Source organism: Vitis vinifera, chromosome 8 (genome assembly GCF_030704535.1).
Source record: "Vitis vinifera cultivar Pinot Noir 40024 chromosome 8, ASM3070453v1".
Taxonomy (NCBI): domain Eukaryota; kingdom Viridiplantae; phylum Streptophyta; class Magnoliopsida; order Vitales; family Vitaceae; genus Vitis; species Vitis vinifera.
This window is the reverse complement of record NC_081812.1, coordinates 22,693,318-22,808,436: the sequence shown is the minus strand read 5'-3', so window position 1 is coordinate 22,808,436 and position 115,119 is coordinate 22,693,318. Positions and strand designations below refer to the sequence as shown.

Here is a 115,119-nt window from a genome sequence, read left to right as displayed (position 1 = left end):
GTTTGGGCTCAATTTATTGAATTGTGCTTTTGTTTGGGATATACTTTTTTCCTTTTGGGCTGGGCCTGTGATGCCCGTACATGGAGAGACACTCAATTTCATAGCAAACAACCACAATCACGTTGATATTATACGTCAGTAAATTAAGAAAAATAAATATATGGTATTTAGGTTGTATATACAACATAGACTGTTAAATGACCCAAAAAAAATACATAGAATTAATAATATACTTCTAAATTTAACTCATAGGCCCCAACACACTAGAAGAAATTATTTTGAATTAATACATAAATAAATATATGGTTGCAACTTTAATGAATTGAACAGGTTGGAAAGTTAACTTAAAAGATGTTTGATAAAACTTAATACTTATTACAGGATGACTTAAATTGACTTTAAGTTAAATTATACTCAAATTATTAACTTAAAACTTGTTAATTATTAAGATTACTTGATAAAATTAATTTAAAATTTATTATAAATAATCAAATTTACATATTTATCTTTATAAATTATAATTATAGGGCAAAAGATGTTAAATAACAATGAAAATCATGGAGTAGTAAAGGAAGTTGTAGAAATAATTAGGATAAACAAAAATAAAAAGATAAAATGAAAATGTGAATTTATTATTTAAAATTGTTTTTAACTTTAAATCATATTATTAAATTATTTTTATCAAATATAATTTATTTATTTAATAACTTAAATTAAATAATTAAGTCACTTAAGTTACTAAGGTTATTTGTTTTTTTAGTATTTTATTTCTATTAAATATTAAAAAATAAAAATAAATAAAAATAAAAAAACCAATATGTTATTTTTTTTATTTAAAAAAAGTTACATATTTTGGTTTTTTCTATTTAGTAAAAAGTTTATAATAAGTCATACAAAAGTAAAAAAAAAATAAATTACTTTCAACAAAAAATAAAAATAAAAACACCACCTAAGTTGGTTTACTAAACATCCCCTTATGCTATACGAGTTTATTAATATATTTAACCCACGTCAAACCAATCTCGAATTGGCTTGGAAATGTTTAACGTAAGCTAAGGATGCAGACAACTTCAACACCAAGTTGGATTCGGGTTGGGTGGATTACACAAACCCAAGTTGGAGCCCTATATAAATAGTATAAAGGTAGTAGAACCCAACCCTATTCAGATAGTCTCAAGGCCCAAGAGCTCGGTTGTAACTTGTAAGCAGGCCTAAACCAATGTAGATCAACCGTAGCCCAAAACAGCAGGCCCATGCCAGACAAGGCCCACAGACTCAGCGGCGGACCACATCATGAAAACCGAATAATAATTAATATTTCTTGGAATAATAATAATAAAAAAGAGGAAAAATAGAAGGAGATTCCCTGCAGTACATGATCACACACAACCCGCACGAGCTCCTACATTGGATTCTTTTTCACAGATTTGTTTCTTTGTCTGACACACAGTAGAAACTCTCACTTGACACCATGATCTTATCCACAAACATTATAACTTGAAAGCATTACTTGCTTTAATTATTATTTTCCGTACCTTCTAATTATCATAACAAAACCCTCTTCCGCTCTTCCTAATTGTGCATTATATTCTTCCATCCGGTAGCATATGGGGTAGGTCTCTTGTTCATGTTCAACAATCAAACAAAAAGACAAATAGAGAATTTTTATTTTTTTTTCAAAAGTGATACAAATATTGAGCTATTTTTCTAAATTGGTATAATAGTGAAAATTTAAGCCAAAGTTAAGGGTGATTTTAGTCGAAGTATTTTTGGGGGTTTTGTAAGGGCAAATCGATGTTTATATATAAATTATAAAATATTTTATTATGATTTTTAGAAACATTTTAAATAGCAAAAAATATAATAATTATTGAAAAAAACACATAAGATAAGTGTTTATTAATGAATTACTTTAAATGATTCTTTAAATTCAGAAACTTCCTCGATCATATAGATGAAAACCCGTTTTTCAAATTATTTTTATAGTTGTATCACTAAAATATTTTGATATTATTTTCGATAACTTGTTACGTAATTAATCCACTCCAAACTATCATAAATCATTTCAAGTAATTCTTAATTTCCAAAATTGAACAAACGTCTCATTTCTAAAACTATTTTTCTACCATCTCAAAATTACTGTCAAACATGTCTACGTGGGGTTTTTGTCAAAACATGCTCTAGGGTTATTGTTTTAATTTTCAGGGCATGTAATGTAAGGAAGAAGGTGTGCATGGTGGAATGGAAATGAAGACCGATGGGGAAAGTGAATTGAGATGATCCCATGAAGAATAAATCTACATAACATGTCAATATCAAAATGGCAAAAAGTGAGGGGAAAGTGCAAAACAATTATGCATCTCACCTTCAAAAAAGCACCTTTTATATCTTCCTCTTTCTGAGGTTGACCCATAAAGACTGATTCAAACGATGAACAACCCATTTGCCAAAAAAGGAACTCATCAAGAAGGAAAAAAAGGAAACAAAAGAAGCACTCAAAAGAAAAAGCTGAGAATTGCATTCACACAACTACTCTTCCACATTAAGATCTATATCAATCAGAAGTGAGAAAATTAAGCACACAAAACTAAGCCCTAGCAAACCTCAAGAAATTAAGTTTACAGCATACACCAAGCCCAAGTGGAATAAGCATTCTAATCAAGATTCAGCATTCAAAACCTACCCACACTCTACTTACACTGGATCTCATCATGGTTTATAACTTATAACTTATAATAAGGTTTGTAAATGGAGTCATACCCCCCTGTAAATTCAAGCTGAGATGTTTCTGAAGGCGAAGAAGAAGAAGAGCTCTATATCCGGAGGAGCAAAATAGGCTATAGGAGATCGCTTTGTTAGGCAGTTTGGGGTTACCCTTCTCTTCTTTGGAGCTGGTGGACATGTCAAGATCTCTGGTATTCTGAACCTCTTTCCCTTTGGCGTACAACACCCATTTCTACTACTAGCCTCCTCCTCCTCTTCTTCTTCTTCTTCTTCTCCTTCGATCTTATTTGAAGTTGGCGATCTTTCTTGGGCTTCTGCTTCCCCATGCTGCCTCTCGTATAACCTTTTTCTCGTAGCATGAGAAGCCATTGAAGCTGAAGTTGAACCTTCTGCTAAATTTAAACTAAAGAAGTGGTTGAAAAGCAGAATAAAAAAGTGCTTATATATGGAAAGTCAGAGATATCGGCAAACAGATATATTACAAGGAGCCCATTTATTTGCGAGATTGAATTGTCTATTTTGTGGGATTAGACTATAGAGGAAGTAAAATCCAAAACCCCATGACAGTAACAACAACTGCTACCACTAAAAGATAGATCTTTATTCAAAAACCCTACCAAATCCTGATGAGAGCAAACCCCTTTTTGGACTGAGAAAATATATCTGAGAGACCCCCACAATGAAAATTCAAAAACCCTAAAGTTGGAATAAGATCAACATATCAACTTCCCATCTGTCTTTTTCTTTGGAATCAGTGGGTAGATCAAGAGCTAGCTCACTTGAATATGTATGAAGATTGATACACCTGAACAAAACTTGAAGAGAGAAGAAGAAGAGAAGAAAGAGAAGAAGAAGCCATTTAATTAGAATACAAATCATGAAACACCTGGACTGAAGCCGCGGAGAGAGAAGAGATATTCTCCAGGACTTCCATATATTTTTATATTTGGCGGTGGAGGTGGACCTCATCTCCATCTGCACGTGCTTTCCACGTGCCTTGCAGCTCCATGATTTCCTCTCCTTTTTACTGTTACCATTCCAATCTTGCTCTCCGGTGTTTGTTAAAACCCAACATAAAAAAATCCGCTTAAATATTAAGAAATTTTAATATTTTATTTATTTATTTATTGTTAAATACCATTTAGCATTTATCAAACTGGCTATGCATGAGTTGTGACTATACAAATGAAATCTTTGAACTTGTCTGACCGTAAAAACAGTTTCTTTACTGCTTTTAAAAATATTTTAAATATTTTAAACTATTTTTTTCTCTTAATTTGTTATAAATATTTTCGAGTACCAAGTTTTAATAAATTTTGTTATGTTTCGCTTGAAATGTCAAGGTCAAGTTTTTACGGCAAAAGTTAAGAAAAAATTTTATATGATAAATGACAAGTTTGTTTTTATTATATGCTTAAATTTTTTATGTTTTATGGTTTTGTTTTTAAAAAGTGTAACGTAACTAATAGGTTGGTTTTCAAAAGCTTTACCGTTATAACCCTTTTGATTTGTAGATTTTGAGTGTTGGTATACTTTATAGATATAAAAATTACATTGATCGTTAAGGTATGTCAAAAATCTTATTTTTTTTTTTATTTTTTGGCTCTCTATGTGCATAATTTTATTAACGTGGTCTCATATACAATGTTATTGTTATTATAATATCACTTTTGATATGCTCAAAATTCTATTTGTATTTTTTTTTGAAAAATTATAAAAGAATTTAAAAAACTCAAAAAAGAATTCTATATATTTTTTACTAATTTTTATAAAATAACTTATAATTAAAAAAATATTAATATTAAAATTTTAAAAAAAAAATTATTGCCTATTTTACATCAAAGTTTTATAATGCTTATAGAAAAGTTAAGAGTTTAACTTGGCTTCTGGCTAAAGCTATCCCAAACAGCCTCTTACCGTTCCATCCTCGTGATTGAGAAGGGGAGACAGGCTGACAGCCCTTGCAGATTATTCTCTAATGGGCAGACAGCAGTGACATAGAATTAGCCCAAATTGGGTGAAGTCCGGCCCATTGACTCCTAAGAGGCCCACAGCTTGGTAGATTAGCCCGCCCATGTGGCGGCCCTCCAGACAGCGGAACTGACAGGCCAGTCTGGTTGGAGACACTTTACATTCTCCATCAATCATACAGTATTTAAGGATTTGTCGGCCCAATTAATGACTAATAATAATGGAGATTAGTTATTGCCTAACCATATATTTTCTACATTTTCATGGAAATATTTGGTGAGGCATTACTCCCTCTCTCTTCCTCCACAATTATAATTTCAAATTTCAAAAACAGTAAAAGGAAAGAAAAAATCTCATTTTCAACGTATATTCTTTTATTATTAATTTGTTTTTCAGAACATTTCATACAGCCGCCGATAATTTGTCTACGTCACCACAGTATCGAGTCCAGAGGCATTGAGGGTCATGCTCGAGCATGAACATGGACCACAAAATGAAATCAAAGTTCAGAAACCGCGTAAATTGAACATATGAACCCAAACCGCACTTGAAATTCTGGGTCAATTTCTACCAGCTGTCTATCGATTTTGCCCCGCTGATTGACAAGCATAAATCCAAGCCTTGTCGTGGAAAAATTACCGGTCAACTGCTCCCACCTGCGGCTGAAATCTCCTTCACATTTCTCTGCTTTCGCTTTCATGGTGTTCTTCGTAGAAATCGGTCCCGCATTCATAAGATCTATGCTTTCAGTTTTTCTATTAGAATCATTCATTTTAAGCTGTAGAACAACTAAGGAAGAGCGTATGGTGAATGATAACGGACAAAGGAAGAAGAATTAGATAACAAATAGAGCTCATAGTACTAGAGCGATGGCATACTGCATTTGATTTCAAACCTCAACGGTTAGTGCTACTATACAAGGAGGAACAATTGAATTAAATGAATTAATCTCTACATTCACTTGGGTTCTATTATGGACTATGGTCCTGGGTCTGAGTCCGGTTAGTTGTCTTTTTCTTCGTCGTAGTCTTCTTCTTCTTCCAGTGGCATCCGGCAAAGGAAAGGAGGTGGAGGGCGGTCCACAGTCAAGGTGCCCTCAAACACCTTCACCACCTCGCCCATTGAAGGTCTGAGGCGTTTGTCGACTTGCAGGCACCAAAATGCAAGTCTCAGCAGGCGCTCCACCTCTTCTGAATCCACCCCACCTTCTATTCTTTCATCCACAATCCCTTCTGCATGCCCAGAGATCCATTCCTTATAAGCCCACTCGCAAACATCGTCGGCTTCTGTTTGACCGGTTACTAATATTACCATCATCTTCCCAAAACCTTCCACATCATTCTCTGCAGATTCATCTAAGGTATCGCTGTGAAGCCTCCCTAGTCCAAATTCGGTCACCTTGGCATCAAGGTTTTCATCTAAAAGCACGTTTTCACATTTCAAATTCCCATGGCTTACAAACTCCCTACACTCAGCGTGCAGATAGGAAATGGCTCTGGCCACACTCAAGCATATGTTGATTCTCTTCCTCCAAGTTAGCCTTCTGCTCAGCTTAGGATCTTGTATGCAGTGATCTACAGAACCGTTTTCAACGAATTCGTAGACTAAAAATCTGTGGTCTGATTCACAACAGTAGCCCTCTAGCTTTGCTAGGTTTTTCTGATGAATGCCTCCAATCCTTGAAACTGAAGCTCGGAACTTCCTTTCTTCTATGGAAGTTTTCAGGCCTTTGACTGCAACTGGCTGATCGTTTGGAAGCATGCCTTTAAACACCATTGGCCCGAGGTGGTACCCAAAATTCCCAGTCAGATCCATGATTTCATTGTAGGATAACATGAGCAAGACTTGTGAGTTAGGGTCCCTTAAGGCTAAAGCAGCTTGCTTCCTGTAAAAGTTTCTTCTCTTGTAGAAGCAGAAGCCAATTCCCAACTGAATTGTAACGAATGTTACAAGTGTACCTGAAAGCGCCCCGATTAGACACTGACCGCTAAAAGCATACGATCTTTTGAGCCGAGATTGAGGTGGGGAGGATATTGAGAGATTAGGAAAAGCAGCAACTGGGTCCAAACACATCTTAACAAAAGATATTGAACCCACAGCGGGGTCTGAATATCCGGTGATAAATCTGGTTTTCCTCGTGTGGCATTGTGCAATTCCATCATTTGTAAAGGATACTGCTGTGCAAGATGGATCGTTTAGGCACAAGGTTTTGCACTGCTCCAAACTAATTGTCGAAACTGAATCATTTGGTGGGTAAATCCCATACAGAAAGGTATGATCATAGGTAACCAGGGTGGAACCAGAATCACACCCCAGTTGGCTAGGAACCAAACATTCAGAGCTAGACTCAGCTGTAGACGTAAATGGGCATTTGCAAACATGGGAGCCTGATGCATTGAAAAGACAGACACCAGAGAGGTAGCACGTTGCAAAAACGTTGCATTGGTTCTCAACAGCTTGCCATACTGATTTCCATGACCTCAAAGCTTTTGCCCACGAATATAATCGGAGATTGCCATCAGCATCTAGCCTAAGAAACCTGAATTTCACAAGGGGGTCATCATGATCTTCTCCAAACACAGACCAAACAGACTTTGATCTTCGATCAAGAAGTTGCAGTGCTCCATCAGATGTGAGGACAGCACTAAGATTCGAACCAGACTGGCCTCCAACTGTCCAATAAGAGATATTGGTTTCCCACCTAAGTTGCAACCGACCCTGAACATTCAATTGAAGATCATAGTAACTTGAAACAGAACTCTTGCTCAAGGGCCGAAGTGTTTGAGAAGCAGATAAGATCTGGCCAGGGAGCAGCGTGTCGGCAGGAGTATCAAAACTTTGCCAGACCACATCTTTGCTACTGTTCATCAGCACCAAATTGCCATTGTCACCGAGAGCAGCTGAAGCAACAGATAGATGGCTTGTTTTGCTGGTCCATACAGTGACTCCCTGCAAGGAATCAAACAGAACCAGTTCTCCACCATGAGTAAACTCAAAATATGACTTATTACTGACCCTGACATTGGCCCCCGCAACCCAGACTACAGTCTGTTCCCCATCCGGAATAGACTTTGAATTGAACCGAATCCCGATTTGATACTGGTTAGGCTGATTCAAATTGTTGAAGAACCCACAAGCAAAATCCCCATTGGAGGAGACCCAGAAGTCGTTTTCCACTACAGAGAGCTTAGAACCCAATGAAATTTGTGAAACAGCAACCCCAAAAAGCAAGAACCCAATAGAAAAGCAGACTAGTGAAGGTGAATTACAGAGAAACATGGTTTGTTCAGCTGTATGAATGTTCTTAGAGAGGCCAACAACAAGAACCAACAAAGAAAAACACCCAACTTCTGGACATCATATGTGGATATGGAACCCATTGAATCCCATTTTGGTAATTGTGATGAACAATCAGGAGAAAAAGTTGCAGAAGTCTAGGTTTTGAAAAGCAAGGATTACGACAGATAATAAGAAATCAACGGTACCGACCACTCCCAAACCTCACAAAATCTCAACGAATACCAACATTATAAAGCCTAATGTCAATATATTAGGCGAAATCAGGTGAATAATAACAAGTGGCAACATATATTCAAGTTGAACCACATACTATTCAACAATGAAATGAGTATGAGTATTCAGAATTGGGTACCTGGAAAAAAGACAGTCAAAACCCTAGAAATTCAAGAAGCCGACATTGAATGTCGCCTGCGGCTACGTTAGAAATATCCATTTTTCACCTTTTACAACCAGAAATCAACGAACTCTTGATGAATCATGGAAAAAGCACCTTAAAATATTGAGAATTTGTCTACCATGAGTTCAATTCAAAGCATTAAGAGAAGTTTTTCTTTTTTTCTTTTTTTCCCTCCTCTTTCTCACGTTTCAGGAGGATAAGAGATTGGGTGTTGAATTGAAACTTAGGCGCACATGGGTCCCAATTTAGGCCAATTATGGCGCTGCAAATCACTTTCAGATGAGACCCCTGGAAATAATACCACCCATCAACCCAATCTCAATATTAAATTCAACCCCCAAAAAATAAAAATAAATCACCACCGTTTATCATCAAACGTCAGCTCTTTTTTTCCAGTCTTCCGAATGGAATGACATAAACAGTAGTTTCAAATTAGTACAAAAAAGGGCTGCCGAGAAAGTGAGAGAAAATGAAAGAGAAAATAGATAGGTCGCACTGTTAGGTTCACTTCTTAAATGGGAAGACTTGAATGTGGATGAATAAAAGAAATTGATGTGTGAAAAGACAAGTGGTTGAGAGAATGCGTCTTCGGGTAAACTGGAGACTCGACCCACCGGCAATTTCGTCGGCGAAGCGGACAGACGGCCGCCGGAAAAATCAAGAGAGCGTTCAGAGAGTGTGAACGGAGATTTTTTTTCTGGCTCTTTTGTCTTTTTAATCGTTACTTTTTGCTTTCTCTGCTGTTTGCCAAATATATAGTTTTTCATAAAAAGAAATTATAATTTAATATAAATATGTGCCTAATTACTAAAATTTTTAAATATTTTTAAATAATTAATTATTTAAATCTTCTTCTCAAGAATAGTGAGATTGATATTTTCATTATTATTTTATTTTTTACGATTATTAAAAAAAAAATAATAATAATAAAGGAAAATGAAAACCCAATTAAATGTGTGGACTGGACCGTATCTAAGAGAAGTATATTTCTTTGACTTTTGGATGTACCACGGGCTGGACAACTTGGAATGTCGGACAGCCCTCCGTAAAGTTCGAACTTTTTTATTTACCAACTATTTAAAAAATAAATTTATATAAAACAACTTCTAGTTGTTATTATTATTATTTTTATTATAATATATTTTTATTAAATTAATTATTTAAAATCAATTTTTTAAACATATTAATTACTTAAAACAGGAAAGTCATGACTTGTTTAATAACTATTTTTTAGTCCAAAACAACAAAAAAATAGAAAAAATATTTTTGATAATAAAAAACTATTTTATGTTTTCTGTTTATAAAAATAAAAAATATGGTATTTTCAAAAAAAAAAATTTTAAATTATTTTCTAAAGATTTAAAAAAAAAAATAATTATATAAATGTGTAAAATATTAAAAATAAAACACTAGACAAAAAAAAATTAAAACATACTTAAAAAATATTAAGAACAAATAAAAAACATTTTTTATTTCAAAACATAATTTTATTTTACAAAACATCATAAAACTATTTTTAAAATTAATTATCAAACAAATCCTTAAATATTTATTTAAAAGAGTTTATTTTTTAAAAGAGATGTATTTAATTATAAATATAAATTTTATTTGACAATCTAAAATACTTTTAAGTTTTAATTGTTTCTATGTTTTTAAAAATAATATTTTATTTTTAATTTTTTTTATATTTATATAATTATTTTTTTAAATAATTCATTAAAACAATTATAAAATATTCTTCAAAAACATTATAGCTATATTTGGTTCTCATAAAATATGAGAAAAAAATACAAGGGAAATAAAATAGAAAAGAATAACGGAAAAAAATTAAAGAAGCTAAAAAAAACAACTTAAAATCAATAAATTATTTTATATGATATTTCAAATTCATTTCACTTATTTTAAAATTAAATAATTTAAAAATATATAAATTTCTAACTAATTTTAATTATATATATATATATATATATATATATATATATATATATATCATATTAAAATCAAACACGAAAAAGTCATTTTTTTGGCATTTTTTTTCTTTCTTTTGTATTTTGTGATAACCAAATATACCCAATAATTTATATTTTTATGAATAAAAAATTATTATTATTATTATTATTATTATGAAAAACAAAAAATTCTTTAAAAAATAATCATCAAAGACGCCTCATTTATTCATTCTACTCCCAATAAGTTATATTCAAACCATTGATAAAGTGAATTTTTTATTTTTTGTGTCATGTAAATAAGGATTTTATTTATTCTAATTTTCTATTTTTCACTGTGGTTTTGTCCACCAACAACCAAAAGAACTTTATATTGAAAAACCATTATCAGAGGATAATAATGCCAAAGGTGCCAACTTAGAAAAGCATTCACGTCTCTAAGTTCGTAATGACTCACAGAAAGAGTTGAAACAGCATCAAGTACCAACGTACCATAGACAGTCCCAGGCCCCCATTAAAATGAAAGCCTAGCAAAATGTTACTAGTTTGGTAGAAACCATGCTGAAAAAGCGCCCACCATTAAGAAAATGCCACGTGTGTTGAGTGTTGTTATTTTGTACTTAATCTTATTATTTTATACCTTGATTTCATATACTTTCATATTTACTCGACGGTCCAAATTTTATCAAATGCATGAAGAGTTCATATCGTAAGTTTGGTATGATGGACTTCTCGTAGAATCTCAAAGAGTGATCTTCCTAAAGGTACTTCTAAATCGTGATAATATATAAGTCAAGTATTTTACTTAAATTGACAAGTCATTGGATGCTTAAGAGCTTTGTCAATATCGGTACATGAAAAGTTGACATCAAGATGCATGTAATTATGAAGAGAAGAGCTTTTAAAAATATCAAGTAAAAATCAATTCACACGAGACTTTTAGATCACTCGAATCATGACTTTTATCTCTATTCAATCAATTGTTGTTAAGCTTATCTAATTCTGTTAACGGACGAAATCTTAGCTCAATTGTAGCGTCATCATATAACACCTTTAATATAAATATTTTTACAAATAATTTGTTAATATGAGGATATAATAAAAAGTAATTTTTGAAAAAGATCGCATACTAAATACTAGTCTAAACAATTTTGTAAGTTTTGAAAAGTGGATTTTAAAACATTACCAAAACTCAATTTGTTAGCCTAATGGTTCTCATAATCATGTTTTGATGATAACAAAGATGGTCAAGTTACTAATTGGTTTAAATTACAAATAATTTAAGGTGTTAATTTGAAAATTCATCGGATGACTTAATGGATGCAAGATCAAGACCTTTAATAATAGAAAACATATGTAAGATAAATGCATGAGTGCACTTAGGATTTACATATCATTTCATGTATATTTGAAAAACTCGATTTATGCTTTAAAGTTACATTTCTATCAAAATCTGATATCTATCAAATGAACCTTAAGCAAAACGTTTCAAAATTAGCATATAATTTTATCTAAAGACATTGTCTAAGTGCTAGAAGTAAAAATACCAGAAAAATACAAGTTTTTAGAGCAAAAATAGTGAACTGGTCGAGACACTGGCCAAATCGGCTCAACCGACTAAGATACCAATCGACCGATTACCCATTCCCGATTGAGGTCCGATTGAGGGTAACAGTCACCTGCCAAGCATTAAATGCTCAAACGGCTAGCGAACCGGTCAACCCCCAACTCAACCAGTCGAGGTTGTTTTTTGGTTTCCGATGTTAGAAACTTATAAATAGAGAGTTTCACTACATTTATGAGTAAGAAAACATATGAATTTATTTGTTTACCTATTTGTTCTTAACTTAAAAACTCTCGTTCTTTTATTGGTGTATTAAATCTCTATTTGCATATTATTTGGTGCACTTTTATGATTCATCCTAATCTTGAGTTGTATTTGAGCCATTTTTGAATTAGGTTGAGATACTTAAACTTGTTATCTAAGTGATAAAGTCTTTAAATGAGTTGATACTTGAAAATATTGTGTAAGAGTCCATTGGAGTCAGAATCTAAGTGTAAAGGTGATTAGAAGCTTGGTTGAAGTTTCAAGTTAATGAAATTCTCACTCGATTAGGAGCTTGAAGAGAGTGAACATAGGTAAGGAAGTGTAAAACCACTATAAAATTTGAGTTTGATTTATCTAACTTTATCTATTTTTATTTGTTTATTTTGTACTTAAATTTGTTGTGTTTTAAAAAAAATGAATCTCAATTCACCCCATTTTTTAATGTTTTCTTTTAAGATTAACCTTTATTTTCTCACATTTATGTAAGAGTTTCAAAATATTAAAATTTTCGTTTAACTATTCTAAAATCATTTTCTAATATGGTATTTAAATATATATATACCGAGCAGAGTTCTATGGTCTTGGTTATGGTCTTGGTCATGTTATATGAAGACTAAAAAGTGGGCACATTTCAACTAACAAATTAAGATGATTTATTTGTAGTCAACAGGTGGAATTCTTTCATTTTTATTAATAATTAATCTCTTTTCAATTTTTAACCATTAAAGTCTACAATGGGATTGTGTCATACACACATAATTATAATGTTTTTAAAGTCAAAGTCCTCACATAATCTTGCCATGTATGAATCGGGTATTACTTTTGTCACGCGTATTTTTATTTATTTACATTATTATATTATAATTTTATTTATTTTTATTGTGATATCTCATATTAAAAAAGAGAGAAAATTATAAATAAATAAAAATATATATATATATATATATATATATATAGACTTATCTTAATCTTGTAAACGAGTTTTAAAAACGTAAAAATCATTTACATCTAAAGTAGACAACATCTGTATGATTGAATACAAATATTATAAATGGTATCATAATTGATCCTCAACCCCGATATGTGGGAACATTATGTTAGTATAAGAGATTATTTGATACGATATTAAATCAGTGTCGTAAACTTTTTATAAAGTCAAATATATGAAAATAATTTTTTTTAAAAAGTTAAGAATTAGCCTTGATTCATGAACAAAAAACATGATTTGACTTTTTAATTTTTTTTATTAAAAAAGAAAAAGAAAAAGAAACGCATGTGATGAAAAGAAGTGGGTACTTATTTTTTAATAGGCTTATACCTAACCTCATTATTAAAAGTAACTCAAACAACCTGTAAAGTGTGATTATATTTATTCTATTGTGGATAGGATCGAGAGATTTCGATCTTAGGATGAGGCTAGGCCTCCTAAGAGAATTATGTTAATAAATAAAACCTAAAATTATTTTAGGAATCAACATGTTGGGCTACGAGGTTAAAATGGGCCGAAGTTTGGATTTGTTCGGGCTCATATTATTGGCTCGACCCAAGATGGCTCAAAATGGGCCGAATTCCACATTCATGGGAGCCCAAATTGGCTTATATAGAGCCGAGTCCAAGCCATCGCCGGGAATCAGACAAGCATAGCTCGACATATAGAAATCTCTAATATTTTGTCATGATATGTTGATATGGGTTCGAAATGTAATTTATCTACTTGTAGTAGGTTTCATTGTGTAAATTATTGATTTTTTTTTTCGCTATCAAAATTAATGAAAGATACAAAATAAACCTTGAGTCAATAAAATGTTCATTTAGAGCGTAAAGAAAAATAAGACTTAAAGTGTATTTGATAGTGATTTTAGGGAGTGTTTTTAGTCTTTTTAATACTCTTAAAAAATTTTATTTTTTAAATATTATAAATATTAAAAATACTTATTAAAATTACTATCAAACACACTCTAAGAGTATGTTTTGTAGTGATTTTAAAAAGTGTTTCTAAATTTTTTAACATTTGAAATTTTTTATCTTTTAAGTATTAGAAATGTTAAAAATACTTTATAAAATTATTATCGAATGCACTTTTAAAACATGTTTGACAATAATTTTAGGAAATGCTTCCAATATTTTTAACACTTAAAAATTTTTATTGTTCAAAATGTTAAAAAGATTAAAAACGTTTTTTAAAATAATTGTGAAACACATCTTAACCATTTGCAAAATGAGATTCTTGAGTTAGGGCAAGGACCTCACTAGGCCCAATGACTTGGTCTGGATTTGGGCCTACTGCCAATAATTTGGGCCACATTAGACGTTAAAAGAATGAAGCCATCTCAATTGCATGGCCCATGTTGTGGGCCCAAACTCGGTCTGGGAAGTATGAGTTGTGGACAGAAGCGGTGGACCTAACATTCACATTGGTATTCACTTGGGTGATGGAGATTGGAGACGACCCTCCACCTTTAATTTTAATATCTGGATTTTGACACCTTCCATTTTTATGAATTTGGCCATATTTTCGTGGAAGATTCAAAACCGGATGACTCATCATTTTACGAGTTCAAAGAATCATAGCGAAAACCTACGGGGTTCAAAGAATCATAACGAAAACTTATGGGTTCAAAGAATCATAGCGAAAATAAGATAAAGTCAACAATTGTGATGTCTCTTAAAATATAGAGTTTCTAATGTTATATATGTATCAATACTTTTTAACTTTATAAACATGTTTTAAAATCATAAAAGTTCATTAGTCCTAAAGTTGACAAAAATGATTAGAAATTAATCGTTATAAATAATATTAAAATCAATTTTCGACTTCGATATGGAGGTTTGTTTGGCTTCATACAGGGTATTCGTTTGTTTGACTCTATGAGGGATATCAATCTATTTGATTTTATAATTTTATAAGATATGATGAGGATTTTGTATTTCAATGGGAAGTGATTGTAAAATGTTATATCAACGAATAATAAAGTTTTTTATATTATATAAATATGAACTCATCTTAATTATGTAAATGTGTTTTAAAGTTATGATATTCTTTTTAGGCTCAGAGTAACTAATATCTACACACTTAGATGTGTGTCGTTATAAATTGTATTAAAATCGATTATTGACCTCAATGTTGGTGTTTATTATCCCGTTTTACATAACGAGGATATTGTATTATGTATGAAGAAGTGATTGTAATATTTCACATTAAATAGAGAATAAAGTTTTTGAGTTCCTTTTTACTTTTGCAAATGCGTTTTAAAGGCACGACGTTCTTTTGAATTCAAAACAAATAATATTTACACAGTTGAGAGAACGGATCATAAGGTGTTCCGTGTTTTTTAATTTTTTATTTTATCTTAATTAGATTTTTCTTTTAAAATTTGATGTTTAATTGATTTATACTTTATATTTGATCTCATTGTTTTGAATCTTTGAGTTATATATTCATTAGCATTCATCATATATTTTAGTGATTCAAATTCAAAGTTTGATGTGATATCGAATGGGTTGCTATAAATTTGTCTCCAATAAATGAACTTCCACATTTCTTTATATCATTCATGCAATGTTATAAAAATAAAATAAAAATTTATTGGCCATTTTGAATTTATTGTTGAATATATATATTAAATATAACACATTTATTCTATTATAAGTATGTTTGACAATCTTTTTTACTAAAACCATGTTTTTTTTTTTGGAAAAAAAATAATTTGAAGAATGTGTTGTCCTTTTATAATAAATTTGAAGGGGTTTTAATTTTTATTTTTTTAGTAAAATGTGTTCAAAATCAAGTATAAATATGGAGAATAGTTTGATTTTTTTAATTATAATCCAAATGCATAATATATTCACAAAAAATAAATTTTAAAAATATTTTTTATTTAAGTTTCCAAACAAAATTTTACTTTTAAAAATTAATTAATAATTCCTTTTAAAAGTCTTCTCAATAACTATTTTTGGAAAATTTGAACAAAAATAATAAGAGAAAAACACAAAGAGAAAAAAGTGAATGAAATAAAAGTAAATAAATTTGAGGTTAATAAATTATTTTTATATGTCTTTTTATAATAAACAAAACATAAGAAAATAACGACCTAGATTTAAGGTTTAACTTTCAAGTATGATACTAACAAAAAATCATCTCAAATCAATAAAAATAAATAATAATAATAATAATAATAATAATAATAACCTATACAACTCATGTCTAGCTAAAAAGGAGAGGACTCTTCTCAAAATAATACGTGGGTTCTCTTAGGAAGCTCTACCATGGTGCTAAATAATAAGAATAAATACCTTTTAACATAAAACCTTTTTAAATAAAAAAATAATGAACTCTTTAAAAGGTTTTTTTTCTTTCAAAATAACTCATTTATGCATATTTTATTATTTCAATGAAAATTAAAATTGATTATTTTAATGATAAAAACTTGTATTTGATGTGTTTTTTAGCATTAAACAATTTTATTTTTTTTTAATTTGAATTAATTTGGCCATTAAATGTTATCTATATAATAATTATCTATGTTTTTTGTATAATTGACTTGAGCATTTGACTAAATAAGGGTAAACTCGTGCATTTTTTACGTGGTGCCTAATAGTTGAAGTATGATTGAGGTCAAACTGTACTTGATCGATGTTTTGACGTCAAACAATCATTGAAAAGTGTTCATTAACTATTTGTTCCATAATGAACTAGTAAATAAGTTGAATTACGACTTTATCTAATAATTAGATTCGATCTGAATCATTTACATGAGACTCTCATGATTCATTTATGAAGGAAGCAACTATTGAAATATCATTCTCGTGATTTTAAAAAAATAATTCACTATTGAGTGTATTTACTCCAAAAATTGTCAAATCATCTTAATGCATTGACTTTAATTGTCATTTGTTCTTGTATATTATTAAGCTAGTGAAAAGTAGTCGGTAAAGTCTCGGGAGAGCACTTTGAATATGGTAAGGATCTATTGAAACCTAATGAACCAAAGTGTAAAGAAAGATAGCAAAACTGTTAGTTGAGAAAAATATTAAAATAGTGGAATACTTCACACTTGTGGAGTAAGGAGGCGGACATTATAAAATTTTATTTTTGATTAAAATTTATTTTTACAAAAATTATCGCATATCAATGTTTGAAATATATGTAAGAGCATCATTATATTTTATGGAATAGAGAAAAAAAGAAAAGTGTGGAATAATGGATGGCTGAGATTGACCCATTTGGTGGATTTTGACCTAGGAGTACTCCAGTGGGCCCTTTTAATCCAAAACACCCTGATACGGTGGGCATTCGTTAAATCACACCCAGCTTTCTCATGGTCCGTGGACCACCAAATCTCTTCTTGGATTTTCCCTAAAATTGATCTCCTGATCTTAGCCACCCACGCAATCAACTCCCGCCAGGTGTACGGTCCAAATCGATTGGGTCCACTCTGATACCCGAAAAGGAAACCATTAAATCCAGGCCAAATTTACCCGTCACATCGGCCCAAGAATGAGGTGTTGGATAAGAGTCCATCCCAGATCCTGGCCCACCACTACTTGTCCCAAAATCACCGTCCATTGGGCCGATCCAAAAGGCATCCAAAGGGCCCACATCCTTATCTTGATTTGTATAATGCATCCTGGTGAATGTATTTATCAAATAGAACTTGGTTCCCCTTTGATGTCCACATCTCACAACTTTGAAAACGAGGCCTATATTAACAAAATAAATAAATAAATAATTATTTTATTTAAAAATAATATTATTTTTGCTGGGTGGTTATTTTAGGTAGTTATTTACTGTTGTAGTGGTTATACAAATTTTGAATTTATTTATTTTTGTTATATTCTTATATCATTATGTTATTTTCATCTCAAAAATAATAATTTGACAAGTAAACAATTAAAAAAATAAATAAGATAGCTACATGTCATGGACTTAATCTTTTTCTACACTTTGCGGCACCCATACGGAGGAGGAGGAGGGTCATTTCGAGCTCTTACAGTTTTAAAAAAACGAGTTAAAAAATATTTTGATTTTATTTTTCAAATTTGAAATAAAATTTAAAATTAATTCGACGTGATTCTATTTTTATATTAAAAATTATAATTACAAATTACAAGGTTAAGCTCATTTTTATGACTTGCTTGTACTATGAATATAACAGGTGAGGGCTCCAAAACTTTAATCAGAGCGGACATGGGCCCACAGGATAGATCGAACGGCCCAGAAGCAAGCCATGTCCAAATCACTCCTTATCAACGGTACCATGAAAACTGAGGCGCCTACACTTTCCACGTCATCAAAAAGTACAGCTCACACCCATTCTTCAGATACGAGCTAACACACGCAAGTCTCTCTCAAATTTTAAAATTGATTTATTCTCCTTCGCTTTTCCTTCGTAGTCAACTGAGGCGGCTGCCAAGGTTGTTGTTTTTTCAAATTTATTTATTTAATATATAAAATATAAAAATTAATTTTTATCCATTTTTAATTTTATCCTCTTTTTATTTTTTTCTTTATTTTTATTCTTTTCTGGTTTTTTTTTGGGTGATTTGCCGGGACTTGACCCCACATTTAATCAGAATTGACTAGTGCCTGAAGTCCGTTCGCACACTAAGAAAACTGAGGTCCGAGAATCTGATTGGTGGACTCCAGTCCTCTTCTCAATCCAGTTGAATCTACCTCAAGCACGCGCGAGGTTACCGCTTCCACCGGTTACCTTAATCCCTTTAACTCACCTAACCGGTCACCTCCACCGCCTTTTCACTTGCCAACCGGTTTCCCATAGTCTACATGGCTTCTATGGTCCGCTTTGAAGGACCACCTGCTCCCTCAGCCGTGTCGAGACATTACTAGAAGCTCACTTAGGGGTAAATTCGTCTTTTGATACAAAAGAGCCAGGACCGACTTATCTCCAAATGAATCATTGACACGTCATCCGGGTGTAGGACATCGCTGGAAAGCTGGATTTACTGAAATACCACCTGGTAAAATTCAACCCTCTTGCGGAGTGAATTTGGGTGAATTTCAAGAAGTTTTGTATACCCTGACTTATATTACCCAGATATGCCAGCTAATCACATCATACCACATCAGGGTAGAAATTATCTGAAATGTCGAATATAACCTCTTATGATGACGCGGCATGATTTGGTTGGACTCAGAAGATAAATTATAAAGAGCACAACCGGATGAGATTGTGCCATGCACCTTTTTCCATTGCAGTGTATTTCACCTTTTTCTTTTTGTTTTTAAAATTGTCATCCTCCTATTCTCTTATTGGATCGGCGATTTTTTCAACTAAAAAAAAAAGTTAGTAATAATAATAATAAATATATATTTTTTCTTCACTTGTCGAACATAGGAAACGGCGATGGAAGAAGAAGAAGAGAAGAAGCACTTCTCTTATGTTTGTGCTCACAACTTTCTCGTTCTGATAATTTTCTCATAGTTTTCCTTCACTTTCTCGGCTTCCAAACACTACTTTGAAGCTGGTTTCCGCAGTCTCGCTTTAGATCCACATGGTGGATTTACTCTTCACTTTCTTAGCTGCGAAAATTGGTAAGATTGTCCTGTCTCCGACCGATATCCCAAACTTTCTTTGATGAATCTCGCTTTCTATCTCTATTCCTCCTTTCTGTTCGTGTTTTGATCTCTTCGAACATTTTTTAATGATTTTTTGTACTCCGATCTTCTTGGATCCTTGCTTCTTCCCTTTGTAGCTCAAAATAGGTAAGGTTTTCTTCGGATCATAGTTACTGCATGCTTGGTGGATGTTCATTTGTTCTTGGTCTCCTGTTCTCATTATTTTGCTTGTATTTGATGTTTGCGTTTTCTTTTGTTTTGGTTTTGTTGGGGAATTGGTTCTTTTTCATTGTCCTTCTTTTTCTTTTTCTTTTTCTTTTTTCCTTTTTGTTTTTAATTGCATTTTTTTGCTTCCTGCTCCAGCTTGATTTTAGTCTAAACTGTGTGTTTTGTTGTTGAGAAAATCAAAGGCAAGGAGAAAAATGAAATATATATATTTGGATAAATAACAAAAATAGAAAAACTACGATTGAAATTTGTAGTTTCTTTTCCTCTCCCATCTAGGGAACCAAAGGGAGCGTTACTGATTTTTTTTCTCCCTTCTCCAATATTCTGTTCTCCAAACTCTAAACACCTCTGAAAAAGCCTAATCTTGGATAATCTTTCTACTGTTGGATAAAAATGGAGATAAGTTTCAGGGAAAAAAGTTGTTTTAAAGAATTTTCCTTGTTCTTTCCGCTAGCCATAACATGGGAAATATATTGTCTTGTTTTGAATTTATGCCCTTTGATACCTCCAACCATGATTTGTTTCTAAGACAGTTAATTTGATTATCCAAAATTAACATGTTTATGTCTTTGTCTAAATTACTACATATTTCTTTCTGAAATTGAGTTTTCCTTTGATATTTATGTTGAAATCCCCAGACTTTGTGATACGTATGGTTCTAGTATCATTTTTATCATTTTCTTATAATTCTGGTGGCTGTTCTAGGAATTGAACGATTCCTCCTGCTCTTTTCTTTTTTTAATGTTCTTAGATCTTTGGATGTCATATATTGGGAATTTCATGTATGAAGATGCATATTATCTTTAGTGCTGTGAAGTAGTTAATTTCATTTGTCATGTTTGATTAATGTTTATCTGGAATTATATTCTAAGGATGAGGTTTTAATTTTCAGCTATATTACAGAGAATGAAAGCATGTGCTGTGTATCATCAGACTGGTTAAACGACAGATCGGTCCAGACATATTTTCCTTTTCTTTTGACGAAAGCAGATCAACAAACATAGACATGAATCACTTAACTGTTGTGACTGAGGATGCTTTTGCCAGTTTGCTTGAACTTGCTGCAAACAATGACTTTGGGCGCTTTAAACAATCAATTGAGCGCGAGCCTTCTGGTGTTGATGAAATTGGACAATGGTATGGCCGTCAGAAGGGCTCAAAACAGATGGTCCTTGAGTATAGAACTCCCTTAATGGTAGCTGCTACATATGGTAGTATTGATGTAATGAAGCTTATTCTTTCTCTATCAGACTCTGACGTGAATCGATTCTGTGGTCTTGATAAAAGTACTGCACTTCATTGTGCTGCATCTGGTGGATCTGTCAATGCTGTTGATGTGGTGAAACTGCTTTTACTAGTGGGTGCTGATCCTAATTCACTTGATGCCAATGGTCATCGGCCTGTTGATGTACTTGTTGTTCCTCCAAAGCTTCAGGATGTCAAGGCTACCCTTGAAGAACTCCTTGCAACCAATGGTTCTTCTGTTGAGCGGAACCTGAGCATTTCAACCGTAACCTCAAATTCAAATTCATCACCGCTTTCATCTTCTCCAGAGAATGGATCTTCGTCTTCTGATTCAGATTCACCTCCTTCTCCGATGAATGTGAAGTTAAATGACCTCCCTATTTCTTGTGCATCAGAGAAGAAAGAATATCCTGTTGACCCATCTCTCCCTGATATCAAGAATAGCATCTATGCAACAGATGAATTTCGAATGTTCTCATTCAAGGTTCGACCTTGTTCTCGTGCCTACTCCCATGATTGGACCGAGTGCCCTTTTGTTCATCCAGGTGAAAATGCTCGAAGAAGGGACCCAAGAAAATTCCACTACAGCTGTGTCCCTTGTCCTGATTTCCGAAAGGGAGCTTGCAGGCGTGGTGATATGTGTGAGTATGCTCATGGAGTTTTTGAGTGCTGGCTCCATCCAGCTCAGTATAGGACAAGGCTCTGCAAGGATGGTACAAATTGCAATCGAAGAGTCTGCTTCTTTGCTCATACAACTGAAGAACTCCGGCCATTGTATATGTCAACTGGTTCTGCTGTTCCTTCTCCTCGCCCAAGTTCTTCCACGGCCACTGCTATGGATTTTGCAACAGCCATGAACCTCATACCTGGCTCTCCTTCATCTGTCTCTGTCATGTCTCCTTCGCCGTTCACCCCCCCATTGTCTCCATCGGCCAATGGTGTTTCACACTCTTCCATGGGTTGGGCCCAACCAAATGTTCCAACCTTGCATCTCCCTGGTAGCAATCTTCAGTCCAGCCGCTTGAGATCATCCCTTAATGCAAGGGACATCCCAGCTGAAGACATCAATTTGATGCTGGATTTTGATATACAGCAACATCAACTGCTAAATGAACTGTCTTGCCTCTCTCAACCATGTGTTAACTCTAATTCTTTGAACCGTTCTGGACGGTCAAAAACCCTAACCCCCTCAAACCTTGATGAGCTCTTTTCAGCTGAGAGCTCATCTCCTCGGTACTCTGATCAAGCATTGGCATCTGCTGTTTACTCCCCAACGCATAAATCAGCGGTTCTAAATCAATTTCAGCAGCAGCAGAGCATGTTATCGCCAATCAACACAAATTTTTCCCCAAAAAATGTTGACCATCCTTTGTTGCAGGCCTCCTTTGCTTCCTCGGGGAGGATGTCCCCGCGAAGTATGGAACCTATCTCGCCAATGAGCTCTCGGGCCTCTATGTTTGCTCAACGTGAGAAGCAGCAACAACAACAGTTTCGTAGCCTGAGCTCTCGGGACCTTGGCTCTAACTCCTCTGCCATTGTTGGTTCACCCATAAATTCCTGGTCAAAATGGGGATCCTCCAACGTTAAGCCCGACTGGGCAATGAATGCAAATGAGTTGGGTGGGCACAGAAGATCAAATTCATTTGAGCTTGGGAACAATGGAGAAGAGCCTGATCTATCATGGGTTCAATCACTCGTCAAAGAATCTCCTACGGAGACCAAAGAGAAGGCGGCAACACCTGCCTTGGACACTGCTGAGGCTTCATCATCCAGTGATGGTTCCAATTTGAATTCTCAAATTGAATCAATCGACCATGCTGTTCTTGGGGCATGGCTTGAGCAGATGCAGCTCGATCAGCTCGTGGCTCAGTAAACTAAAATGCATGTTTACTGAGTCCCTCAGCCAGTGAACTATATAAAGGTTTCGGTACATAACTTGTTCTTTTTTGGGTTTTATTGGTGGTGGATGGAGCAGAAGGTACCAGAAACGAAAGAGGAAGGCAGAGGGGGGAAAGAAAGGAAGTTAAAAAATTCAGAAAGGAAATTCATTTTCACCATTTATTGTTACTACAGAAGTCAGAAAGGGTGAGAAAAAACCTCTGGGTATATTCAAAAAATGGAGCCCAATTAAGGTGTTTCTCCCACAATATTTAAACATTTAGGTCTCTCTTATCAACAATTTTTTTGCTTCTATGTTGATCAGCTACATGTTTCATTGGAATGAAACCGTAGACTTGTGTCTATTGGGTTGATTTCCTTGAATTCATTATTATCTTTGGGAAAAATGGAGTAGGGTGATGGAGTTCCTCTTGAAGAGTCTGTAATGGTGTGGTCCGTTCCAATTTTTTGAAGAAAAGGGAAAGGAAGATACATTTGAGACGAGTACTATTGATGATATTGTAATTTTGAGTCAATAATTTTGGGTGCCATAAACTGTGGAAGGAGGAAGGATAGGAAGTGGGAGATACAATGTTCCCCCAATGATGTACCATTTTATTAAAGTTCACTGCTGTGATCATCCAATTACCCTTGGCTCTAATGGTATTGTTTATAATGAAAGGCATCTTTTTATGCGTCCCCCTTTGATATATTATGTAGCTTCTTCTTTCCTCATACTCCTTATGCTGTATTTATGTGTAAATATAAGGAATTGAATTCACTTCATGCTAATGAATGAAGTGGGTACTTTATATTTGCTTCTGATGTGCTTTTTAGATGCTCTCTATTCCCATTTTGTTCTGATTTGTGGGTTATTACTTATTATTATCAAGGCATGGGAACATGTGCTGTGGTGTGGATTCCAAATCTCACTAGTGGGATTTGGGATTGTGTGGAATATGGGATATGGTCATGTGGGGAAAAAAAAAGGTTATTTTGCTTAGATTCTTTTTCACTCTTTTTTAGAGAAGATCATATGCTTGGTACAATTTTTATTGCCTTGAATTTATGAAATCTTACTTTTTAAGATGATGAGATGAAAGCTTTAGAGTAATGATATTCCTCATCTGATGCTGCCATATTTATAACACATGTAGATAAGTTATTCTTTTCAAACACCCAAGAAAAGTGACTTTAGAAAAAAAAAAATCTTTGGTAATTTAGAAAAAGGTAATATCATTTACTTTAAATGCCTTTATGCCCCAAACATCCTCTCATTGATCTGCCATCTATTTCTTACTGATCTGAGCATTGGAGCTTTGTGGGTTGCATTGAATCTGATGGATCCTGTCTATTTCATCCTCCATTTGGTTGTTTCTTTTTTTAACTTTCTTCTTGGTGGTAGTGGGGTGTGGTGGAGAGTGGTGCTTTTATATTGTTCACTGTTCAGGTCTGTATTAATACACATGTAAAAAAGGTTTAAAGGGGGGAAAAAGGAATTCAAGTTCTTTTTGCTATTTTTGCTTTTTCCTTTAATAGGAAAATGGGGTGGTGGTGGACTTGATACCACCTCAACCCTCACCTTTCGGTGGCTATGTTGATGGTGATTTTTCTCTCTCTATTATTTTTTTTTTCTTGACCTTTTTGTCTTTTCAAAATTTCACTGACCAAAACGGGAAAACTACTTGCACAAGAGGGGAAGGAGAGAAAAAGGAAGGAAAGAAAACACCATGGCGTTGGACAATTGTTTCTTTCCTAAGTAGCTTTTTTATTCCCGCATTATTTTATACTCACTAGTTTAGGTATTGAAGATTGATTCTTATGGTGTCGTTATATGCTTTGTTTGGTTGTGTAAGAACATGTGGTATTTGATTGGGACATCAAATGAGCAAAAAAACAATAATGAAAGAGAGTTTGCAAAATTTTTCTTTTGATATTTCCTCTTTTCCTTGTTTGCCTCTTTCAATTTTTAACAAAAAGAAAAAGAAAAAGAGAGACCAATTATACATAAGAAAATAAGTTTTTTTCCATCTTTCTTTTCTCACACATTTCCTGTTTTTGATCAAATTGGGAAAAAGAAAAAGGTGGGTAATGGGTATTACCATCTTCCTCTTTACAACCTGGCTACCTCAACAAAATTGGCTCAATCTTCATAGTGAAATGGTGGTGTTGAGGACAATGTGTTTGTATTATTATAGATTGTAAGGGGAGGGGGGGAATGGGAGATGTTAGTTGTTGAGATTGATAAGCATAGTGGGGAGGAGTTGATGGATTGAGAATGGGTAATGTGGGTGAGATTTGCCCAATTGGGTATATGTTTAAATGTCCATGAAAACACCACCCTCATGTCTTGTCTAAGGCAAATGGTGTATGGTGGATGAATAATATCCTTCAAATTAAGTTTTAAAAAAATCTAGTGGCAGATGATGGTCTTGATTGCCATTTGAGGCTTAATTGTTCAAATTGAATTCTCCTCTAATGGTAGGATTGAATTTTGGAGCCCTAACTACTTGATTTAGAAAAATGTTGTTTACAGCTTTGAGGGATCTTCTTGCCCATTATTGAAGTTCAGATTAAGGGTACCAACTAGCTTATTACATCTTTTCCAAAGATTTGATATCAAAATTGGATTCTATCAGGAGTCTATGAGTAGGAAAATGCTAAAATAGCTCAAAGTAATCATATCCAAACTCCCATGTGAATCATTGATGTATGTAATTAGTATAAAGAAATGAGATTTAGATACAAATAAATGACTTTCACGAATATTCCACAAAGATTAAAGAAAGGAAAAAATCGTCATCATAAATGTTATTGCTGAAACTACTTAAATTAGATGAAATTGTTTGGTGATGAGAGGTGGGGTAGGAGGTAGGCATGGTGGTTTGCCATGACCCAAACAATAATCACCAGGGCAGGAGCATTAAATTTTTTTAAGACTTCAGGTGTGTCTAAGGATTTGGTGGCCTAAACCCCACTTAAAAAAAGCCTTCATATTCATTTCAAACTACATGGGGTGAACTGAAAGATATCATATTCAAATGCTACACTTTCTCCAACTCCCTCAGTAGCTAAGTTTTTAAAGAGAATTCCAAGTTGAGAAACCCCACTTCTGATCAACCCCATCTCAAAAGAAAAAGGTAAAAAAAAAGCAAGAAGGGATCAAATTTTTTACTCCTTCAAAGTGACCCTGAGTGTGTTTGGTGGTTTATTCACTAATAGAAACAGAGGATGTCCAAATCAGAGGCCTTCCTAGAGTATGATATTAGTTGTAAAGAAAAAGCCAAAGGGCATGGGAAATGAGTCACCAGTCATGAAATGTTGGTATTTAGCCATCATCACCCACATATCATTCTATATATATCTTTTTTTCTTTTCCTTTCTTGTTCTTGCTTCTAGCATTTAAATTGTGTGCAAATATAGTAATGGGGTTTGCAGCCAACCTTTAATGGGGTTGCAGCTTTGTGTGCATCAACCAAACAAAGTTTGTTGTTGATAGGAATGTGAACCATCATCCCCACCAAACAACCAAACTTTACCCTACAAGGGCTGTATCTAAAATAATGCCTGCTAGATGCACATTCATACTATCTTCAAATGTTTAGACTTTGGTTATCTCAATGGCAAGTGACAACAATGGCATTGTAGTGAATGAGATGTTGTAGAGCCATGTTCCCTTTGAACCGTTAAAATGAAATGAACATCTAAAAAGACTAGGAATATCAACGGTGTAGGGTTTTTCAAATACCCGCCTTGTTTATGATAAGAGGAGTAGTGAATCAATGATGAAGTTTGAAAATTTTATTAGGGGATGAAGTAGAAAAATTATGGATTATAATAAATATATATATAAATTTTCATATTTCATAATAAAATAAATAATTATAGATGTCAATCACAAACAAAAAAAAATTGCAGTACATCAAATTAAACATAAAAAATAGGGAAAAAAAAATTGACTATAAAACTTTTAATGATTTTGCAGAATTTTTTCTATAAAAATTTAGAAAAATTATTGAATTTTACTAATATATTTGTAGACTTTTTTGAAATAATTAAATACAAAATCAATTAAGAGTGATATCTAATAAAAATCACAAAAAAATATTTTATTAGAATTTATTTTGTAATGTATATTAGGATTCAAATAAAATTAATATTATGAATATTAATAAAAAATTTTAAAAAATAAACATTTTATAAAATCTATTTAGTATCCATATTCACCTAATTTTTTTATTCTATATAATTCTTTTTTCTTATATAAAATTATTTTCTTAGGGGTGCAAACTTATATTTTTTATTTTATTTTTTAAATTCTTAAATAAATAAAAGGATACTATTGTTGTAAAATTTTGAGGAAGGAGGTGTGCCCCAAGCCCACAATGACTCCACCATCAAAGACGAGTTCAAAATAAGGACAAACAAGTTAACTACAGGTTCGAAAATTTAAGACCCGTTCAGATATTATCTTGTTATGTCAAGCCCTACCCTAATTATATATGTAATTAAATAATTTTTTTCTTCTTCTTTTTACAAATAAAAAAAAAATCTAATTCTCAGAAAAATAAATTACACATTTAAAACATTTTTTTTTTAAAAAGGACGAGACTAGAGACAGGTACGAGAAATTTTGAAGAGCAACTTTTTCTAGAGTTATGGTATTTTCTACTTCTTTTCCATGAATATTGCACCAATTTGAAGCCTTGTTTGTGGGAGCTTGTCAAATGCTAGAGACATTGTTTGACAATTCACATAATTTAAATAGTAATTCCTTCTACTTCTATTTTTCCGACGAGTAAAATGCAGAAGTCAAACGCTATAACAAACAGGCCCTTAATAAGTTGTGTGTATTATTACAAAAGCAAATCAGCGATGAGAAGTCTGTTTTAGCTCATTACATCATCATCAAACGAAAAGAATGGTAAAATATGAAGTGTGACATGGTTAAATAAAGCGTCAAGAAAATAGAGAAATCTGTAATCAAGCTCTCAGGCCCTGAGGAAGCTCCAAGGTCCGGAGCCAGTCCATATCCTGCAAAGATTGGTGTATAAATGTAAATGAAACACAGCAGTTTGAGAGGAAAAAATGAACTCTACTTTCATACTTGAACATGATATGGAAATTAGCTCCAACAGACCAATGGACATGAGATATTACCTCCAAAAGCCGGACATTGTGCGCAAACTCATGTAGATGGATAGAGCAATCCAAATACCGATGAAACCGAGACTTGAGGATAGAATAAACAAGCACAGGATGCTCACTATTGCTACCAAAACCTGGTGGAAAACAACGGGAAAAAAATGAACAAAAGGGAGACAGTTCACTATGGTGATCTTGCATGAGTAGTGTTTGGTTGATGGGAAAACCAAGTGGAATATAGTACTAATATCAATTTTGACAGAAGAATAAGAGCAATCACACATTCGTATACCAGCTCTAAATTTGAATTTTTTATATAAGATGAAACACGAGGTTATGGATTGGAAATCTGCTGATGTTACTTGATATTTGGCAAGCATGACAAGTATGGGGACGAAGCGGGTTTCATGACCTTTGGACCTCATGAAAAAGTTAAATAGGGGTTTAAGAATAACATTAAATGTAATTTGATATGGACTCTCCCTTTGATGTCTATGAGCTATGCTTATATATATATATATATATATATATGCATGTGATCCAGGGAGCAGCCAAGGGCTTATAAACTTGCCATAGAACAGGCAGAATATGCAAAATCGGAAGCTCCAAAGTTGACTCCATCAAATACAAAAGCTAAAGCATTGATGGGTTGAGTCACTGCAACAAACTAATGAGAAAAAAATAAAACAAATTAGTCTCATAGATGATCCAAAATCCAGTAAACAGAAAGGAACGATGATATTTTATTTTTGGAGAGGGAGGGAGATACCGGAATGCCTAGATTCATTAGCTGCAAAACATTGACGTCTTTGGTAAATACTCTTGATGCATACTGTAACACAACTAGAAGGAAGACAGAAAGCACCAAGCCCAAAACCAAACCCAACTGCAGAAGAAAACGGAATACAATTTAGAACATGAAAAGAGAAAAATGAAAAATACTCTTGTTAAAAAAAATTGGTGCACCTGCAGTACACGAGAAGCAGTAGCAGTTGCCTTGTCATAATCCTTTTTGGCAAATGCACTTGCAAGGATTGCCTAGAAAATGAAAGCCCACTAATCCGTTAAACAAGAAGTTGAGAATTAAAACATGCTTAAGAAACAGATGCTGAGCAAATTTAATCAAGGACATTCCAAAATACGCTCAAAGAGCAAAGGCCATTTCCTTTATTAGCTCTTAACACTGGCTTCTCGATAAAGGTCAGGAGTTGGTCTAGGTTAGTTTTAAAATTGTATATCCGGGTTACTACATTCGAGTAGAAGATCCATTTCTTACTTGTCCAGCGACAGCCAACCCATCAGCAAGCAAAGAGGTTGCCAGCCAGATCTGCAAACAAACCTGGAATGCAGCCATGGAGGTTGATCCCAGCCTGGCAGCCAAAGATGCGGCCAGTGTCACACAGAATGTCACAGCTATTACCCTCACTAATAGCAGGGATCCTGAGTGGAAGAACACAAAGCAGAGTAACACAATAGGTTAATGTGAACCCATATACTAAACAATTCTGTACTGTAACTAAAACAAAGCTATACAATGTGTGCCAGGGATCAGAGCTACATTTCATCAATGATTTTCAGTTTGCATAATAATCAATTCTATGTCCTCTGCCCTAATCAGATATCATCCAAATTTCTACATTTTTAGACGACCCAAAATACTGAGGTTTTAAAGATTGAAGCAGTGTTACATATGGCTGCATCAAATAAAAAAATTTATGGCATCAAATTGCTATAGGTTATATTGATTTGTGATAACTGACATACAAATATATATAACTAGAATTCAGTAAGTGTTGCTGAAGCATTGCCTTAACTGTTGGAATAGTCAATATATGATAGGCATACATCATTGTAAAAGGTAATAAATACCAGCAGGGTACTTACTGATGAGGAGCTAGAACCCTCACCATTTCTAAGAAAGCGACCAAGTTGTAGATCTTTGATGCTTGGAGGTAGGAGATCAACTTTTCTCATCAATCGCCACAAGAGTATCACTGAGATTAGGTACCTATAATGACCATTCACCAAGTGAGGAACAGAAGCAAAGACATCCAGAATCTTCAGGGATCAAAAGGATGTTGAAGAGAAGTAAATCAGAAACCAGGGCAATTAATTGAAGACGAATTTTGGACATCAGAAAGACACAACTTACTGAGAAATTACATGGGCAATGGCTGCACCACTAACACCTAAGCGAAATACAAACATCAAGATCGGATCTAAAATGATGTTCGCCACATCTCCCAGTACTGCATTAGATAAAGTAAACAACTGAATGAAATGTTGATGCCATCAATGTAAATGCAAACAAAGACGAATGGTTCATTTTCTTCATATAGAAAACAAGAAATGCGCAGGCATTGTTTCTCCCTGCTTAAAATTCAGGCAGTCCCTTGAGTAGTTGAATACATAAAGTACGAGTATACACATGCATGCCCCTATGCAAGTACTTGCCTGTGAGTGCATGTGCATAAGCAGAGTGAGCAGTCCATTTATCACTACACTTATAGGTTAAAGCATATAAGTCCAATTTGCCAGCTTGTCTAGAATATTTCTTCAACCGACAAGCAACCTGCTCAGGTGATTCTCTCAGCCACCTTGATGATTTACCCTTGCAGATGTTCAAGGGTAGCATTCTTCAGAGTGAGACTCATTCAACAATTAAACTCGTCTAGTTGAGTTCCTTTTTTTTAAGAGACTCCATTTGAAGTCCACATATATATGCAAAAATTACTTGCCTTTTGTTTCACAAAGTGAGGTACTGCCATACTTAAAAGTAGAGTGGGAAAACGGAATGTTAAGATTTAAGACCCCTTATCCCCCACCAAAAAAGCACACAAACACACACAAATGACTTAAAAATTATGTACATGACTAGTTTATCTTTTAACATGTTAGAAAAGGGTAGCAATACAAAAAGGAACAAACGAATTATGGATGGTGAAGTTACTGTTGCTTCCCTAGCACCCTAGCAAAATGTCTTTTAAGTAATTAGGGAGTGTTTGGACAGGAAAAGAAGATTTATATGTCACAATCATCCCGAGGGAAATGCAAGTGTAGCAGAAATGCAACTGATAAAATACTTTGGGACAAGAAAGCTCCACTGACTGGTAGCATATAGAGGAGTTTTTGTATCTTTAAATCCTCGAAACACCCCTTGCATGGCCAAAGAGAGAAGAACAGCAGGAGCTCCAAGTGACCTCAATGTCAAGTACTGCATTGCTGGTGCTAGCATTGGAGAACCCTATTTGGAGAAGATACCTATCGTTATTGTTCGGTAGACAAGAAATTAGAGATTACAAATGAATGCCCGGTAGGAAACTTTGAATTTGAATCAACATTCAGGGATTGGGATTAATTTGTTGAAGTTTTAAATATTTGAAACCTTAAGATTCCATTAACCAAAATGCTATTGCAGGCCAATCAAATACATATATCTCTACACCAATTCAATATAAGGAATTGGAATCTATCCCACTCCAAACTCAAATTATTGTAATAAAAAAACCTGGTTGATAATTAAGAAAATAGGCAGGAGTTTAAACAATTTTCAAGTTTCTGCAAAATTTATCATAAGAAAAACCAAGGATCCACAAACCTAAAGCTTTAGGGATCCTTTTTCTCTAGTCCTTCAAATTCAAGGTGAAGCTGATAATTCGCATCTATAAACGTTAAATCAAATTTATATGAACTCACAGTCAGATACAATGCCCAAAAGAATTTATGAAGAAACCTTAGTAAATTGATGACAAACTCATTAAGGGTCGTGATGAACAGTCACTGATTTTTATTATAATTAGATCTGCTAACTCCTGTTTTACTGGGATTAGTTAATAATATGCCGTTTCCACTTAGGTGGGATTCGTTTTTTCCCTTGAGAAATGAACTTCATTTAAACAAGTAAAGCATTAAGCTATTATTACAAGGAAACTTACAGAATTTACACCCATGAAGTTGAGAATCGATTTTGCACTAAAAATAAGGAACAGAGCTTGGATGAGGCCAAGCACACCACCAATCACTAATGCTGATGAAGCTGATGGGATATGCCTTCTCTCATGCTCAAATTCCATATTTTTTGTATTATTTACAGTTCTGGACGGTGAATTGTGCATAGAATCTGTCAAAAATCATCAGGAATCAAAAACATGTTTCAAATACTGGGAGTATTCAAGAAGCCGTGGAAAAAAAACATAATGAAGTCCCTACAAAAATGCAGTTATAATGAAGTCCCTACAACAACGAAAAGGGAATGCTTACCAATATGCGGTATCAACTCTTCCATTTCATTGTCTATAGCTAAACCCTTTTCCAAATTTTCATTTGTCCGTCTTCCAACGGTATCTTCCTCCGCAACAAAAGAAGTTGTAATACTGACAAGGGGGAAAATGGCAATTCTCGATACTTGATTAAACACAGCAATGGAGACTCCTACAGCAGCCAGCTCCACAGCACCTGTAAGGATTATACACAGAAATCATATATTGAAGGGGCAAGTAGTAATAAAATTTTAGTAACAGGCTTGAAAACTCATAAAAATCGGGGCATTCTGAATTTTTAAATTTAGGCAAAATAGAGCATTCAATTCCATTGGAATGAAGATGGCAAATACAAACCTATATGACCGATGAATGCTGTGTCAATTAGAGAAGCAATAGGGTCTGCTGTTAAAGCCAATGCTGCCGGGAATGCAATCTGTGCTATCTCAAGACCGAGCTCATCCTTCTTAAAAACATTCCTAGCCATTTCATTGTGGAGTTATAAATTAGATCACATATCAATTATTCATATTTTCCTCTTTACAATAACCTAGGGCAGCATCATGAGAAACATTTTGAACCAATATAAGGAGACAGAATTCACATCAAATTGAAACCAAACCAATGCCAATTTTCAAAGTAATTGATTCTCATTTTGAGAAAAAAGAGAAGGAAACCCACCAGCAGCAGTAAGCCAAAAACCCTAAAAATCTTGAAAGATCAAAGAATTCACATTATATCAAACTGAATACCTTGTGTCCCTGAAGATCACAGAGAGAGGCACCTTGCCCATATTCTTCCACAGATGGAAAACAGCATTCCACATGAAACAGAGTAAAATTTCAAATATTCACAAACCATATTCCACCGCTTGCATCATCAGAAACTTGGTAACAAAATGCTACAAAGAGAAGTGTTCAGGCCACCAGAGAAAATCCCTATCAAGAAAGTGGTTTAATTCAGAACTTCCCAGAAAAAATAAAAGGAAACTAGAAAGAAACCCAGGAGAATAAAGAAAGAGGATTGCCCAGAAAGAAAAAGTACCAAAAAATAAATGGGAAGCCAATAAACCATTGATGCTTAACAAGGAAGTGGTGGTTGTTTTATTGTTCGTTTAAAAAAGAAAACAATGGTGAAGTGTAGAACCTATCTGTTGACCAAAACCCTGCATAAACCTCCCTCAGTTGTGTATAACCCAGAACCCATAGGCAACAAAAACTATAAAAAAAAACTCATGCAATTGAGGCAAATTCATGGTACATTATCTTCTCAGAAGTCCCCACACCCAAAAAAAAACCAAAAAACAAAACAAAAGAAAGAAAACTTTTTCCATACATAGTACTGATGTGATGGAATGATTATTCTCACGAATGGATCAAAATAAAAGGTCAAATCCTAGTATTAATAGGATTCAGCGTATTATATATATGTATACAAAGGTTATGGGATTTGTAATTATTACATAACTCTACCCTAAAGTAATGAAAATTTTTTAAAATTAAAATTATTACATGATTTTAAATAGATAAAAGATTAATAATGTTTTCTTTCCTAAAAATACTATGTGCTTTTCTTACATTTGATTTGAAATTAACTAAAAATTCAAAGGGTCAGAGTTATTTGCTCATGTCCAATTAAAATTATCAATTTTTTTTTTCTTCTCACTTTTGTTTCCTATTTTTTTCCTTTTATTGTACTTTCATCGATTTTCTCTCAAATTTTCCAAAATTGAAGTAGAACGTAAAAGAAAAATATATTTTGACACAGGTGGATACATGCTACAAAGTGGAAGATAAGAAGAAGAAAGGGTTAGATTTCGAAAACTATTACTAACTTTATATTTTTCATGTGATATCCTATATCGGATGAGAGAGAAAGTTTATAGTGTTATATAAATATAAATTTTTTTTTAATATTATAGACACGTTTTAAAACCATGATGACTCATTTAGGTTTAGAACATACAATATTTATACGGTTTGATGCGGGTTATTACAAATAATATCATAACCAATCTTAACCCCGATGTGAAGGTTTGTTTGGTCCTATAATCATGTGGGATAGAATGAGGATATTATATCTGCATGAAATGTATTTATGATATCTCACATAAGATGAAACCCCCTTTAGGTACAATATATACATAGTTGGGTGTGAGTGGTTACATCTCATTCACTTTATTATTTATCTATTTTTATTATTATTATTTTGTGATGGAAGGTTGGAGCTTGCACTGAACTTTAAACATATAGCTTTTGGTTTTGCTTTTAGCTAAAAGTTGGAAACTAAAATCATAAAGATAAAAGACAGTATTAATACTTTAAAAGTTTTATTAAATATAAAATAATTTTCAATATAAATCAAAATAAAATGTTTATTTAACATTTTTCTTACTTGTGTACTAATCTACTTTCAAAGTTATAAGTTATTTTAATATATAGAGATCGATCAAACACTGCAGAAGCACAAATTAAGATTGAAAAATAAGAAAAAAAGCTTATCAAAAGTCAATCCAAACAAGGCCTTAGACTGCTCACTCTTGTAGAGGCTGAAGAACATCGTGACTGCTGGAACTGAAAAACATATCAAGAGAGAAAACTAATGCTTCTGATTCTAAGGAAGACAAAAAAATCTTGATCCACAGAAACCCCTTTTTTTTTTTTCCTGGGATTGTTTCATTAGGTAAATGAATGTTTTTATAATTCAATCGACACAAGTCCCTACACTCGCATTTTCCCTCTTCCTTTCCACTACCCAAATGGATCAAAATTGGCCTAAGGGATACAGATGCTTACAATTCAATTACCAGTAATCACGGCATGAGCAGTTTCCATCCTCAAATCGATGGAACCGGTTATTATCCCTAACAATGATAGTTCTTCCACAGCACTTGGACATAAACTTGATGGCAGTGTGGCAATCACCACAAACTCGCAAATTTTTCATGACCCGGATTGGCCTCTCAGGTGGGAAGCTGATGAGCCCAAATGCAATCGCTAGTCTCTCGCTATGGTACCTGATTGTCTGGTTCTTCTCTTCACCATCCACTTCTTGCAGCACAAAGCTGGTGTCTGCTATATAACCTGCTCGTTCCATTTCTTCACCTAATTCTTCCAACTTTTTGTAAATGTCTTTGGTGTAAGGGTGAGACCTGTCACCAGCAGCAAATGTGTGGATTCTGTTTCCTTCCTCAACCCAACTCAACCCTGTTTCCTTCTTCACGCCTTGGTCCCTCAGCATCTTCCTGGCTCTGGCTGCCTCCTCGTACCTTCCAGCAGCTGCATAGGCATTCGATACTAGCACATGTATGCCTGAGCTCACAGGGCCCAATTCAAAGACTCTGTCAGCTACAAAAGAAGCTAACTCTGTATCTCCATGGATTCGACATCCTGTCAGTAGAGCTCCCCAGACAGACTCTGTTGGCTCCATGGGCATTTTCTTGATAATAGAAACTGCGTCCTTCAATTTTCCAGCGCGGCCAAGTAGGTCCACCATGGAAGCATAGTGCTGAGCTCCAGGCTCGATCCCATACTCCTTCATTAGCTCAAAGTAGAATTGCCCTTTCTCAACTAGCCCCGCATGGCTACAAGCATAAAGCACACACAAAAAGGTTATGAAATTCGGTTTCATCCCAACACCTTCCATCTGTTTAAACAGATCAAAGGCTTTCTCTGTGTGGGCATGCTGAGCACAAGCAATCAACATTGCATTCCACATGCCAAGATTCCTGATTGGTATTTCATGGAAAACCAGATACGCATCTTCAATCACTCCACATTTTGAATACAGGGATATCAGAGAGCTGCCCACAAAGCTTGATGAATCATAGCTCGTTTTCAAGCACAACCCATGTATCTGCTTCCCCAACTCGAGAAGCGTTGAATTGCCACAAACCCGAACAACACTGGAAAAAGTAAAATCATTAACATCTAAGTCCTCTATCAAAGCTTGCTTAAACAGCCTCAAAGCCTCCTCATCTTCACCCATCTGGGAATACCCATATATCATTCCACTCCAAGAAACCACATTTCTGTCCGGCATTTCATCAAACATTTTCCTAGCATCTCCAATTTCCCCGCACTTTGCATACATATCAACCATAGAACTTCCCACGAACACGTCGCAATCATACCCAGTTTTCACAGCAAACGAATGTACCGATTGCCCAATATCACACCGCGAAAGAATCCCACACGCCTTGGTCGCGCTCGGGAATATATGGTCATCGGGTCGAACCCCATTATCCAGCATCCGACGAAAAAAGTCGATAGCCAGCGAAGGAAGCTCATTTTGGGCAAATGCGGAGATCACAGAGCTCCAAGTGGTGGAAGATTTTACTGGGGTTTCTTCAAAAACTTGGCGGGAGTAGTGTGGCAGTTGGGATTTCGAGTAGAAGTTGATGAGGTGGTGGCAAACGAGATGAATGGTTAAGAACCCTGATTTGACGATGTGACCATGGAGCTGTAAGCCCTTGAATAGAGACCTTGAGTGGGTTATGGAGAGGAGAAGGTTGCAGATATTTCTGTAGTTGTGTTCAACGCTTGATTGGTTTAATGGATTTTGTGGGGTTATTGGGAGAGGTTTTGACGGAGGGGTATGGGTTTGAGGCTGAAATGGACTTCTAGGAATCTGATGAAGCATCAGAGCTCCGGCTTTTTGGTTTGAAGGTAGAATTGCCGGGGCGATGATTTGGCTCGGTGGAGAAACCTCGACGTATGCAGAGTCAAAACGACAGCGCTTTGGTAAACGGAGAAACATAAATTTAATAAAATAGGGATGTTATAAGGAAAAATAAATAAATAAATAGATAAAAAATAGATTAAGAGCCGATAAATTATTATTATTTATTTTAAATTTATTTTATTTATTTTAACTCATCAATATAGATATTAAATAATTCAAAAATATATAAGTTTTTAATTAATTTTAATTTTATTTGATTTTCTTTTATGTTTTTTATAATACAATTAAATATGAAAATATAATTTTATTTTACATTTTTTTTATTTCCTTAATATTTTTCAGAACCAAACATATATTTAGTTAAAAAGATAATTGAAAATCTAAATTAAAAAATCTAAACCTTCTTTTTTTTGGTTTCTTTCTAATAAAAATGTCATTTAAAAAAAAATATAATAATATTTTCTCTTAAAACTTACTATAAATAGTCTAAAGGGGAAAGGAATTTATATAAAAATAAATAAATATCATTATTTGAATAAACGTTACAAATTTATTTTGAGTTATTTGATTAAAAGGGTCTCTCAAAACTCAATTTTTGAAATTTAATCTTCTACTATTTTTTTGTATCATTTTGATAAAAGGGATAATTATCTTTTAGGGGTAGATGGACCCCCAAATTAACAAAAGGTCCATATAACTCTTCAAATTGAGTTGAAGGATGTGAAATAGTAACAGACAAATAAACCCTTTAAGAACACATATAAAATATTTTATAAAATTAAGTTAAATAATTTTTTTTCAATAATTTTTTTTTCAAAAATACTAAATTAAATAAAAGAAGTTTTCAAAAATATTAAATTAAATTTTTTTTTTCAAAAATATTAAATTAAATTAAAGTATTTAAAAAATATTAAATTAATTTTTTTTTAAATATTAAATTAAATAAATTTATTTTAAAAAAATATTAAATTAAATAAATTTATTTTTAAAATATATTAAATTAAATAAATTTATTTTTAAAATATATTAAATTAAATAAAAGTATTTTAAAAAATATTAAATTACATAAAAGTATTTTTTTTAAATATTAAATTAAATAAAAAAAATATTAAATTAAATAAAAGTATTTTTCAAAAATATTAATTTTTTTTCTCAAAATCAACAAAGTACATTTTTTGAAATACTGAAAGATGATATCTTTCAACTCAATTTCCATACTTTCATTGGGTCTTGAGCTCAATTTGAAGAGTTACATGGACCTTTTGTTAATTTGGGGCCCCATCTACCCCCAAAACATAATTCTCCCTTGATAAAAATGCTCCCATTATTTTATTTTAAAAATAACAATTTATTTTAAAATTTACATGTAAATACTTAAAATATAAAATGAGAAAATAACATTTATGTCAAAAATTAATTATTTAAAAAAAAACTTGAAAAATAGTTAGAATAATGATTTTTAAAAAAGTTTATAGTATTTTTAATACTTGAATGATAAAATTTTTTAAGTATTATAAATATTAAAAACGTTTTTTTATAATAATTACCCAACAGACTTTTAGATTATTGATTTGTGAATTATTTCATTAATTTTAACTAAACATTTCATTTATTTTTTCCATCACTCACTGCATTGCCTCTCAACTGGCCAAAGGTCATGTGATCTATTGAGGTTGAACAAGGTTTATAAACCTTTTTTTGTCTACTTTAATTTATTTTTTTTATGTAGGATGGGTAGTAGCTTATTTAAATAGGATTCAAAACGTGTAAGAAAAAAGGCTTTAAACATGTTAAAATTTGTGAAATCAAAGAATAAAATAGGTATATCATTTTAGAAATTCAATATAAGTAAAATCATCTAATATATTTTTAAACTTGTAATATATATAATACAAATTATCTTCAATTCTCAATATACATTTTTATATTTAAATGTTATACATGTTTTATTTAATAAAATTTAAATTTTAATAAAATATAAATGGTATATTTATGATGTCATTGATTCGATCATAGACCATCGATCTAACTAAGAAACCATGAATCAATAATTTTTCAAGTTCAATGATGAGTAAGATTTTTAAAGTATTGCAAAATATATATAAATTATTTGTAAAACATATTTAAGGTGATGAGTTTTTTTTTTTAAGTGTCAATAGTAAATAATTGAAAGATGAAAAACATTATTAAAAATTTGCACATTAAATCCTTCTAAAAAATAAACCAAAAAAATATGAGAGATGTTTTATAATGATTGCTTTTAAAAATATTGCTGGATAATCATTATAAGGCTATTTGATAATTGTTTTTGAAAAACCAATTATTTATTATTATTTTTAAATAAATTTAGGCTTCTAAATTTTATTTTATAATTTGTCTAATAAATTTGAAATATTTAACTTTTAAAATCTTATTTTTCATATGTTTGATAAATTTGAAATATTTAACATTTAAAAATTTATTTGATAATTTTTTTTATTAATAAGTTTAAACTTAATAACTCATGAAAAAACCCATATATATGTATAAACACCCCAGTTGCCCTAATTTGTGTGAGTTGCTCTTGATTTAGAATTCATGTTTGGTTTTAAAAATTATTGAATATTATTTTTGTCTTGATTTACTAGAAAAATACTAGAAAATAATTAAATTAATTAAAATATTATATTTTAAAAATATTTAATATTTATATTAAAATTTTAACAAAATTTAAATATAAAAATATTTTTAAAATTTTGAGTATTTATTTATTTATTTATTTTAATTTTTAAATTTTGTCTTTTATTTTCCATCACTTGAAGCGGTGGATTTAAAAGAGCAGAAGTACCAGCTGCATCTGAGGGCACCGCTGGAAGGCGGTGGATTTGAAAGAAGCATTTTCGGAGAAGTGCTTGCAAGAACTGGCTTGAAAAGAGGAAACAAACCTAAAAGGCTAAAACCATATACTCCAACCTTGTTGTTTTCGTCCGTTAGTGTGGATTAGGGCTTCTATTTTCAATGGAAGAAGAAGCTGTAATATGGAAATCCGACACAGATTCAATGGCTTCAGTACTCATAGGCAGAGCAATGAGCACTCTACTCACTTGTCGTCCCAGAAAGCTCGACGAAGCCATTTCTCGCCTCGATTCCCCCTCAAAGAGAGGTTCGATCGGTGAGTTGTAGACAGAAATGGAAAGGGTTATAGAGCTAGAGAGGGAAGAGGAATATAGAAAGAGGAGGGCTGATTGTTATGATTTCATTGCTCGTGTATGAATTTTTAAGGGAATTGTTATTTTCAATGCGTGTTGTGCAGTTTCTTTGGAAGATTCGCTTTGGTTCCTCCATAGGTATATCAAAGAAGCTGCCGATAAAGAGGAGCGACTGGATGAAATTCTTGTTCCCATGATCGAGCATGTATGAAAATTCAATTCCCCCATTCTTTTTTATTACACTTACTGGAATTGTGGTGATCTATGATTTTTATCATAGTTCTTGGATTTTGAAGACTGGTTTGGATCTTGAAAAGTTTGAGAGAAAGTACAACGCAAAGAAAGAACATAGCGGGAAAGGAAAATAAAAATAGATTTAGATATACTTTATCCCCCTAATTTTCAAATTTATTTTTTCTTTTACTTTAATCTGGTTATTGGAAAATTTGAAGAAAAATGTGAGGTGAAAAAAAAAAAAAAGGAAGAACGAAAAAAATCGAAAAGGGTAAAAAATTGATTTAAAATTAATAAATTATTTTTATATCCTTATTAAGATTAAATGCATAAGCTTTTAATTGATTCCAATTGTATTTGATCTTCTTTTCATATTTTTTTATGTCAAACAAAAAATGAGAAAATCATTCTTTCTAACATTTTTCCCTTTCTTAGTACCTTCCTAGAACCAAGCATAGCTTTTGTGATTCAAATAGAGCAGAAGATTGACAGGAAAGTGAAGATTAAATATAATGAAAATTATTTGAATATTTGTAAATCATCTAAAATTTTATTCTTTATTCTGAAAAGGTACAAATTGGGGGATGGGATGAAGTTTTTTCAAATTCATTATTCTTTCCCTGACCCTTTCTGAAATGTAGTGAAAAAACCTATTTATTTTCAAATTCTTCCTATCAATTTAAGAGAATATGGTATTGGAGAAGGACAAATCTGAAATATAATGAAAAACCTATTTATTTTCAAATTCGTCCTTCCAATGTAAGAGAATATCATATTGGAAAAGAATGAATTTCTTTCCTTTTAAGTCTTGTTGGGTTAAAATTATGAAAAAGAACCAAATGCATTTTAAAAACATCAATCCGTAAACTAGACTGTGTTGACACCCACACTAGATATTTTTTCTGGTGTTGCATTGGCCATTGAGTTGGTCTAAGAATGACAGTCCTAAAAACTTGGGACCAGCTTTGCTTGACAGTTGTTAGTTAATATTTGTCCTTTATCTGGCAGGAAAACAGTGCTATTAAACAATGTCTTAGCAGTGGGAAAATTTTATTCGTTAGAAATGAGATTGATTTATAGTTCCACAGAAATTTAGGACATGGGAGTTTGTTTTGCCAAGCTGTGGTTTCTCTGATTTTTCTAGGGTTCTATTTCTCTCTTCCATCTACTTATCTGTGCATATATAAATAATATGTGGAAGTATCATTAAGGAGTGGAACTTGCCCATATCCTTGCCTTCTGTTCTTGCCTAGTTGCACATTTGATACTAGATATTTATTATGTTAGTTCATATCATGTGTGCACATATATATTATTTTCCAGTCATTGAAGTGCAAGGAGTCAAAGCATGGAAATCAAGCAATGGTACTTCTTAACTGGCTCTTTCAAGATGAACTTCTTTTCCAAGCTCTTGCAAGGGGTCTTGCTGACATTATATTGAGAAAAGAGGATCGATATATTGCTCTTGGATGGTGTACCCTTGTACGTGGCCTTGTAGAGTATGAGATTAGTATGGATCAATTTTCAAATAATGGTAATGTGGCATTATCATTATCCTTTTCTATCGAAATATCTCTCACTGGATGTTGATTACAATCTTGCATAATTGGATCCCTTCTTGTGGGACATGTCATGCATTGAATGTTTCCAATTTTTGGTTGGAGCCATTTATGGCCAAGTTCTCTCAATTGAAAGATAGGAGAAACAAACGAAGTTCTTTCTCTTTTAGTACTGCAGCTTTGGTTCCTAAAAAATAATCACAAGTTCTCTTCTATTATTAGCATTGATTTTTTTTGGAAGCTGATTCACAATTACTCCTTAGGACTGTAGATTTACTGAAATATGGATTTCTTTCTTATTGCAGGAATAAGGAAGATTTATAATGCCATGTTGAAGATTCTTTGTTCATGTATTTCACGTCTTACATTTATTGTGTGCAATGGAAGGTGGGTGTCTTTGACATTGCATTACTAATATATAACTCCACTTCCACCAAGTAATTAATTACAAATTGAAAGAACAGTTACTTAAGTGTCTGCTTTAGGGTTTATATATTGTTTTAGTTCATTCATCATATTAATTTTTTTTGGATTGGAGTCCATATCATTATTGAACAAATCATGTCTTGTGGTAACTTTCTGAGTTAGCAATCTTAAATCTCGTGCTAGCATGATAGTTTCCTTTCAGGGTTCCCTATTGTTTTTAAGCATAAAAGATTGTGTCTTAATAAATTCATCCTGTTTGCTTTTCTCATGTTCAAGCATTTGTATCTGTAGCACTGTGCAGGATGGATTTCAGTTGCCAACTCGTCTTTCAGTGGCTGCTGCTGATTGCATTTTAGATCTCACGAAAGCATTAACAATAAAAACATCAATCACTGATGTCTCAAGTAGAAGATCAAAATCATCTAATTCAGATGTGTCAAATCTGCCAACGACCTTGGTACCTGCTGCTGTTGGTGAGAAGAAAGTGAAACCAACAAGTAAATCTGCTGAATTCTCCAATAAATTGGAAATGGAATTGTTGCTTTGGGATCATATAGACAAGCTCATTATTCTTGTGCAGAGACTCCTTGCTGTATGTTCTAAACTAATCTTTGTTCCATCCATTTGTTACCCTGTCTTGAATTCTGGTGTTATAATGTCCTGTATTTACCTTGGAATTTGAGGGGCTCAATTTAGAGTTCACGTTCATTTATTATATGATTTTGCATTTTTTTTGTAAGTGTATTCTTTTTTATTCAATTGTAATATGCAAATTGAGAAAGGAAACAGAAATGCAACTTCTGAGATTGCTCGCTGTCAGCATGGTTCTAGATTTAGTAGTCATAGCTCTCTCTGAATAGGATTTGAACGTTTTATTGATGTCTGAAATTTTGATTGAGCAGAAAATGTTATCCAACTGATATGCTATCCTAACCCCATTCCCTGCTACCTTTTCCTTCCCCCTCCCCTCCTCTTTTTTTTCTATCCTTTTTCTTCTTTATATCAAATAAGAAACCATCTTTTTGATTCCTTCATGTCAAAGGGATTTTTCAGCCTCTATTCTTTTGTTTTACCTATACCATGGGGCTTGCTGATTTAGTTTTTCATCTGCAGCTATTGGAACACTTATGAAAATAATTACTATTTCCATTTTTTGTTTTTGTTCTACTTTGTCCTAGACTTTTCTGCATGCTATGTTTTATCTTTGCTAAATTTCTTATAGCCATTATTGAATAGTCGATTGGGTATGACGGAGAGTACATAACTTCCCTAGAAATACTTCAAATCTATCACCTCAAAATAGAGTTGATTCGGAGAGTAAACTTAGTTTTTAGTGAATAAGAACAAGAAGAACTCAGAGGAGGACAAGACCTATGAAAGAAAAACAATATGAATGAGACAAGGAGTCTTCCAAAAGGGAGCAACGTATTCGTAAACTTAGTTTTTAGTGAATAAGAACAAGAAGAACTCAGAGGAGGACAAGACCTATGAAAGGAAAACAATATGAATAAGACAAGGAGTCTTCCAGAAGGAAGCAATGTATTTCAAGATGGAAAAAAGTAGAAGAAGAAACATACCCCTCAATCCAAGGAAAATCTATCTATATATATATATATTTAATAAAAAATGAGAGATGTATTAATTATGAATAAAGAGTTAATGAGAAGGATGAAGAAAATCCGTTGGTAATGTATTTCAAGATAGAAAAAAATAGAAGAAGAAACATACCCCTCAATCCAAGGAAAATCCATAGGCTTTTTTTTTTTTTTTAAATAAAAAATGAGAGATGTATTAATTATGAATAAAGAGTTCATGAGAAGGATGAAGAAAATCTGTTGGTTCAAGGACGTAAATACACTTGCTAAACTTGTCAAGCATCAAGGCTCTGCTTTTAAGTAAAAGAAATCAGCCTCTAAGTTGGGAAATTTCATACCAGCAAACCTTTACCTTTAATTTCAAAAGAGTATTCATTTGATGAAATATTAAATCAGGGTATTCTTTTATTAATTAAGATTCATCTACCATGAATCCATCATGCCATGCTGAAAGAAGCTCTTAAACTCCAATGAAATGGTTGTTTCCAATTAGAGAAAAGGAACAAAAAAAAAAAAAAAAAGAAAAAAAAAAAAAGAAGGGAAGCTCTCTGACTGAACTTGGAAACAGTTACCAAATCTTAAAGAGACTTAGTTTATGGTGATTGCACTTGTTCTAAATTTTGGTTAACTTGTTTCCACAGTGATTTGCTTCACTTAGTGATCTACTTGAATTTCTGAAATAGATTAATTTTCCAATGCATTCATGTTTTTACCTTCCTGTTCAGTGGAGCAGAAAAAGTCGGCCTTTACATGCAAAAGGATTGGAGCAAGTGCTTAAGTGGTTGCAAGAGATAAAAGAGCATTATGGCTGCTCTCAAGATGAGGCAGGTCCTATAGCTAATTCATGCTTTAAGAATAGCCTATTTTATTATGTCCAATTTTCAAAGATAGTGATTTCTTTGTCTGCAATGTGGAAGATAGGCTCAAAAGTTCCCAAAGCTGGAGTATTGCTACTTTCCTCTTGTTGGAAGCATTATGCCATGCTGCTGCACTTGGAGGATAAAAAATTTTCTCAGCAATACAAAGACTTATTGGACCAGTACTTATCTGCAATTCAGGTTAGTACCCAAAGAATATCAGTTTTGTTTATGCTTTTACTGCTTTAGAGTCTTAGAATTGAGAAAATCAAGATGAAGCAGTTTGATGTTTATTGCAGAAAATGTTCTCTTGAGTTTGTCTGGTCTTGTTTGGGAAATAAGAACGTATGAACAAATTTAATTTTGAGGTTTTGACAATATGATTTAAGGATAGTGCAAGTAAATCTCTGTGTACAAATAGATAGATTTTTTGGATAGCAATGATATTTGCAGGCTAGCTTGGCTAGTTGAGACTATGCTCTTATAACAAGGTAAGAGATATTTGATCAAGCAATCTCATGTGCATTTTAGTATTTATTCGGTTCCGATTATATTGCACTGCTTTCAATCAAGGTTTTGAGGTTGAAACTCAGACTAGATATTGAGAAAATCTTTATAAATAATGATTCATGAGTTAGAATAGTGTTTTTTTATTGCATATATACCTTCTGTTATAGGAGTTGATTGCTAATTCACAGTATTTGCAGTTTTATACAGATAGTGACAGCAAGCAGCATACTAAGAATACAGACACTGGTATAGCAACCAGAAAGTTTTTCTTGAATTGCCTATCACTTCTGTTGGGGCGGTTAGATGGGAAGCAAATTGAAAGAACTGTGACAGAATATGGAATGAAGATATCGTGTGCTCTTATACCACAGGTAGGTATATTTGACTTTTTGCAATTATTTCCTACCTGAGAACAGTATATAATGTGCACTGGAATTCCTTAAGTTTCAGAACTTCTACACAAAACAACTTCTTATCTATGCTTTGAGTTTTTATCTTGTTGACAGCAGGAGTGGCCTGTTTTCTGGGTTTTATTTTACTGGTATTAGCATCTGAATCATGGTAGTTATGGATGAATTCCCTGTGAATCTTGCAGGCATATTTTATACTTATCACATGCTAGTTGTTATAGAGTTGTAGTTGTTGTGTGTCTTTTTTATTTTTTGGCATTTCCATAGATCTTTTCATATTTTCCCTTGGGCTTGAACTAAGAAGATAAACAACTGATAAACTTACATGGAAGGTAAACCTCTAGATTTAATGTTTCTATCCTGGCATAAGAAATTATATTGGTTTACTTAAGGCTGAAGTATTTGTCTTATGTAAGTAGGAATTTCTTAACATTATAGCCTTAGTTTATGCTCCTCGGGTGCAATTGGAAGAAAGCATTAAATGTCAATTTCTGGGGCACATGGACAGACTACTTCAAATAGGCTTCTATGGAGGGGGGAATAAAATGGTATTTTATGATGAAACTTAGGTAGCCATGAAATCAGTATGACACATAATGCGATGAGCTACAGAATCTTGACATGTTATTGACACATCAATGCTTCAAATTCTTAGAATTGGAGAGTAGTATTCATGCTATAGATTTACAAAGCTCCTGTTCCAGAAGCATCCATATCATGTTGGTTCAAACTAATTGTTGGTGCATTTGGTGCTCACTGTATAGTACCTGTACTTGGATGTGCTCCCTTTTTGTTAGGTGGTTCTAATTTCATATTCATTCTTTCTCTTTGCCATAAATAAAAGAGAGAGAGAGAGAGAGAGAAACAAATAGCTGCTGGACCCTTAGAAACACATTGCATGTCCACATGTCCAACTCCGTGAAATGGCTAGCTTTGCTAGACCTTACAATTCAGGAGCACCTTAGGCTTAGACGGTATCTACCTCCTTACTTGTGAACAGTTCAATTAATTTTTTTCCATCTCAGCCCTGGTTGCTGCTACCTGAAACTTTTATTCTTCATTATTTATATCTAACCACAAGACAGAAACAACTTCTTTAGAAGTGTTCTTGCTACTTGGGTTAATAATTTCATTTTTTCTTTTATTATGCAAGTAGTAGAATACATTAAAATGTGCAAGTGGGGGCACAACCCATGTACACAGTAGGCATATGGAGAGCACTACAAGAGGACAAGCAAAGGAAAAGAAGACTTAAAAACCACAATCCTTGCCTATCCTATCCTAAACCATCAATGAAGGCTAACATGGAACAACCCTCTTAAGTCCAACCCTAATGGGTCTCTGGACTGCTCCATAAGAGATTTAGATTCTCTTTCTTTGAATTTCTAATCAAAATGTTCCTTTTCATTAAAAACTCTTTCTGATCTCTTCATAGGCACTGGAGCAAGCATCTAGGAGCCAACCTCCAAACCTTTCTCTGCTTCTTCTTGAAACCTTTTACGTGGTAACTTAATAGAAGATTCCAGACTGACCTGAAAGAATTCACTGAATCCTAAAAATAGTAAATAAGAAATCCCATATCTTACACAAACTACATCTGTTTGCCAAATGCAATCCTCATCTCATTAATTGGTCAGTGACACATCTCCTAACTAACCTATCTGTCTGTTCTTCTTGATGATTCACAGAAGTAATATGCTTCGTAAATCAACCTATCACATATAATTCCCAGTCCTAAAAAAACCTTCAAAATCTAGGATTCCAATGTGCTATTGGAGTCTTGGCCCTTCTCTATCCCCCCCCATATATCCACCCCACTTGCATTTTGGCAAAAGTGAAACAGTAGATACCATGTCTAACTTCTCACTAGTGCATTGTAAATATTCTTCAACCTGGCAAGACCAGGCTAATTAATTTTATTTTCTTGCATCTTGAGCCTAATTAGTGCCACCTGCTATTTATTGTAGATGTATTCATTTGTTGTTCTAGCCAATCTTGTCTTGCTAAGTTGCTATTCATCTATTTCAGCATCCCATATGTTAGTTAATCTCATTTTATTTGCATATCATTTTACTTAGGAGCCTATATTTTTTTCTGAGGGACCCCCCAACATTCTGCACTGCAAAGCATGGATGGTCCTTTAGCTGTTCTGTAAAACTTTTTCCTTCCATTTGATATGTATACACTTATGACACAACACACTTGAGGGATGGTTCCACTTCATCTATCTTGATCTATTTCAATGGGTAACATCTACCAAAAGAAGTGCACATCCTATATGTAAAACACTAAGGTTTTAATGTAAAATTACAGACACCATAGTTATTGAAGCTAGATGGTAATAAAAGTACATAGATGACATTAGGGGACCAGTACTCCCTCAAATCTGTATAATTTGATCCATTGAATTAGGCCTAAATTTTATCCAATTGGGTTGCCTATGATGGTTTTAGGCTATGTGGTCCTACAGAAATAGAAGGAGCTATCAAGTTCATTTTCTACACCTGATGGGCGACCTATGCCAAAACTATCCGTTTTATATACATTTTGGTTTTATACAAAATTGTAGACATCTTATGTATTAAATTTATGTGTTAGCAAAGGCAAATCAAAACATTTGGGTCCACTTACTCAAAGTCTGGTTATGATGGTACTATCATCTATCTTATTTTAGGCCCAACATGATCTGAAGAGTCTTGTGAAGTTTTCCTAGAACTAGTTCTGGGCCACTGTGGCATGCAGGTCTGCTCAGCTGAAAGCCTTGATGCCTATTTTCACCAATCATAGAGCTTCCCTGGCACGATTTGCATGTGACCAACTTTAATGATATTCAGCTGTTATATTTGAAGTGTTCATATTATATATATATATATATATATATTTTTTTTTTAATATTTGTGTTTAGAATAGTTATGTATAGTTTGAACTAATTGTGCAATTTGTATTTTCATTCCTTTCTTGGATCTATTGAAGCTTTGCTGCACTGATGAAGATGTAATAGATGGGGTTGTTTGCATTTTTAAGACAGTCATCTTTAAGATGAACTATTCTTCATCCAGAAGCAGTCTTTCTGACACTAGACAGATGGATTCAGTGCTACCATTGCTGCTACCCCTTCTGGATGAGCGGGATGGAACAGCCAAAGCTGTTGTTATGCTTGTTGCAGAATACTGCTCTATGTATTGTTATACTCTTATTACTTATTAGTAGTTGTAAGTTGAAGAGTGAATTTATATTTCATGGTATATGTTATGTGTCAAACCTGATCCATGTACCTGGTTCACCAGAAACCCTAATGGTCAGTGCCTTGATGAAGTTCTTGAGCGCCTTGCATCTGGAAATGCTTCGCAGAGAAGGAATGCTGTGGATGTTATCTCAGAACTCATCCACATATCATCAAATTCAGTAACTGCACTTTCTCATTCAATGTGGTATGGAACTTCTTTTGACAGATGATTTTTTGTAACTCGATTTTCACTTTTGCCTTTTTGTACCTTTTATTGATATCATGTTCCTAAGTTTGTTTCAGGCAAGATATATCAAAACACTTGCTAGAGTGCCTTGGAGATGAAGAAGAGATAATAAATGTACAGGCCTCCAATTTGCTTCCCAAGATTGGTTAGTGAAAATTATGTTGCTAACTTTTAGCTAAAATGCTTGCGATATTTGTCTTATAGGATAGGTTTTTTCCATTTGTTTGCATGTTTACAGTAATGGACATACTTCTTTTACTATACTTCTTTTTTGAAGCCAAATTGTTATTGCTTGAAATGTACACATGAATTTGATATTGCCTAAGATCAGGCTGTGCAGCTGGGGCAGTAGTATAAACTTTTGGGTCAGGCCACCAATGAATTCTTCTGATGTGAACTTTGAGTATTTTAAGAAAGATAGAAATAAGAGATGAAGTTCACATGCAATTTCATCACCAAATGTAATTACCTTTCTCATGGCATTTGGTCCATATTTTAGAGCAGATTTGTGGTGTTGCACTTTTTTCCTAACTTGTTTTTGTTGAATGATTAGCTCTGTAGAGTTCATGCTGAATTTATCACTTTGCTGTTTTTTCATCCTTTTGTTAGAAAAAGGAAAGGGTATTTTGTTAAAGGGATTGATGCAGGATGTTATTAATGAATGTAAGGTTTGAATGGTCTCTTTTGTCACTCTTGTATAAGTATCTTTTAACAGGTTAAATATCCCTTCTCTAGAGGGTGGATACTTGTTCTTTGTATGCAGGCCTTTCACCTCATCCTATTTATTTTAATCTTTCTGTTCTTATATGCCTGCTGTAGATTTTGTGTATCTAGATCAATATTATCTCTAAAAAGAATATATGTTTTTAATTTTTTTTGATAGCTGTGTATAGGATGTTGCATCATATGTGGTCTGAAACCGTTGATCTGACTCAATATTCATGTTCCTATTATTTTTATTTTTATTTGTTTTATATCTGAAAAATATTCTCATTCAATAAGCATACTTTCACATCAATTGAGTAGTAATTCAGATCAATAGATTGGTTGGGCTGTAAGTGAAGTGAGGGTGTTGTTTTTTGTCAGTCCCTCCTTTTTTTTGGCCTTGTATGCATCGTGCATACTTTAGGTGCTTTTTTGGCGCTTTTAATACAATTGCTTTACTTATCAAAAATAAAATAAAAAATTCACCCCTAGTTCCATTTTCTATTGGGAATTCTCTCTGTTAATAACCTAGGTAGTCATCAGGTGGTGTGGACAAACCTTTTTTAAGCTGTTCTTGATTCTGTTGGTATTTTGGTCTAGGACGTCTTTTTCCTTTTTAATCGGAGGTCATAGTGCTTGCATAAGCGGGCTCTTTCCTTATGCTTGCAGATCCTTTATTAGTTTTGCCTGCACTGGTTCGTCTTGTTTACTCATCAAATGAAAGGGTGCAATCATCTGCTAGTGATGCAATGACAGCACTGCTCAAGAATCATAACCAGAATTATGAGGTTCTCAGTATGCTGCTTGACAGTCTCAGGTATTTTGCTATTTCTATTTTCTGTTTCTCCCAAGTATGAAGAATATAAAAAGGGAAATTCTTGTTTCTGAAAACTCTTCTTGAAAATTCCATCTGTTTATTCCAAATTTGTTATACTAGATGTCAATTTTGCATGTTTACTCTTTATTGCTGCAGCAACCTCAGCCAAAGCCTAGGTCTTCCAAAAACTTCGGGAGATATTGAGGAAGGTGTGTCTCTCAGTGTTTCTGCTACCTAATCTTTGATTGGGCTCAGCTTTATGTCTAAATTTCTTCCATTTGATTGAATGACCAACCATTCTCATTTCTAGAGTTGGTGTTTTTCACTATTGTAACAGTGTGGTCCAGAAAATTCCACCTTTGTACTGATACAAGAAAAAAAAAAAAAAAAGAGTTATGATACCCAATTGATCTATTTATTTGAAAATTGTTTTTACTGTTGAATCTTTCCTCTTTTTAGAGGTTCTCCTGTGCATGTTTTTCATGTTTTTCATGTTTTTCTTCATTTGTGCCTGACATTATATTGAAGAGAGAGGAAATAAAAGAAAATTATAACAAAGATGCACTTTAGGCCTGGCTCAAGTGGCAAGGATTGGGCTGGGATCTGGGAGGTTCCAGGTTTGAAGCCCAGCAGGGACCAAAAAAATGGTTACTTATCAAAAGAAAAGAAAAAACAACCGTTTTTATCCCCAATGATTGTAAGGTCCTGCAATTTCTTCTTTTTCCTCTCTTTCCTGTAACCAAACTGATAATTAATATTTATGTTGTTTCTCTAAGTTCAAGCTCCGAATGTGTTTGCTCCTAATTGTTTTAATTGTTATTATCTATTAGTATTTTTCTACTTGTTATGTGTTTGATTATTTTCCTGTGCAAGTGCACGACTTTATCCAATTCATGCTCACAGCTATGTAACACTATAGCAGGATCGAAACTGGACACCGAAAAAGTGCTTGGACTGATACCAGAGTGGTCTGAAAGTGTAAGATTTGATAATTCTACTCTTTATTAATGTATTCTGGATTATTACTCATTTGATGTTGCTCATAGACCACCTAAAAAGGAATATTTATTATCTTATCCACATCCTGAAATAAGAAGTCCAATGGGAGCAATTCTTGGAATGACAATCCATAAAAAACACCGAGATTGAGATTGGATAGAACAAGGTTAGAGCCAAAAGGAATTATTAAATAACTTGGTAGAATTGATATGACTGCTATGGATGGTCTGATACTGAATAAACGAGTACCTCCTCTTGATGGAAGAAGATTCTCTTTGAAAAGTCTCTGCACAGTACTGCCAAGAAGAGTTCATGTCATTTTTGTGTGTTTCTTAGATTCTTCTATCATTTCATAATTTGGCCTTCCAGCATAACTATAAAATACTTGTTTGATCTTATTATTATTTGCTTGTATATGGAATGTAAAACCTGGTCAGCAGATTCTTCAGTGCAGTACAAATCTGTTGCTCTCATGACCCCTTAGTTACAACATCTATAGCGGTTACCAATATTGTGCTTATTGCCAAATTCTTCATTTGGGAAAAGGAGAAACATAAATGCAGGAGGATGGGAGAGTAAATTAGAATTCATAGATCGACATATCCATTTTGTGCATGTTAAGACATGAATTTTGATCTTCCAAATTGTTAGATTATTTTTTTTGAATAAGTGATATTGCTTTTGCTGGTTGAGTTGAAGACAACTGGCAGATACAAATATATCAGCTCCTTCTGGCCATTACAATATCTAGCTGTTTCATTCTTCATTCATATGTGTATGTGTGGTGTGTGCGTGTACATATGCATATGGATAAAATTCAATTCATTAAAACTCGAATTCTGAGGTGACTGTATAGTTAATTCCAGAAAAACTATTGAGCTTTTCTGATAGACCTTTAAAATGATGCTGTTTCTTGAACTGACAGTTATTGATGAGATTGAACTTCTATAGTTGGCCCATTTTTTTATTAAGTGGTGTTTATTCTGAAACATTATAGGTTCAAGACTGGAATTTGTTGATTGGACCATTGATTGACAAGATGTTTGCAGAGCCATCAAATGCCACTCTTGTCAGGTTTTTAAGTTATATAAGTGAGCATTTGGCAGAAGCTGCAGACATAGTCTTCCACCGTATCTTGTTGCACATGAAAGGGCAGAAAGAGTGAGTCCATTTTACCATTTGATATGCTGTTCAAATTTGTTTTTACATGTATGCTCTGTATCACTATGAGAAAATCACCAGATGTGCTTTTATTTGTTTCAATTTACTATTATGGTCAGCTAAATTCTGTTCAGAAAAGATTGGCTATAGTAACAATGATATATTTTCATGTTTAGCCTTATAACATTGGACTTGATTGTTAGTGTTACTGCTGTGAACCATTCAGCTCTTTTTCTTAAGCAGACTTGACGAAAGCTTCTTCACAAAATGGGAGAGTAAAACCTATGCGGCTGATGATTCCATGAAACTGCAGCATTCTCTGTTTGATCGCCTTTGCCCATTACTTGTTATCAGGCTACTTCCGATGAGAGTTTTTAATGACCTCAATTCTTCTGTTATATATGGCCAACTACCCGATCAAGTTGTTGTACATGGTATGTTTTGTTGCTTCTATGGGCTCTTTCTTTCCTTTCAATTCAATGTCACATCCAGGTGATTGCATAGTTGATTATAGTTGTGAAGCTCATTTATTTTTTGGGAAAATTTTTACCACCAGGTCTGCTTTAACAAAAGAATTTGTAGATTTGATGCCTATGTGTTTGTGCATGTCCACCAATCATTACACTTCAACAAATATTTCATTTGTGTGATCCTTCTCTTAACACTTTATTTTTTATCTAGCTGTTAGATGCTGAGGTTATCACAATTGGTTCATTGCTTTAATTTTATTTCTTTGTGTACATGTGTGGGAAACTTGTTCATCTTCCGTCTTGGCTATGCTTGCTTCTCTTCATGGTTTGAAATATGCAATTAATTGAATTTGATCCTGTGCCAAATACCTTTCAAGGATTTTTAAGGTTTTCAGGTAGGTGAAATTTTAAGATTTCCATTCACTGTAACTGAGGTTTGTCATTCCTTATGAAATTTCTAATTTTCTGTTTGATAATTAAAATACTCGTTCTTATACAATTTTTATATCTTATTTCTTTAGTAAATTAATTAGAAATATGTATTAATAGGCAACTAAAAAAAGAGGGAGGAATCTTAGTACATAGGAACTATATGAAATGTGCCAAAAGGTACAAGCTAACAAAGCAAAGAGGAGAAATCCCTATGGCTGCCTAACCCTTTACCAAACTATCAATGGGTCTAAAAGGGAAAAGTTGGCCATCCCAAATGATGACTAGATGACTTCAGCCAAGATTTGAAGGACTCTTTTATACATAATAAGGATGTATCAAGTCTTAAAAAATCTACTATCCAGTGCCTTAAGTTCTGAAAGATAAAAAGAGTCATCCTCCACATCTTAAACTTGCATGTAGGCAGGCATTAGAAGACTCATCTTTTGTGCCTTGCCTCCCAAGCAAAGAAACCAATCTTCAAAAGAGCCATCTAACTTGACACCTCCTTTGCATGAAGGGGAGCAGAAGAGACGAGGACTTATAGAAGGATTTAATTGAGAAGACCTTGTTCTTAGCAATCCTTTCGTACTAACCAATCCTTGCATGCTCTCCAAATTACCATTGTTTGAATGCGCTGAGGAAACAATTCCACCAACTCTAAATTCCAGTCATGGATACATAAAAAGAATAATTGTTGTTGTGACTTCACTCAGCATTTCAACAAGTTAGCGACCTAAGAATTGTTATGAGTTGCATTCAAGAGAAAGATAGGGAAACCTTTTAATGGTAATTCTCCACATTGAGCATCTTGCCAAAATTTACACTTGAGACCATCTGCTGCTGAAACATCCATTCTTTAAAAAAAGGGTGAATCCTTACATACTGTAATAGCTTTTCAGGGACCCATTAAATGTGCCTCCTTGGATCACAGTCCCTCTTCAACCTTCCCTAACTTGCCATGAATGGCTCACCTACGCTAACAATCATGCTTGATGGGGAACTTCCACAATCGCTTGCCCAACAGTGCCTTGTTTAGGATTGGAAGGCTTTTGATAACCTCCTCTACCATAATCAAAACCGACAGGCAATCACTTCAGTAATTACAATTTCCTCTCCAGATGCTTACTCATTCACAAAAATTGTGCAGAATTTTTTCAAGCGTAATTTTTAGAATCCTTGAAATCACAAACAGGCAAAGATGAAAATATTGGTATTGACAGAAATATCAATATTGGCAAATGTTTCAGTAAAAAAAAAATGAATATTGACAAAAAATAAGAAAATTTAAAATGAATGATACACATATTAAACTCGGTTTTTGAAGAAAATAATATATGTATGATAAAATTAGCGACATTGGTCAATAATGGAATGTGTGCTGATAATGAATATAACTTTGAAAGTGAATAGATAAAAATTGTATTTCACTGAATTTCAATACTTAAAAATACATTGTATTGCATTTAATATCAAAATGTTAATCTATGTGAATAATTATTTGTGTGTTGTTTTCTGTTTATTTAGTATAGTATTTTTTAAAAATTGTTTGTAATTTTGTTTGCAAGTTTGTATTTTACTTAGATGTAATTATTATACAAAAAGCATTGAAAAAAAGGCCCATTGAGAAGATTATCATATCTTTATATCTGCAAGATGTGGCTCGATGAAATTTGACTGAATTTGAATAGTTATAATTATGTCATATATATTTGTTTTTTACTTTTGTTTGGATAGTTATAATTATGATATATTTATTTATTTTTTGCTTTTGCTTTAAGATTTGATTTTTTTTCATATGTTTAAAATTGTCAGTAAAATTACAAAAGAGACCATAAAAGAGAACAAGAATGATGTTCACAGATGACGGAAAATGAGATTTTTTGGTTTTTTGAAAAGCAACTATTGGATCATGGTGAAATTAAGGATAAATTCTTCCTAAACGATTACATGTGAAAGCTTCAGCTGGTGTGAAAGGTTATTCCTTCTCTTACAGAAGGCTAAGGTTTGACTCCATGTGTAGTAAGATTTGTTTTACAATTTTCAGGATTGCCAATTTTTTGGAAAAATTTGGCAATGTATAACCAAAAAATCAGGAATTTATCATGATAAAATGTCAAATTTAAGCTGCCACCTTGGATGTTGATTTTTGCTGAAAAATCGACAATTTATCTGAATTCTTAGCTGATTTTCTGCAGAAAGATATTGGAGTTCCAATATCCTATCATCAAAAGCTAGATAAACAAAATGCCTTTGTGCGCCCTTTTTTCTTTATATATAATGTTTTTCTGGGCTTTTATCTTAAAAAAAAAAAAAAAAACAGAAGAAAGCAAGATAAACAAAATGTCAAATGAAAAATAATTTAACATGTCTAACTTTTCATCCTTGCAAAAAGGAACATGAATAAGATGGAAATGGTGTTTTTGATAATCCTAAGCCTTCTCTTTACAAGAATTGCCTTTACTAAGTACGATTTCTTCTCCAAATATCAACACTTTCATGACAACTAATTTGTACCATTATCTGAATCACACAGTAAGTAAATCTTTAATTTGGAAATGGTGCCTTTGCTAAGTATAAACCACCTCCTCTTTGAGAAGAATTGCTTTTTAAAGAGGCTAACCTTTTATTAAAACACTCCTCAAGAGAATCCCAAACCGAACAAGCCTTCTACATAGCTATTAGAGGCAGGCCCAAATAAGTCATGTGCAACTTTTCACCCAAGATTTTTTTGATAGGAAATTAAAATGAGTGTATTATAAAAAGTGCCAAAAGAAATAATGCACTAAAGTACACAAATCGTATACAACGGCTACCATTAGGTAGGACCAAGAAAAGAAGAACAAAAAACTTCTCCCTCCCTCGATGACACCCCAACCAATCTTCAAAATCAATCAAAGGCATTGAATCTTCATCTGTGTATAACTTAACTAACCCACAAAAGAAGAATGCTAAAAAAGGTGCCTTTAGGCTTTGGTTAGAATGCTTCTCATTTTCAAATGATCTTTGCTTCCTTTCTTTCCATATTATCCCAAAAATGCACAAGGGAGCAGCTCATGCCTTTTGTCGTTTTTCCCCAACAGAAAAGTCATGTCATCCAAACTCCCAACCGTGGAAGATGTCACCCAAGATATACCAAATAAAGAAAACAATAATTTTCATAAAACCTTTGTCGTGGCATAGTGAAGGAGTATGTGATCAATGGATTTTCCCTCAACTTTACACAAAAAAACATCTATTTACCAACGACCACCATCTCCTCTAAAGTTGAACTTATAGGGAACTTTTCCCCAACTAGCCTCTTGAGTGAAGAAGCTTGGTTTTAGATGGTACTTATGAATTCCAAATTACTCCTATTGGAAAAGGAATTGATCTCCTTGGCTCCAAGACAGAATATAAAAATTTGATGGAGAAAGTTCCATTCCTGGAATCCATATAAACCAATTGATCCTTTTTTTCCTTGATCACCACCTTCCCTTGAACTCTAGAGAAGAAAAACTCTACGTCGTCTAATTCTCAATCATTCAAATTTCTAAAAAAACATGGAATCCAGTGACCCTTTTCTCTTGTCTAGTCTCATAGATCTGATGCTCACTTTTCTTTCAATAAAGCTAATGCACAATAAGAGGGAAATGATATACATAGAGGCTCGTTGCAACGCCATTTATCTTTCCAAAACTTCCCTTTCCTCTCGTTACTTATAGAGTAAAAGGCTTTACTATTAAAGAGGTCCCAATCTTTCCTAATAGTTTTCCATAGTCCAACCTCGTACCCATTTCTCACTTCACAAGAATACCACCTTCCTCCATCCTCCCCATATTTTCCTCTAATGACCTGCTTTTGGAGTGCTTCCCTTTTGGATATATATTGCTAGCTCCACTTATAGCATCTTGAAGCCATTTTAAATAGAGAAGAATCCATTTCAAATAGATCAACCAATCACTATTCACCTCATAAATAAGAAGAGGATCTGGCTTACTGAACTCTATACTTATATTTGATTTGGAGTTCCATGGACTTGGATTGTTTTTGCTTTGATATCAGTAAATTTTGCTCTTTTTTGTTGGCAATTCCAGGCTATGGATCGATCGATATCAATGATCATGAGTGTGTTGCCATGCTGCTATTGAACAGGTACCACCACAAGCATAACATCAAGCTCACCTCTGATAATAATCTCATGTCTATTGCTATGTTTTTCAGGGCATTGGGTAAATTTGAATTTGAAGATGTTCGAAAACTTGCAGCTGAGCTCTGTGGACGCATCCATCCCCAGGTGTATAAAATTGACTTTTTATTTTTGTTACCATTTAAAAATATTATAAATCCTTGTGGAAAAGGCATTTATTTCATTTTGGGCTATGTAGTGCTTCAACATATTTCTTAGATATGCAGCTTCTCAGCACATTCTGATTGGACTGATTAGTGTCTCTGTTTATGGCATTATATACCTTATATATATGTTCTAGCATGAACTTCTGGTTCATAGTTAATGTGCCGTTTGAGGCAATACTTGTTGAAGTATGACTAAGGAGAAATGCCTCGAGGAATACAACCTTGGATACTCGAATTTGAGAGCCGCATTGTTGAATGTACAAGAAATTCAATGGAGAAGTGCACATTTGCTGTCCGGTTCTTGTTCGAACAATTATTATATTTAAGCATTTTTTATACTTGGACTACTTTTGGAGTTCCACTTCGGATTAGGAATTCATTATGGATGATGTTGAGATCTGGTTCCTCCAGGCATGCAATTTTGTATGTTCATAATTTTCAATGTCTCAATTGCATTTTTATGGCCTTCTCATCTGTACGGAACCACAAATCATGTGTTTTATGGTTTGCTAATGATGAAAAGATTGTTTGACCAAAGTGTTACGTAGGCACAACCCTTATAAACCAGAGCTGTGACTTGTTGGGCACAGAACTCCGCCAACATGGCTGGACACATGTTAGACACACCCCAGATGAGTAAAAAAATTGCTGTGTAGTTTTGAATTTTATTCATAACCACATGTCAAACACTCATCATGTTCAGACACAGAAGATTTGTTTTAGAATAGACAAATAACTAATTTTTTTAGCTTGTGGGCAAATATGTATTGTGTTTCTGTAGTTTATGTTTTGAGTTACATTTTCCCATGAAAATGTACCCCCAAAAAACTATCCTATTAAGTCACTCGGTTCACTGTCAGCCTATATATGAATGTTGGGGGCCTCTGGATTCAACATATGACTTTGGCTGAAAGCAGAGTGTTTAAGGTGCCCAAAGGCAACTCCTGTGTATGGCATGCTAAAATTTAAATGGTTGTCCAGTCCCTTATCCTGCTCTCACCATCTTCTTGAAATGAATGAATTGATTGAGTGAAATATTGAAACATTTTTTCAGCAGCAAATGCTATGCTGTGGAGTCTTGGATACTACCACATTGTTCCTTCCATCTGGTGTTGATATCTTCATAATCTGTCTGCATTAAGGAACTGCATTTCAGAGATGCAAAAAAGAATCCCTTTGGTCTCAGTGGCCAGAGCCAAATCCCATGTTCAATAAGAACTTGTATAGAATAGTACGTGAATCATAATTATTATTCTATTAAAATTTCCATTTGTATAATTTGAACAATAGTGTCATTCCACTGTTTGGCTTTTTATGTGGTTGTTGCTTTTCAATTTCCTGTTGACAGTATTTTTGTTCATTCAGGTGTGCTATATGCCTTTTGTCTCCAAAGTTGTTGTGCCAATCAATTTATACTTGCCTTGTACTTGTGTAGGTGCTCCTCCCAATCCTTTCGTCTCATTTAGAACTTGCTGCAGACTCTCAGGATATTGTGAAGATAAAAGCTTGTTTATTTTCAGTTTGCACTTCCCTTGTGGTATAATTTTTTGCCCATCTATGATCTATCTACTTTATGTGGCTTCATGTGTTCCAGAGTTTTTCCCATCTATTTTTCGCTTAATTCTAAACTTGAACTTTTCCTTCTATGCTGTAACTAATATTAGTGGTATCTTTTGCTCAATAGGCTAGAGGCAGGGATTCATTGTCACAGCCAGCTATGCTCAAAATTCAAAAAACAATCAAAACTATTTTGTTATGGCCTTCCCTAGATGGGGATGAAGGTAGATAGTTTATTGATTTCCCCAAATATGTATTTCATCCTACTACTGAAGTCTGACAGCTGCAAGTTTGTTCCTCTATCTCAGTTTCCAAAGCACAGCATGGCTGCATTGATTGTTTAGCACTGATGATTTGTACCGAACTACAAGCTCCAAAATCCTTCATAGGCTCTGTCTCAGACAAGATTAGCATCATTGGAAAGAACTTTCATCCTGGTTGGTATCCTGACTTTATAGGTACATTTGTGTTTCTAACTGGGGGCTCATGTGACTTCTGTGGCTCAAAATGCCAGGGGATTCTGCCTTGGGAGATTCAGTTGTCACTTACGTTATCCACCAATTGTCTCTTGATGCTGTTGAAGCTGCTTCCACCTCCATGTTGTGCAGTGATAACTGTGCGTCTGAGCCATCAGTCCCCCTCTCTTTTCGTTTGTGCATGGCTAATGTCCTGATAAGTGCTTGCCAGAAGATCTCGGATTCTGGAAAAAAGGCTTTTGCTCGGAGAATTCTTCCATATCTCATTCATTTTGTTCAGGTGCGCTGGTACTGATATTTCAAACAGGTTTTCATATGTTTGATTATTTGAAGTTGATAGATTTTATCAAAAGAAAGGAAAAAAAGGATGAAATAGTTACAACCTTGAAATCTCCTATTATCCTACTTTATGGTTCTTGTTGCTGTCAAACAATGCAGGTGATAAAGGACTCAGAGATCAGAGTTGCATGTGTTCAGGTTCTGTTCTCGGCTGTGTACCATCTGAAGTCTATGATACTTCCTTACTCGTCTGAGCTTCTCAAACTCTCTCTAAAGTCTCTTGAGGGAAATTCAGAAAAGGTATTAAACCCTGTTCCACGAAATTAATGTATGAAACCTTTATTACTTTTATATATATATAACATTATGCTGCTTAAGCGTTTATACTGCTCTAACATTAGTATCTGTTAGAGTATATGATATACATTGTGAGCCTAAATCCTATATACTTAAGCTTTTAGAAGAATTTTGGTTGTTCAACAATATCATTCAGTGAATTATTGGTTCATCTGTTTTGAGCCAGTATAGAAACAAAGTTGGCAATGTTTAATGATCTCTTTGCTAGAAAAATTATAAGAATCCTGTGCAAGCCATAGTAAACATGGAGAAGTAAGGGGAGGATGGATATCTACTTACCTTGTCTATAGGACTTCACCTGTAATCTCTAATTTGCGAAAGCTACTTCAGTCGCTTGAGAGCGCCATTTAACCTGGCTTAGCTTAGACTAGGAATAACGTAATAAAAATTTAAAATATTTGATGTCCAATATAATCAATTTTCTACCTGCAAGATAATGGTATTTTAGAAGAGAAACAACTAGGCTTTTTCTGCAACTCTCTGTGAGCAAGGGAGGAGTAAGGGTAGGTTGTAGTTTGAGGAATCCAATTAGAAAATAGAAGCTATGGCCTTGTTTGGAAATTGTTCTTGAAAATAGTTTTTATTTTTTAGAACATAAAATTATTTTCTAACATTGAAAACACATGTGACAAACTTTTGACAGAAAACTGTTTTTTGAGAATTTATTCAATAGGTTGATTTTTAGAACAAATTTTGAGGTCTCTTCTGTTGTTTTTCATAAAGTGTTTTAAGTAACAATTGAAAATATGAAGAATATTTCGAAACTTTTGCATCATAAATAAATTTACATTGGTGGGAGGATTTCTCATCCTTCTCTTGTACTTCCTTTTTATCAATATATTCCTTTGTCGTTTCCTGTAAAAAAAAAAAAAATGTACATTACCTTCAAGGAGAATAAGCCAAGAAAACCATTTTTCACATTTGATTTTCCAAATAGAATTTTGTTCTTGAAAACAATTCGAAAACGTTGCCAAACAGACCTATATATGTGTGGCTAAACATACTTTAATTCCTTGATTTAAAACTACCTCATAATCTATGTCTAGCTAAACAGACCTGATAGAAAATGATCATAAGAACCAGATGTTCATCCAAGGATTTAAAACTTCCTCATATATGATGCAGATTTTTTCTTATTTGAATAGCTTGAACTCTCAAAATACCCATTGTCATGGTGGTCCGGGGCTGTCGTTTTTCTTCTTTCTTTTTCCTTCTCCCTGCAACAAAACTCCTATGTTATAATCTGTAATCTCAGTGGTTATGTTCATTCTTCATCAGGAAAGAATGGCAGGTGTAAAGCTAATGGCATCTCTCATGGCAAGCGAAGATGCAATCGTGGAGAATATTTCAGAGGGGCTGCTAGAAGCAAGATTAGTACTTTTAAGTATGTACATGGCAGATCCTTCACTGGAGGTACAACAAATGTGCCAAAAATTGCTTGCATGTTTAACTCATTCCTAAATTATACTCCTTTTGGCATAGCTATGATTTAAGTTAGTTCTCTATCATGTACATATGATGTTGAGCCATGTAAAAATTCGAAGCACAGTAACTGTTGGTTCTCCTTTCTTTTCCCCTACCATTTCTATGAGAATCCGAAAATGATTTAATGCTTGGACATAAAATTAGCAGGAATACATATGAATGCCTAATTTTCTTACTGATCCTTTTACAAAGGAAATTTAAAGTGCATTTGATAGTGTTTATGTTTAAAGTGCTTTTAGTAGAAATATTTTCTCTAGAAGTCTTTTTTCAGGAAGTACAACAAGTGATTGTTAATTTTTTTTAAAATTCTTTCTAAATTTTGTCAAATACGTGATTTTTAGAAGTAGTTTCTAAAAGCACCATCAAATGGATTCTTACTAGGTATCCTGTCCCAACAGGCTTGTAAATTCTACGAGTCCATTGGGATCAAGATAATGACTAGTAGGAAAAAAAAGGAGGGATGAATTTTGGAGACCATGAAAGAAAACCAAAGTTTGTTTATGATTTTCCTTTATTTTTCCTTTGCATTATTTTCTTTTTTTTCATACTTTCCCTTAAAGCCATTACTTATATTATGGTAAAATTTCAAAGATGGGTTTCATTTAAACTGATGTTTTGTGATTTATTACTTTTAAAGAAGACTGTTGTTGATAGTAGGTTTGAGTTTAATGCAGTGTCTGAGAGTACAGTGTCTAGCATTGGTTATGCTTTTAATCTTATTTCTGCTTCTTCTCAATAGAAGACTGTTAGGCCAATTAATGCGTCTTGACCAGGGTCAAGAACTGAAGAAGACTGGTAGTTGAGAAGGGTGAACAGATAAGATTTGCTGTTGGGTTATAGCTCCATCACTCGACCACCACCTCATAAATTAGGTGCTAGTGTTTCTCCAGTAGCTGCTCATTGGGAGAGAGAAGTTGGTTCAATGATTTTTAGCAAAGGGATTATTTGGGAACACCTGTCTATTTCTTTTTTCAGAAAAAAAAAAAATCGTTTTCTAACTTAAGAAAAATGCATTCAATAGAGTTTTTTGGAAAAATTGTTTTAGAAACATATTTTTAAGAACACATTTCAAGTGTCTTTTGCTGGGTGTTCTGAAACATATTTGAGAAATTTTATATTTTATATAAATTTATATTATTTTCATTGAGAATAAGTTGAGAATTTAAAAAAAAAAAAATTGAGTTTTTAAAGAAAATTTTATTCTAAAAATAATTCCCATAACTGTTTTTTAAAATCTGTCTTCAAATTCCCTTGTTCCATCAATGTAAATAAAGTGGATATGGTCCGATAGATGGTGACACATACAGGATCACCCCCAATAAGATTGTGTAAAAACTAAAAACTAAAAAGTGCGGGGAATATTGTTTTCCGCATCTTAAACAGATTTGCCTTTTCCAACTGTCAAAATCTTCAACTAACTTTCATATCCAACATTCAAATTTTCACAAGCCCTTCCACGTAATATGTCAAAAGCTAGGCCCTTCCCAATCAAAATCGAAGGACACGTGTCCAACTTGGTTAGGCTTATTTGTTAAACTCCAGAACGATACAGAAAGTTTAGTCAACTCGGTATTGTTACATTGTAGGATTCTCTCAATTTCTTTATACATTTTATTTTATTTAAAAAAAAAAAAGGAAAAACAAAGAGAAAACCCAGTGGGCGCAGTGGGCTGTGTGGCCAATGGGAAAGAATGAGAAATCCGGTTACTTCTACTATAAATAGAGAGGGCTACAAGTTCCCACACAAAAAGCTAGAAAATTACAATTAACCAACGAAAGCCTTTGGAAGAAGTGGGGGGATTGTGCAAATGCTTCAACTGCTATTTGCTGTAGCCTTCTCGGCGGTGCCTCTAACGCTCTACGTTCCTCCGATCCGAAGCCTCAATCTCTTCGTCGAAACCGTCGAAACACTTTTTCGCCAGACCGCCGTCTACACCCTTGGCGCCTACCTTCGTGTTCGCCTCGCCTTCTCCAGGATCCTCTCCTCCTTCCTCCACTTCGGACGGTAGATTCTCCCATCGAATCCTATATTTTTCATAAAGATTTGTACATTTTTCCTTCTTTTTTTTTTGGGTGTCGGGAGTATGTGGTTTGTTGTTGTTTTTCTTGATGGTTGGGCTGAATCGATTGAAACATGGGAATCGGAGTCTGTTTTTCATGTGCACGGACTGTACCAGAGGAATAATACCGTGATTTGAGAATGAGATTTGGACTGAGTTGTTGAATTGTTTCGTTGCCCCTGTTTGGTTTCTGAGAAAAACGTATGGAAAAGTAGTGGGGAGAAGAATGTTAGTTATCATAGAAACGATTTTTTATTTCCAATCTGACTTTTCTCAGCAACCAAACAGACCATTAGGTTTCTAATCATGTAGGTTCTGAACTTCCCCTCGATTAATACAATTTATTCTGTCTTTGTTTTTTTTTTTTAATTTAAATTCAATAAAAATAAAAGCAGATATTACCCAATTTTACGGCCCCTGTTTGGTGGCTGAGTGAATTTGTAAAGAACTTTTTCTCAGCTGCCATTCAGAGGCTCTGATCTTCGTCCCCCTTCCTTCCAAGTAATATAATTTGTTCCTGCAACTTCTTAGCTGGTAATTTAAATTCAACGAAATAAAAGAAGACTGACAATTTCTACATTTATAGGATCTTAAAATTTCTGTAATTTTTATTACTCTGGTGGTAGCATCATATTGTTTCTCGAGGATTACTTAACAAATCCTCTGTAATCACAAGATCCACCTACCAATTATTGGTGGGTCTCTTTAATAATGCTCCCTCCCATGTTAACATTATGTCACAATATTATTATCTAACCGAATCAAACTTTTTTTTTATTAAAAATAAATTTATAAAATTATCATTTAAACTTAAAAAAAAATCATTTTTATTTTATTTGTCTGTAAATAATGAATTTTGGAAAGAAAAATGTCTTTATTCTAATTAATGATATCAATTCTTCAAAATTGTTTAAATATCCAGAAATTCCATGGGTATTTTTCTTGTCTTTTTTAGTTAAAATATGAAGAAAATGACTTTCCATCTTGTGGAGGGGATATCTCTCATCATATCTAATGTCTCCAAAAATCTAATTAAAATCGGCAACCAATTATGTATATTTTGAAGTGGAGTTGACTTCAAAAATTATTCCGTGATAATTATTTTTGAAAATATTTTCAAAATAAATTCTATTTTTAAAAAATATTTCTGGTTATTTTGGATAAAAATGTATTTTCACAAAAATCTTTTTATTGAAAATATTTTTTTGATAATTTATTCTGAAAATATATTATTTGTAAAAATAAATTTCTTAATTTCCATACGGTTTTTATGTAAAATATTTTGAAAAATGATTGAAAACCTATTTGGGAACTGTTTTGGATAAAATTTTTTGTTTTGAAATATGTTTGATAATCAATTATTGATTTTTTATTTTTAAAAAATAAAAAATAAGATATTTTTAGAATATATTTTTTATTATTTTTATTTGTTTTTTAAAAACACTTTTAAAAAATAACTATATAAAAATATAGAATGATTATAAATAAAAATTATTTTTAAAATATTAAAAACGGGTTAAAAATATTTTAGGTTTTTAATCAGACTTTTGTTCTTAAAAATTAAAAAATTATTTTCAAAAATTATTTTTTAAGAATTATTTTAAAAAGCAAATTCCAAAAGAATTCTTTCTTGAAAATTCTGTCATTGTGTTATGTAATTACCTTTACTAAAAACAAATTTAATAAAATCATTTTTATTATTTGAATACCAAGATAAAAAATTATTTATGAGAATCATGATGACCCGTCTTCTCAATAATTGTATTTCTGACGAATGTTTTTGAAACCGACATCAAAGGGTGCTATTGCTAATGCTTGGACCATGCTTCACCATGAGGACATCTGTCTTGCATCTTGCAAATAGCGACATCTCTGGTGAACGCTGATTTGGATTTTCGTGGTCACGCTATAAATTTACTGAATTATTTAAAAATTATAAATTTCTTTCTTTGAAACTTCAACGGTTGCGTGCAGAGGAACCTTCCTTCTCTATCACATCCAATCCAACATAAAATGTCTCTTTGAACTGATTTCATGTTTTATTCCTTCCACATAAGACAACCCTCATCATCCTTTGTACTCCTACTCTATTATTTTTAGTTTCATTTTTTTAAGGATCAATAATTTCTACCATTTTTAATATAAAGCAATAATTATATTATTTTTTATAGAAATAAATTTTATAATGTGAAATGTCTAAAATGACATCTTTTAACTATACCCATATTTAAACCTTAATCATATTTCTTTTTTATTTTTTTTTCTTTTTTCCTTTTCATTCCATTGCCTTCCTTTTCGTACTCTCCCTCAAAATTTCTTTGTTTCCTTCTTTTCTTTTCTTTTTTTATTTTATTTTTTTATTTTTTTTTATTTTTATTTTTTTATCATTTTACTCGTATATGCATATATTCCATCATTAATTTATTTAAGTAATTTACCTAATGTTCCTATTTTTTTAAGGCAACCTACAAATTAATTTTATTTTCTTGTATTTATAATATTAATATTATGTGATAAATGCAAATTTATTATTATTTTATATATCATCAAACGAAAGATAATTATAATAAAAATTAATTTATATCATTTTATATATTTATATATTATTTTATTTAAAGGAGATAATTTATTATGAAACTTTAAATTTATCTAAGAAAACAATTAAATTCGATTTAAATTAATGTTTGAAAATTAATTTTAGTGATCAATAATAATTTGTACCATACTTCTTCTCTTTGTATTATTCTCATTCCAATTGAATGATTCTTTAAATATCAACTTTAAAATATCATTCTATTTATTATTAGTAATTATTTAATTGATGTACCCCATTTATTATTAAAATATTAACATAAAAGAAAAGGAAATAGAAAATAAACACATGATTATCTTTACCATTAAGGAATCAGAAAATAAAGAGTTAGAATCTTCTTCTATAATTCATCTTTATTGTGAAATTATCATAAAACCAAAAAAAAAAAAAAGTTGGAATCTTCTTTTACCATTTAACATAATAATACTTGCATAAATTTTGAATTAAAATAATTTATTTGAAATAATTATAGATAAAAAATATTGGATGAATATAAATAAATTTTGAGTTAAATAAAATTAATTTGAAGTAACGATAGGTAAGAATTTTTGAATGTCCATAAAAAAATTAACGCAAATAGTGCATGAATAAAATATTAATAAATTATGAAATCAATATCACCCACGGCCCACATCATATGTTCTACTCCAAGTAAAAAAAAGAAAAGAAAAGTGTGTTTCCTACTCTTAAATGCAAAAAACCACACAATAACTTTAAACAATTACCTAAAAATAATTTGAATTTTATACTTTTTTTTATCAAGTATATTACATATAATCATTAGGTATTACTTTCTAATAATATAAGTACTATTTTTTACCATTTTAAATATTACGATGAGTTTACCAAAACTTAAATTATTTATAAGGAATTCCTATTTTAGTTTTATTTCTGTGGTGGAAACACACTTTTCCTCAAAAAATAAAAATAAAAATAAAAAATAAGAAAAAAAAAGGGCCCTTTGGATGATGGGCTTAGAGAGGTTGAAAAAAAAAATATTTTGGTTATTCTGTATGTGTTGTTTTTCTTCGAATGAAAATTAGGTGAATGCCAAGACAGATTTGATTAATGCATTGAAAAATTCTCAATAGTTAATCTAAAATGGGAAGCCTAATATTAATATTAGAGTGGGTTGACAGTCATTATAAGAATCGTTTTTAATATTTCTAATAATTAAAAGTTTTTATTTTTTAAATATTAGAAATATTAAAAATACTTTATAAATTTACTGTCAAACATACTCTTATGTAGTATTTGTTTTTTGGTTGAATAGAAAATATAAAAATATTTAATTTTTTATATTAAATTAAAAGTAATATGTCGATTTCAACCAACATAATTAAAATAAATTTGTTATAAATATGTTCAATTTAGTTATGTTGGTTGGTATAATATTATTTTTTTTTTACTTTTTTCTATTAAAAAAAAAAAGACAAGCATCATCTTCACTATATAAAATGTTTGTTTCATATGCAATTAAATTTTTAAAGCTACAAGTTATCTTACTTGAATATCAAACAAAGACATGAAAAAAAAGGAAAGAAGATATTTTAACTCTCAATAGCTAATCTAAAGAAGCCTAAGAGTTTTTATACATATTTGAGTAATTTTTTTTTTTAAAAAAAAAACTTGTGATTTAAACAAAGTTTAATATGAAAATTAATAAAATATTAGATATGAAAAATGATTTTTTATTTAACAAAACTTTTATAAACCACTGGAAATGGACCTTAGCATGTTGGGTGCAAAATAAACAGGTCGCCCTATTGGACCTGGACCTTGTTGGGCCCACTTTATTTTTAGGCGAGCCCAAAACTGGCCCAAGTAGAGTTGGCGGTTTGAAATATGTCAAACGGCGCCGTTTCCGATTTGAAAAGACAGCTCTCTCAGTCTCGTATGCCATTTGCAATGGCCCTCAAGATCGGCGTCGTTTGAAACCTTGGATCCGGTGTTCTCTGAGCCTTTGATTCTTCGTTTCTCGAAGATTTAAGGTACCCCTAATAATTACTGATTAAATGTTTCCTCATAAATTAATGAAATTAAAATTTTGATTCGTTACTTGGAATGATTATCCTCAAATTCGTAATTTTCTTTTGTTTTCCTTCGTGTTTCTCGGAAACCAAACTGAGCGTTAGGGTTTTCATTTATTTATTTTTATTTATTTTTTCTTTCATTTTGTCATTTTCTGAGGCTTTCTCTCTGAAACCCTAAATCTGTATTCTATTGCAAACTTAATAATTTGTCTTTAGGCCTTCTGAGAAATCTGAGTTTGTTTTTTATTCTTCAATGCTAGGAAATTCATTTAACTTGGGAAATTTCAACTTCTGTGGAATTTGAAAATATTGCTGTCTACCATGGAATCATTTCCGTGGATTCGTAGTTGTTGTGTTTAAATTTGATTTAAATTCAGGTCGAACGCAGGCAAGGAAAACTGTGGATTTGAAATTGGGGCTCTGATTTTATGCAACCAAACACGCCATTAATCTCTAAGCCATCAATTGTGATTTTGCATCTTTTGACACTGGCGTTGCATTTTCAGATGAAGTTGAAACCTTTCTTTCTCTTTATGAAACAATAGCACGGACGAGCTCAACGAAACTGTGGTCTCAGAAACTTAATACCAGTTTTCATGGCTGAAAAGTCGTGCTCTGTTTCAAGCCTTCCATGGCTTTGGGTAATGGAAACCTTAGCAAGCTTTGAGCGAGTAGATATCTCTCTTTTGAAGGGTACATACTTTTTCTTTATTATGTTGCTTAGTCTTTGTGAGTGTGGATTGAGGCAATTCATGACTTCTTTCTTACAGATTTGATGATAAAAGCTCCAGAAGTCTCAGATAATTTGGGGAGGAATGTCAAAGAAATGATTGCCTTGAGATGTTTGGAGGCTTTATTTAGTGGAATCACAAATGATGTTCATCCTGTTGTGCATTCAAAAATGGGGTTCGACCCATCTGAAAGCTGTGAAGATGTTCTCCAGTGCATATTGCGTAAGGTAACATGCATCAGTTTTGGCTTTGATTTAGTAAATTATTTGCTTGTGTAATTGAAGTTAGAATTCAAAGCAACTCATTAACTGGAGAATTGTATTCTTATGCTGATTTAAACATACATCTGATTTTAGGTGTCAGCATCAAAACTAAGAATGGGAGAACCAGAGCTGTTAAAATGGAATGTTAACCCTTTCATTGCACATAAAAGAGCATGTTTACCTAAGTGTGCTTTGCAAGAGGTAAGGGGGATTCTCTTTTGTTTTCCATCATTTGAAGGGTTGTGGTAAAATATGCTCAAATCTTATATACTGTTTGTAAGCAGGCTCATGTTGTTTCCTTATGAACAGTTGAAAGATACAATTCTCGAGGGCAGCCATCCATCTGCTGTATCCTTGAAGGAAAGGAGTGGATTGAGATTTGAAAGTCAATGTGAGACTAGAACACCTAATGGTGATGGTGATTCTGGTGCAGTTGCACCAAGGGTTGATGAGGGTACTGCCTGTGGTCAAGTTGAGGCTGCAAAAGGAGACTTAATTCCTCTGACTGCTGAAAATGAGAACAATCTCTTGCCAGAAGATACAACTGAGAGGATTTTATTGCCCTATAAAAGGGGCCTGGATGACTTGCCTGCCAAAAATTTGATGGGGCAATTTAACCCAAATGTAGACAGTGTGAATTATGGTGGTGATTCCCATTCAAATGCCAAGAGGCGTAAACATGATGCCTTTTGCTCCATTACATCTATAGAACCAAACCCAGTTTCTCTGCATGGAAAGAAATTGTTAGAAGATTCATCTCGACCAAGTATTAATGAGTGTGACTTGGCAAAAGAATCTCAACTGGGAGACCTGGAGGGAAGCACAATGGTTTCTGAGGATGATCATGATAAGTATGTTGTTTCAAAGAGGGTTGAGCAGATCACTGATGTTGAACATGGAGAATTTGAGCATAATCAAACGCAGATTCCTTTTCACAGCAATAAAATGCCTCAAAATATGCCTAGAGATGAATCCCACCATGATATTTCTGTTGATGAGGCTAAAGATGATGATGTTGAGCATTGGGTTGAACCAAACAAATCAATTGGTGCAGCCTCAGATGGAAGCCAGCAAAAAACTGCTGTTGATGAAGCCAAGGATGATGGCGATTGTAGGGTTGAACCAAATAAATCAAGTGGATCCTCAGATGAAAGCCAGAAAAAAAATTCTGTTGATGAAGCCAAAGATGATGGTGATCATAGTTCTCAACCAAAGGCATCAAATGACAAACTTCCTAATGAAGCACACCATAAAGTTTTTGTAGATGAAGCCAAAGATGACACTGAGCATTGTTGTGAAGAAGAAATGCTGAGTGATAGCACTGAGTATCATGATGAGGAGGATGGTATTGCCATGGAGAGACAAAATTTCCTGAGTTCTAAATGCACATTCAATCATGATTCCTTGTCAATAGCTGGCTGGACAGAGCAAAATCTTTGTATGAAGTGTACTAAAGACGGTCAGTTGTTGGTTTGTAGTTCCAGTGGCTGTCCATTGGTGGTTCATGAGAACTGCTTGGGCTGCCCCCCCAGTTTTGACAACATGGGAAACTTTTACTGCCCCTTTTGTGCATATTCCCGTGCAGTTTCTGAATACCTTGAGTCCAAGAAAAAGGTCTCCTTGGCAAAGAAAGAACTGGCTTCATTTATCAATGCAGGGATGAAGCATGAGCCTGTCAAACCCAAGAAAAAACATAGAAAAAAGAATGAAAAGCTTAATGAAAGTGCTAATCTTGTCAAGGTTTGTGAAAATGGGCATGTAAAAGAGAAAAGACAGACTCGAGCAAACCATGGCGATGCTCAAGTCACTGATCAACTAATTAGGAGAAATGTAGAGAAGCATGATGGTGTCGAGGAGCAGGGAGTTGCAAATTTAGGAGTTCAGCAGGAAGCTTTACAACAGCAGATTAGTGATCCACTGGAGGATCCTGCTTCAGGAACTTCTGGAGATGAAAATGATAAGCCTTCCAGTTCTACTTACTATATAAGATTCAGAAGGCAACAACAGCAGTAGTAAGTTTTTTATACCTTATGATACTAGGCATGTTTAGTTTCTAGATGTCCACTGCATCATTGTAGTGATCATCGTCAATTCATTGTGGTAAGTAGTGCACTGCTTGTATGCATGCACCACTTGGTCATGTAATTTTATTCCATTCAAACTTCGGAAAGGTGCAGTTTTGTTTTCCAAGGGAGTAAGCCCTTAAAGATGCATTGGGCCATTGCTCTCCTTGGAATGGAAGAAACTGCACCTATTCATTAGAATATCTGGAGGCTCCAATTCTGTACTATAAGGAGACAACTACTTATGGCAACATTGATATTTCAAGCATATTTTCTCTCCCTTCCTCCACACATACTAATGCACACTCAACAGTTAGAAAGTAGTAATTGGCTGCAGTTATCATTATTGATTGAGGATATATATTGCCTCTCATTTGCAGCACATTTCCACCAATTCATCAGTTGAGAAGAAAGAAACTTGCTTGGACAGCTAAGGAGGAAGAGATACTAAAGGTACTTGTGTTACTTCATTGATATGATATTAGCATTCTTAGTTCTGTAGCTTTGTAGTATTCTAATAGTGAAGATTGATATTCAAGTCCAGTTTGTGTTGTGTTAAGAGTATTAGGTTCAAACTTTTTTCATTTGCTTTTCAATTTTTTTTATTCATACCTGCTTTATGATATGGATCTGATGTAGATAAAATTTCGAAGGACACAAGATCGAGAAATCACATTTCTCAGTTTTGTGACTTCTAATTCAGCACCTGTAGTTTCATTAAGGATTACTCATGTTTCTTGGTCTTGAATTTTTCTTTTTCAATCATTAGTTTTCAGATTTGTTTTTATATTGATAATTGCTTTCTCTATTGCAGGTGGGAGTGCAGAAATTTTCAAATGATCATGATAAAAGTATTCCATGGAAGAAGATTATGGAATTTGGTGGTACTGTATTTCAGAGAGGTCGTACCACAATTGACCTCAAGGATAAATGGAGAAACATTTGCAAAGGAAGCCCAAAATCAAAGTGAAGTTTTGTTGAACTCTCTGATAATGGTAAAATATCAACTATATTTAAATTATGCGCTATTTTTTATCTTTCTTCTTTATAAAGAAATGGTGACTCTACGATACCTCTCAAAAGATAGGAGACTTTGTTAAAAAGTTCTCTTTACCAGCTTCTGTTAAAAAAAAAAAATGGTACTCTTAGCAGCCTATCAATTTACATCATGTCCCTTTTTGTTATTCCCAAGTCGATAGCTTGAAGACTATATAAAATTCGAAGGGATTTTCTCCCAAAGATGGTGTGAGGCTGTTTGGCTTCTAACAAAGTGGGTTTCTTCACATGAGAAGCAGGAAAGGATCATAACCATGGACCAACTTAGAAGAAACAACAGGCTATCTCCTCATCTATTGTGGGAAAGCTAATGGGCTGTGACACTTTCCATTATCTTTATTTATCATTTTCTGGGTTCTCCTTCATCTTGTCAAATATTGTTAATGGGTTGGAATGAGAGCTTTGAGGGAAAGAAGAGAAAAAAGGCCTGGAGAACAGTTCCTCTTTGCCTATTCTAGACAATTTGGAAGCAATGTAATTCAAGAACCTTTTAAGGGTGCAAGGCATAAACCAATCTCTTCAAGATGATGTTCTGGTTTCCCATCCTTGACAAACTTCATTGAGTGGTTATGTTCTAGTTATTAGATTAGTTTGTGGTTGTTGGCTGTTTCTTTTTGCTTTTTAGATGTGTACTTTGTGTCTACTAGGTGTGTGCCCATTTTTTATTAACACTCATAATATATTCTCATTTGCCTATCAAATATATATATAGTTATTAAGTTTTGAATCCAAATACAGCATGCAGGTTGTTGGAGTTATTTGCCTATGAATTAATTTTGTTTTTGACAAGAGAAGAAATGGTTCAACATCTGTGGAACAAATCAGTTGCACTTGTGTACCCTGGCTCCTTGGCCAACAAGAGGGTTAAAAAATGGTAGCAGCGTCCTAACTTTATGGAATAAAATGCATGGATCTTTTCTTTTTATTCAACTCTATTGAGAACCATGTCTTTTGTTATGCCATAAGTCGCTGTGTCTGTTTCCTTAGCCTTTTTCCCTTTTTCTTTCTGGAATAAGCTAATCCATTATGTCTATTTCCCTGCTTGTCTTTAATGTTCTCAAAATTTTCTCATGTTTATTTTTATTGGTAAGATTTCCTCTATTGGATCTCTGGAATATCCGCTGTGTGTCTTGATGTAAGATTCATGAGAAGTCTTGGAAAAACATGGATTTTTCTTTCAGTTTGTCTTTCCCACAGATTACCATTTGGTTATTTGGCAGTAAGATTCAATTGCATTATGCACTGGTTGGCTTAAACACCAGCTTCTGCAAGTTCAAAATTAATTCTGAAGAATATTTCTTTCAATCATTGCAGCTGACTCTACTGGTGGATTTGGAACCCAGAGCTAAAGATATGCAAGCGTGATGAGATTGGAATGTAAGAGGTTTTGAAATGAGTGAATGTTGTTAAGCCTTTTTTGGTCCTGTATAAAGTAATTAGTTTCTAGATGTTTATAATGGGCCTTGCATCTTTTCTTGCTCTTTTTCCTGCATATTTTTTTGGCTTTTTGATAATGTTTTGTACATTCATTTTGAGCTGTTCAGGGTACACATTCCAGAACAGTGAATTCATACTAAAATATATAGTTAAAAACATTTCAAAAGAAATGGTTTTATTTATCAGCTAACAGTGAATTCTTTTTCCTTTTTTACTCGATACCTATTCTAGAAACATGTTTGTCGCCATAAATTGAGATTTGACAAATGAAAATGTGTTTAGTAGTGATTTTAGGAAGGATTTTTAATATTTTTAATACTTGAAAATTTTCATCTTTCAAGTACTAAAAAAGTTAGAAACACTTCATAAGATCACTATAAAAAACACTCTAATTTTATTATCATTTCATGCCGTATAGAATATAAATCTAGATTTAAAAAAACGATGCATTAAAGGAGTTTTGACTCAAAGCTTTTGGTAATATCACATTTTGCATCATGACCATGCCATCACTATAATGTTCTCATTGGTTGATAATCACTTTCATAATGCCAAACCAATCAAAATTATAACTATTTCTTGATTATATGCCTAATTTCAAATAAAAATGTGCTAATAGTCATATTTTCATCTTATTGCCAAATCCATATACCCACACCATCAGTTCATCACCCTTGTTGCCATGATGATGATGATGATCATCAGAAGCATTGTTATTACCGTATGAAGAGCATCATGTGATAGGATTTATGCATTTCCAGACCATGGTAATAATAGTGTGTACAAATTATATATAGGGAGAGGATACATGAGGGAGTGGAGCATGGGATAAAGGTGATGAGTCCCGGGAATCAAGTGGTGAATGGCAGCAAAACATGTGAATTAGAGGTCTCGTGAAAACCTAAAATGTTGTGAGGTGCTTCTCCTTTTTCCCAATGCAATATTCAACTCTCAAGAACCCTTCTCTCTTGCAGAAACAAGAGAGAATCCGAGGGAGATTCAAAGCATGTCAAACGATCTTGGTCACCACCACTTACACTTAATGCCATATGACTTGGACGTCTTTCTGCCAAATGCCATGCCCACTGGGCCAGACTACTTAGTCCATACTACTCCACCTGGCAAAACCTGATCCCATCTTCAACAATAGATTTTATATGGTCAAGAAAGTGAGAAAAAAACAAAATCATTTTGCTTTTTGTTTATACATTCCCTGATATAATATTTTATGTATGAGTGCAATAGATGGATATGCATGCATGCATAAATAGATGCATAAAAAGAGGGAAATGAGCAGAGGAATTTTAAATTACCTGATTATACAAACCAACGGTCACATGGGTTGAAAACTTTCTACAAAACGTGACAACATTTAAACCAAGGCAGTGAACACCACTCTCACTCACTACATATCCCGCGCCTTTCTTCCCAGTTTTTGCATTCCCAAACCCACCACCATCACTCTCCTCTCATTCACCCCTTCCCTTCCCCTTCAGTAGAAGCATGGAGAATAACAGAAAATCTCCATTAAAGCCATGGAAGAAAGGTCCCACGAGAGGCAAGGGAGGGCCTCAGAATGCTACATGCGAGTATCGTGGTGTTAGGCAAAGAACCTGGGGGAAATGGGTTGCAGAAATCAGGGAGCCCAAGAAGAGAACCAGACTTTGGTTGGGCTCTTTTGCGACTGCCGAGGAAGCTGCCATGGCTTACGATGAAGCTGCGAGGCGATTGTATGGGCCAGATGCTTATCTCAATCTACCCCACCTGCAATCTAACTTCAACCCATCAAACAAATCTCAGAAGTTAAAATGGTTTCCCTCCAAGAACTTCATTTCAATGTTTCCTTCTTGTGGGTTGCTTAATATAAATGCACAACCCAGTGTTCATGTCATTCATCAGCGGCTCCAAGAGCTTAAGAAGAACGGGGTTCTCAATCAATCCTCTTCTTCTAGTTCTTCTTCCTGTGATTCAAAAACTGATGCTCAAAACATGAATGACAAAGCCCCCAACAAAACTCATGAAAGTCCTAGAACTAACAACAAAGATGTGGAATTTTCATCAGAACAGATACCAGAAGAACGTGAAGAGAAGCCTCAGATTGATCTCAATGAGTTTCTTCAGCAACTGGGAATACTTAAGGATGAATGTCAGTCAGAAGGAAGCAATGCAGCAGAAGGTTTTGCAGCACCCGAATCTTCATTAAAAGATGACGATGAGCTTGTGGGTTTTGCTGAGGAAAGTTTCAACTGGGATGCACTGATCGAGATGCGTGGAATAGAGGATCATCAAGGAACAGATGCCAGTAGCTTCCAGGGCTATGGTATGTATGAAGAGCCAGCTTTCCCTCCATCCATCTGGAACTTCTGAAAGGATCTGCAGGTTTTGGTATGGTAGGAGTTCACACCACTGGAGTTAAATTTGGTGGAAGGAAGAGGGTTTAGTATCACTTAATAGGCTGCAGATTAGTTGGTTCTAAATCTAGTTCATGGAGGTCCATAAAAGAGTCACTTTCAGTTTGACCACTAGAGCGAGATAGAGAGAGGCTTAGTTATAGTAGTTACAGTAGCAGAGGATGGAAGAGAAGTTCCTTGTAGTACTTGGGGCTGCAGAGGATCAGAAAGTGGAGTTCATTATGGATCTTAAAGAGTGGCAGAGGACATAAATCGAATATGTTAATTTGCTAATGGGAGATTTGACCAAACAGAAACTCATTTCTTCATAGTTATCAAGGGCTTTGTCTTTAATCACGTGTTTTTTCTTTAATTTTGTCATTGCTAGGAAGCATGTTATTGATAATCTACTTACTATCCATGTGGGGCTGTCCACTTGAGGCAAGAATCCATTGAGTTAATAGAAGAAAATTGTTTCATCATATAATCCTATGGATCGTGCCAAAAAACATTACCTATGAGATCAAATATACTAGTGCAATAATTGAAAATCAATCACATAAAAATGAACTGAACAGGAGTTTACCTGGGATCCATGAATTTCTCTGTAGTGGCTAATCCAATTTTCCAGTCTGAAACCTGCTCATGTACAAAATACAAGTGGTAAACAGTGAGTCATGACAATATTTCACAGGAAAAAGATTATAAAAATGAAGTTCAAACACTACTGAAATACAAGTGTACCACGTAACATGGGATCTTTTCCGCTATTTCCAAGATGCAAAACCCTTCCAAGTGGAAAATTTCCTATGAGCACTTGGGACCAATTTCCCCATTAATGATGGTTGCTGTAGTTGACTCAATCTTTTCCTTTTCCTTTTCCTTCCTTTCTCCATCCCTGCCAGCCTTGATGAAGAGATTCAAACTTACTGTAAGATTTCCAATAGAGTCAAACTGGCTGGCTCATCCACATTTAATATAATTCCAAATGCAATACTTCCCATGAAGGAAGGCCTAAGCTACAGGGGCAATCTAACTAACAGGCACATGCCTTGTATGCAAATTAAATCAGGGAAAGTGAGCGTCACTGCCAAAACATACTATTACCAGGTAAAAATAGTGTCCCGCAGTCATTAACATCATACAAATGAACATGGTAGTACAACCAGCCTATTTTCCAGATAACCTTGCAATTAACCAAATTAAAATAAAATTTTCCTCCATTTTGGAGAATATCAATGAACTTTGGCTCCAGGCATAAATCACCAGAGGTCTCAGGATTCCGGAATCATTTCCCAGATCTAAGTCTTCATATCACCAAATGCAGCAAAAAAAACTGATGATGGTTGACAGAATTGGATAGAACCTTTGTCCCAAGGCCATCGTTTTATTCATTGGCATTTGAACACTCTCCATTCTCCTCAAACTATTCAATTGATTGCTTCAAGAACTTATCACTAGCCACTGTCTCCATGTCACAAACAAGACAACAGTCTCCTTGCTCGCGTCACAGCCACTTTCATTCACCTCTGATCACTCAGCAATCCTACCTAAAACATCAAGTAAAAGAATATAAAATCCAGTTCTTCTCTACACTTCAGCCATGATGCGAACTGAGATTTTTGGCAATTATAATATTAAGGAAGCTAGAAATACCTCTTTCTTGAAGTTTGACCTGGCCATTGAAATGATAATCACTTCCTCTTCCCAACTCTGAAAGCCATCGACTGTTTAGATTTTGATGTCCTATAGCTTGTTGTCATTATTTTTCATCATCTTCAGCATAACAAACTACAACAGTTGCAATATAAATAACAACTAGTTCTGTGGTGTTAGTACATATGTATGGAATTAGATCCCAGACTCCAATTTATCTGGTGACAAATAATTTTAGACAATGTTTGATAGACAGTAAAGTTCAGGCCAATATGGTATTTATTTATGTTGAAGTGCATGATGTACATTGTAGTCTCAAATCCTGCAAGCTTAAATTTTTAGGAAAATTGCTAGTTCAATATGGTTTCAAAGCCTTATTTGGCGGGAGATCATGTGGTCAAACCCCACCACATGCTATCACTACAACAGCCTCTTTGGTTGATTCTCATTTTCATAATGCCAACCCCATAAAAATTATAACTATTTCTTGATTACAATATTATCTTGTACTCCTAATTTCAAACAAAATATAAGTTAATGATATCCTCTTATTGCTAAAGCCATATATCAACACCGTAAGTTCATCGCCCTTGTTGCCATAGTCGTCGTCATCAGAAGCATTGCTGTTATAAAAAGAGCATCATGTGATAGGATTTATGCATTTGTCCACCTAAGTAATCATAGTATCAAAATTATATATAGTGAGTGAATATATGAGGGAATAGGGCATGGGATAAAGAAGACGAGTCCAGAGAATCAAGTAGTGAATGGCAGCAATACATGTGAATCAGAGCCCTTGTGAAAATCTAAAATGTTGTGAGGTGCTTCTCCTCTTTTTACCCAATAAAATATTCAACTCTCAAAAACCCTTCTCACTTGCAGAGATGAGAATCTGAGGGAGTTTTTGAGTGAAAAGACTCCATTCAAAACATGTCAAAATATCTCTGTCACCACCATTTACGCTTAACACCATCTGACTTGGATTTCTTTCTGCCAAATGCCATGAACCCACTGGCCAGACTACTCAACCCATGCTACTCCACCTGGAAAAACCTGATCCTATCTTGGACTTTAAATAATATGGTCAAGAAAGTAAAAGAAAAAAAATCATTTTCCTTTTTGCTTAAACATTCCCTGGTATTCTCTTTTGTATTGACCGTTTCATGATACTATTTAATGTATGAGTGCATTGATAGATATATACAAGCATCCATGAATAGATTTATTAAAAAGGAAATGAGCAAAGCATAGGAACTTGCAATTACCTGATTAAAAAAACAAATGGTCACATGGGTTGGAAAGTTTCTACAAACAGTGACAACATTTAAACCAAGGCAGCAAAGACCATTGTCACTAACTTCATATCCCTCGCCTTTCTTCTCAGTTTTTGCATTCCCAAATCCACCACCATCACTCTCCTTACTCACCCTTTCCCTTCCCCTTCAGCAGTAGCATGGAGAATAATAGAAAATCTCCATTAAAGCAATGGAAGAAAGGTCCCACAAGAGACAAGGGAGGGCCTCAGAATGCTACCTGCGAGTAGTGTGGAGTTAGGCGAAGAACCTGGGGAAAGTTGGAGAAATAAGAGAGAGAAAGAACAGAACCAGACTTTGGTTGGGTTCTTTAAAGATAGCTGAGAAAGCTACCATGGCTTGTGATGAAGCTGCAAGAATATTATATGGGCCAGATGCTTATCTCAATCTACCCCACCTGCAATGTAACTTCAACCCACCAATCAAATCTCAGAATTTAAAATGGTTTCTCTCCAAGAACTTCATTTCAATGTTTCCTTCTAGTGGTTTGTTCAATATAAATGCACAAACCAGTGTTCATCTCATTCATCAGAGGCTTGAAGATCTTAAGAAGAATGGGGTTATTGATCCACTTCTTCTTGTTCTTCCTGTGATTCAAAAACTGATGTTCAAAACATGAATGACAAAACCCATAACAGAACCCATGAAGACATGGAACTAATGAGAAAGACATGGAATCTTCACCAGAACAGATACCAGGAGAACATGAAGAGAAGCCCCAGATTGATCTGAATGAGTTTCTTCAGCAACTGGGAATGCCAAGAGATGAATGTCAGTCAGAAGGAAGCAATATGACAGAAAGTTTGGCAGCACCTGAATCTTCATTAAAAGATGACAATGAACTTGTGGGTTTTGCTGAGGAAAGTTTCAGCTTGGATGCACTGATCAAGATGTGTGGAATAGAGGATCATCAGGGAGCAGATGCCAGTAACTTCCAGGGTTATGGTCTGTATGAAGAGCCAGCTTTCCCTCCATACATCTGGAACGTCTGAAAGGATCTGCAGGTTTTGGTATAGTAGGATTTTGCACCACAGAAGTTACATTTGGTCGAATAGTGTCATTGAAATAAGCTGTAGATTAGTTGGTTCTAAATCTAGTTCCTGGTGGTCCATAAAAGAGTCAGTTTCAATTTGATCACTAGAGAGGGACAGAGATGCTTAGTTATAGTAGTTATAGTGGCAGAGGATGAAAGAGGAGTTCATTGTAGTACTTAGGGTTGCAGAGGATCAGAAATTGGAGTTCATTATAGTACTTAAGATTGGAAGAGGACATTAATTGAATATGTTCATTTGCCAATAGGGGCTTTGTCTTTAATTAAGTGCTTTTTCTTTGATTTTGTTTCTTACTCAACAAAGGCAGCTTGCTAGGAAGCATGTTACAAATAATCTGCCTATTATTGATGTGGGGCTGTCTACTTGAGGCAATCCATTGGGTGAATAGAAGAAAATTGTTTTTCATCATATAATCCTATGGATTGTCTATCAAAAAAAAAAAATCATATAATCCTATGGATTGTGCCAAAAAAACCTTGCTTATCAAATAAACTAGTGCAACAATTGAAAATCAAACACATTAAAATGAACTAAAGACACAGGATGTTACCTGGAATCCATATTTCTCTGGTGGTGGCTAAATAAAATTTTCTAGTCTGAAACCTGCCCATTTACAAAATACAACCAGTAAACAGTGAGTGGGTATATTTCACAGGAAAAAGATTATAAGACTGAAGTTCAAACTCTGATGAAATAGAAGTGTACCACATTACATGGGGCCTGTTCCATTATTTCCAAGATGCAAAACCCCTTTCAGAGGAAATATTCCCATGTGCACTTGGGACCATTCCCATATTAACGACAGATGTTTGTAGTTGACTCCACCTTTTCCTTTTTCTTTCGCCATCCCTGCCACCCTTGATGAGGAGATCAAACCTTACTGTAAGATTTCCAATAGAGTCAAAACTAGCTGGCTCATCCACATTTATTTACTTATTTATTTATTTTGACAAGTCTGGCCCACCCACATTTAATATAATTCCAGATGTAATACTTCCCATGAAGGAAAGGCTTAAGTTACAGGGGCAATCCAACTACTAGGCACATATCTTGTAAGTAAATAAAATCAGATAAAGTGAGCGTCACTGACAAAGCATACTATTACCAGGTAAAAATAATGTTCCAGGGTAATTAACATAATACAAATGAAGATGGTTTGTTTAACCATCTATTTTCCAGATAACTTTGCTATTAAACAAAATGAAGCGCAATTTTCTCTCCATTTTGGAGAATATCAACAAACTGTCGCTCCAGGTATAAATCATCAGAGGTCTCAGGATTTGGGAACCATTTCCCAGATCTAAGTCTTCAAATCACCAAATGCAGCAAAAAAAAAACTGATGACCCTTGACAGATTTGGATAGAACCTTAGTCCCAGTCTATCTGTTTATTCATGGCCATACTCTGAAGCACTTAAATACTCTCCATTCTCCTCAAAATATTCAATTAATCGCTTCAAAAACTTATCACTGGTCACTGTCTCCGTGTCACAGACAAGACAACACTGTCTCCTTGCTCGTGTCACAGCCACATTCATTCGCCTCCTATCACTCAGAAATCCTACCTAAAACATCAAGCAAAAAAATTTTAAATTGAATTCTTCTCTCTATACTTCAGCCATGATGCTGATTGAGATTTTTGACAATAATATTATCAAAGAAGCTAGAAATACCTCTTTCTTTGGGTTTGACCTGGCCATTGAAATGATAATGGCTTCCTTTTCTCGACCCTGAAATCCATCAACTGTTGATATTTCCATGTCCTTTAGCTTGTCATCATTATTTTTCATCATCTTCAGCAAGACAACCTACAATAGTTGGAATATAAATTAACAACTAGTTCTGTGGTATGAGCATGTAAAAATTGAATTAGATCCCAGACTCCAATTAATCTGGTGGCAATTAATTCTAGACAATGTTTGATGGTCTGTAAAGCTCAAGCCAATATGGATTTATTTAAAATTAAGTAAGGAAACTGTTGTACCTGCGCAGCGTAAGGGGTGATAATTCCAATATCAGAAGCTTGGACTCCACTATCGACAAGTCTTTTTGCGTGGGATATAGCAACCTCAGCTTCACCCTCGTTCATTGTGCTATCTTCTTCATCCTTCTTTTCTTCCATGTCACACCTGAAACATGTCAGCATCCAAAAATTATAACAGAACACAAGGCAAAAGTTCTCCGTGGTACTTGGAAACCATGTGAAAAAAGGCATTTCTAGCATTTGAAAGGAATCCTTATTTTCGTAAACTTACTTAAGGCACCTCTAAGCATTTCAAATTTCTATTACCTTGCTGATAATTTCTTTATCATATAGCTCTAAATGATGATTTTGTCATTTCAAATCCTACAAAAACTGGAGATATTTCATTTCATATCTTTCCAAACACCCTCTTAACTAATTCAAGCTATTGTTTTGAGAAACCTAGCAAATAGCAACAGGAGACTGCATACAGCATACCCAGCTGTGTCAATGAGAAGAAGGGTTGATTCTGTTGAAGAAGACTTCTTTACATCCTCAAGATCAGAAAGCATGTGTGCAGCAACACTTGGATGGGCTGTTATCTGTAAAATATCTCACACACGCTCATCAGCATAAACACACAAAATCAGGATAATACGCCTTTTGTCATTGTCCCAAAATTAAAGTTTTAGTTACTCATTATCAATTAAACAATATTACTATGTGGTTTAATATTGAGGCATGAAGTGAGCACCTTACTGTTATATAGCTCTTTAGATGACCAGTTCATAATAAGCTCATGCATGCGATACTGTACAGTTAGCATAGACATGACTTCATCACCATACAAATCAGCAAGGCGTTCAAAGAGGGTTCTTCCTAAGCCTTTCTTCTCGGCCTCAACACTCTGGATGGTTGGAGGAAGCTGAAGATGGTCTCCTGCAAGTATACACCTTGAACCCTGAAACAAAAAAAAGTGATTGACGGGTTTGAACACGTTTCAAAACAAATGAGAATAACTAATAACTTTTGGCATTGGGTTTTCATTAGGAAAAAATTTCCCAAAAGAAACAAAATTTCAAAAAAACCAATAGAAATCTTGAAACCTGGAAGAGCAAATCAAGATTGCTAGTGGTTGGAGGCCTCTTGTACCGTCAGTTTTAGAGGTATTCCATTCAATGTTATTCAACTCAGTTGGCTTTCGGTTTGTAATTCAAAGGGGGTGGATAACATTGAGAGGTTTTGAATCCGATCTTGAGAAGATTTGTGTACGCCTATGTGTATAGTGCTCCTTGTATAGCAAAGGTGTTTAGTCTTGTTTTGTTTAGTTCTCTGTATTATGTGGGGGAGGACCTCTCATCCTTCTCTTGCACTTTTTTCAAACTTAATATATCTCTTGTTTCTAATATATATATAAAAATAAAAAATAAAAAAGATTGATAGTGGTTGGAGGGTTTGAACATGTTCAACAACAAATGAGAATAATTTTCTTTTAGTATTGGGTTTTCATTTAAAAAAAAAAAATCCCACAAGCAAAAGTTTCAAAAAAACTAACCCAGAAACAGAAAATTGAGATTTGTATGAGGTTGGAGAGTTTGAATACATTTAACAACATTGGAGAGCATGCTAGGGTCTAAATCCGAACATGTTTATTTTCCTAAGCTTTTAGGAAAATCGGTTATCCAATATGGTGCCAAAGTTTTGTTTGGCGGGAGAGAGCATGCTAGGGTCTAAATCCTAACATGTTTATTTCCTAAGCTTTTAGGAAAATCGGTTATCAATATGGTGCCAAAGTTTTGTTTGGCGGGAGGTCATGTATTTGAACCTCTTGGCATGTTTATTTCCCCAATTTATTGAATCCACAGATTGCTTAAGGTTTTAGGAAATTTGCTTGTCCAATAAACAACAAATGAAAATAATTAATATTTCCGGCATAGGAATTTCTGAAAAGAAAATTCCAAAAAAAAGAAGTTTCGGAAACCAATAGAAACCTTGAACCCTGAAACAGCAAACTCAAACTTGTGAGTGGTTATAACTTATAATTAATAATTTTACATTGAGTTTTTATTAAATAATTTTTTTTTCCCCAAAAGATAAAGTTTCAAACCAAAAGAAACCACCTTTTAAAGTTTAAAACTTTTCCCATCAATGGCCAAGGTGACTTACAATTTTCAATAAATGCTTGTCTTTGATTTTCTTGTCTTTGTCCAACAATTTAAGGATTAATGCACATTTTACATCAATGCATTTGTTAAGAACACTTCTATTTCAGTAGCAAGAGAAAAATATGCGTCCAAACACAGCTCACATGCCTGACCATGTGAGGTGCTTTGCACAGCTAAAAATGCACTTGCATGTGTGCCTCAGACTGTTACCTTTAGTAGAGCTATCCAACATGCTATCTCAAGCGCTTGTGCTGCTTCATCAATAATTACCAAATCAAATGAGATGTTCTCTAGCTTCCGAGAAACCGCACCAGTTAAAGTTGTCAAGACCACGTTTGCGTTTTTAATTACATCCGTCACAGCAAGCTGCTGCCTTTTACGCTCCTCTTTAGAAAGAGTCTTAAGCTCTTTTCTGATGTCCCTCCTTGTATTTTTGTCTTTGGTCTTCAATAGCTTCCCATTCAATGCCTGAAAGAAGAACTCACCAGGTACATGATCACCATATAAATAAAACATAATGGGACAAAAGTAATAGATTAATTGAAGAAACTTCCTAGACATGAGCCTCATAATTCACTCACAATTTTAAGCAACCATTAAAAGGAATGGTTTCCAGTATGAGGATGTGATATATATATATGCCTTTTGTCCTTTTGCAATCAAAGTCCACCATGTCATATTTGCCTTGGGGCTAGTCAGTTCTTTACACAGAAGGCCTTTTGATTTGCAATTGTGACAACTATATATAGGAGCATTTAGAGAATATTGCCCAACTTCAAAGCATCTTCTGAAGAAAAAAATAGTAAAGAACTACTGCTTCTCAACCTCTAAGATGAAAATCCTTTAGAAGTCAACTTCAGGAAAGAATTATTCCTGGTTAGACTCCCACTGTCAACACATGCATTCCTTAGATGATTTTTTTTTCTAGCAATTTATAGAAATAAAGTGATTCTGAAAAAAAGGAAAGTACCACCTGCTTTCCCAGTAAAATTCAAAAGGGCCTTTTCAGAGGTTCAAACCCAAGTATTAATTTGGACTCACACCATGTTTCTGAGTCAGTTTAACCTTCAATTTAGGCATCTGACAGGCTAGAGAGCTAAGCAATTTTTTGATGATCCTGAACAATTCTCGCTACATGTTGCATTGAACTACCAACTTCTCTAAAAGCTTAAGCCTGCAGGATTTAGGCCCAAAATGTATATCATGTACTTTAACCCACAATGGGGAGAATGAAGGGAGTTGGTCTTCTAAGAAGGTGAGAGGTGTGTACGGGGTTGGGTTATGGAAGGTTATAAGGAGATTGGCACTTGCATGCTGGGTGTCATGTTGGATGGGGGTTCCCTTCATATGACTTCTTCTATGGGGTCTCTCCTCAAACAGGCCATTCTCCCCCTATGTGTTTGTATCTCCATCTGGGAGTTCCCTTTCAATCATTGGCACTTGCATGGCCGGGTGTCATGTTGGATGGCAGTCAGCAAAATTTGGAATGCTGATCTCTCCCCAGTAGTTCTGAGCTTCAGGTCTGTAATCCATTTTTCATTTTTCTAGCTGTACTGAGCCTGCAGGTCCTGAGCTCCTGAGATCCAGCAGCCTGGTGTTCTGTGGCTCAGCTCAATTTTGCCTTAGAACCTTGCTAGTCTGGCAGATCAGTCACTCTGTCTCCAAGTTCTAGTTCCGCACCTCAGCTTTGTTTTATCCTGGAGCTCAGGGATATATGGCAAAGAAGGTCATGTCTGTCTGCAGTTAGGGCTTCTATCATGGCCCCATGAAGCAGAGAGTACGCATGCATGCATACATACATACATGCATGCATGCATACATACATACATGCATATCTATATATATATATATATAGAGAGAGAGAGAGAGAGAAAAGAGAGTTCCTTCCTAACATATCATCCTACAATAACATAAGTACATCAAGCTCCCTGCATGCCTGTGCTCTATTGCACTATGTGAGGCTGTGTGGAACCCAAAGTTTCAATTGATTTTTTCCATGGATCATTCACTGTATGCTAATAATAACAGAAATTCAAATTCAGCCCATATTGCCACAATGTTAACAGAGAACAGAATCTATATCTTCTCTGTGCTCACTGAAACACAGTTATTGGAATCTGAAGTTCACAGTTACTAGGACAGGTCTCCAATTCTGAACAGACCCAGATTCTCTACCCAACAAGAATTCCAATCAAAGTGTGTGAGCAAGCAACTAATGCTGGAAGAAATATATTATATTAATTATTTGATTTTAATGAACTATAGAACTGCCCTTAAGTTCTAACAACGCAATTGCCTGCATCAAAAATCATCTCTGAATGGCTAGTATGCCCATCTACCAGATGTCTCTATTTCGAATGCCCAAGGTAGTAGCAAGAAGATTAGAAAAATTACAAAGAGATTTTCTATGGGGAGGGGGAACCTTGGAGAGGAAAGCCCACTTGGTTAAATGGGAGGTGGTGTGTGTGGATAAGGAGAAGGGTGGGCTAGGCATAAGGAAGCTAGCACTTTTGAATAAGGCCTTGCTTGGCAGATGGATATGGAGATTTGCCTTTGAAAAGGAAAACCTTTGGAAGAAGGTGATTTTAGTGAAGTATGGGCAAGAGGGCCTTGGTTGAAGGACAAATGAGGCTAATGGGACGTTTGGAGTGGGGGTTTGGAAGGAGATTTTGAAGGAAACAAATTGGTGTTGGGAAAATATAGAGTTCACAGTTGGTAATGGTACTAAAATTAGATTCTGGACTGATCATTGGTGTGGCCTTGCAGCGTTGTCCCAAAGTTTTCCCCAATTATATGCTTTGGTTGTCCATAGGAATGCAACGGTGGATGAAGTTTGGGATCCGAATTTTGGACAGGGAGGATGGAATCTAAGTTTCATTAGAGCATTTAATGATTGGGAGCTGGATTTGGTAGGAGACTTATTAACTGTTTTGAGGGGCTACAGGCTAACTTTGGAGGAAGATTCAGTTACTTGGAAGGGTGGGAGAAATGGAAAGTTGGTGTTAAGGAAGCATACAGATTGCTGATTACACCTAATGACATTTCTTTCCCAAAAAATTGCATTTGGGTGGCTAGAGTCCCAACCAAAGTTGCTTTTTTTGCTTGGGAGGCTACTTGGGGGAAGGTTCTTACCCTAAATAGACTCCAAAAAAGAGGGTGGCAGCTCCCAAATCGTTGTTATTTGTGTGGCTGTGAAGAAGAAATTGTAAATCATATACTTTTACACTGTAGAGTGGTCAGAGTTCTTTGGGAGATTGTCTTTGTCTTGTTTGGCATTCAGTGGGTTTTCTCAAAAACAGTAAAAGATGTGTTAATTAGCTGGAATGGCCCTTTTGTGGGCAAAAAAAGGAAAAAAATTTGAAAATCCATTATGTTGTGTATTTTGTGGACGGTTTGGAAGGAAATAAATAGATTAGCTTTTAGGGGGGGTTCTTTAGCAGTACAGAAACTCAAAAATTCTTTTGTATGTAACTTATGGAGTTGGGCTAGATTGTATATTGGAGAAGAGTCCTCTTCACTTATAGGTTTTTTGTTTCAAAACTTGCTCTTAGAGGTTTAGGCTACCTTGTATACATCTTGTATGCCTTGTGGCTGTTTGCCTTTTGATAATATACTTCATGTTTATTTATAAAAAAAAATCATCTCTGAAAAAAACAAAAACGTAAAATTCATATGGAATAGAAATATTGCAGTGGCGTCATAGCAATAACAAAGGACGGAACCAAGTAATTAATGATTCAAGGAAATATATATAACGCTACTTAAAGGCCAAAAATTTTCCTCCACACTCCACACTGAAGCCAAAGGTTGCTCATGGAGTTACATAAACTAGTCCAATTAGCTTGAGTAAGACTTCCAAAATCAAGGAGATTGAAGAATAAAAAATCTAGGAATTAAGCTCCAGAATCACATCCCTTAGAACGTAAGGCTCATATATCAAGCCTTGATAAGTGAAGTGTTTACCAAATAAGTGAGATTGGATACTGTTATTATAACATTCAATTATTATCCACTGATATTATTAACCAATAAAGATTATACAAAGGCATCATCATGCAATATAGGTAAGATAACATCAATTTGAAACTGCAAACATGGCTGGATATTATGAAGCAATTAATGACTTCAAATTTTCTCTGAATCTTTACCTTCATTTCCTTCCGAATATCATTCGCAAGACCAGTATTATCCCCTCGCAGAACCTAACAGGAACCAAGTAAGTAAGTATATGAAGTAAACAATGGCTCAGAGGTGGACAAATAATTAACGGAAAATCAGTATTTCTAGGGAAAAAGAAATCTCATCTATACCAAAAGCCAGCATTGAAAAAAGTAAAAAGGGGAAATACCCCAGATACATTTGAATTAATCAGTAACCATAAGATATAGAAAAGAAAGCTTATAAATCATGAATGGGAGAAAAGATGTCTTATGCATATGTTCTATTAACCAGGAAAAGGAATAAGATCAGATGCTAAATTACTTTCAGAAAGAATGAGGATGCAAATATAGACTCAATCTGCATATGCTCATACAAGCTCTCATGGCGTGCTCACAGGAAAAAGGATGAACACCAGAATCATGCAAATCATGCAACCCGAATTAGCATATATAAAGGGAAAAGTACATAAAATTCCACTTTTTCCTTGAATGCAAGTATGATCCATCAATTTTTTGAAAATTCTTTTCCATGTAACTTTAAAGTTCTTTCGTAATTCTTATTACCCTTCAACATTGTTAGTTAAAATTTTACCATTCCCATGTTTTAGCCGAAAAACAAATTTCTTATGAACACCCCATTGTTATGGACAAGTTTGTTTCAAATATGTTATTACATGATAAACTTTTCAAATTTTTTAGTAGTGGATGATTTCTTTATTATTTTTATATTATGAAGTTTTCAGAAAGTTGATAGTAAAGAAATATATAAGACATTTTCAAAGGTTGGCACAATTGGTATTTGACTTCATTAGAAAAAGTCCAAACAAATCCAAAAATATACTTTCAAAGATTAATGTATGGTCCTACAAAAATTTGATAAAACTTATTGGTCCCTATATAGAAATGTTTATGACTTATCAACACATTTCACATTATAAAATCCACATCTTAACCACTATCCAAAAAATAAGATTTCATTATCCAAGTTTTTTCTTTGCAAAATAAAGGTGATTATTACCTGCGCATCCAATGCACTCTCCAGAACTTGAGGCAGTAAACGTGCAGGGTGCCCCAACCTCACCAACTTTACTCTAATGAAAAAATGACACAGAAAACAAGCGACTAAGCTTAATCATGAACTGATGGACATATGCAAACTGATAACTTATAAAAAGAATTCTTCTCTAAGTTTTGGATTAATAGTTAATACATGAGGCCATCACATTTGATAAGGTTAACTTGACTGTTTGGCAACAAGCCTAGAATTAAGAACATAAGTGGAATCAAAGGTCTTCATCAGTCAATGAGGAACATAGTTGCATGTACATTAGTTAAGATGAGAGTCCAAACAAAATACAGCAGAATGCAAGTGAAGCAAACCTACTTCACATATAATCGAAATAGCTAGTCCCACAAAAGTTCAGTAATTTTAGCTATTTGAATATGGAATGGTGCCTAGAGCAGTCTTGCTTCACATCTATCTGAAACATAGCTAGTCCACAAAAAGTTGGTATTTTTAGCTATTTTAGATTACTATTTGATGAATAGTTTCCACAAATATAGAATAGTCCCCAGATTAAAGAAGTTGAAATAGACTACATTGTTTATAGTGCAAATAAACAATGTGAGGGAGGGTGCACATGATGTAACCATGGTTGCCAAATAAACAGAACCAGAAATAGGATGATGAAAAGGATAATATTAGAGTACATGATATACAATATGAGCTCAAATCCTATAAGCTTAAGCTTTTAGGAAAATTGGTTGTTCAGCATGGTATCAGTTTATTAAGCCCAAGTGTAACCCCAAAAATTGATGTTACATGCGAAAGGTTGTTAGAGTGCAAGATATACATTATGGCTCAAATCCTAGAAGCTTAAACTATTAGGAAAATTGGTTATTCAACGGATAACAAGTTTTTTGGCACCCTAATTACTTGAACAATATTTTTGTTCATATTTGCATGAGAACATCAAAAGAAACCAGTGTAATGTAATATCCATTTATTATACCAACAGTTCTTCAATGGAGACTAGAACATATACCTTCAGGCTTTAACTAGAAAGAGTTTATACATAAATTAAAGGACTACCGTACCGATAGGGGACAAGTCGCTCGACAATGTTATCAACGGCAATATTTGAAGCAGCACAAGCAAGAATCTTTGCCCCCCGTTTCACTTCTTGTAAGATAATTTCCACAACAGTTGTGGTTTTTCCAGTTCCAGGAGGCCCATGCAGCAAAAATACATTCTTGGATGACAGGGCCTTTGAAATGGCATCTTTCTTTAAATAAATAAATGAAAGAGAATGTGCATTAGTTTCTGAAAAATTAAGTACACATGGAGCTTAGCAAATAAAGACAAATATTTAAGCATACATGAACCCATGCCTATACATAGAATCAATCTCCAAGACAACAAGAGTCACAATGATATATTTTTCAATCAAAAATTTAAACCAGCATAAATGGCCCCACGAATTTACCAAGTGAGATATGCCAAATCAGAGCCTTAATCTCTAATCATCTACATTCACCCAACTGTTCAAGAAATGGTCAACAAACTAATTAATGAACACAAAGTTACAAGTCAAATTCCTAATGTTAATATAAAGGACTTAACACATCCAAATATTAATGTTTTTTGCAAGTGCACTCAGTTCTGGAGAAATGAAAGATGGGGAGAAGAACATCATTGACATTATAAATTAACAACATATTTGAGAAGTTGATTTATTTCATTGCCAAATACAGCTAAAACTTCATTAAAATTCCTCGTTCTGCAAAGTTCCATGGAAATAAATAGCTTTCAACATATGTGTCATCCAAAAATTTCTGGAAACAAGTGATGAAAATTCCATAGCATTTTGGGATTTTAAACAAATACAAAAAAAAAAAAATCTTTCTAACTATAATAAGTGTAATACTCCATAAACATGATAATAAATATGCAAACTGTGTATCTATTGCAATCTCCGATCAATGGGAAACCATGTGACCATCCATGATCGACATGTCAAAAAAGGCTATATCAACCATAAACCCATCCAATGAGAAAACAAAGTGAGAAAAAATATATGACAGTTGGAGAAAACAATTACAAAGTTTTGAAGAAAATCATCCACTTCATTTTAGAAATTTCAGAACAGTGCACATCTGTTTTACTTTTTGGTTGTCTTCAGTGAACAGGTGCAATCACTGTACAAGCAGCAAAATTGCTATGAACAAAATACATTTAAACCATAATGAATTGTCTAGATAGTAAATTTTGTGTTTCCATAGAAGGGAATATGAAAACTTAAATTTAAACACCTGAGAGCGATCGAGGTTGGAATTAAATGGGGTGAACGTAACATCCTTCTTTGACACTGTTGGAGGTCTCTCTCCAAATAATACTGGAATTAAATCAGCAGTAGGTCCCTTGTGCACACCTTTACTCAGTTGTACCAGGGCATCCTTCATTCTACGATATGTCACCTACAATATGAAATTTAGCATGCAGCCTTAATCAAGGACAGCATAATAAAATCGAAGATTGAAAGACACGCAAACAAAAACTAGATCATTCCAGACACATCAACAATTAATATCACTTTCCCTTCTGCGAATTTTTTTAGTTGTGACTACCAATTTACACAAAAAAAAAAAAAAAATAGACATAAAAAAATGATTTGGAAAAATGGAAAAAATTAAAACTAGTGTTTGATGTCCAATTCTTTGAGAACTTATCAAGTGAAGGCATCAATAAAGTATCATTAGTAGAAAGACCAAAAAAAAAATCCACACCTCATTTGCCACTTTCTCAAGGCGCAAAGGACTATTTAAACCCTCTTCTGGAATATCATCAAAAGCAACAGTGATTGATGAGTCCTGTTCAAAATGTATGCCAAGTCACACACCCAATCCACAAATTAGAAGAGCAGGATGATTTTCCATTACAAACAACAATGCTACCAATACATGTGACAATAATTTGTTTCAAATCCAGATTGACCTTGAGGCGGTAAACGACACCTTGTCCAAGGGCAGGAGACCCTAAATCAGCCTTGTTTGGTTTTAAAACAACCACATCATGAGTCCCAAACTGCAACAAGAACAAGAACAATAATAATAATAATAATAATAAATAATAATAAATTGAAACAAGGAGCAATGAAAGAAAATCATCCATTGGGGACATCACAAAGAATATCTATCCCAATTGTAGATGTTATAAAATAATTGATGCTTGTCACTCTTCTATGGATTTACTTTAGATGAGATAGCACTTAAAGGGGACAGATCCTTTTCATTCAACACATTCAAATTTTGAGATAATATTATTTTTGGCAGATTCAGAAGTAATTGTACACATCGACTAAAATTATTTTCCATTGTACACTGTGCACAATTAATTTGGAATATTTTTTAAGCAGTGATTACATGTAAATTCAGAATGGTACAACAAAATCAACAAAGGAAAGCACCTTGTGAGCGGGAAGAACATCTCCTTTAGTAGACTGAAACTCAAGAAGTGTCTTACCCATTAGCCCAGTCTATTATCAAAACCAAAAGTAGCAAGTCAGTCACAACAAAACCTAAGTAATTTACATCACATTTGGATGCCAAGAAATTACATGAAAATAAAAGAAAATTTTGAAACACATGATAAAAGCGGGAGGAGTTGAATAGGATAATTTTCCTGCAATTTCTGGGCAGCCAAACGGGAGCAGCAAATAATAAAATAATAAATAAATCAATAAAAAGCGACCTGAGCATCAACACATTTCAAATTAAGAATGGTGGAACCCCTTTTTTGAGCAGTATCCAAATTCCGCAACGATCCTGAACTGATTGAACCGGATATCTCCGCATCCTATATAATAACCAAAATTGATTCAATAAATTAACTCTTAATACCTAACTTACTTACACAGGTTAGAGAGAGAGTGAGAGTGTGCCTTTTCCAAATCGATTAAAGGGGCGATGGTAGAAATGAACTGTTGAAGAGAAATAGCACTAGATTTCCTGTTCGACTTCCCTCCCTCCATTGCTGCCGCTCCCCTTCTGCTTGATGTTTTGATTGAGAGAGAGGGGGAGAGAGACTATGAACGTTGGCCAACGGCTGGAATTTAAAAGGTAAAAGGTTTTTTGTGAGGTTCTTAATTTTACCACTAAGCTTCTTGATTATTTCATTGGATTTCGCGCGCGTGTATATATATATATTAATTAGATTTATACGTTTTTTTTTTTTTTAAATTGATGTAGTTGTCAAGCAAATTTAAATTTTTTAAAATTTAGAATCACTTAAAATGTTTTCTGACAATCATTTAAAGGGATCAGTTAGTGAAAAAAATTGTTGGGTTAACCCCTCTTTCATCTCGATATTTAATATATTTAATAGAATATATCATATTATATTTATATTTAACGTGTAATATGAATAAAAAATAAAAAAATTAATTAAAAAACTAAATTTATGATATATGAAAAACGTATATATCTCATTGTTACGTAATAATTTAAATCTTAAATTCAATTTATTTTTAAAAATAAATAAAATCAGAATTTTTTAAGGTTTAAAACATATAGTGCAAAATATAATAAAAATAGGTTAATTTAATCATAATTAACAACAATAAATTACTTTAATAAAGTCTACAATATATATAAAAATAATAATAAATATGAAAGAAAAACTTTTGAAACCGAACAGATGTTTTATAATAGTTGAAAACCAAATCTATTAGCCACCTATTTTTTGGATTTAATAGTTTTTCAAATTTCACGTACGCTCTTACATTACAGCCCCCTGGCTGAAAAATGGTGACACATACAACCTTAGCTAGGTTCTCTAAGAATATCATCAACAGCTCAACTTCTGCAACAATGTAATGTGCAAATCAATAATTGAAAATTTGATTACACATCAAGATCCCTAACAAGGGTAAATTGGTAATGAAGTTAACAGTGTAGAACAACTTTTTAGGTTTCCCAAATGTAGAACAAATTATTCTTAAACAGAAGGTATTAGGAGTGATCATTTCTTTTTATCCAAAACTAACTCCCCATCATTAAGGGGGATAAATTCTTCCAGCAATAGACGTCCCATCTCACCTCTGAGAACATGTACTACCCTTGGGGCTTCCAAAGCGAAAAATCAAGATCATTTGTATATAAGGGCTTCGCGCCCGGGACCGACACCAATGTAATGGATGGGTACACCAACGAGTTCTTCTATCCTTTCCACATACTGCTGTGCAGCCTTTGGGAGGTCAGAGTAGTTTTTGAATCCGGAAATATCAGTCTTCCACCCAGGTAAAATTTCATACTCCACCTAAACATTATACCCAGAATCAATCAAAACTAACTCTCTCAAACTCTTTTATCAATAATAAAGACAGAGAATGCCACGGTGACAAAATAAAATTCTCAAGGATTCATTTTCTATGCACTTCCAGTCTGAAGTATTGTTCAGCAGTGGATTTGATAAACAGCAAAAGACCACACAGAACTCAAATCTGCTTATGAGTATATATGAAAAAGAATGCTTACCTGCAGTTGCTCAAGAGCACGGAGATCTGCAGGGAAAGATTTGATTGATTTGCCATCAATTTCTTTGTAACCAACCCCCAGCCATATTTCGGATAGATCTGATAAGACATCAAGCTTGGTGAGATTCAGAGAAGAAAAGCCATTAATCTGACAGGAGTACTTCAGCGCAACTATATCTAGCCAGCCACAACGACGAGGACGACCAGTAGTAGTGCCAAACTCCTGCCCTGCAAACCTGAGTTGGTCACCAACTCTACCCAAGTTCTCCGTTGGAAAAGGACCTGAACCAACTCTTGTATTGTATGCTTTTACCTGCACAAGAAAAGTTCAAGTTCAAGTAGAAGTTAGGAACCTAAACTAGGTAGTAAGGAATCTCGATATGGCCAAATGCCAAAAAATTTAAAAAAAAATACAATATATGCCATTTTCTAGATTATAGCTTAAAGTATTATTTTTTATCATACATATTTTCCAAGAAAACAAATTCAATTGCATTTCTAGAACCTCATGGAAACCTCTAAAGAGAAAGTTCTTTGGAAAAAAGGCACAGAGGGTTCAATAACAAGTACATACTTAGTAACCAAATTTCACATATTCCACCAGACAACCAGAAAGAAAACATAATAAATTTTGCAACAAAAAGCTCTCCGATGATACCAAACTTTAATGAACAGCCTTGTCATGTAAAAGAGAATAATTATCCTCTTTATGAAGAAAAAAATTGCAAATGAAAAATCAATAGAAGAAGTACCACTTGTTCATATTTTTCCTTTATGTAGTTAAAAAAAGTACCCACTTACCACTCCAACTAGATCACCCAGGACTCTTGGGGCAATGCCAAGACCAGTGCAGATCCCACCTGCAGATGGACTGGAGGAAGTAACAAAAGGATAAGTTCCAAAGTCAATATCCAACATGGTTGCTTGACCACCTTCAACCAAAATCTTCTTCTTCTGTGAAATGGATTCATTCATGAAGTCCACAGTATCAGTAATGAAGGGTTCCAACCTCTCAGTAAATCTCTTGTATTTTTCAACTTCTTCCTTGAGCATGTTTGGCCCATACTCAAAACCTTTGAATCTTGAAGCTGCATCTGATAATAAAAGATCAAGCTTCTGAGGGAAAGTATCCATGTGCCTGAGGTCACATACTCTTATGCCATTGCGAATCACTTTGCTTGAGTAACAGGGTCCAATGCCTCTTTTGGTGGTACCAATAAAGGACTTAGCAAGCTCAGCTTCTCTAAGCCCATCAACCACTTGATGGAAATCAAATAACAGATGAGCACGGTCAGATACTAATATCCTACCCTTGCAAGAGACTCCATTAGATTCAAGGCCATCAATTTCTTCAAATAGCCCTGGCAGATGCACCACAACACCATTCCCAATAACACACATTGTCTCCTCATTAAGAATTCCTGAGGGAACAAGGTGAAGAGCAAACTTCTTGCCCTCTGAATTGTAGATAGTGTGCCCAGCATTAGCTCCACCCTGGAATCAAGTTACCGAATTAAAGATTTCAGACTAAGAAAAAGTTAGTAATTCACCAATATAATGGTTGTTAGGTGAGCACAAAATCCAACCAGACAACTGTGAGCTCAATCAAAACCATGATAACTTCTTTTTAAACAAACTATATATGTATATACATGTATATATGTATGTATATATGTCTGTATGTATATATATACGTATGTATGTATGTGCGCGTGCATTCTAAAAACATCCTATTTTACAATCCCATGTGAAGGGTTTAAATCTCAATAAAATGGTGTCCCTTCAAATGTGATGTTGAGTATGTTACTGAACCACTTGGCATCGTTTCACATTTTCCAAACAGCCTTGCATCATATGCAACTGAGAAGTTGCATGCTGCCAGTCCCTCATCATATCAATTGTTGGACACACATCACAGGCCAGCTCTTGCATGCTCTGATTACATGGGGTTACCTGCATTAATATGCTTGGAAATACATGAGTTAATAGTTATATTTGCCAGGAATATTCTATCCAATCTAGTTAAAGATATGAAAGGTTGTTGCCACATATTTTGTTTACTTATCTGAAGGAGCCACCCCACTCAGCCAGTCTAAGTGGGTCTGGGTCCAAGTAAAACCATTAAAATCCAAAGCCCAAGACTGTATAACCCGGATACCATAGACTGGGAGAAGCCCAATCAGAGGAAAACCCTCTATTGCTTCAAAACCCAAGCACTAGTGCTTGACTATAGCATGGCATCAGGCAAGGCACATTCTCTGTACCACCATGGTTGACAAGGCTGCCTAGTTCCATTGACCTAGGTGATAGGCCCACCCAAGGATGGCATAGTAGGAAGGCGCCTGGGAGTTGACTATCCCATAAGTCCTGATTATCCGCTGGCCGCCATGTGAGCAGACATGACCATCCGATCACGAACAAGGCACAGTAGTAATCATGGTGCCACCTGAAAAATTAGGGTTGACTAGCTAATAACAACTTGACTCTACTCTCATAAGACCAGGCAATCAATAATCAACCTACCCATGGTCGACTAACCCTAGGTAGGTCAACAACAAGTATATACGGACACCAAAGCTCCAGGAAATACAAACATGTTTGTATCCGTCGTAACCATAATCCATCTCCCATACTCAACTTCACACTCAATACTGAAGTTGAACCACCAGCATTGAGCCAGTCTTTTCGTGCAAATTCTAGTGCAGAACCTTGTACTGAGGGGTGTAGTCAAGATTCCCCTAATCACACTTGATTGCAGAAGCTCATCCTTGTGGAGTACGTCAACTAGTTCAATCACCAGGCAGAGAGGAGATCAGAATACTTAGAGGGAAATTATGTCAAGCGGATCCAAAGAAGCCCAAAGAATCAAACAAAGAATTCATGAATGCAATTCCCCTATTTGCCAACGGACTTAGCTAACCTCCAGATTTTAGGATTGGCCAACTTGGCAAACCCAACAAGCAAGCAGCGACCCATCATGCATAGACAAAACCAAAACTCATTCTTCTAAAAAAACACATTTTTAACAAGGAAATAGAAAGGAAAAGAAGATACTTATATATGCACTATTACTCATAGCAGGTAAAGGAATCATTAGCAATAAAACAGATTAATGATAAACCTGAACCAGGCAACATAGATGTTTACATGTAATATTCTGAAGTTGTGAACGGTCTAAACTGGAGCCGAATTGAAGTATCAGACACACGCTCAACAAAAAATATTAATCAAAGCCATATTACAAAGTGTGGAACCTAGTACAATCTCAATTGGCATTGTATTTGGAATCGAGTATTCATTAAGGAAAGGAATTGAGCGAGGACACGGAAGAAGTTTTTGATAAATTTTTTAATTCCCCTTCAAAGTTGCGAATTTAGATGCTCAACGCCCTCGTTTACATATAAGCAGCTGGAAAAGGGTGCAAAATAATTTATTTTTTTTATCATATTGAAGTTTTTCCCAAACGAGACAAAGCAAATGAATGCTCTCCCCCAATCATACACAAAATATAATCATGTCCGTATAGAAAATCACCGATACAGCTTCCCCTTTTACCGAACGAAAATCACAAATCTTCATGTTATTAATATCATACAAATACACAACCACATTTTCCATAAAAAAATTACGAGACTTTATGGTATAACAGAGAATGAAATTCAGAGGAGAAGTTTTGCAAACTCAAAACCCAAAACCCAAAGAGTATATACCTGACAGCGAGCGACGATGTCGAAATGTTTGGCCAAGATGTCGACGAGCTTGCCTTTCCCTTCATCACCCCACTGACATCCCAGAACTGCAGAGACTTGACTCAACGATTCGATCCGGTTCACACCTTCGCCAGCCGGTGCAGCCACCAACGACGGGGATGAAGGAACGGACTTCACAGAGCAAACGACGACATTTCTGTGGCGAATAAACGGCGACCTCTGTGTTCTAGGGTTTGCCGCACTAAAAGTTCTCGAAATGGGATTTGAATCGAGGGTTAGGGATGAGATATTCATAGCGAAGTTCAGATAGAAAAAGCGAGAGAATTTTAGAGAGAGAAACTGTGAGGTTTTAAGACAACGGGGACTGGAGTAGGGGTTTCGACGACTGGGAAAAGTGGAAGGTGGAAAGTGATCACGTCACCCACGCTGGAGAGACCAGCGCTGTGACCCGCGGAAATCTGGCTATTTTTTGTGGATGTTGCGTTGGAATCACGGTTTGATCTCCTTTATTCCTTTGTGGGAAGTGGGAACTTTGAAAAGTCTCGGTGACTCACCCGCACGGTTCTCTTATAACGCCGCCCTTTGTAGCAAACACACGTGAGAGTAAAAATTATTAAGTACTGATTTTTTTCCTTTTTGCTGGTTTTTTTTTTTTTTTTGGTTTTTCCTTAAATATGAATAAGTTTGAATTTTCAAATATTATATTTTTCCTCTGTATCAATTTTTTTTTCCTTAATGGCAGCAATAAAATAAAAAATTAATTAATAATATTTATTGTTAAATAAATTAATAAGAAATTGGTTGGGAATTTTTTTACATTTCTTTTTATATTCAAACATTTACCTAATTTGCATTGATATAATAAATTTTATACAAAGGTAATTAACTAGACATGTTAATTAAATCTATTGTTTGAGAAATCTTTTCGAAAATGTTTGCAAACCGAAAAAACAAAACATTTAAGGTCAATACAAATTTCTCCCCTCCTCTATACTTTCCCATCTCCATGAGAAAGGGTACCAAATTACAAAGGTTTTAGCAACTGTTAATTTAAAATAATTTTATGTTCTCCACGATAAAAAGAAAAAAAGGAAAATAATATTTGGCTATCAAGCAAAAGAAAGGAGTTTATATTCTTAAAAATAAAAGTATGGTGTTTTCTAAAAATATTTTTTTGATTATTTTTTTGTTATTTTTACTTATTTTATTTTATGACTACTGTTTTAAAAAGTAATTACATAATTATGGAAAATGATTAAAAATAAGTACTATATTTTAAAATATAAAAAATAGATTTTTTTTTTTTAAATATTAAATAGATTTTTGTTTTACAAAATATTTCAGATTCTTATACAATTTTTTTTTTTAAGAAAAAAAAAAAGAAAATGAGTTATAGGGTAAAACAAAAATTACTTCAAATAATTCTCTATTTTTAAAAAATTATTAAAAAAAAAAAAAACTTTATCAAAATTTCAATTTTTGTAAGAAAAATGATTCCAAACATTAGAAAATGTTCTAACCATCTTAACATCACTCTAACCATAAGTTATGTGGCTAAAATGGTTAAGAAAGAAAAGGAAAATGGAAAAGAAAAAAAAGGAAAGAGGAAGGTTAAGTAGCACAAAACTAAAAAATTTAACTCTGCAGCAAATGCTTCAACAGCACATTACACCATTGTCAATCACAATGATCCACAACCCATCCATTAGAAATGGCACCCACTTCTCTAAACTTTGCCATGAACAACAGTAAAAGAGGAAGCCCTTTCATTTTCTCCAAAAACAAAGTTTCTCAAAGGAAAAACATAAATAAAGATGGGAAAAAGAATGAAAAAAAAGAAAGAAAAGATGCATCTCACCTGTGTATCAATGGTACAAGAAAAAATCACTAAAAAAAATAACCCTATTTTTATCCCCCTTTTTTCAGTTCAAAGACTGTTAATGACAGCCTTCTCCACTGGAAATCTTGGCTTTCAGGGCAGTTTGTAGCTGTGGAGAGCACAGTCTCCAAACTATGGGGTAGTTTCTACAATCTGATTTCTCTGTTAAATAAGAAAAAATGTAGTAGGGGAGTTTGTTTCTTCCCAGTGTATAAGCCACCCAGCTGCAGAAATGTGTTGGGGTCTGGACCACAACTCCTTATTTGGTTCTTATCAAGCATTCTTGTGCTAAACCAAAATCCTTTTTCAGATGAGCAAGTTGTTGTCGCCAAGGGTCATTATGCAACTTGTAGTGCAAGACCTTGTTTCAGACAATGACAAGGAATCAGTTGGTTATATATATACATGTACAGAATCACATATGCATAGCTTTTTAGTAGTACCACTCCTCAAACCCTACCGGCCTACAAAGAGTGTTTTAGCCATTGTTACCAAGAAAAAACACTTGGTTTATATTTATGATGGCTGCGGTATTATTGGATTAAGTTTTCAGCAGTTATCTTTCTTAAAAGAAATTGTCTGATATTCTATATGTAAATTTCAAGGTTAGCCCACAGCCGACTTATCTTACACGATAGCATGTTTTTATCATTTCATGCATATTTGCTGTTTGGTAATCAATTTAAACATGATACATGCATAAATGCATTTCACCTAGTAACATGCTAATGGGAAGATCACCGATGGGTCCCACTATGGTGCCCTTTGACAGGGATTACTCATCATCAGACATAGTTGAAACTAATGGCATCTGATCTTCCTGAAAACATAAATAGCTAAAATTCCATATTCAAGGGTGTTTTCATAAATTTTGCATATTTTGAGTGTTCAAAACTTCAAACACTTAGAAATAATTTCTGTGAGCATTAATTTATCTTTTATCCACGAGTTTAGTGACAATTTATTTATTCTACTGTTTCTTTTCATTAGTATCAAATAGACTTGCATTTTTAAGCACGCAGGGTGGGACAATCAAACCTAACAAATACAAAGTAGTTGATGTCTATTTGCAGTCCTAGTGGCATACTCTAAATGAGAGAATTGTATTTGGCAAAGGAGGTATACCTGAATAAGTGTGGCAAAGACATCATCTTCACTAAGTTGCAGAAGTTGTACAGCCCAATCCTCTACATTGCCAAAAGCAGTTTTCTGTCTCTCAGCCTCTAGTAGAATGGAATCACGATACAAGAACCTTTGCCAGATCTTCCGTACATTTTCCAGCTTGAATTCTATTTCTGTCTCATTCATTCCCTGCAGGACATAAGGATCGCCACTCAGCTGCCATGCAAGAAGTTTCTTAATCCTAACTACATTTACAAATAACTAAAAACATAAACAAATTACCCTTAGAATCTTTATCAAGTTTGGAATTTCATCTTCGCGTATTCGAACAGCAAAGCTTTCATAGTTGAGCATGTTCTCAAACGGCAGGAAGATCCCATCCTAAACATGAAAAACAATATGAAAGAAAGTTATACGACAATCCACTACCATTTTTCTGGAACCACATTGTGAAACTACAGGACCAGCAAGAGCGTCTCATTACTGACAGAGCTACAAACAGGAGACAGCCTACTAGTAGCTAATAGCTATTATGCACCTGGCCTCCTCTGATGAGGAAAGAATTTTGCCTAGATGGCAAGTAAAATAGATGATCCAATTACCACAGCTAAAGTTTGTTGTTTTTTTCTCTATTTATCCGATCGACTTTGGTAAGGTCACAGATAAGATTTATGAAGATACATCACAAGGGTGAATTTGGCCCAAGAAAACTGGGTTGGCCCATGTGAATGACTTAAAGCACCAACAGTGTTTCAGTTTCTCATTCTTATCTGAAAGATATCTTAGCTTCAAAGTTAGCAAGAACTTGCTGACATTTGGCTTAAAAATTACCTTCCTGTCATTTATCTATTTATCTTCTATAGGGAGAAATAAACTATGTAACACCAAAAACTACTCGACATTGCTCAAGGCTTTTGGATAAAAGTGTCTTCCTGTAACATCTAACATGAAGAAACCCCAAAATCACTTTTTTCACCACAAATTCCTCAAGCAATAAGTCACAAGATGCTCTCCCCTAGCCATAAGCTGGCAAGCAGTTTATAGCTTATGATAAGCTAAGCCAACTACAAACTTAGATTTCAACAAGGCCAATGACTTGAGGGAGAGGCATGATGCAGAGATGAATTACCTGGATTACCACAGGAATGCAACCTTGTAGAATACTATCTTCGAACCGGCCACTCCAACCATCTCCAGGCATCACCCCACAGAAAACAGAACTGGCCAAACTCTCATGATAATTTCCAGAACGTAATGGGGTCACTATTACATCTTCTGCATGCTGTTTTCCAAGCTTCCCTTCCTTGTTAGGGCTTGATCCAAACTCTTCTGCTACTTTCTGCCTGATACCCATACTATACCTGAAAAGATACCATCAAGTTAGCAATTAGAACTCCCAAAAGCTGCAATAAATAAGTTATATTTGGGTTTGTTAGGGTAAGTGGAAATCCAATCATCAAATAACCTCGTCTCAATTTTCCAAAAACATGTTTGTTAAACACAGATGAAAGCGTAGATTCTGAAAATTTCTCAAAACCAGCTGGCCCAGTTTAGGGACTTCCTAAACAGCTCTTTAGTTTACTTACGTGGTTTCCGGTCTTCCACCTTCATAAGCTGGTCCAAGATTCCCATTGAAATAGAACAGTGTCTTCCGCTGTTCACGAGGCCTGCACTCCAAGAGACAACCAACTTTAATTTTTCTTGACACATAGAAATGGGTGTAAACTGTTCAACCAAGCAACAACTTAGGGAAAAAGGTTAAAAGGATAAAGCCTTTTATGAGAATGTACCTAGACCAAAGTTTTGAGCTTAGGGAAACTACATCAGGTCGTTTCCATGCAGGAAGCACAAGATCTTTATAGGGGTCAAAGCATGGATGGTTGCCTCTTCTGTCAGAAGAAACGCTATCCCAATTGTCTGCCCAATATGCTGTTGTTGAATGGTTATGCTTAGAATTTGTATTGCCCCAATGAACCAACATCATGCTGTCCCATATCTCTTTAGGGGCATAGCAAGCACCTTCATCCCATGAAAAAAACTGCCTTCAGATATGAAGGCAACATCATTAGCATAGAATTCAAAATATTGTACCACCAGAAAAAGATGACCGACAGTCATTCTCTTCCAGTCTATCCAAGCAACACATAAGTTATTTTTTACATCATACCCAAATATGGTCTCTTCCTGATGAGCGATTCCAAAAAGGATATTGCTCAACAATGTGATCATATGCCGTCTTATAAAATTCCAGAGTTAGAGAACTTCTCAAGCCTCCATGTGCCTGAAAATTGAAGTAACATGTGAACAAAGTGTAAAATAAATATTTAAGCAATTAAAATCCAAATATAGGCCCATTAATATGTTTCCATATACAACATTATATATATGAGTACAGTCAGTCTTAGACTGAACAGACAATTCATAACAGATCAATGATACTTCTAGGTGAAAAAGGACGTGTGATTTCCAACTACTAAGTGAAGGTTCTAAAAGGGAAGAGGAAAGTTGAAATAAGTGTGAGAATAACTTTATCTAGATGAAATTGAAACTTCCAGCTTCCATAATGATTTTTTGACAATTCCATGATGGAGCAAGATCCCTGGTATAGACACCATACATACATAAATATATAACAGCCATTAAAAATCATACATGCATATTCAGGTGGGGTGCATCATCCGCACGAACTATAATGCATGAATCAAGAACAGGAACAAAGAAAAAATCTGCTTCTTCACCATCTAATGTTCGATGAGGACTTGCTAGGATGCTTTCATAGATTGCCATCTGCAAATAAGTAGCATCACAGCACAATATAAATTCTAAGCTGCTATTTGCATCCTAAAGTTAACTGGAATAAATACTAGTTCAATTGATACCTGTGCGCCATACAGCTGCTCAGTCCAATATGTAGCATTCCTGTCATCATAGATTCTGTTTACACACTCAAACTTAAAATGCCGCCCCTACAATACCCAATAAAGTGATGGAAAAACATGAAGAGATTGCTCAAGGAATGTGACAAGAAATCACAAGTAGTACCCATTCTGACCTCAAGCAGTAGACTGTTGAATTCTGGGGGCAAATCATAAACATATATAAGAGGCCTTTTCTTTTTCACCACAGCATCGAGATTGACAAGACTTCCACTCAGATGCATATCATCTGGTACTTCAACATGAGCTGGTCTAAGCCACCGAGGCCACTCTCTAACAGATGACAAAACAGAAGGGATACTGCAATCTGTTCCATACCAACCTCTGTGACACTGAAAAAACACACTAGATTTAGCTAATGGTTCATAAAAAAACAACCACATGATAAAAAATCACACAACATACTTTCATGGGCAGGAGCATTGAACATAAGTTGGATATCAAGTAGAATTCATTATGACAAAATTCCCCACTGAAGCTCTCAGTCACAGGTACAAGTTCCATTAAGCATGTGTGATTCAATTTGCTGCTTATAACCTTATTAATTTGTCAATGATCCCAATATTCACAAATGGCATACCACCATACTTTATAGCCCGCTGATCTAGATCCTTGTTAAGAGGAAGATCTAGGTTCTACTATTGGCAGGTAGAGGATTAGCCTATGCCTGGACAAATGGGTTTCTTTTTGTATTAAAAATAATGATGTAAATCTGTTAGGATTTCCAAGTTTCCAGCAGTATTTTTAAAATCTGGAATAATTCCAAGATAATATCACGTGTTTATTATTTTCCTAAATCTTGAAGCTGTACTCCACTTTTTACCTAAAATCAGACACACACACATATGACCATTTTTTTCATGGGCAGTACACACAGATGTATATAAGATACCAAAGATATAGAATTAGAATGTAAGAAATGTTCAAATCTCCCACCTGACAAAATCCACCACGGCAGTGCCCGTGGCCAGAGCATTGATTGACACAAGTACACAGCACAGGAATTTCACAGAAACGTCCCAAAAGACAATCATATTTGCAATCACATTCCTCTTTGTATTGCATCTTCAAAGCATATGCTTCAGTTGGGTCCACATTACACCATCCTGGTTTGCTATCATTTGTTGTGAAAATGTTATCTAGGTCAGCTTTTGTCCAATCAACCAATTTGGGATCACCAGGTGTTGTAGGTAAGCTGAAACAGATGTTAGACAGTTTCAGGTAATTGGTGGCAGCTGAGGAGATATGCTAAAAGAAACATACATTATGAAGTTGACAATTCTTACTTCATTTGAAAACCACATGCTTCAGCCACAGGACGATGTGGATATTTTGTGCCTTCTCCGCAAAAGCACATTGCTCTCGTTGTGTCACAAGAAGCAGGGCAAATTGAGACAACCCAAGGCCCATAAGGTTGCTCCGGTGATGATGGGTAATTGCAATCCAAGTGCAATCTCTCAGAGCATCCTTCACCTGTTCCATCAGCAGATTTTATGGATCCAACGTATAATACCAATGCAATAAAGAACTGAGAAGTAAGGTATTGAGCAAAAACTAAAATAAAGAATATTAAACAGAAAAACAAATATGGAGAGTATGATTGTTAACCATGATATAGGGAAGACTCAGGTAGCTAACAAACTATTTCCAAATCTATAATGCTAAATTTAAATGAGCATAAAAAGTTAGGCTCTTGGAAAAATGAATTAATCTCCAAAGGAGCTTCTCAATGGCTGGATAACCACCCAAATATTGCATCCAAAATCCACTAAGAAACATGAGACCTTAAACCTGTAAAACCAGGAACTGCATCATTTTAGTCTTCCAAAATCAGAACACATGCCAAACACCTCAATTCACTGATTCTACTTTGGAACCCCCTGGATTTTTAGATGACATGTCCATTTTCTTGTCCAAAAAATAGTTGAAATTTTTTTATTCTGAATCGCAGATCCTTGATATAGAATTTGCACACCTCATCATAGAGGTTAAAAATGAGAAATTTTCAAATCCTTATATACTCTCAGCTCATAAAAATCTCTAGCTTGGAAGTTAGAAATTGACAAGTAGGACAAATGGATCATTCTCCAGAAGTGCACCCCATGGACAGAGAGTTTGTGTATAAATAATCCCAATTCCTAAGATTATATTTTGAAGAGATAAGTTTACGTTGCATGCTTTGACAGGCTTGGATTTTCTTAGTTCTTTCAGATTGCAAGTGATTTTTATGAATCAGATGCAATATAAAATAAAGCAATGTAAATCATAATGATCACAAATCATGACTTTGTAACATATGAGATCCCCATGGACACAGTTTCTCTTTCTAATTGTCACTTGTTCTTCAAGTGTAAGTGCATGAAAGAAGGAAAAGGTAATACTGACCAGAAAATCCATGAAAGCACCGGCATTGTCCCAACTCATGATTGCAAATGCCTTGACCACTGCAGTCATTTTTGCAGTCCTTGCCACCTATTTTCTGTGAAAAGAACAATTGTTAGTAGCAGACAAACTTACACATGAATCCATGACTGTGACAGGGTTTGTCAGAGGCACTGAGATGTTCTTGTAACTCAAAATTGCAACTTGTAAGATGATCAAATCAACAAAGAGTATAATAAAGATATTACAAATTTATGAGTTAAATAGTGCCTATAGAGGAGAACACTCCATTGAAAGAAAATCAATTCAAACAAAATAAATAACTAAATACCTCAATGATGCTGACTTCAGCAGCAATAGAATCACAACCAGAAAACCACCGTCCAATCTCAGCTTTCCATGGTGCACCACGGTAAACCACTGATTTGTGTGAGTCAGCTGGAAACCGGTGATCTAAATCAAAACTTGGTTGCAGATTTTTCCCGTCATGATCCACACCTCTTATTGATGCATTAATTGGGGTACAAGTTTTTTGCCCTTGACCCATGCTAAAGTATTCTAAAGAAGGTGCCAAGGGAAACAGGAACAAATGAGCTACTGAAATTAAAGCCACAACTGAAGCTACTGTTGCTAGCAGAGACCAAGAACACTTCCATTTCTGAAGAAAAAATGTCATCTCATTCGCCTCTTTGTCTGTAGACTTGAAACACAACTTTGAATTACTACAAGCAAACTGGATGGCAGGAATAATGAGAAAATATGGAAATAAATAAGATTTTAAATAACTTTAAATATGGAAATGATAAGAAAAAGGACAAAGGTTTTAGCTTTTCTTTTTCTTCTTTTTCCAAATTATTCTCTATTGATTCCTTTTCTTTATGGCTTGAGATTCTCTTTTGAACTATTTTCTTATTATTTCAAATTTTCAATTCATTCCTTAAGCATTTTTTTGCATTAATTTTTTCGTTAAATATTAATCCCCTCAGGAATGGAAAGCAACAGAAAAATATAACACAAACATTTAGGTGGACAAAATCTCTCCCTTTCACCCATCAACCTTCATACATCATGCTATAGAACTGGTTATTCTCCACAACTTTCAGAGGAATGTATCAAACACCCATACAAAACCAATAATTCAGCCCAATGAGATCCCACTGAAATCAATGGAATATCAGCATCAACCCAGAGGGCCCATGCTCTGCAGAAACTCTGGGAATCCTCTTATGACCAAGAAAAAAAAAATACAAGTCAACTCCATCAACCAAGCTCCTTAATGGGTGCAAAGAAACTGGGAATTTATACAATCTTCAGCAGAGTAAATCAGAACTTAATAAAACAACAATGAATCGACCCAAGGACAAGCACAGATTTCATCAGGAGCCCATTAATATCATAGAAATATCAAACCCCACCACCCACTTCCCCAACCCGTCAAAAACAAATAAAATTCTCACATTTCCACATGGGTGTTTGTAACTATCTTTATACGTGTAAACAAAACAGCATTTAATGATGAATTTCCCAATAAAAAAATCAGCTTAATTTGATCAAACTTAATGCAAATTGCTCAAATCTCATACATTCATAACATTTGATAGGAACCGCCAAAATTTCATAGATATTTGAACGAAACAAAGAATCTCCCAAAAAAAAGGGAATTTGAGAATAATAGAAAGAAAAAAAAAAGAAAGTTCATGGATTTACAGAATAATTACAAACGAATGAGATTCGGAATATCAAAATTCATTGAATATGAGAGTTTGAAGAATTAAAGAGCATTCAGACTGACCTTTATCAGATCTGAGCCGTCAGCTTTTGAAAGTAAAGGACCTGGGAACATGAAGCAGAGGATTTAAAGGCAGGAAAGAGAGAGACAACCGTTGAAATTGAACCGCTTCTGAGTTTCCAGCTAAACCCACATTCAAAAATTCAATAAAAATATATAAAATTCAACATTTCATAAATAAATACATGGAATGAGAAGAGAGAAAGAGATTGAGCCAGGGAGAGGGAGAGAGATCGAGAGAGAGAGAGAGGTCCGTGTATAAAAGCCGCCAAGGCTCTTGCCGAAAAGTCTGAACAAAATGAACAAGGCCATGTTACTGGTAAAATGACATCCATTACCCCTCTTCCCCGGGAAAGCTGATGCAGAGCCCTGGGCAATTTAGTCAATTCGTTCGTATGGAATTAGATTTTAGCTTAATATATGATTTATCATTAAATAAAATTCTCTTTCCAAAAATAAAAAATTTAAACGTTGCGCTTCAATTTGATTAAAGACCTTCTGCCTACAACTTATTGGCTTTCGTGATCGTGAATTCAGTCCAACTCACCTAAACAACATTACAAGTTGGTGGAGTTGTGTCCGTTGACCACCATTATTAAAGGAAAATGGTGAAGCATGGATTAGACATGACGCCCACGTTCAAGTTCAGACTGTTTGAGATATGACTACGTCACCGTCTTTGAATAAAGGAAAGCTAATTAGACCAATTACAAAACCCGGGTCCAGTAAGGTAACATCAAAGAGCTGTGAACTGAATAAATTAAAAATTATAATATAAGGATTAAAAAAATTGGTAAGCTGTAAAAAATACATTTTTAATTAATTTTATTTTTTCTTTCTTTAAAAAAAAAAAACCTTAAAACTAATAGAGCCTAAATATCTTTTCACTTTTAGAAAGATTCATAAAATTGATTTGTAAATAATTTTATTTAAGAAGACAAAATAAATAATTAAATATGAATCAATAAAATAAGTGAATTATTTATCTCTATTTATAAATAAATATAAATTTAATAAAAGCTATTTGAAATATCACTATATGTGGAGTTAGAATATAAATTAATATTTACGAAAATTTCATATTTTTGTACTTTCATGACGTACACGCGTGGATCATGAACCATGGGCTCGACACTGACGTAAGAGCGGGCCCATTTCAAGTGCGTAACGTGCTTAAAAAGATAATGGGTCTGATCATAGATTCAAAACTAACTCATGGGCTGAGCTTTCCTTGGGATAAAAGCGAAAGTGACTACAACTTCACTAAAAATAAAATAATTTTTTTTATGTAAATCAAAATAGACTTTTTATAAAAATAAAATAAATATATATATTATTAGCTTTCATATTAAGCTTGTTTTTAAGTTTTAAACATTTTTATCAAAAATAGTCAAATAGACATACAAACCTCTATTTAATTTTTATTTTTATTTTTTAACTTTTGATCCCTTAGAAATCAATCAAAATAGGGTAAAAATAAGTTTATAATTTTTATATACGAATTATTGTGTTTAATATAACAGCAGAGAGTATAAGTATATCCAAAAATATATATATATAAATAGTTAAAGGCGTGAAATAAGTTAAATTGGTTCTAATAGTTTGATTACTTATATTAATTCAGATATAATCTAAATTAACTTATTTATCAAATAAATTATACAAATCATCATATATATTACCCTGTAATAAAATTAAATCTCATAATTGTAAATCTTATATTATACTTAGAATATGTGATGAAATGTAAAATGTTAATAATTTGTTTGACCGTTGTTTTGTATAACAATTTTTTTTTATTTTTTGTTTTAACAAAATAAAATCATGTTTAACAAAAAAAAAAAGTGTTATAACATAATATCTTTTAATTATTTTTATTTGTTTTTTTATTGATGTTTTAAAAAAACAATTATATAAATACTAATATAAGTGTAAAATAACGACACATCATTTAAGAATTGGTGATGATGTGGCAAGGACATTATCGGGACTTTTCTCAATAGTATGGTAATTTAAAAAAATTATTCTTAAATTATTGTAGTAAAATAAGTTATTACAAATGTATGGTAGTTTTTGCCACCTATGAGAGAGGGTGAACGGATAAATTTTTTTTAAAACCAAAATCGTCTTTTCAAGACGAAATTTCAAAAGACGATTTTAAAAAAATTTTAAGGGAACTTCCCATTAAAAAAATTTAATTTTTTTTTCATGGGAACTCATCTCTTGAATAGACGAGTTCCCTTGAGGATTTTATTTATTTATATATTTTTTTTAATTTGGGAATTTTTTTTTCATGAAAACTCGTCTCTTGAAGAAACGAGTTCCCTTGAGGAATTATTTTATTTTATTTTTAATTTGGGAAATTTTAAAAAATATATATTTTTTTTTTCTATTTTTTTTATGGAAACTCGTCTCTTGAAGAGACGAGTTCTCTTGAGGAATTTTTTTTTTTTTTTAAATTTGGGATTTAAAAAAAAAAAAATTTTTTTTTTTTCATGGGAACTCGTCTCTTCAAGAGACGAGTTCCTTGAGGATTTTTTTTTATATTTGGGATTTTTAAATATATATATATATATATTCATGGGAACTCATCTCTTCCCCTTGAGGATTTTCTTTTTTTATATAATTTGGAATTTTTTAATGGGAAATCGTCTTGGGATTTTTTTTTTAATTTGAGATTTAAAAAAAATATATATTAAAATTTTCAAAAGACGATTTTATTTTCATTTAAAAAATAAATAAAAATTCAAAAGGGAAATTATCTCTTGAGACGATTTTCCCAGTAAAAAAAATTAATATTTTTTTAATATTTATTACAAATTATAAAAAAAAAATTTCCCAAGGGAAATCGTCTCTTTAAGAGACGAGTTCCCATGAAAAAAAATAATAATTTTTTTTTTTAAATCTCAAATTATAAATAAATATAAAATCCTCAAGGGAACTCGTGTCTTCAAGAGACGAGTTCCCTTGAAAAAAAAAATAATATTTTTTTTAATAAAAAATCTCAAATTATATAAAAAAAAAAAAAAAATCCTCAAGGAACTCGTCTCTTGAAGAGACCCCTCTTGGCTGCTGACGTCGCCCGAGATAGCCGGAATTGCCATGGAAAGAACGGACGGGCGGCAGCCCTCCTGGGCAAAAGGGAAGGGGCAGCAGCCACACTTGAGCACCCAGCTGCCACGTGGCGCTCTCAGGCGTGGCCAGACCGCCCCCCACCCTTTTTCTTTTCTTTTGTTTTTTTGTTTGAATTTTGAGTGTGCTCCACGTGGCACCCCCACCAAGCCATATTTTGGGCCACAATTCGGCCCAATTTCGCAGGCCTTTATTTATTGTTTTTTTTTTAAAAAAAAAATTCTGAACTCGTCTCTTTAAAATACGAGTTCCATGAAAAAAATATATATTTAAAAAAAAATCCCAAAAAAAAAAAAAAAAATCTCAAAGGAACTCGTCTCTCGAAAATACGAGTTCCCATGAAAAAAAATTAATATATTTTTTTAAAAATCTCAAATTAAAATAAAATAAAATAAAAAATCCTCAAGGGAACTCGTTTCTTCAAGAGACGAGTTCCCATGAAAAAAAAATCCCAAATTATAAAATAAATAAAAAAATTTTGGGAAATCGTCTCTTCCAAAGACGAAGAGACGATTTCCCATTAAAAAAAATTAATTTCTTTTTTAAAAAGTCCCAAATTATATAAAAAAAATTTATGGGAAATAGTCTTCAAGAGACGATTTCCAATTTCCCTTTTAAATTTTTATTTATTTTTTAAATGGAAATAAAATCGTCTTTTGAAAAGACGATTTTGGTTTTAAAAAAAAATTATCCATTCACCCTCTTTCTTATGTGGCAAAAACTACCATATATTTGTAATAACTTTTTCTACTACAATAATTTAAGAATAATTTTTTAAAATTACTGTATTATTGAGAAAAGTCCGACATTATCGGATTACCACGGCTTTCACCGACTGACACGAGGAAAGCTGGACAAAGGCTACACACAATTCAACTTGCACGCTTCCCCATCTTCCGAATATGTTTATCTCCTAATAAAATAAATAAAGTATTTCAATAACGTTTATCATTACTAGTAAACAATGAGTTGTGTTTTTGTCTTTATTAAAAAAAATCCCATCTGTCAACTGTTGTTTATTTCCGGAATAAAAATTTATAATTAAAAATTATTTTTTATTTTATATTCTTAAAAATAAAAAAAAATCAAATAACATATTTATTAAATGGTTATAGATAACATTTTTAAATTATTTTTTATCGTTTTTTATGATGTTTTAAAAAATAATTATAAAAACATATAAAATGATAAAAAATAAAAAATAATTATAAAAACATATAAAATGATAAAAAATAAAACACTAGATATAAATATTATTTATTAAAAATATATTAAAATTATTTTATGTTTTTTTAAACGGAATGGCATGAGAAACAATTAAAATAAATATTTTGTAAACATTTTTCTATACATGAATTTCTAAATAAAATTTTGTTTCTAAAAATAGTTCAAAACTAGTTTTTAAAAATTGTTTATGAAACTCTATGAGGATTTTAGAAAATATTTTTGAAATAATTTATATCTCATATTACATTATACAAAAATTAAGATATATTTATTTGTAATATACTTTTATCGATTAAAATGATAAATTGATTTTTTAATAGTGTTATTTAATACTAATCAAGTAAAAATGTGTTTTATGAAATAGTTATATTACTTATAAAAAATATATATGTATTTTTAAATTTACGAATATAAAACTGATTTATAAAAACTGATAATTTTTTCAAATTAGTGAGTCAAAACTCGTTTATCCCATTTAAATTTATTATCTAATTTTGGTTTTTCAATTATTTTAATTATTATAACAACAATACTAACGTATATGTAATAAGTTAAGATTGTGTTTGTTAGTGATTTTGAAAAATGTTTTTAATATTTTTAATACTTAAAAAATAAAAAAATTTAAATATTAAAAAAACTAAAAACACTTCTCATAATCTTAAATTGAATTTGAGTAAATTTATATTTATTTAAAAAATGTTGAGATTCTCGTGTTTGAGGGAAAAACATAGAAAAATAAAAAAAATAAAGAAAACGTTATGCCCCTCCTCATCTTCCCAAAATAACGGGAAAGAAAGTTTGAAAAATGTGCACTCATCTTCAATTTAAGATCCAATGGACAACGTTTTTTAGAATGGTTATTAAAAGACAAATTATAAAATTTATTTTTATTGGAAGAAATAAATTTGAAAATTATGTTATTATTCTTAGGAAGCTACTATGAATTTGTATACAGCCCAAAAGTTTATAAAAA

The 115,119-nt window shown here is 33.8% G+C and overlaps 9 protein-coding genes, 1 long non-coding RNA gene and 1 pseudogene across 17 annotated transcripts; 5 read left to right on the top strand and 6 right to left on the bottom strand.

Moving 5' to 3' along the window:
- Positions 1–5,530: 5,530 nt before the first annotated feature.
- LOC100253673 (G-type lectin S-receptor-like serine/threonine-protein kinase SD3-1) lies at positions 5,531–9,116 on the bottom strand. Of its 2 annotated transcripts, XM_010655493.3 has the most exons (2): positions 8,348–9,102; positions 5,531–7,644 (listed from the first exon to the last, which is right to left on the bottom strand). In XM_010655493.3, the coding sequence occupies exon 2, from the start codon at positions 7,561–7,563 to the stop codon at positions 5,698–5,700; it is 1,866 nt and encodes a 621-aa protein (XP_010653795.1). In that variant the 5' UTR covers positions 7,564–7,644; positions 8,348–9,102; the 3' UTR covers positions 5,531–5,697. The 2 variants fall into 2 exon arrangements, with proteins under 2 accessions (XP_010653795.1, XP_002277767.1); XM_002277731.4 differs by having other exon boundaries at positions 5,531–9,116.
- A 10,244-nt stretch (positions 9,117–19,360) lies between these two features.
- On the top strand, positions 19,361–23,803 carry LOC100258822 (zinc finger CCCH domain-containing protein 30). Of its 2 annotated transcripts, none has more exons than XM_002277711.5 (2): positions 19,361–19,718; positions 20,863–23,803. In XM_002277711.5, exon 2 carries the CDS (start codon positions 20,977–20,979, stop codon positions 23,086–23,088), a length of 2,112 nt encoding a protein of 703 aa, XP_002277747.2. In that variant the 5' UTR covers positions 19,361–19,718; positions 20,863–20,976; the 3' UTR covers positions 23,089–23,803. The 2 variants fall into 2 exon arrangements, with proteins under 2 accessions (XP_002277747.2, XP_010653797.1); XM_010655495.3 differs by having other exon boundaries at positions 19,367–19,718; positions 20,874–23,803.
- Positions 23,804–27,915: 4,112 nt separating this feature from the next.
- LOC100246870 (putative pentatricopeptide repeat-containing protein At5g52630) lies at positions 27,916–37,186 on the bottom strand. Its single transcript, XM_059739378.1, has 15 exons — positions 35,304–37,186; positions 35,035–35,070; positions 33,250–33,345; positions 32,855–32,976; positions 32,499–32,693; positions 32,174–32,358; positions 31,347–31,482; positions 30,391–30,487; positions 30,146–30,246; positions 29,515–29,678; positions 29,205–29,276; positions 29,008–29,124; positions 28,810–28,905; positions 28,254–28,375; positions 27,916–28,127 (listed from the first exon to the last, which is right to left on the bottom strand). The coding sequence occupies exons 1-15, from the start codon at positions 37,136–37,138 to the stop codon at positions 28,085–28,087; spliced, it is 3,417 nt and encodes a 1,138-aa protein (XP_059595361.1). The 5' UTR covers positions 37,139–37,186; the 3' UTR covers positions 27,916–28,084.
- A 2,806-nt stretch (positions 37,187–39,992) lies between these two features.
- On the top strand, positions 39,993–62,677 carry LOC100241927 (uncharacterized). Of its 4 annotated transcripts, none has more exons than XM_059739325.1 (25): positions 39,993–40,331; positions 40,473–40,573; positions 41,926–42,136; positions 42,467–42,548; positions 42,879–43,179; positions 44,908–45,010; positions 45,104–45,240; positions 45,747–45,920; positions 48,933–49,138; positions 49,247–49,390; positions 49,489–49,577; positions 50,807–50,954; positions 51,111–51,163; positions 51,877–51,932; positions 52,951–53,114; positions 53,358–53,548; positions 53,962–53,979; positions 58,090–58,147; positions 58,217–58,289; positions 59,784–59,885; positions 60,033–60,129; positions 60,214–60,342; positions 60,420–60,661; positions 60,820–60,960; positions 62,296–62,677. In XM_059739325.1, exons 1-25 carry the CDS (start codon positions 40,178–40,180, stop codon positions 62,476–62,478), a joined length of 3,357 nt encoding a protein of 1,118 aa, XP_059595308.1. In that variant the 5' UTR covers positions 39,993–40,177; the 3' UTR covers positions 62,479–62,677. The 4 variants fall into 4 exon arrangements, with proteins under 4 accessions (XP_059595308.1, XP_059595307.1, XP_010653799.1 ...); XM_059739324.1 differs by having other exon boundaries at positions 51,874–51,932; XM_010655497.3 differs by lacking the exon at positions 53,962–53,979.
- Positions 62,678–69,006: 6,329 nt separating this feature from the next.
- Positions 69,007–74,908, top strand: LOC100852566 (uncharacterized). 2 transcript variants are annotated; one of them, XM_010655498.3, is made up of 8 exons: positions 69,007–69,146; positions 69,695–69,881; positions 69,959–70,146; positions 70,276–70,383; positions 70,492–72,194; positions 72,626–72,698; positions 73,060–73,240; positions 74,616–74,908. In XM_010655498.3, exons 2-7 carry the CDS (start codon positions 69,785–69,787, stop codon positions 73,213–73,215), a joined length of 2,325 nt encoding a protein of 774 aa, XP_010653800.1. In that variant the 5' UTR covers positions 69,007–69,146; positions 69,695–69,784; the 3' UTR covers positions 73,216–73,240; positions 74,616–74,908. The 2 variants fall into 2 exon arrangements, with proteins under 2 accessions (XP_010653800.1, XP_059595306.1); XM_059739323.1 differs by having other exon boundaries at positions 69,025–69,146; positions 69,566–69,881.
- Positions 74,909–75,458: 550 nt separating this feature from the next.
- Positions 75,459–76,156, bottom strand: LOC132254195 (uncharacterized). The gene is made up of 2 exons (XR_009466473.1): positions 76,052–76,156; positions 75,459–75,866 (listed from the first exon to the last, which is right to left on the bottom strand). It is a non-coding gene; the product is annotated as an uncharacterized LOC132254195 (long non-coding RNA).
- Positions 76,157–76,172: 16 nt separating this feature from the next.
- On the top strand, positions 76,173–77,708 carry LOC100252184 (dehydration-responsive element-binding protein 2F). The gene has a single exon (XM_002277626.5). The coding sequence runs from the start codon at positions 76,242–76,244 to the stop codon at positions 77,103–77,105; it is 864 nt and encodes a 287-aa protein (XP_002277662.2). The 5' UTR covers positions 76,173–76,241; the 3' UTR covers positions 77,106–77,708.
- Positions 77,709–80,192: 2,484 nt separating this feature from the next.
- Positions 80,193–81,586, top strand: LOC104880108 (dehydration-responsive element-binding protein 2F-like; annotated as a pseudogene).
- A 639-nt stretch (positions 81,587–82,225) lies between these two features.
- Positions 82,226–94,874, bottom strand: LOC100262429 (uncharacterized). The gene is made up of 15 exons (XM_002277583.4): positions 94,377–94,874; positions 94,187–94,291; positions 93,903–93,971; positions 93,431–93,520; positions 93,223–93,306; positions 92,749–92,913; positions 91,534–91,721; positions 90,455–90,527; positions 89,425–89,478; positions 85,487–85,744; positions 83,866–84,072; positions 83,610–83,713; positions 83,133–83,277; positions 82,822–82,956; positions 82,226–82,713 (listed from the first exon to the last, which is right to left on the bottom strand). Exons 1-15 carry the CDS (start codon positions 94,464–94,466, stop codon positions 82,537–82,539), a joined length of 1,944 nt encoding a protein of 647 aa, XP_002277619.1. The 5' UTR covers positions 94,467–94,874; the 3' UTR covers positions 82,226–82,536.
- A 420-nt stretch (positions 94,875–95,294) lies between these two features.
- On the bottom strand, positions 95,295–100,218 carry LOC100257131 (adenylosuccinate synthetase 2, chloroplastic). Its single transcript, XM_002283331.4, has 4 exons — positions 99,680–100,218; positions 96,771–97,463; positions 95,971–96,282; positions 95,295–95,752 (listed from the first exon to the last, which is right to left on the bottom strand). The coding sequence occupies exons 1-4, from the start codon at positions 99,971–99,973 to the stop codon at positions 95,582–95,584; spliced, it is 1,470 nt and encodes a 489-aa protein (XP_002283367.1). The 5' UTR covers positions 99,974–100,218; the 3' UTR covers positions 95,295–95,581.
- A 1,072-nt stretch (positions 100,219–101,290) lies between these two features.
- LOC100267584 (uncharacterized) lies at positions 101,291–110,106 on the bottom strand. 2 transcript variants are annotated; one of them, XM_010655499.3, is made up of 15 exons: positions 109,791–110,106; positions 108,330–108,698; positions 108,002–108,095; positions 106,903–107,089; positions 106,553–106,811; positions 105,733–105,948; positions 105,560–105,646; positions 105,333–105,467; positions 104,848–104,961; positions 104,471–104,718; positions 104,267–104,347; positions 103,810–104,041; positions 102,963–103,061; positions 102,684–102,869; positions 101,291–101,919 (listed from the first exon to the last, which is right to left on the bottom strand). In XM_010655499.3, the coding sequence occupies exons 1-15, from the start codon at positions 109,839–109,841 to the stop codon at positions 101,818–101,820; spliced, it is 2,460 nt and encodes an 819-aa protein (XP_010653801.1). In that variant the 5' UTR covers positions 109,842–110,106; the 3' UTR covers positions 101,291–101,817. The 2 variants fall into 2 exon arrangements, with proteins under 2 accessions (XP_010653801.1, XP_002277596.1); XM_002277560.4 differs by having other exon boundaries at positions 108,330–108,691; positions 109,791–110,103.
- Between the last annotated feature and the right edge of the window lie 5,013 nt (positions 110,107–115,119).

What these genes read in the sequence shown, in the direction of transcription:
- LOC100253673 (XM_002277731.4), bottom strand. Translation starts at nt 7,974, where the DNA reads ATGTTTCTCTGTAATTCACCTTCACTAGTCTGCTTTTCTATTGGGTTC.
- LOC100258822 (XM_002277711.5), top strand. Translation starts at nt 20,977, where the DNA reads ATGAATCACTTAACTGTTGTGACTGAGGATGCTTTTGCCAGTTTGCTT.
- LOC100246870 (XM_059739378.1), bottom strand. Translation starts at nt 37,138, where the DNA reads ATGCTTCATCAGATTCCTAGAAGTCCATTTCAGCCTCAAACCCATACC. An exon ending in AACTCCTCTATATGCTACCA is followed by an intron (nt 30,488 to 31,346) that starts GTCAGTGGAGCT and finishes TATCTAATGCAG; the next exon opens with TACTGGGAGATGTGGCGAAC. An exon ending in CTGCTTCTCGTGTACTGCAG is followed by an intron (nt 29,125 to 29,204) that starts GTGCACCAATTT and finishes TTTCTTCTGCAG; the next exon opens with TTGGGTTTGGTTTTGGGCTT.
- LOC100241927 (XM_059739324.1), top strand. Translation starts at nt 40,178, where the DNA reads ATGGAAGAAGAAGCTGTAATATGGAAATCCGACACAGATTCAATGGCT. An exon ending in TTCCCTAGATGGGGATGAAG is followed by an intron (nt 60,130 to 60,213) that starts GTAGATAGTTTA and finishes CCTCTATCTCAG; the next exon opens with TTTCCAAAGCACAGCATGGC. An exon ending in ATCTCATTCATTTTGTTCAG is followed by an intron (nt 60,662 to 60,819) that starts GTGCGCTGGTAC and finishes CAAACAATGCAG; the next exon opens with GTGATAAAGGACTCAGAGAT.
- LOC100852566 (XM_010655498.3), top strand. Translation starts at nt 69,785, where the DNA reads ATGGCTGAAAAGTCGTGCTCTGTTTCAAGCCTTCCATGGCTTTGGGTA. An exon ending in AGATATCTCTCTTTTGAAGG is followed by an intron (nt 69,882 to 69,958) that starts GTACATACTTTT and finishes TCTTTCTTACAG; the next exon opens with ATTTGATGATAAAAGCTCCA. An exon ending in AGGAGGAAGAGATACTAAAG is followed by an intron (nt 72,699 to 73,059) that starts GTACTTGTGTTA and finishes TCTCTATTGCAG; the next exon opens with GTGGGAGTGCAGAAATTTTC.
- LOC100252184 (XM_002277626.5), top strand. Translation starts at nt 76,242, where the DNA reads ATGGAGAATAACAGAAAATCTCCATTAAAGCCATGGAAGAAAGGTCCC.
- LOC100262429 (XM_002277583.4), bottom strand. Translation starts at nt 94,466, where the DNA reads ATGGAGGGAGGGAAGTCGAACAGGAAATCTAGTGCTATTTCTCTTCAA. An exon ending in TGAAATGTGTTGATGCTCAG is followed by an intron (nt 93,972 to 94,186) that starts GTCGCTTTTTAT and finishes TTTTGATAATAG; the next exon opens with ACTGGGCTAATGGGTAAGAC. An exon ending in GGTCAAACCCAAAGAAAGAG is followed by an intron (nt 82,714 to 82,821) that starts GTATTTCTAGCT and finishes TTGATGTTTTAG; the next exon opens with GTAGGATTTCTGAGTGATAG.
- LOC100257131 (XM_002283331.4), bottom strand. Translation starts at nt 99,973, where the DNA reads ATGAATATCTCATCCCTAACCCTCGATTCAAATCCCATTTCGAGAACT. An exon ending in TGGGTGATCTAGTTGGAGTG is followed by an intron (nt 96,283 to 96,770) that starts GTAAGTGGGTAC and finishes TTTCTTGTGCAG; the next exon opens with GTAAAAGCATACAATACAAG. An exon ending in GTGCTCTTGAGCAACTGCAG is followed by an intron (nt 95,753 to 95,970) that starts GTAAGCATTCTT and finishes TATAATGTTTAG; the next exon opens with GTGGAGTATGAAATTTTACC.
- LOC100267584 (XM_010655499.3), bottom strand. Translation starts at nt 109,841, where the DNA reads ATGTTCCCAGGTCCTTTACTTTCAAAAGCTGACGGCTCAGATCTGATA. An exon ending in TCAACAGTCTACTGCTTGAG is followed by an intron (nt 105,647 to 105,732) that starts GTCAGAATGGGT and finishes TGGGTATTGTAG; the next exon opens with GGGCGGCATTTTAAGTTTGA. An exon ending in GGTGGAAGACCGGAAACCAC is followed by an intron (nt 104,042 to 104,266) that starts GTAAGTAAACTA and finishes GTATCTTTTCAG; the next exon opens with GTATAGTATGGGTATCAGGC.